This window comes from Canis lupus, chromosome 20 (assembly GCF_011100685.1).
Source record: "Canis lupus familiaris isolate Mischka breed German Shepherd chromosome 20, alternate assembly UU_Cfam_GSD_1.0, whole genome shotgun sequence".
In the NCBI taxonomy this organism is placed as follows: Eukaryota; Metazoa; Chordata; class Mammalia; order Carnivora; family Canidae; genus Canis; species Canis lupus.
In genome coordinates, this window is record NC_049241.1 from 51476566 (window position 1) to 51615369 (window position 138804).

The 138804-nt window shown below is 48.2% G+C and overlaps 4 protein-coding genes and 3 long non-coding RNA genes across 10 annotated transcripts; 3 read left to right on the top strand and 4 right to left on the bottom strand.

Moving 5' to 3' along the window:
• The first annotated feature begins 10193 nt into the window (after positions 1-10193).
• On the top strand, positions 10194-71784 carry OLFM2 (olfactomedin 2). 3 transcript variants are annotated; one of them, XM_038567365.1, is made up of 6 exons: positions 10194-10312; positions 66638-66787; positions 68562-68708; positions 68951-69170; positions 69510-69616; positions 70632-71784. In XM_038567365.1, the coding sequence occupies exons 1-6, from the start codon at positions 10250-10252 to the stop codon at positions 71307-71309; spliced, it is 1365 nt and encodes a 454-aa protein (XP_038423293.1). In that variant the 5' UTR covers positions 10194-10249; the 3' UTR covers positions 71310-71784. The 3 variants fall into 3 exon arrangements, with proteins under 3 accessions (XP_038423293.1, XP_038423292.1, XP_038423294.1); XM_038567364.1 differs by lacking the exon at positions 10194-10312 and adding an exon at positions 27022-27226; XM_038567366.1 differs by lacking the exon at positions 10194-10312 and adding an exon at positions 63979-64297.
• Positions 64415-70914, bottom strand: LOC119864750. The gene is made up of 3 exons (XR_005375139.1): positions 70212-70914; positions 67621-68718; positions 64415-64644 (listed from the first exon to the last, which is right to left on the bottom strand). It is a non-coding gene; the product is annotated as an uncharacterized LOC119864750 (long non-coding RNA).
• Positions 71785-75360: 3576 nt separating the features above from the next.
• Positions 75361-86606, bottom strand: PIN1 (peptidylprolyl cis/trans isomerase, NIMA-interacting 1). The gene is made up of 4 exons (XM_038567367.1): positions 86401-86606; positions 84185-84397; positions 76880-76990; positions 75361-75989 (listed from the first exon to the last, which is right to left on the bottom strand). Exons 1-4 carry the CDS (start codon positions 86456-86458, stop codon positions 75880-75882), a joined length of 492 nt encoding a protein of 163 aa, XP_038423295.1. The 5' UTR covers positions 86459-86606; the 3' UTR covers positions 75361-75879.
• LOC102153974 lies at positions 75839-81596 on the top strand. 2 transcript variants are annotated; one of them, XR_005375138.1, is made up of 5 exons: positions 75839-76009; positions 77445-77712; positions 77999-79031; positions 79734-79869; positions 81316-81596. It is a non-coding gene; the product is annotated as an uncharacterized LOC102153974 (long non-coding RNA). The 2 variants fall into 2 exon arrangements; XR_005375137.1 differs by lacking the exon at positions 77445-77712.
• A 6822-nt stretch (positions 86607-93428) lies between the features above and the next one.
• On the bottom strand, positions 93429-95093 carry UBL5 (ubiquitin like 5). The gene is made up of 5 exons (XM_038565327.1): positions 94940-95093; positions 94601-94667; positions 94324-94407; positions 94135-94172; positions 93429-93627 (listed from the first exon to the last, which is right to left on the bottom strand). The coding sequence occupies exons 2-5, from the start codon at positions 94654-94656 to the stop codon at positions 93584-93586; spliced, it is 222 nt and encodes a 73-aa protein (XP_038421255.1). The 5' UTR covers positions 94657-94667; positions 94940-95093; the 3' UTR covers positions 93429-93583.
• Positions 95094-101723: 6630 nt separating this feature from the next.
• FBXL12 (F-box and leucine rich repeat protein 12) lies at positions 101724-106066 on the top strand. The gene is made up of 3 exons (XM_038567376.1): positions 101724-102065; positions 102176-102248; positions 104633-106066. Exons 1-3 carry the CDS (start codon positions 101980-101982, stop codon positions 105452-105454), a joined length of 981 nt encoding a protein of 326 aa, XP_038423304.1. The 5' UTR covers positions 101724-101979; the 3' UTR covers positions 105455-106066.
• A 216-nt stretch (positions 106067-106282) lies between these two features.
• LOC119877330 lies at positions 106283-120262 on the bottom strand. The gene is made up of 3 exons (XR_005375142.1): positions 120149-120262; positions 107135-107190; positions 106283-106731 (listed from the first exon to the last, which is right to left on the bottom strand). It is a non-coding gene; the product is annotated as an uncharacterized LOC119877330 (long non-coding RNA).
• Positions 120263-138804: the final 18542 nt, after the last annotated feature.

A 138804-nucleotide genomic window follows, 5' to 3' on the forward strand; every position in this document is an offset into this window, starting at 1 on the left:
AGCTGGTTAAAGCATTAGAATCTCAGCCTTGCTAAATTAAGGCAATTGACAAAGGTATAAGGAGGGAATTCTGGGCTTCACGCTCAGCTCCTTGTATTTACCCAGCATCTTCACCAGCACCCAGGCGGCTGCTGGGAAACCCCCCAGCTTATTTGCATATTCAGCGGCCATAATTAATCACACCACTTGTGCTTCCTGAGCAATTACACCCTCTGTGTTCTGAACTGGGGCCGGGGCTGGGCAGCCAGTGTGGGAGCTGCCTATGGCTTCATACGTGTTTGTAGGAGGTGGGTGGAGTAGAGAATTTTACAAATACACACAACACCATTGGAGATACATTGACCAAGGGCCCAGGGAATCAGACCCTCATCTTGTCACATCCCAGATCCATAGGCAGATTCAGAGAGGTAGGCCCATGTTATACACACCCATTTGCCTCCAGCCAGATCCAAACATGCTGACATTTATAGCAGGCCACGCACACAGTTGCACACACCCAATTGTGCCTGGACACACCCAAAGCCCCCCTCACACACACACACACACACACACACACACAGAATCATGTTCATAAACCCACACTCAGATGCGTAGCCACACCTGAGACCTCTGTTGTCACACCCTGAACTACTGCATCTGGGGGTCTGGCACATGCTAGGCAGACAGAGGGACACACAGCCCCACACAGAGAGACATGCCACCAACACATAAAGTACATGCATATGCTCAACTAAACTGACGTCATAGACATTTCTGAGATCCCTTCGCCCACACCACACATTCATCCATTCATTCAATCAACAAATATTTTTTTTTAATTTATAATAATTTTATTTATTTGAGAGAGCGAGCAAGCAAGAGAGAGAGGAGCAGGAGGAGGGGCAGAAGGAGAGGGTGAAGCAAACTCCCCGCTGAGCAGTGAGCCTGCATGGGGCTGGATCCTGGGACTCTGGGATCATGACCTGAGCCAAAGGCAGACACTCAAATGACAGAGCCCCCCAGGTGCCCCTCAACAAATATTTATTAAGCACCTACTTGTGCCAGGTACTGTTACAGAGTCTGGGGATCCAGCACTGAATAAAACAAGGATCCCTGCTCTCGTGGAGTTAACTCTCAAGTGGGGCTGACAGGCAGTAAGCAAATACATATGTGACATGTCAAATGGCGCTATGAAGAAAAATAAGGCAGAGAGGAGGGCAAGAAGAGGTGTTCTTTGAGACAGGGTGGTCAGGGAAGGCTATCTGGAGGAGGCATCCTTGAAGCAGAGGCTCATTCAAAGAGAGGGAGGGTACCACGTGACTTCTCACACAGCCAGACCTAGAGACACCGACAGTGAGGTACAGGTTCACAAACGGACACAGGCCAGGCAAGCTTACAAGGGCATGTCCCCATGAAAGCACGTGTGCTCTATGTCTAGAGAGCCCTGGACACCAGAGTTTCCTTTTGAGAGGGCAGGTCTGTATCCTAAAGGGTCACTGGAAGCTGAGCATAGAACCAGATTGATCTTGAGAGGCCATCCTGTCTCTTCCTTTATTTGAGAGAGCGAGCAAGCTCATCTTCCTTGATGCTGGCCTCATCTTTATACATGCTCCCCCCCCAGTATAACTCTTATTTTATTTTATCTTATTATTTTTGTGGTAAAAAACATATAACAAAATTTACCATATTTATCACTTTTAAGCATGCACTTCACTAGTATTAACTATATTCACATTGTTGTACAACAAATCTCTAAAACTATTTTTTGAGATTTATTTATTCATTTGAGAGAGAGAGAGAGCAGGTGCAGGGGCAGAGGGAGAGGGAGAGAGAATCTTAAGCAGACTCCCCATTAAGCAAGGAGCCTAACACGGGGCTTAACCTCATGACCTGAGCTGAAATCAAGTGTTCCATGCTTAACCGACTGAGCCACCCAGGCACCCCCTCTAGAACTTTTGTATCTTGCAAAACTGTATCTCTGTCCTCAGTAAACCATTCCCCATTCCCCCTCTCCCAGTGCCTGGCACTCATCATCTGCTTTCTGTCTCTGTGAATTCGATTATTCTAGGCATCTCATATAAGTAGAATTATACAGGGTTGTCTTTTGTGATTGGCTTATTTCACTGAGTATAATGTCCTCAAGCATCATCCACTTCGTATGTGTCAGAGTTTCCCTCCCTTTATTTTTATTTTTTTAAATTTTAATTTATTTATGATAGTCACACAGAAAGAGAGGGGGGGGGGCAGAGACACAGGCAGAGGGAGAAGCAGGCTCCATGCACCGGGAGCCTGATGTGGGATTCGATCCCGGGTCTCTAGGATCGCGCCCTGGGCCAAAGGCAGGCGCCAAACCGCTGCGCCACCCAGGGATCCCAGTTTCCCTCCCTTTAAAGGCTGAATGCTATTCCTTTGTCTGGACATACCACATCTTATTTATCCATTCATCCATCAATAGACACTTGGATTGCTTCTAATTCTTGGCTACTGTAAATAATGCTGCTCTGAACACAGGTGTGCAAATATCTCTTCTAGACCCTGCTTTCAATTCTCTTGGACCAATACTCAGAAGTGGGATTGCTGAATCGGGTATATTTCTCTTTAATAATTTGTGTGCACGGAGACATGCCATATAGGATAAAATGCACGGACCTTGAGTGTTCTGTTTGAGTGTTGAGTTGTGACAAATGCCTACATGCCTTAAGTGAGATGTAGACTGCTTCCAGCACCCCAGAAGTTTCCTCCTGTCCCTTCCCATGGCCCCTCCAAGACACCACCTCTTCTTGGATATGTTTCTGGAGTTACAAAGCCGATGAATGAAATGTGGAAAGTGTGTGGAGGCCCTGTGGTAGCATGGTTAGAGCCAAACCATCTGGTCCAGCTTCTGCTCCTCCACTAGGGCAAGTGTGACTTTCACTGCTGTGAGCCACAGTCTCCACGGCTGTGATGGTGTGGTGAATAATGCACCTAAGCATCATGTTGTGTGAGGGCTAAATTACTTAAAATAGGTCACTTAGAACAATATCTGCCATGTGGGAAATGCTATAAAAGTGTTGCTGTTATAAGAAAATACATGTAGTGTGTGTGGGGTGCCTGGGTGGCTCAGTTGGCTAAGCATCTCTCTTGATTTCAGCTCAGGTCATGATCTCAGGGTGGTGAGATCAAGCCCCGCGTTGGGCTCTGCACTGGGCATGGAGCCTGCTTAAGATTTTCTCTTTTTCTCTCCCTCTGCCCCTCCCCCTGCTGCCTGTGTTTGTATGTGCGTGTGTACTTGCACATGCACATGTGCTCTCTCTCAAAAAAAAGAAAGAAAAAATACATATAGTGAGAACTTTATAATAAACACGTGCCCACCGCCCAGCCTAAAAATGTCAATAAAATAAAATAAAATAAAATGTACACACATTTGATGCCCCTGTACACATTTCTGCTATTGTTTGTCTTTCCTTTTCCTGCTATCAGTAAATGAGTATAAATTTAAAAAAGGGATCCCTGGGTGGCGCAGCGGTTTGGCGCCTGCCTTTGGCCCAGGGCGCGATCCTGGAGATCCGGGATCGAATCCCACGTCGGGCTCCCGGTGCATGGGGCCTGCTTCTCCCTCTGCCTATGTCTCTGCCTCTCTCTCTCTCACTGTGTGCCTATCATGAATAAATAAAAAAAAGTAAAAAAAATTTAAAAAAAATTGGGACACCTGGGTGGCTCAGCGGTTGGGCGCCTGCCTTCAGCTCCGGTTGTGATCCTGGGATCCGGGATTGGGTCCTGCATTAGGCTCCCTGTGAGGAGCCTGCTTCTCCCCCTGCCTGTATCTCTGCCTCTCTCTCAGTCTGTGTCTCTCATGAATGAATAAATAAATCTTAAATTTTTTTTAATTTAAAATTGTGATAAAACATACCTCACATAAAATTTATCAGTTAGCCATTTTTAAAAGATTTTTATTTTTTTATTTGAGAGAGAGCACAAGTGGGTGAAGGGGCAGAGGAAGAAGGAGAGCAGGGAGCCCAATGTGGGGCTCGATCCCAGGACCCTGAGATCAAAATCTGAGTTGAAAGCAGATGCTTAACCAACTGAGCTACCCAGGCGCCACCCCCACCCCCACCCCAGTTAGCCATTTTTAAGTGTTGGGTTTGGTGGCATTGAGTTCGTTCACACTGTTGCACAACCACGACCACCGTCCATCTCTAGGGGCTTTGTCATTTTCCCAAACTGAGAGTCCATACCCATTACACACGATTCCCATTACACTTCTCTTCCCTGGAGTGTGGCAACTTCTGTCCTCGGAGTATTTCTCCGTGTTTACTGCATCCAGGGGGGCTGTATCCATGGCTGATGCACGGACTTTGGCAGGTTTTAAAACTATAACTGGTACAATATTGAACATGTTCTTTTGTAACTTGCTTTGCTAGCTCAGCCAGAGACTTCTGCGTCTTCTCCATGCAGACACAAGTATTTCTAGTCGTGTGTTTTTAAGTGCTTACCTCAGCATAGCTATCTGTTGTAGTCATGAACTTTTAGGTGTTTTCCATTTTGTTCCATTCACACATCCTGGCATGGGCCTTTGTGCACATGGATAAACGTCTCTGGGGTGTATGAATAAATATGAGTGGAAATTCAGGGTTATGGGGAAGACACATCTTCAGCTGTCCTGGGTACAGTCTTCACGCTAGTTGGCCAAACTACACCATATCCCTTCCCACTCACCACTCTTCCAAGCTTCCAGGACTCCCTGTCAGGCCCCAAGTATTTCTGTCTGGCAGCTCTGGCCTCACTTGTCACCAGCCCTCAACAGAAGAGCTAGCTAGCCTCCTGTACTCTGCAGCCTCAGGGCCTTTGCATCTGCTCTTCTCTCTGCCAGCTGAGCCCTGCCAACTTTTACTCAGCTTTTTGGCTCTGACCTGCCCTACCCCCAGGCTAGATCAGGGCTCTCCAAACATGCTCCGAGAACTCTGCCCATCTGTGCATGCACTGAACTCTCAATTACTTGAGGGCAAAGGCTTTCTTGTTCATAGCCACAGATCCAGAGCAGGCTGGGCCTGGAGCGATTGCCTTGTCTCTACTTGTGGATGAATGGAGGAGTCTTGCGTCTACTTTCAGGCAGGAGCCAGTGCTGCACAGAGACCTGAACTCCAATCCCAGCTCCACCACTTCCTAGCTGTGTGACCTCAGGCGAGTGGCTTAACCTCTCTGAGCCCCTCACTTTCCTCTCCTATGAAACCCTTCCCGGGGCTGCTACAGGGGTTGAAGTGAGCCCCAGCCAGGTCTGGCTCAGGGTAGACCCTGCTTGGTAGGAGCTGCTGTGATTCTGAGCCAAGTTCCGGGCCTGTAACCTCGATTAGGGCCTTACTCCTTCCTGGCTTGGCAGGGCTGGAAGCGATGCTGGGTCTCCTTGTCCCGCCAACTCATCCCTCAATTCCCAGGCCGGTAATGGGAACCACATGTGCTGGATGCAGGCCCACCCGCCCTCCTCCCCCCGCCCCCCGCCCCCTCTTCCCCCCAGAGAGGCCTCCTTAGTCATCCTGTCCACCTCCCCCTTCCCACAACCTCATTCCCACGCTGCCCTGGCCTGGGCTTTGCGTGTCAGAGGGTGTCTGTGTCGTGCTGTGGGTCCCTGTGGGTCTCTGTGTGTGTGAGAACTGTGTGCCTGTACTGTGCAACTGTGTGTGTGACTGGGTCTGAACTGTAAGTCTCTGAGGGTTTCTTGTACAAATCCTGAGCCCCTTTTCGTGTCCATGTGTGCTTGTGTATGAACTGCTTGCCTCTTTTGGGTGACTGTCTTGTAGGTTTGTGATGCATTCCTATAGGAACTATGTGCTGATTTACAAATGTCCGCGTGGAACTGTGTGTTTGCGTTATGTTCATCTTTATGCCACTAAATTGTGGATTTATGGCGGTGCTGACATTGAACAATATGCCCATACTGGGGATCTGTGTGTGTGAGCTGTGTGCCTGAATTGCGGGGTTCGTGTATTTTTTTGTGTTGGGAATCTCTGCGTGTATGAGGTCAAATGTATTCATGCGTGCCAGTTCTTGGGTGATTATGGCTGGTTCACCTCTTACATCTTTCAACCATCTGTGTTTCTGTGAGCGCTTGAGCCTGGGTTGTGTGTGTCTGGCTACATGTTGCATGTGGTTTTGTGTGCTGGTTCTGAGTAACACCATTCTGTCTGGGCCCGATGTTGTGCCAGAACCTGGTATGGTGTACCTGGGTGACTGCATGCCCATGTTGTGTGTGGGTGTGTGTCATTTTGCTCAAGGCCAGACAAATTCCTGTCCCCACAGCTGGGTCATTCAATGTGTATGTATGTGTGTGCATGTGTGTGTGCATGTGTGTGTGTGTGTGTGTGTGTGTGTGAAGCCTGGAAGGGAGGGAGTCCCAGTGGTGGCAGCAGTTCCACAGTAAGAAATGGCCAAGAGAAGGAAAGAATGCAGCTCAACAATGGAGATGGTCTGTGGGGAGGCCCCAGGATTGAGAGCTGAGCTCAGAAACCTCGTCTGGGACATGGAAGGAGGGCTGAGCTCCACTCTGTGTGAGCGCTTGGAGGTGCAGGATTGGGAGTCCGGGATCTGGAGGGCACTGGCATGATCTCCGAGAAGATGCATGGGCTTGAGAAGAGTAGAGGTGATGCTCGGCTCACCTGGGTGGGGCCAGGCCTTCTCGATGTGAACACCACAGGGTCTGGCCCAAGTACTCCTCTGCAACCACAGCATAAAGAACCTCATGTCTGGAGTCAGACATGAACCAAATTGTGCTCGTAGCTCTACTGTACATCCTGTCTGTGGCCTTTGTCCAGTGTCGTAAGCTCTCTGAACCTCAATTTCTCCATCGGAAAAATGGGACAAAAGCAGATGATGTCAGCGCTTTGCCCATATCCCCTTTGCCCTGAGATGTTCCCATTCACACTTCCTCCAGCCTCAGGATTGTCTCAGTTCACCAACTGGCCAGGCCAGAAATGCCAAAGTGGGCATCCCCGGGAATGGCCCTCCCCCAGTGACATGCAGGACCCGGAGAACAAACAGCCACTTCCCTCCGCCTCGGGTGGGCCAACTGTGAGGAGCAGGTTCTACCCTTTCTCCCAAGGGTCCCCAGCAGGACTGATTCTCAGTTTCCAATGTGGACTTGACAGGAAAGGAAAGATGCACAATGAATAGCCCAGTGTAATGCTTTGGAGATGAGAAACAGAGAAAGAGAATCCTGATGATATAACAGGACCCCTGGATCCAGCCATTCCTGAATTCAATTACCTTTGGATTTTTTTTTCCAGTTATGTGAGCTGATATTCTTTTGTTGTTGTTGTTGTTGTTAAGACAGTTCTAATTGCCTTTCTGCCACTTGCTACCAAAAGGCTTCTGAATGATATATAGAGGGATCTGCAAGAGCAAAGGCATGTGTAGACATGCGTGGCATAGATTCATTCACTCATTAAACTCCTTTTGGTCATCTCTGTGTTGGGCTCTATGCAGAATACGGGAAAACAAAGGCCAGGATGTTTCTTCCTCTGGCTAGATCCAGGAAGGGATCATGGGGGCCTAAAGCCAATGGCTGCCCAAGCACCAATTAGGAAAAGCCAATGGTGAGCTGGTGAGAGTTGGCAGGGACCCAGTGCTCCTCTGCCCTGCCTCCATACATTGTGGAGAGCAGGCTTTGCCCAGTGCTAGCCCCTGAGTCATCTGGTCCATCAGATTTGCTGCACGAGGTCCTTGGGAGGCTGATCTCTCTTCAGTTCTGAACACACTACGGTAACCACGGAGGAAGGGAGACACCGCGCTCATCATAGCATTGATGATGGTGCTGACCTAGAAGCTGACAACAGTACAACCGAGACACTGAGTATGACCTTGATCACAGTGTGACCTAATCATAATTTTGACCATAGCACGGCCAGGTTACTGTCCAAACCAAGGTCAGAACAATGACCACAGATGACGGACAGTAATCATGAATCTGAGCACATTAGAGCCAGGAAACTGGCCATCACACTGACCATAATACATCTAGGAATGGCCCACGGAGACCACAATACTGACCACTCTTCTGACCCCAGTAGAACCAGGGTGCTGAGGGCAGCACGGAGCCCACTTCAGTAGGATACTGACCACAGTGTGATCAGGACACAGATTGCTACTGACCACAGCTGTGGTTGTGACCACAGCATAGAACGTATTGGCCAGGGTCCAGTCAGAAAAACAGAGCTCACACCAGGTATTCAATAGCAAAATTTCAGACGAGGATTTAGCCACAGAGCTAAATCCACAGAGATGTTAGTTAAGCTTTAAGAGTAAAAGGAGAAGATGAATGGACTCTACAGTGAGTACAAGCCACCATCTTCCCAAGAGCTGATGTAGCTGAAGGGAGGAAGTAGTTACCAGAGTCCAGAACCTGCCACCACCACCTGGTAGGAGCTGAACCACAGCGGGGACTCCCATCCCAGTGGGGCTGAGACCACAGAGACAGAACACAGAGATACCCAAAGTGGAGAGAGAGGGAGAAATACTCTGGCTTCTTCCCACTCTCTCCTCCCCGCTCCCCACCTCAACCTCTCCTCAGGCCTCCTATTGGCTGAGCCTAGCTAGATGCAAGGGAGCCTGGGAAATGTAGTTCACAGGGGCCCCACCCCTGAAACAGAGCAGAGCTGAGGAAGGATGGGGAGTGTACCTAACAGCGCTGGACCAATGTCGACCACATAACACAGGCCATGCTTGACCATCATAATGACCATCTCAGAGCGCAGAGGATATCGTTCAGGGTCCTGAAATACAGCTCTCATAAAGGCATGACTCTGTGATAAATGGGCCTGGTGAGAGTTGGCAGGGACCCCCTGCCCTCAGAGTTGACCACAGCCCACACTTGAGCAAAAGCTTCTGGTTCACACCAACCAACATCCCTTTCCTAGTCTACACCTACCACAGGCTTGGTCTGAGGAGTCAGCAAAGGACCACATCCCATCTACCTGGGAAGAGGAGGTAGAGGGATGGATGAGATGCCTTCGCTGGCTCAGATTCGGTTCTGTGTCCCACACCCCACGGCCAGTCTGCCCAACCCCATGCTTCACTGTGGTACTGCTCTCTGGGGATTGAGCACTGGCTGGGTGCTCTATTTGCTCAAGAGCCACAGATGTCTTCAGACACCTCCATGAGGAAACAGGTCTCCCAAGAGAAGGAAAGCTCTTTGCCCAAGGTTACATGGCCAAGAAGTGACAGACCCAGGGTCAAACCCAGTTCTACTGGAAGATAAGCTCTTTTCTTGCTTTGACAAAACCTTCCATAACCTGTTACCTGCATGGCATGCAGCAGGGTCAGAAAAATACCAGGCCAACCCCCTACGCCCCCCCATGGATGGCTGATTCCTCTGTAACACGACTTGCTTGCTCCCCCCACCCAAAAAGCTATTGAGGGGCTAAGGGCGGGAAGACGACTGCAGAGACAGGGAGAAGCAGAGGAAGGCTGGAGACAGGGCAAGGACTTCTTATGCAGAGGGCTTCTCGGTGGAGGCAGCGCTGTTAAGATTTTGATCTGGTCCCTCATCTTGGGCCTTTGAAACGGGAGTGGGAAACTGTCTCAGGTGTGGCGGGGAAGGGGAGATTGAGGAAGAAGGGCCTGGGGAATGGGGTGGGAGGGGAGAGCGAAAGCCAGACATCCCGTTTGGGAGCCAGGCCCACGCAACTGGTCGCTGGTCCATCCGCCTCCCGCCCCCATTTATGTCCCTCTTTGTTCCAACTCTGTCCCACCCCCGTGTCCCGGCGAGGACCCCCCCTTTCCTCGACGTCCCATTCCACAAGCTGTGCCTCAGTTTCTGTCGATTCTTGAGTTCCTTAAGGAGGGGGCCTCTCGATCTCTCTCCCTCTTTACCAGGCCTTCCTCCTACTCCCCCGGCCCCTCGATCCCCATCCCACCCCCATCTGCAACGTGGGAAAGGTCCTGCGAGGCTGAAATTTACCAACACGTGACGAACCCCTCCCCCATCTCCGTGAGCCACCCCCACGGGGCCTGGTCCCCAGCCCCCGTCCCCGGGCCGGCTCCTCCCCCTTCCCCGCCCCCAGACCCACGCGGGGTCGGCGCCCGCAGACGAGCTGGGGGCGGGGCGGGGGGCGGAGCCCGCAACAAAGACTCGGAGCGCGCGAGGGGGGCGGGGGCGGGGCGGAATCCCGGCCGCCGGCGAGGCGGGGGAGGCGGCGGCGAGGGTCGCCCCGGCCGGGCGGGGTCGCGCAAGGTGGCGGTCCCCGCGCCCAGGCGCCGCTCGGGCGGGCGGGGGGCCGGGACGCCGGGCGGGGGGCGCGTCATGTGGCCGCTCACGGTCCCGCCGCTGCTGCTGCTGCTGCTGTGCTCAGGCCTCGCCGGACAGGTAGGGGCCCGGCGGGCAGGTGCAGGCGCCAAGGGCTCCAGGAGGGGCGAGGCTCCTAGAGGGTCCCTACAGAAACGCGATTGGGGGCTCCGCAAGCCCCCCGGGGCTGAGAGGGGCGGGGGTCGCAGCGGGGGAGGGGCTGGGATGGCCACCCCGGCTTTGGGGAAGGGAAGGGGGGGCTTCACATCCAGCCTCGAGCTGAGATGGCTGGGGGGCACAGTCCAGCCCCAGCCTCGGGGTTCTCAACCTGTCGGTGACCCGGAGCCCACCCCTGCCATCTCCCCGAAGCTGAGTGGGGTTTTGGGGGCAACTTCAGGGGGCCTTGGGCTGTTGCTTACCCTTCGCTCCCCCATTCTGGCAGGAGGTGCCCCCATTCTGCAGCCCCTCTCTCCTCACCTGCACCCCCGGTGTGGGGAAGGGGGCGGGACTCACGTGTGAGTGACTGGTGGGGACGTGTGTGAGGTGCTGGAGGGGTGCTGGGTAAATGTGTGTGTCTGTGTCACGGCTGGGTGTGACAGAGTTTGTGTGCTTGGCTGTGCCTGAGTTGGGATGTGATGGGAGAGGGTGTCTGTACGTGAGGGACAGAGTCCGTGTGTGACAGTGGGAGGCTGTGGCTGGAGGGTTGATGTGACAGTGCGAGGCTTGTGAGCCTGCCACCTGGAGTTGTGTGTCTGTGTGACTGGTGGTGTGACAGCGAGCGAGGATTGTGTTAATCCTGGCGGTATTTGGGCAACTGAAGCTGGGTGGTGTAGAAGTCTGTGCATAAAGAGCTGTGTGTGTCCCCACGATTCTGTCCATCTGCCCGGGTGCTGCACACAATGTGTGTGACCAGGTGTGTGGCTGTGGGAGAGTTTGGGGTGGCCGTGTGCTATTCTGTGCCTTTGAGCAAATCACTCCAAGAGGGAGGGTTGAAGAGCAGGAGCTGTGTGTGCAAACGTGTACATCCATGCATCTGTGTGTGTGTGTGTGTGTGTGTGTGTGTGTTGGTGCCTTGTACTCTCCATTCATGCTTTCACAGAAACAAGTCTTCCTTCTCCTAGTAGCCCCATCTCTTGGGCAGGCTTAGGGGGCCTTGCAAAATGGGAATGGGTGTCCCAGTTTTCTTCAGCTGTTGGGAAACCTCTTTTCTCCTCCATCTTGGACGTCAGCGCCTCCTCAAGTTCTCAGATCCGTAGGAGCTCGGAGAGAAAGCTGGAATCTAAAATAATAATTATAATACAGCTAACATTTATTAAGTGCTTATTATGTGCTGGGCGCCGCTTCAAGCACATGGTATGAAAGAAGGCATTTAACCCTGCTGGCACCTACTGGTGGGCGTTCTTGTTACCTTCATTTTACAGACAGAGAAACTGAGGCACGGAAAAGTTAAGTGGCTTGTCAGGCTCAGATAGCTCAGGAGTGGCAGAGCTGGGATTGAACAAAAGGCAGTCTAGTTCCTTTTTTTTTTTTTTAATTATTTATGATAGTCACAGAGAGAAAGAGGCAGAGACACAGACAGAGGGAGAAGCAGGCTCCATGCACCGGGAGCCTGATGTGGGATTCGATCCCGGGTTTCTAGGATCGCGCCCTGGGCCAAAGGCAGGCGCTAAACCGCTGCGCCACCCAGGGATCCCAAGGCAGTCTAGTTCCTAAACCCACACACGTTTACCTTCCTGTTAAATAATCCACTTCACAGGTGTGGACAGTGCCTGTGTAGAAACTAGAAGAGTTTTTTGTTTTTGTTTTTGTTTTTGTTTTTTTTTTAGCTCAGAGGAAAAACAGTCCTGGCACCTTCTCTTGCCCGGTTCAGAGAAGAAAGGAATCAGACCCTTCTAGGCACCCCAAGGGGCGTTGGGAGCCCTGGAGGTCACTTCTAAATAGGACCTCCATGCCATAGGGAGAGGTTGTGGGGTCCCATCCCTCCGTTCTCGTTTCCCCATCCAAGGCCCCACATTCTGGCTGGGATGGGAAGTGTGCTCAGTACCTGGCATCAGACCGCACACAGTAGATGCTCGATTGATCTATCAGCCAGAGAGAAGAGAGACCAAAAGTGCCTTAAGGTAGAGAGAATGCTGGCAAAAAATGGACCGGGAGTGAAGGTAAATTTGGTTTCCCTGGGAATCACCACCTCGGGATTCTCCTCCCCCCTTGCTAGAACCTGGGGAACTCTAGATTTTTTGACCTGTCGCCACGATTGGCCGGTGGTGCAGGAGAAGGCAGTGGAAGGTGCTGTTGGGGGTTGAGTTTAGAGACCCCTGGATGGAGAGGGAGCCGTGTGGGGGCGGCGCCAAGCGGGACTGCTTGGGGGCGGGGCTAAGCTGGGTTCGGAAGGCGGGGCTAAACGCTGGATGGGGCGGGGTTAAACTGGGGTAAATCAGTTGGGGCAGGTGGGGTCCTGCAACTGGCTGCAGTGCCTCCAGGCGGCCACCCTGGGTACTGCAGCGTCACAAACTGGTCTCTGCCCCTAGCGGCCCACCCAGCCTGGCGCCCCAGAGAAGGAAAGGCTCTGAAGAATGAGTGCGTGTCCCCTCTCTACCCCCACCCCCCGCCGTCTCTTCCCAGAGGCCCCTTCTCAGACCCTGATGGGCCCTGGGCTCCACCAGGGGTCCCTGCTAGAAATCCTTCATTTGTCTTTTCCATCAACAGATGCGATTAAGCATTGGGATGATAGCCATGAACCAAGTTGTCAAATCCCTGCCCTCCTGGAACTGATCGTCTGACGGGAGAAACAGGCAGGAACTGAATAAATATATAATACAGTGTCAACAACGAAATGAATATATAATACAATGCAAGTGGTGTGAAGAATAAAAACACAGGATAAAGGGGATTAAAGAGTGATTGTGGTGGTGTGGGTGGCTATTTTAACAGGTGCGGTCAGAGACTTTGTCTCAAAGGAGGTGGTATTTGAGATGACCCCTGAAGGAGGTCAGAGAGGATGCCTTCTGAATATCCAGGGGAAGGGCGTTCAAGGCAGAGGGAATAACAAGTGCAAAGGCCCCGAGGTGAGAACATCTTGGTATATTTGAGGAGCAGTAAGGAGGCTGGTGTGTCTGGAGAGGAGTGAGGGGAGGGGAGTTTGGGGGAGAAATGAGGCCAGGTAAGCCAGGAGGGGCCAGACCAAGTGGGAACTTGTGGGCTATAGACAGGAGTTTGGATTTGACCCTGAGAACAGGAAGTGGCACTGGTCAGAGGAGTCATCCATCCATCCATCCATCCATCCATCCATCTACCTAGGGTCTGTGTCAGATGTTCTGGGTCTGGCCTGTGTGTGCCTTGAAGACTACCAGGTAGCTTTCCCTGTGGGAAATATGCCCACTTCCTGACTACTGAGAAGCCCTCCCTGAGATCTAGCTATAGATCTGGCTTAGCCACTCTCTGGATTGGAAGTCATCTCTTCCCTGGGGTCCCCACAGGATGCGAGAGGAGGAGGAGTTCAGTTTGTACTGCATACCTCAGGGCCTTTGCACTGCCATTCCTTCTTCCTGGCACACTGTTCCCTTCCTCTCCTTTTATTTAAATGACACCTCCTCCAAGAGACCCACCTTGACCAACCATCTAAAATAACCTCCCCACAGCCACTCTCTGAGTTCTTATTCTATTATTTTTCTTCATAGCCTGTCAGTACCTCTCCACAATTTGTTTATTCATTCATTGTCTGTCTCCCCCTAGAGTGGTAACTCATCGGGATCTAATGGGCTTTGTTGTATCTCTGGTGCCTACCGGATAGGCACACACAGAGCCTGGCACACAGTAGGTTCTTAACAGACATCTGTTAAAATAAAAACTTGAGGGATCCCTGGGTGGCGCAGTGGTTTAGCGCCTGCCTTTGGCCCAGGGCGCGATCCTGGAGACCCGGGATCAAGTCCCATGTCGGGCTCCCGGTGCATGGAGCCATCTTCTCCCTCTGCCTGTGTCTCTGCCTCTCTCTCTCTCTCTCTCACTGTGTGACTATCATTAAAAACAAAACTTGAGGGGAACCTGGGTGGCTCAGTCAGTTAAGCTTCTGCCTTTGGCTCAGGTCATGATCCCGGGGTCCTGGGACAGAGCCCTGCATCTTGCTCCCTGCTCAGCGGGGAGTCTGCTTCTCCCTCTGCCCCTCACCCCATTCTCTCTCTCTCTCAAATAAAGACAATCTAAAAAATAAATAAATAAATAAATAAATAAATAAATAAATAAATAAAAACTTGAATGAATGGCTGAATCTCCCTCCTCCTCCCACAGAGTCTCTTTGTTTCTCAAACAGTGGGACTCTTGTACTAAAGGGGGAGGGCGGTGAGGGACCAACTGTCCCCTTGGGCCATCCCCTACCCATTTCAAATCAACCACTGCTCTTGGATCAGAAGCATCAGGAAAACCCATCGTCTTCTTTTTTTTTTCTTTTATGATTTAATTTATTCATGAGAGATAGAGGGGGGTGGGCAGAGACACAGGCAGAGGGAGAAGCAGGCTCCTCACTCAATGTGAGACTCGATCCCAGGACCCCAGGGTCACAACCTGAGCCAAAGGCAGACACTCAATCTCTGAGCCACCCAGGCTTCCCAATCCATCTTCTTCATTTGTGCCTCAAATTCCACCATTACAGAGCACCACCATTTGGGGTTAACACTCTGTTCTCCTGGGTTCCTTTAGAAAATGTTAATGTCCCAGGTGGAGGGAAGTAAAATGAAGTCTTGAGGACTCTCTGATAAATGAATTGGACATTTTCTTCCTAGGGAAGGGGGGGTGGGGGGGGTGGAATGTCAAGCCCCGGTTCCAGATGAAAGAGCTGGGGTGACACCTAGTGGTAAAATGAGGTTTGTGCAGAGATTGTGCGTGTCCCCGTGGCTCTGGTGAAGGTGCGCACACCAAAGGCGTGTCTGTGCCAGGGTAGGGCAACCGAGTCACTAGCCACAGGTGCAAAATTGAAGGGGATGCCAAAGAAAAAAGTCAGAAATCAAAATAAGTAATATTTTTAAAAATCAAAATGAATGCAAAAATATCTGTGCTACGGGGGTGCCTGGGTGGTGCTGTCGGTTAAGCAGCTAAGCGTCTGCCTTTGGCTCAGGTCATGATCTTGGGGTCCTGGGAGGGAGCCCTGCATCGGACTCTGTGCTCAGTGGGAGTCTGCATCTCCCTCTCCCTCTGTCCCCCTCCTCCCCCATTCCTGCTTGTCCTCTCTGCTCTCTCTCTTAAATAAGTAAATAAAATCTTTAAAAAGTCTGTGATACAAAATATCAAAATTTTAAACAAACACAGGAACTCACCCTGCACTTGAATGACTCATATCACTTGCCTCACTACCCCTGGGCCTACAGGAGTTCATCTGTGGCATCGATGGGGGTGTGTGTGTGTGTGTGTATGTTTTAGAACCACAGACTTGGCATTGACCACGCTGGGCACAGGGACACGTTTGTGCCATAATCATGTTTGTGGGTATGTGTACACAGTTTGTCATATGGGTTGACCATGTGCCTGTGGATGGGTTTCTCATGAGCCTGGCATCTGAGATGGGCAATGACTTTTGTCCCCAGAGTTCAGCGTCAGTGCCCGGGAGGCAGTAAGTTGCTGTTTTCACTTATTCTTGCACTCATGTGTTCATTTGGAAAGCTCTCATTGGGAGTCTTCTGTATTTTGAGCCTCACGCCAGACAACAATGTCTGGGTGACGACATGAGCTCTTCAGGGGTGGGGTGGAAGATTTAACTTCTCGGAAGCTGAGTCTGGCTATGCAGGAAGAAAGGAGTTGTGACAGAGCGAGAGAGTTGTTCCCACTTTTTGAGACCTCTTGTCTGAGAACACCGATATGTCTTCCTGCCCAGCGGAGGGCTGGTGCATCTCACAGCCTCATCTATCCAGCTCAGCCACGCACCAAGGAGAAATCAGGAAGAGCTGAGAGGAGTCAGAGTAGAGTCTGTGAAGTCTACGTGCAGAAGCTTATTTGCGTTGCTTCTGGGAGCCCCTGGAGGCTCCCTCGGTGCCTGTTTACTCTTACTTTACACATAGTTCTAGACACCTGGGCAGCTAGCATCTCAGCCCTGTTTAGCAGATGAGTCAACAGGAAGTCACAGCGTGAAAAGAAAGAAACCAAAGGCAAAGTCAGTTGAAGCCACTGAATGAAATGGCAAATAGCTCCTCACCTTTGAGGCTCATGATAGGCACATGATAAACCAGATTCTTTCTTTTCCTAACGTCTCAAGTCATTTCTACATGAAAGACACCAAGCAAGCCACTGGGCACATGGAAGCGTGTGGCACAACCCACCGTGGAGTAGTTCTCAGGACTAAGTGAGGGTGTGTGGGTCTGTGTGTGTTTATTTTTTTTTTAATTTTTAAAAATATTTTATTCAGGGATCCCTGGGTGGTGCAGCGGTTTAGCGCCTGCCTTTGGCCCAGGGCGCGATCCTGGAGACCCAGGATCGAATCCCACGTCGGGCTCCCAGTGCATGGAGCCTGCTTCTCCCTCTGCCTGTGTCTCTGCCTCTCTCTCTCTCTCACTGTGTGCCTATCATAAATAAATAAATAATTAATTAAAAAAATATTTTATTCATTTATTCATGAGAGACACACAGAGAGGCAGAGACACAGGCAGAGGGAGAAGCAGGCTCCATGCAAGGAGCCTGACGTAGGACTTGATCCTGGGACTCTGGGATCACGCCCTGAGCTGAAGGCAGCACTAAACCACTGAGCCACCCAGGCTGCCCCTCTGTGTGTGTTTAAATGAAGAGTTGTTGTTGTTTTTTTGTTTTGTTTTTTTAATTTTTTTAATTTATTTATGATAGTCACAGAGAGAGAGAGAGGCAAAGACACAGGCAGAGGGAGAAGCAGGCTCCATGCACTGGGAGCCCGACGTGGGATTCGATCCCGGGTCTCCAGGATCGCGCCCTGGGCCAAAGGCAGGCACCAAACCGCTGCGCCACTCAGGGATCCCTGTTGTTGTTTTTTTTTAATGTGGCAAAATACACATAACAAAATTCACCATCTTAGCCATTTTTATTTTTAGTTTTTTAAAGATTTTATTTATTTATTCATGAGAGACACAGAGAGAGAGGCAGAGACACAGGCAGAGGGAGAAGCAGGCTCCTCACAGGGAGCCTGATGCCGGACTCGATCCCAGGACCCCAGGGTCATGCCCTGAGCTGAAGGCAGACGCTCTACCACTGAGCCACCCGGGCACCCCCTATCTTAGCCATTTTTAAATGTACAATTCTCTAGTGTTAACTCCATTCACATTGTTCTGCAACCACATCCATCCCCAGAACTCTGTTCATCTTGCAAAACTGAACTTCTATCTATTTTTTTTAAGATTTTACTTATTTATTCATGAGAGACTGAGAGAGAGAGAGGCAGAGACACAGGCAGAGGGAGAAGCAGGCTCCATGCAGGGAGCCTGATGTGGGACTTGATCCCGGGACTCCAGGATCATGCCCTGCGCGGAAGGCAGGCACTAAAGTGCTGAGCCACCCAGGGATTCCCTGAACTTCTATTAAACAACCCCTCATTCCCTTCTCCGGCCCCCGGGAACCCCCTTCTGCTTTCTGTGTCTTTGATTTTGACTACTCTAGGTGCCTCCTATGAGTGGAATCATGCAGTATTTGTCTTTTTGTGGTTGGCTTATTTCACTCCACATCGTGTCCTCAACGCTCATCCCACGTTGTGGCAGGTGTTAGCATTTGCTTCCTCTTGAAGGCTGAATAGGATTCCATTGTATGGACGTTTTGTTTCTCCATCCTTCAGTAGACATTTGGGTTGCTTCCACCTTTTGCCTATTGTGAATGGTGCCGCTGTGAACAGGAGGTGTGGATATCTCTTTGGGACCTCACTTCTGACTCTTTCGGGTGTACACCCATAAGTGGGATTGCCGCCATACTACACCATTTTACATTCCCACCAACAGTGGGGCTCCAGTTTCTCTACATCCTCGCCAACGTTGATGTTACTACTTGACTTTTTGGCTTTAGCTCATCCCAGTGCATGTGATGTGATCTCTCACTGTGGTTTTGATTTGCATTTCCTGAAGAGTTAGTGATGTTGGGCTTCTTTTCACGTGTTTATTGTTGTTCCTATATCTTCTTCGGAGACTTGTCAAGTCCGAAGTCCTTGTTTTGTCCAGGTTTTTAGTCTGGTTGTTTGTTTTTCTGTTTAGTAAAAGATGAGAGAGTGAGAGGGATGGGCTGGGAGGAGGGGCAGAGAGAGAAGGAGAGAGAAGCTTACACAGGCTCTGCGCTGGGCACAGACGCAGGGCTTGATCCCACCACGCTGAGATCATGACCTGAGCTGAAATCAAGAGTTGGACACCTAATCCACTGAGCCACTCAAGAACCCCTAAGTAAAAGTTTTTAAAGCCAGGAATGAGATCTGGTTGGATCTGGGTGAGGGCCAGAGCCTCTGGCTATAACATGGAAGACCCTGGAATCAGAGATTAAAGGCATAAAGCCAGAATCACGACAGGAACTGACAAGGCATGAGGCCTAGCAGCACTAACATTTGGGGAATGGAAGGAGTGTACCTCTCATTGTCTGGGGTCTGAAGTCCTTGACAAAAACAATCATCTCAAAAAAAAAAAAAAACAAAACAAAAAAAAAACAAAAAAAAAAACAACCATCTCCTTCCCAGTCTCTTCCTGGAATTCTGAACCAGGCAGGAAAGTGGAGATGACAAGAGGGGTGAGGGGCCCCGAGACTTTTGGGGAGACAAAAGCGAAACGTGTTTCAACACCATTCCCAAACACTTGCTATCACCAAGCAAAATGCTGAAAGCAGGCGTAGGCTAGAAGATTAACGCCGTTTGTGTTCTGAGGCGTGCAAAGCTGCGTATGTGCGAACACAAATTCATGCCTTTCTTACGTGTGGATGAAAGAGGCCACGTGGCAAAGAACACTTAGTTTTGCTTGGCTTGTGTTTTGTTTTTGTTTTCTTTTTTGGTTTGTGGTTCTTAGCTTTTCTACCAGAAAGTCCTATCATTTTTACTTGCTGCACATCAAACAGGGATGGAACTTATACCTGAATTCATATATTTGAGTAAATTTTCTTCTCGACATAAAGCCTATCGAGAGAGAAGTGTGCAGATCATAAAGGGGCAGCTTGATAAATTGTCTCGAAGTGACATGGTGTTACCAGCACCAGGTAAAAACAAAAACAAAAATTTCAAAAATCCAGAAGCCCCCCTCATACGCCTTCTAGTTTACACCTGCTCCCCCAAGAGTTACTGCTAAGCTAATGCTCCCGAGTTTGGCCAGCTTTGTAATTTTTTTTTCCAGCTTTGTAATTTAATGAAGTCATGAGGTATGTTGTTTTTGCAGCCCAGCTTGTTTTGCTTAACATTATGTTTGTAAGATGCCACCATAATACTGCTTGGTGTTCATTGCCTGTTTTCGTCATTTTATGGCATTCCATTATGTGGTTATACCATGATGTATTTGTTCTACAGTTTCTGGGCATTTGGGTTGGTGAAGTTTGTGGCTGGCACAAACAGCGCTGATAGAAATATTCTGACACTGTCTTCAGCGAATGCTCGTTGGCATTTCTTTTGGGGACTGGTAAATACTGATTCATTGCCTTGGATCATCACAGGGTTAGATTTCTGCAAGCCTCTGGTCACAGTTTTATCGACCAAACAACATGCCACCTAGTTTTATGTATGTTTCTGCTTAAAAACACCTTATTCAATATACATTGTTGATTGATTAGCATCAAACTCATGGCCAAAAGCATTATAACTCACTCCTGAACGAAGCCTATTGACAAGATGTATTTTCTCCAAAGACATGTCACAGCCTGCTTGCACTTAGAAACACTTACACAGCACTTAGCACTGTGCTTGGGGGCCACTTAAAATAGTGAAATCACTAAAAAAAGCACGCGAAAATGTGAAAACCTTGGCACTAAAAAGCCAATGAAAAAGATGGTTGTGTATAATTCTCCTCCTAGGTATGTATATGCAGTTGAGTCTCATTATTTGCGGGTTCCATATTGGCAAACTCGCCTACTCACTACAATTTATTTGTAACCCCAAAATCAATACTCATGGGGCCTTTGTGGTCATTTTTGGACATACACGCAGTGGCAAAAAGTGGAGTCACCAACATGCTGAAACAAGAAGGCAGAGTATGGTCATGTTGGATTTCAGTTGGGAGTCTGTGCGTTGGTGACCCCATTTTTTTTCTGCCACTGCGTGCACGTCCACAAACGACCACAAAGGCCCCATGAGTATTGATTTTGGGGTTACAAATAAATTGTAGTGAGTAGGCGAGTTTGCCAATGTGGAACCCGCAGATAATGAGACTCAACTATATATACCTCGGAGAATTGCTGAGTTGTAGCAGAGGAATAAATTGAGCTTCAGGAGATACTCCCAGTCTTCCAAAGTTCCAGACTCTTCAATTTTTCCATGTACTCTTCCACCTGTAGTGTATGAGCATTCCAGCTGCTGCACATCATCACCAGCACTTGGTGTTGTCTTTCCTTTTCCCTTTAGATAGTGTGGTGGGTGTGTAGTGGTAGCATGTTTTGGATTTAATTTACCTTTCCTGATGATTGATATGAAATACTTTTTCACTTGTTTATCGATCACTCAGTGTTCCCTTTTGCGAAATGCGCTATTATGCTGCCTGCCTTTTTCTTACTGATTTGTAGGAATGTGTGTGCCTGTGTATCCAGATTTTATATCTGTATCTGTATCTATCTACACATATCTTATATAGATTAAATAAGATAAGATATGAGTTCTCTGTTGGACGTAAGGATTGCAAATATCTTCTCCCATTCTGTGGCTTGTCTTTTCATTCTCTTAATGGAGTCTTTGATCAATAGAATGTCTTAATTTTAATGTAGCTCAAATAATATTCTTCCCCTTTAAGGTGAGTGCTTGTTAGTGTCCTGTTTTAGAAATCTTTGCCTACCCTCAGAGTAATGAAGATGTTCTTCTTCTTTTTTTTTTTTGAAGATGTTCTTCTATATTTTCTTCTAAAAGATTTATTGTTTACTTTTCACAATTAGATGTACAGTCCATCTGGAATTGATTTTTGCATAGGATATGAGGTAGGGATCAACATTTATTCTTTCCCCTGTGAATATAGGCCCAGTTGACCCAGCACCACGTAGACTCTGGAGCCTGACTGTCTAGGACAGTATCCTGAGGGCCTTTGGAAAATTTAGCATCTCCGTGCCTCTGTTTCCTCATTTTAAAGATGGGAATTGTAATCCTATCTACCGCTACTCAGTGATAGTCTGAGGGTTTAAGTGAGTTATTACATGTACATTGCTGCAAATGATACCTAGCGTGTATAAGTATTCAGTAAACCTTAACAACCATGGTTATTATTTCTGACAGTTGTCAGCTTTTTCCCTCCGGAGAATTTTCAGGTCAGGGAAAAAAACATTTCTTTTCGTGGCTCCTGATTCTGGAGCATTCAGGTTGCTCTAACAGAATACCATTGACTGAGTGGCTCATAAACAACAGATATTGTATTTCTCACAGTTCTGGAGGCTGAAAAGCCTATGATCAAAATGCTGGCAGGTTGGGTGTTTTCTCCCTGTGTTCTTATATGGTGGAAGGGAGACGGAGCTCTCTGAGGTCTCTTTATAAGGATACTAATCAATTCCTGAGGGTGGAGCCACCCTCATGACCTAATCACCTCCCACAGACCTCATCTCCAAATACCATCACGCTGGGGATTAGGTTTCAACATAGGAGTTTGGGGGGGGGTACACAAATACTCAGCCTAAGACACTCCCCAACACCATGCTAAGAGCGATGATGGTGATGGAGAAGAAGGGATACTTTCTTGGGGCTCCTCGCTGGCTCAGTTGGAGGAGCATGTGACTCTTGATCTCAGGGTCCTGAGTTTAAGCCCCACATTGGGTGTAGAGATTACTTACATAAATAAATATTAGGGCTCCTGGGTGGCACACTCAGTTAAGTCTTCAGCTCTTGGTTTCAGCTCAGGTCGTGATCTCAGGGTCATGAAATCCATCCCTGAGTTGGACTCCATGCTCAGCAGAGAATCTGCTTAAGACATTCTCTCTCCCTCTGCCCCTCCCCCATTCTTTCTCTAAAATAAATAAATAAATATATATTTATTAATAAATAAATATATATATATATTTAAAGAAGGGATACTTTCTGGAGGCATTTTTGCATCAAGATCAGTGAGCATTGGGATGCGTGGGTGGCTCAGTGGTTGAGCCTCTGCCTTCAGCTCAGGACATGTTCCTGGGGTCCGGGATCAACTCCCACATCAGGCTCCTTGCGGGGAGCTTGCTTCTGCCTATGTCTCTGCCTATCTCTCTCTCTGTGTCCCTCATGAATAAATAATAAATAAAAATCTTAAAGATCAGCAGGCATTGGTGCTAGTTTGGATGGAATGGGAGAAGGAAGAGTAAGGGAGGCACAATCTGTAGTTTCTGAGGGTATATCTGGGCCAAGACCAGGGGGAGGCAAACAAGGAAACTGGGGCACAACATTTAAAGACTCATTCTCACATCAGTGCAATTGCAGGGCACCTCAAGGGAGGGGGCTTGAAGGCAAAATTTAAGAATGCCGTGCTTAACAGTTTTATTGAGGTATAATTTACACACCATAAAATCTATCTGTTTAAGTGTGCAATTCGGTGACTTTTTAGTAAATTTGCAGAGTTGGCCAAACATCACCCCAATCCAGTTTTAGGACATTTCCATCACCCCCAGAAGATCCTTTATGCCAATTTGCAGTCCAGACCCACAGCCACCCCCAGTTACAGGCAATCACTAATCTAATTTCTGTCTCTGTTGGTTTGCCTTTTCTGGACATTTTGTGTAGATGGAATCATACAAAATGTGGGGTTTTTTTTAAGGTTTTATTTATTTGAGAGACAAAGAGTGTGTGCATGAGCTGGGAGAAAGGCAGAGGGAGAAAAGAAGCTGACTCCCCGCTGAGGATGGAGCCCCACATGGGTTCCCAGATCCTGGGATCATGATCTGACCTGGAGGCAGATGCTTAACCAACCGAGCCACCCAGGAACTCCAAAATGTGGCCTTTTGTATCTGGTTTCTTTCACTTAGCAAAATATTCTCAAGGTTCATCCATGTTGTAGCCTGTATCTGTAGTTTGTTCCTTTTTATTGCTGAATAACATTCCCATGTATGGATGTACCACAATTTATCCATTCACTAGTTGATGGGCATTTGGATGGTTTCATTCATGATGAAAATGGTGGCAGGAATATTCACATACAAGTCTTTGAATGGACATATGCACTTATATCTCTTGGTGTTTGTTGGGTCTTATGGTAAGTTTCCGTTTGACTTCTTAAAGATTTTATTTATTATTTATTAATTTTAGGGAGAGAGTGTGAACAGGGGTAGGGAGCAGAGCGGGCAGGGGAGGGAGGGGTAAAGAATTTCAAGCTGACTCATGCTGAGTGCAGAGCTGGATGTAGGACTTTTACCTCATGACCCTGAGATCATAACCTGAGCTGAAACCAAAACTCAGATGCTCCATGGACTGAGCCACCCAGATGCCCCTGTTTAATTTTTTAAGAAATGGCTAAATTGTTTCTCAAAGTGGTTGCAACATTTTATATTCCCACTAGCAATAGGTTCCCATTTCTCCACATCATCACCAGCACCATCTTTCTTTCTTTTTTTCTTTTTTTTTTAGCACCATCTTTCTGACTGAAGTTGTTCTGGTGGGTGTCATGTGCTGTTAGTCCTGTGAAACAGAAGTGGGAATGTCCAAGAAGCAGATGGGCTGGTCTGAACTCCAGCTGGAGATCTGAGCTGCAGACATACCTTTGGGAGCCTCAGCCTCATTTTGTCAGTCAACTAACAACAATTTTTGAGCACCTACTATGTAGCAAGTACCATTCTAAGCCCTGGGGTTTCAGCTGTGAAAAATACAGCCATGTGGGTACCCTTGTGAAATTGAAGGTGTAGTGGAGGAGACAAACCATAGACCAATAAAAGTAATCTCTCTCTTTCTCCTTCTGCTCCTTCCCTCACCCACAGGCTCCCCCGCAAAATAAGTTAATAAATCTTAAAAAAAAAAAAAAAGTAGTGTTCTGGGTAGAGTGGACAGCAATGCACAGCAACTACAAAGGTCCCAAGGTGGGAATGTGCCAGATAGAACCAAAACTTTGGGAGTGGGTGTGATGATCCAGAAACAGTATACAGGTTGAGCCGAGTAGCGACCCAGGACAAAACCCGGTGAGATATAGACATTTAGGGAGAAGGCAGGAGACAGTGATGATGCAGCCAGAGAGGTGCTGGCGGAGCTAGGAAATGATACGTTGTCTCTGAAATCTAAAAAGAAATTACTTTCGAAAAAGAGGAAATGATCCATGAAGACTAACCTGTGAGATAACTAATGAGGGCTCATGTGAGGCTGTGGGATAGGCAAACTGGAAGATCACTGCTGCCTTTTGGTGAGAGGAGTTTGGAAGCATTCAGGAGGCAGGGGGTGGTGAGGCAGTAGAGACAGCAAATGCAGGTGTGAGCCTAGACCATTCCTTGGAGGAGCCTGACTGGAAGGAGCGAGGGCAGTTTCCCACAGCAACCAATGGTGAGGGAGTGAGAGAGTATCAGAGGGTTCCAAATTTTCTAAGCTCGGGGATCCTGGAGTGCAGTGATTTTGGAGTCTGAAATCAGACAGACCTGGGTTAAAATCCTGAGCCCCTACTTACCAGCTGGGTCACCTTGACTTGGTCCCCTCTCCTCTCTGAGCCCAGTTTCCTCACCTGCAAATAGGGACGTTGCTGTCCTTTTCATGGGAGGTTGCAGCTGGTGCTCAGCCAGCACATTTGCAAAGTGTTCAGCACTTGTAAATGCAAGCTGTAGTACAAGGAGGCAAGGACACATCTCATTTTTTTTTAAAGCTTATCATCAGTCGCAAATAATAACAATGGCAGCTACTATTTATGAAATGCTTAGCATGTCCCAGACACCCTGCAAAGTACTTTGCAAGCACGTCACCCCTCCTCCCCGGCGCTCCCCCAGCTCACTCTGCTCTAACTACACTGGCCTGTCCTTTGAACACTTATGTTCCTGCCCCAGGGCCTTTGCACTTGCTGTTCCCTTTGTCTGGAACTCTTCCCTCATGTATCCAAATGGTTCCCTCCCTCCCTCACCTTCTTCAGGTCTCTGCCCAAATGTCACTGCCCAACCATCCTGACTAAAGTTTACTCTCGGCCTTAGTCTGGATGCCCCTTCCTCCCCATAGCCTGTGTATTTTACCACCCCCCCCCCACCTTGTCTGTCTTGCCCCATAGAATGTTCAGCCCCACAAAGGCAGGCATTTTTATCTGTTGTTAAAGGTGCGTTGCCCACGGTAGATGTTCCACATAGTAGATGTTCAATAAATCTTTCACTTGATCCTCCGGACACTCGAGCCCTTCACACATACTAGGTACACGGGTCCTCACAACCACCCACATTGCAGATGAGGAAACTGAGGCGGAGACGTCTTTGTCGGGGGTCACAGAGGGTCAGCACCTGCCTCTGGGTGTTGGGCTCCGAGAAGGGGCAGCGCAAGCCCCCACCGCGGCGTTCGGCGCCCTCCCTCGCGACCCTCGGCGCGCGGCCACTGCCCGGGAAAGGCCTGAGTCATCGCCGCCTCCAGACGGCGGCGGCCGCGGGCTGCGGGCGACGGCGGCGGCGGCCCGGGCGGCGGCGCGAGGTGATGCGGGGACGCCGGGAGGGGGCGTGAGTGCAGGGAAAACAGAGGAAATTAACCCCGCCGGGCGCTCCTCCCGCCGCCCCGCCGCCCCCGCGGCCCGCTGGGGCGTGGGCGGGTGGGCGCCTCCGCAGGCCCCCTCCGCGCGAGGGGCGGACCCCGAGTCCCGCGGCCCCGGGGCAGGTCCCGAGTGCCGGACCCCCCGCCCCCACCCCAAGTTCGCGTAGTGAGTGGAGACCCGCCCGGACTAGTCTGCGAGAGGCTGGGCTCCTCCGTCTCGGCCGCCCCGCGTTACGATGCGCCCCTCGGTGTCCTGGGAAGTCCCCCCGCTGCCGGGTGACACCCCCACCCTCCACCACTGCCGCACCGTCATCCGAGCAGCCGGTCTCCTGGCTCTGGACCCGCCACTCTGGGCTTCCCTGGTCCCGACACCACCGAGGGGGCCCCAGAGCGGAACCGGGGAAGCCCCTTCCCCCCGGGCGCGGGGGCCCTGGGTGCCCCGGCTGCGGGGCGCGCACGAGGGTGGCCCCGCGGCTCCCGACGCCTGCGCCCCCGGGCTCGAGAGCGGGGTCGGGGTCGGGGTCGGGGTCGGGGTCGGGGTCCTAGCGGTAGAGGGTGGGGACCTGCCGGCTTCGGGCGGCGCGCGTGCGGCGGCTGCGGCTGAGCCCGGGGGGCGTGGGGTGCGGAGCGCCCAGGGCTCCGAAAGGGGCTGCCCGCGGAGGGTGGCCCGGGAGCGCCTGGGGGGCGGGAACGCCGCTGGGGGGCGGGGCTGGGAATGCCGCGGCGGTGGGGGTGGGGCGGGTGGGGAAGGCCGCCGCAGGGCGCCCCGCTGGGGGTCGGGGGTCCCCGCGCGGCGGCGGCGGGGCTGCGGGGGGCGGTCTGGGCGCCCCCCGCCCCCGCCGGGCTCCGGGCCGGAGCCGTGACGTCACGGCGGCTGGAAGTGCCCGGCGCGGAGGCGCGGGAGGGGGTGGGGGGCCGAGCCGGCGCTTTATAAGCGGAGCCCGCCAGGCGCGCCGAGCCGCAGCCCGCGCCCGCGAGCCCCCCGGCCGGCCCCGGCCCGGCCCCCAGCTCGCGCTCGCGCCCCCGGGGCGGCTGGGCGGCGAGGGACGGAGCGCCAGGCGGCGGGCCGGAGAAGGGACGCGGCGGGCGGCCGCGGGGCATGAGGCGGGGGCGCGATGTCGGTGCCGCTGCTCAAGATCGGGGCCGTGCTGAGCACCATGGCCATGGTCACCAACTGGATGTCGCAGACGCTGCCCTCGCTCGTGGGGCTCAACGGCACCGTGTCCCGCGCGGGCGCCTCCGAGAAAATCGTGAGTGGCCGCCGCGCGGGGGGCGCTCCCGGGGGGCGTGGTGCCCGCGCCGCCGCAGCCCCCGGGGGCCCCCGCCCCCCTCGCCTCCCGGGGCGCCCGGCCGCGGGGCGCCCTCCCGGGCTGGGGCCGGACGCGGGGGAGCCCCGGGACCCCGACCCCCCCCCCCCGCGCCCTTTATTCTCCGGATTATTGCTGCTTCTCATTATTAGTGAGCAGGGTCCGAGGGGCAACAATGTGCTGGGCTCGCTCGGCTCCCCGCGCAGGCGGCAAGGGCTGCGCAACGGAGCCGAGCCCGGCGGAGTGGGGCGGAGCGCAGGGTAGATTCGGGGGGCCCGGGCGGACCTTGCCTCTGAAGCCGGGAGCCACGGGCTCTCCGAGCGTCTCCACCTTAAGGATCGCGGACTGTCCATGTATCTCTGAGTCGTCCCGTCTCCCTCTCTGTCTTTTTCTGTCTCTGTCTATTCTTTCGCCTCTGGTTTGCTTCTCTGTCTCTCCCTGTCTCTGTCTCGATCTCTGTTGCATTGTCTCTGACTTTGTATCTCTTTTTGTCTTTTTCTCTCCCCTGCACCCACCCCGCCCCCCCTCCCCCCTCCAGCCCCAGCAGCTCCTTCCCGGTTACCTGCTTCACCATGTGCTGAATATTTATTCCCAGAACTCGCCCTCTCTCTAGGAGGCAGATGAGTCTCAAGACTGGGACAGGGGCGAGGGCTGGCGCTGCCCCCAGAAATACAGGATTGCCCCTTGCCTCATCCCATCCTATCCTCCTCTATCACCTTCATCCTCCAGCTTCCGTGGCCTCAGAGCTTTTTTTGGGGGGGAGGAGGGGTGCGGGAAGACTCAATGGTGATCAGTAATGGTGTTCCTGGTGTCCTGGGGAGAGAGAAGAAGGCAGCCTCCACTGCAAACTTCCCTCGGTCTCCTCCAGATCCGGCTCTCCCCTCCCATCTTTCCCCCTCTTCAATCGGTTTGCGGGACTCCTCCCAATAGGTGGAACTGGGATGCACGGAGCTCCCTCTCCTGCTCAGTGTTTCCCTAACTTCACCAGCTCCCCTGTTCAGCCCCCAGTGGCCACCACACCACTTTCTTTCTCCTTGCTAAGAGGAAAAGAAGTCTTTGCTCCCAAGGGTTGAAGGCAAGGTGGGGGGGCGGGGGGCATGCACTGTGCCCAGGCTTTGTCCATCCCCTCGGGGGGAGATGGTTATTGGGCTTGGCACTGGTGAGGGCTTTCAGTCCAAATTCTCAGACTTGAAGCTAATGTGTGAAACAGTGTCTTTCTGTGTGTCTGTCACATTGAGTGATATTATTCGAGTATATCCTGGTGTGTCTATCTAGGCATGAGTTTTGGTGTGTGAGTGGGGTTGGGTGTGAATTGAGGGAGAAAGTTTATGAGCTTTGCCAGCAGAAGGGTCCAAGTGTGTCTTCCTGTATGTGAAGGTGTGTCCCAGAATGAATGTGAGTGTGTCCCTGAGTGAGTGTGTCTGGGTGTGGATGTGTCCAAGTGCATATCTGCAGTTCTATGTCCCTGACTGTTTGTGTGTGTTCTATGTCCATGAGTTTGTACACATGAGTCTGTGACAGGCTTCTTGCTCTTTTGCCTTCTGAGGGGGAAGAGAGATGATGTCTCATTGGAATCAGAAGCCAGATTCCCCTCCCCCCCTCACAGAGTGCGGGTCTGTGTAAAAGTGTGCATGTAATATGTATAACATATGGTGTGTGGGGAAGGTGTACTACATAAATGTGGAAGAGTGTGTCTCTGAGTTACGATTTTGTGTGCACATGTGTCTGTGCTAATATGTATATGTGTGTTTTGTGTGCGTATAAGTATAGACATGTATGTCCTTAGAAGCCTGTGCCTATGTGTATATCTGTGAATGGTATGTGTGCCTACCTTGTATGCATGTGGGTGGATTCCTGCATGAATCATGTGTTTTCTGTAAGTGTGTGTGCATGGATGTGTACCCAAACAGAACTGCTCTTTTTTTTTTTTTAAGATTTTATTTATTTATTAGAGACAGAGTGAGAGAGAGAGAGAGGGACGGGGAGAAGCAGGCTCCATGCAGGGAGCCCAACGTGGGACTCTATCCCAGGTCTCCAGGATCACGCCCTGGGCTGAAGGCAACGCTAAACCGCTAAGCCACCGGGGCTGCCCCAGAACTGCTCTTCATTCCGATCTATATATAGCTAATAGGACCACAGCCCAATACTTCCACAAAATTACCTCCTGAAAGCTAGTATTTCTCCCACCCCTGAGCCCCACTCCATCCTTCAGTCTCACTAAGCCTTGCACAAGGACTCGGTGGAATGAGATGCCAGGACTTAGGACCTGAGGGAGGGGAACTGTCACATGAGAGTGCTCTAGAAAGGGTCTTGGGAGTCTGGTAGACCAAGGTCAGAATCTACTCTCCCACATCTTGCTCTATGACCTGCTCTTGACTCTGGGTGCCAGTGAGTTCACCAATCTGAGCTCTGGTTTCCTCATATATAAAATGAGAATTATAATTCCTAAGTCCCAGAATTGTTGTGGGTAACAGAGATCTATAGTTCAGCTTCCCACCTATCCACCCTTTCCATCTGTTTCTCCACCATCCATCCATCCCTTTATCCTCCCATCCATCTCTCCATCCACCTCTTCATCCATCTGTCTCTTCAGCCAGCCATTATCTGTCATCTGTCTCTCCATCCCTCCTTCTTTTCATGTATCTGCTCATCCTTCTATCTATCCATCATCCAGCCATCTCTTCGTCTATCCTCAATATCCATCCTTCTATCCATTTTGTTTATTCAGCAAACCTCTATGTCAAGCATGTTTTATTTATTATCCATTTTGTTTATTCAGCCGCCTCTACGTCAAGCATGTTTATGCCTAAAAGCTCCAACTCAGTGCCTGACATAGTAGATGCTCAGTTAGCAATAGGAGTTTAAGTCATACATATCCGGGTTTGAATTCTGGCCCTGCACTTTACTAGCAATATGTCCTTGGGGAAATTATTTAATCTCTCTAAGCTTCAATATCCTCATTAGTCAAGGAGAGTTTAGAGTCCCCATTAGACCACAGGATCCATGAGGAACCACAGAGGACATCTGTGTTTTGCTCACTACTGAACCCTAAGTCCTGATGCACTAATAATAGGTCTACAATAAATATTTGTCAAGTGACTGAACAGTAATCACATTTTCATAAGGATTCATGGATTCCACCTTTATATGAAAACAAATGGCTGGGAGTATAGTAGTAGTGTTCAGTAAGGAGGAGTCACTTTGTTTGCCATGGTAGTCAATCACATAGAAGGCACAGAGTAAATATTTGTCAAGTGTCTAAGTCAAGAATCCGCTTTCCTGGGGTGCCCCGTTGGCTCAGTAGGTGGAACATGCGACTCTTGATCTCAGGGTTGCGAGTTTAAGCCCCACATTGGGTGTAGAGATTACTTAAAAATAAAATCTTAAAAAAAAAGAATCTTGGGGTACCTGGGTGGCTCAGTTGGTTAAGCATCTGCCTTCGGCTCAGGTCATGGTCCCAGAGTCTTGGGATTGAGCCCCACATCTGGCTCTTTGCTCAGTGGGGCGCCTGCTTCTCCCTCTCCCACTCTCCCTGCTTGTGTTCTCTCTCTATCAAATAAATAAATAAAATCTTAAAAAAGAAAAAAAAGAATCCATGTTCCTAAGGATTGGGGAGAACAAATGGAAGTTACTAGGCATATCCGAGGTGCTCAGTAAGGATTTGTAGAAAAGTGTAGAGCACCAACATGAGTTAACTGAGCAGTTCAGGGATTCTCAGTCATGAGGAAGAAGATTGGATGCTGGTGTTTGACTTAATAAAAGGCCTCAGTGGTGAGGTGGAGGTGAGCTCAGATCCTCTGGCTATTCTTGTCTCAGACTCCCCCCCCCCCCCAATTTGATCTGGAGAAACAGCTTAGCATTCTAAGAGATTCTAAGAGTGGTGTTACAGGTCATCGCTGGAAAGGAATGGGGAGGAAGCTTCCACCATTACTACCTTTGGCCAACTCTCAGCCATAAACCATCCCTGTGGGATGGGAGCCTTCAGCGGAATGGCTCCTCATCTGGGAGTCATAAATCCAGAACCAGACTAAGAGCTGTCAACCCCTTGCCGGCAGCTGCCGTCATTACAGCACCTGAAGAGAGTTACCTGCATCTTATATGTTATGCCCTTGCCCATCTGCTCACCCTTCCTTAAGGGCTGGAAAAAGGAAGGGGAAATGAACAAGAGGTATTCTGTTGGGGGAGGACCCTTTTCCTCATGGAGGAATAGGGGAAGGGCCTAAGCAGCTATCCACAAAGGGCTCTTTGAGGACTTCCTGCAAAGAACGAAAACTCAAATTCCATGTCTTTTCTTGACAGTTTCCTGGGGGAAAAGGCTCCAGATACTCGGTATCAGTCAAGAGAGGTCAGGGTACACTGTGATAACAAGCAGCCTCAAAGCTCGGTGGTTTAATGCAACACAGGTCCACTTCTCCCTTGCATTGTATGTCCATTGTTGGCTGGAGAACTTTGTCCATAGGAGTCATTCAGGGACCCAGGATGATGGAGGCTCTGTGGTGACATGATCATTGGAACAGAAAAAGGAAGGCAGATCCTCCATCAGGTCCAAAAGCTCTACTCTGGAGTGTTACTTTGGTCACATTTCATTGGTTAACATAAGTCACATGACATGCCTAACCTCAAAGAGGGTGAGAAGTGTGGTCCTTCCATGACCTGAACAGAGAGCAGTGGCAAGATGTTTGCGAACAGGGGATCCCTGGGTGGCGCAGCGGTTTGGCGCCTGCCTTTGGCCCAGGGCGCGATCCTGGAGACCCGGGATCGAATCCCACGTCGGGCTCCCAGCATGGAGCCTGCTTCTCCCTCTGCCTGTGTCTCTGCCTCTCTGTCTCTCTCTGTGTGACTATCATGAATAAATAAATAAAATCTTAAAAAAAAAAAAAGATGTTTGCGAACAGCCCTAAACAGCACCCCACTCTGCTGATTCCCCCCCCTCTTATCCTAAGCAACAAGAATTCTCTTAGAGGGTATCTCCCTTCATTCACTCATTTATTAACAAATGCTTATTCAGCATATACTATGTTCTAGGCACTATTTTAGGTGCCAGGGATATAACAATGAACAAAAAAGATAGTCTTGCCCTCAGGGAGCTGACATTCTAGAGCAGGGATGGGGAGAAATAAATAACTAGACAAATCTATAATATTTTAGATGCTAATGCATCTACTATGAAGAAGCATAGAGCAGTATAAGGGGAGTGGAGAGTGATAGGGGGATTATTTTTGATTGGGTGGCCCCTATGAGCAGGTGACATTTGAGCAGAAATTTGAAGGAAGTAAGCTTTTGCCTACCTCACTTGAACTCATATTTAAAGGAAGAGAGTTACAAGTAGAGGCAAGAGCAAGTGCAAAGGCCCTGAGGTAGGAATATGTCCAAAATATTGGAGAAACAGTGAGGAAACCGTGGCTGAAGCAGAGTGCACAAAGGGTGGAAAGCAGTTGGAGATGAGGGCAAGAGGTGACAAGGGAGTTGCATCATGCTCAGGGATGGGGGAACCTCATAGGGATTTTAGATTTAACTTGTGACTCTTCATGCTTTCTATTTCTCCTTGCACTTTAAACCTTCTAATATGCTCTGCATAGTCAACTTATTTATCTTACTGCCTGATTCACCCCTACTATAATGTTAGCTCCACAAGGGCAAGGATTTTTAAAAAGTTATATTGACTGACTAGTACTTAGTATAGGGCCTAGCAATATTAGGTGTTCAATAAATACTTGTTAAGTAGATAAATGGAATTCCAGGGAGGGTTCTGAGCAAGGGGAGGAACAGGACTTTGTTCAGGTGTTCAGCTTCCCTCTGGCTCCTGTGAGGAGGGCAGACTATGGGGGATGAGACTGGGAGCCAGAAGACTAGTGAGGAGGCCACTGCACTGATCCAGGTGAGTGATGATGGGGGTTGGACCAAGGTAGGGGCCAAAGGGGTGGAGAAAGTAGGCATATTGTGAAGTTGACACCCACCTACCATATTTACCTGCTCCTAAATTGTGGGCATCCATCTTCTGTTCAAACACTTAAAGTGTGAAGAAACATTATTGAACATCTACTTTGTACTGGGAAGGGTCCTGGGCCATGGGATGTAGAGATGAATAACATCCCTGACTTCAATCAGATTGCAGTCTCACTAACGGTACTTGTGACACAACACAGTGTGCATGGTAATAAGGATATTTCTGGAGTGTTATGGGGGTGCAGGGGAGGGCATCTAAACCAGCCAGGGTCCAGAGGAGGTTTCTTGGAGGTGGTGGCCCTCAAACTGAGTCTAACCATTGAGAAGGAATTCACCAGGTGAAGACAGAGCGAGAAGGAACAGCATGAACAAAGGCTCAGAAGCAAGGGGCATCATGGTGAGTAGAGAGAGAAAGCAGTTTAGAGTTCCTGGAGATTTATGTGCCATGTTGGGGGGAGCGTAGAAGTGGCCTGCATAGCCAGAAGGGTCCATGTCATAAAGGGATTTGGACACTTCGTTCTTAGTATCAAAGGACGGGAGATTTGGAGGGGTTTGGAGCAGGAAAGAAATATGAAGTTTCCTATTACATTTATTTAAGTATTTTTAAGATTTTATTTATTTATTCGTAAGAGACAGAGAGAGAAGCAGAGATATAGGCAGAGGGAGAAGCAGGCTCCTCGCAGGGAGCCTGATGTGGGACTCAATCCCCAGACCCAGGATCACACCCTGAGCCAAAGGCAGACACTCAACCACTGAGCCACCGAGGCACCCAGCCTGTTGCATTTTTAAAGAAAAGGTTTATTTATTTATTTTAGAGAAAGAAAGAGAGCATGAGTGGGAGGGGCAGAGGCAGAGGGAGAGAGAATCTCAAACAGACTTTGCACTGAGTGTAGAGCCTGACGTGGGGTTCGATCTCACGACCCTGCCCCGAGATCACAACCTGAGCTGAAACCAAGAGTTGGCCCTCAACTGACTGCACCACCCAGGCGCCTCTGCCTGTTGCATTTTTAAAGAGACCTCTAATTGTTAGAAAATCCTTCTAGATTGTGAGTATGAAATTTGCCTCTTCGAGCTTTTGCCTACCTCTCTTGAACCAAATCTGAACTCCTTACCCCGGTTCAACTCATAAAACCTCACTCTCTTTATCCACAAAATGGGGATAATGGTGGAATGTTCCATATAACATTGTGCTTAGCAGTGTACCTGACATATAGGAAGGTGCCTGGAAAGGTCAGCTATTGTAATTATTATTGCTATTATTATTATTGCAAGACTCTACCTGCCTGAGTCTCTCAGGTCTTGGACCACTCTTCCATCTTTTTTCTTGTTTCTGCCTCTGGAACTTTGTATTTGCTGTGCCATCCTTTGGGAACCTCCTCTAGCCTGCTCCTTCTCACCACTTAGGTCCCACTTAGGTAACACAAATGTTACCTCCTCAGAGAGATCTCCTTTAACCACTCCAGCTAAAATATCCCCACACTGTTATTTGGACCTGTTCTATTTCTGCCCAGCACTCATAATTATCTGAAATCATCTTGGTAATTGTTTGCCACCAACAGAATAGAAGTGCCGTGCAAGCACTTTGTCTCTTTTTGTTTATTACTGGGATCTTCTCCTTTAGGGTAGTAGGTATGTCCTGAATGGTCTCAGTTCTTTCTGACCGCATGAGATTACTGCCCCTTCTTCCTCCTAATGACACCTCTGAACTTTGATGAGAATTTCTGTGATTCCCCAGGCTTTTTCTGTGAATCAGAAGTGTGTTTCTTTTCTTTTTGATTTTTTAAAGATTTATTTACTTATTTTGAGAGAGAGGGAGAGAGAGAGAGCTAGTGGTGCAGAGAAAGAATCTTTTTTAAAAAAAAGATTTTATTTATTTATTAGAGAGACAGCATGAGCAAGGGAGAGGGGCAGAAAGAGAGGGTGAAGCACCTCCCTGCTGAGCAGGAGCCCAACATGGGGCTTGATCCCAGGACCTGGAGATCATGACCTGAGCTGAAGTCAGACACTTAACTGACTGAGCTACCCAGGTGCCCTGAGGAAGAGAGAATCTTGAGTAGACTCCCCATTGAGCATGAAGCCCAATGTGGGGCTTGATCTCACGACCCTGAGATCATGACCTTAGCTGAAATCAAGAGTTGGATGCTTAACCAACTGAGCCACCCAGAAGCATCTATTTCTTAAAGCTTCTTTTCATGTGTCCTTGTTTTCCAATATTTTTCTGTGTGAATGGATGTCTGACGAGTGTGCACTTTGCCAACCTCCCACATCAAGGTATGGAGTAGTCTAGCTACCAGAGAGCAGAGTCATTCCCAACCAGCAATCACTGAATCCATCTATATACCGAGTTCTGTGCTGAGGACTGGGAAAAGAGCAATGAACAAACTGTCTCTTCCCTCTTAAAGCTTCATAGGGAGACAGTCAATGTAGAATTGTGTAAATAGCTATATAATCACAGTTTAGTAAGGGTCATGAAGGGGGAGCTATGGAGACATAAAAGCATGTAATTGGGAAAGGGTGGTCAGAGAAGACTTTTCTGAGGAGGTGACATTTGCCCTGAGACATGACGGTTGAGAAAGAGTTGGGCAGAGACAGCTGATAAGGTGGAGGGTGAGAGGCCAAGAGAACAAAGTGTGTAATAGTGTTGGGGTGAGACAGCAAGTGGTGTGTCTGAGGAGCTGGTGAGCTAGGTAGTAGCCTTAGCATGTCGGTGTTCCTGACCACCACCCTAGACCTAATGCACCCCACATTTGATGCCAACATAAGAGATGGCTTGAGGTGCAGCCTTTGCCTATGTTTCAGCACCATGGACAGCCACCAAGGGAAGGTGGTCTAGGCCTTGGGGCCACTTGAGTGAGGCTAAAACTGTCTTCTTCCTCTTCCAGAGGGAAGCCCTGGTTTCTGCTTTTGGTGTCTTTCATGCCCCCAGTATCCTTCTCCCCTCTGACTCTGGATGGCTGTCGCCTCTTTGTGAAGCACCAGTGGGGAGCAGCCACAAAGCTGAGCAAGGAAGAAAGGCAACCATCTGGGGGAGGCCCAGGTGCTTTCAGAGAGTTTGATGTGGGGTTGGGTCTGTCTGTGTGTGGGCGTGAAGAGGCTGCCACTGGGAGACCCTGGGGGGTTGGGCGTTGGAGGGCAGGCTGGTTCCCAATCTTGCCTCTGTGTGTCTCACCCTTGATGCTTCACTGTCTTAAACTCTTGTCTTTGGAGTCTCTTTCTGTCCTTCTCTTTCTTGTATCTTTGTCATTAACTATATTCCCCTCCCTCTGTTTTAACTGTAGTTACAACACATGGGTGATTTTCAGTAAGTGTTTGTTGAGTGAATGTTGATTATCTCTATCTGCCTGTGTCTCAGTATCTGCTTCTCTTCATCATACTCTTTTCTTTCTCTGTTTCTGTCTCCAAGTCCTCTCTATGTCTCTGTCTTTGTCTCTGTGTGTCTCTGTCATCTCTGTCTCTTGATGTCTCTATATCTATTCCATCTCTAGCTCTAGGTCTATGTCTGACTTGCTACCTCTGTCTCTGTCTCTGTCTCTCTCTCTCTCTCTCTCTGGGATCCTATTTCTATGTCACCATAGTTGCTGTATCATAGTCCAGGATGCTGAGGGGGGGTGAGGGACAGAGGAGACTTCTCAGATCTGAGAGGGCTCTTGAGACAACAAGACAGAGCCAAAGCCTGTTGGCAGGATTCAGTGAATGGGACAAGATGAGCCAGACCAGAGTGAGCTCTTGAAGGCCCTAGAGGGGACCTGGGTAGTCTGTACCTCCAGGGTGCCAGAAATTGGAGCTAAGCTTTGAGGGGAGCCCAGGAGGAGGTGGAGGTTGGGGCTCAAACTCCCGGTGAGCCCCTTTCCTCCCTTACCCATTCCTATTCCACTGCTGCCACCTAGGAGAGCCTCCCTCTAGGACCCAGCCATCAGGCCCCAATGCTGGCTCCAAGATGGAACAGCTGTCTGGGCTGCAGCTGCAAAAGCTCATTTTGAACAAGGGAGATGATTGCAGGGGTGATTGGGGGAGGGAGAGACAAGGGGAGGATAGCAAGGGCCAAAGAGGAATCAGGCTTGATTGTTGCTGCTGCTGCTGCTGCTGCTGCTGCTGCAGTGGGTAGTTTGTCCAGGAGATGAGGAGACCAGGTGAGGCAGGAAAAGGCAGAGGGAGGTCTGTCTGCCTAGCTATGGTCCATCTGTCCCCACTTCTGGTCTCCCTGTTGTGAAGTTTCTCCTTCTGTCTCTGGCAGTCTCTCCCTCTTCCTGCATTTCAGGGCCTGCATCCCGACTCTGCTGACGTTGCTTGACCTCCCTGTTGCCTATCTTCTTCCCTCCTGCCTATATTCTGGTCCGCCTGTATCTCTGTCTCTCTTCCTGCCACTCCACCTAGATCTCTGCATCTCTCTGAGCCTCCCTGCCTGTCCCTCGGTGCTGCTGTCATTGCCAGAAGCATGGCTAGGGTTCAAGCAGCCCTTTGGATTGCTCTTTCTTTTCTTGTCATTTCGGCAATACTCAGGGGCTGGAGATAAATAGAGACAGCAAATTCCCAGGAAATGATGGGATCGTGTCCTTCAATAAAGGGATATTTACAAAGATATCTCAATTAGGACTAATTAATTAAATGAGCCACTTCCTCTGCCCTCTCCCCCACCCTATGGTCCCGCAGCCTCCTGGGAGAGAACCAGCCAATGAGTAGATGGCAGAGTCTGGTGCTCAGGCAGTGTCTCAATGTTTAATTTATAACAGCCTTCTCCCTGCTGCCCCATCAATCCATCTGGAAGGCCAAGGTGGCCACAGGCATATAGACTCAGGGGCAGAGGCTGGAGACCTGCCAGCCCCCCAGAGCTTGCCGGGGCATGTGTGTGTCTGTTGGAGACTGCCCCACACGTCAAGGTGTGGCATAGTATGTTTGAATGTGTCAGGGCATGTCTTTATGGCCCGCATGCCCCTTTGTATAAAAAGGATCTGATGGCTGCAGGGCATGTCTGAGCCCATGGATATGTTGGAGCAAGTCCGAGTGTGTCTCTCATATGGAAATGTCTGAGCGCAGCACGCCTGAGTGTGTCAGGGTGCAACAGGACATGTGGAGCACAAAGAGGATGTGGCACGTGACGGGACCTGTCATAGCATGGCTGTGCTATGGAGGTCTGCACTGGCAGGCTAGGCATCTGTCCTCAAGGGCATGGCAAGATATGTCTTGCAGACCTCCCTGGCAGGAACAGTGGAGGGATGACAATATCTATAGCTTCCAGGAAGAGCTAGTCAGGCAGCCCTGCAGCTACACACTCTAAATTTCCCCAGCCCCTTCAGCACTGATGAATCAGAAGGGTTGAGCTCCTTCCCTTGATGTACTATTTACTCCCTTGTCCTCTGTAGCTTCCCTTCCCCAGTGCATAGCTTCGAGATCCCCAGTTCCCTCATTGTTGTGGTCCTACTCGTTCCCTTAGGATTACTTCTCAACCTCACCTCCACCTGCCCCTTCTCGCTCCACACAGAGGAGTTATCAATGCAAAGGGAAAATGTTGCTTCTCAAGTTTTATTTTCTAGCTACAAAGCCCTCAGTATAATGCTCAGCCTGGGACTGGGGCCCCCAGTGTTAGGACCAAAAGGATGATTCCATCTTCACAGAAAGGTTTGATGATGCAACCCTCAGTGTAATATCCAAAGAGGTAATGCAGCCTACAGTATAGTGACAAGTCTGTTGATGCAGCCCTCAGTGTGCCACCCTGATGAGTGAGTGATACAGCCTTCCGTACAATGACAGATCTGAAGATGGAGCCCTTTGTGCGATGGCAGGGTAGTGTTGGGGCCATAAACATATCTCAACAGGCACCGGTTGGGACACTTGGTGCAGTCAGAGAGAAGAGGAGTTTGCTCATTATGGTGAGTGCATTCTTTGGCTATTCCAGGAGGCCAGGATTCCCCAAGCCTGCTGGCTGAGGCTGGCTCCATTAGCCCTTGTAAGTGCCATGTGACCTCAGCAGGACACCAGGCTTATTAGTAAAGCATAAATTCTGCAAGAATATTTCTGGACTGACTGCAATGCTAATGAGTTAGTCCTGAGAGTGCAGCTGACAGAATGTACACAGATGTCAGTTCCTACTGAGAGAAGTGTGGGAATGTTCGTGGATACGGGTAGACACAAATGGACATAGAGAATTTTTTTTTTGACATAGAGAATTATATACATGGAAGGGCATGAGTTTTCTTTTTTAAAATTTTAATTCCAGTCTATTCACTGTTTCACCTGGTGTTCTTGAATGGACACAGATCTGTGGCATGTTTGTGGCTGCCGGGTAGACGTGCATGTGGGATCACACAGAAGGCCATGGGTATTTATAGGGAGGTGTTCACCTGTGCTATAGAGCAACGCAGGGACACGAATGATCAAGGAGAAGGCAAATAGACACAAATATATCTGGTGCACAGATATAAAGAGTGGTTATGCAGATTGACTTGTGGGCTCATAATTGTGCACAGAGAATATGGGACTAGAACGTTATGAGCATTTCAGAGTGAAGAGAATGTTCATGGCCATGGGCAACAGTGCAAGATGCACATATACTTGCACTTGTCCACTGATACACACCAGCATTTGCCTGGATTTACACAAATGTGCACCTCTATACTTGGCTACTCACAGATGTCTCCAGATGTTCCATAAGTGTCCAGAGCATAGATGCTCACAGGTACCTATAGATAAACACAGGTGTCCACACAGTCATAGAACTTTTGGGTATCCCAATATCCACATGTTACTATTTTGGGACGTGAATGACCAAGCCCCTCCCTCCCCCCAGGTCCCTGGACTCCTGGCTAAGTGAGATCTCAAACTCAATAGGAGTGGCTTTGGAACCCCCAGGTCCTTTTTGGATGAACAGGGAAGGGAAATCTAGTCACATGGGCACCTGGGTGACCTGGCGATGCCATCCAGGAATACAGTGTCCTGAGCCCAGCCTCACTCATCAGATTGTCTTGGCTGAGATTCTTTCCTGTTGATGCCCCCCTCCCATCAGAGCTAATTACGGTGGCCAGTGCTGGCAAATGGCTTAGAGTACCTGGTACAAGGAAGAACCCAGTGAATGTTAGGGACCATAATTATCAGTGAGTAGAATCATTATTCCCATTATGAATATTCTCCTTGAAATGCAGAATGCCTTGTTCTTTGTGTCTAGTTTTCCAGCCTTTTCTCTCATCCCACCCCCACCCCCCATCTTGTCCTACCTGGCACCCATCGAAGTGTCCCTCCGGCCTTCTAGCTTCATCTGTTTCTCTCCTGCTCTCACTTGAGAGAGTCAGTCCTTGAAAGCCATGGTTTCCTTTCTCATTGGTTGGCTCTTGCCTGACATCCTCTTTGTTCTCATCTGCCTCTAAGCATCACGGTCTGGTCTGTCTGCCTGGGGATGGGTGGGTGTCAAAGAATGTGTTTGGAATAGAAAGCCCCCTAAAAGGGCCTGGTTTAAGAGGAGCTTTAGATAAGGAATGCAGGGAATCTCACAAAACCCAGTATCTGGGGCTCCAGGACCTTGGAAAGTCATCACTCACACACTCATTTCAATTCCGTAGCAAATACTTATTCCGCACCTACTATGCACCATGTAGACAAGACAGACAAGGCGCTTGCTCTCATGGAGCTGGCATTTTATTGGGAAGAGGCCAGTAAGAGCGAGGAATTATAATCCTGTAATAGTGCTGTTCAGAGAGTTAAACCAGGGCAAGGGATGGTGGCAGAGGCGGGGCTCCTTTGAAGCCAGGAGGGAAGCCCCTCACTCTCCCCCATCCCTTTTCACTCTGGGCACCCCTCAATCCAGCATCCTCTGACCCCCTGGGCACCATCAGCTCCACAGCCCTACACCTTTTAATTGCCTTGACTTTCATGTTCCAACTCCATCTCCCTGGACTGGAAAATTTGCCTCTTTCAGTGTGTATCAGGAATCTGCTTGTCCAGTTTGCTGAGACTGGACAACTCTGGGACCTGGAACATGTGTTGTGGAAGTCTCTTTCTCAGTAGGGATTTACAGGTAGGAGCCTGTCTCTTGGAAGAGGCCCTGGGAGGGGAGGCAATGATAGGCACCCATCATTTATTCTCTCATTCATTCACTTACTAGACAAACTGACTGAGTGCCTAGAGTCCCAGGTGCTGTTGTAGGTGCTGAGACACAGCTGTGAATACAATGGATCTGTTCATCTTGCGATGTGTATTTTATGCTGGATGCACAACAAATGTGTAAGCAAATAAATAAATTAAAAAGGTTTTTTATTTATTCATTTGAGAGAGTGAGTGAGCGAGAGCATGAGGAAGGGGGAGGGACAGAGGAAGAGAGAGAAGCAGACTCCCCTTTGAGCAGGGAGCCCAACATAGGAAGGAGGGTTGATCCCAGGATCCTCAGACCATGACCAGAGCCCAAGGCAGATATTTAACTGAGCCACTCAGGTAGCCCTAAAATTTTATTTTATTTTTAAAGATTTTAATTATTTGAGAGAGAGAGAGAGAACGAGAACAAGCAGGGGGAGTAGCAGGCAGAGGGAGAGGGAGAAGCAGGCTTCCCGCTGAGCAGGGAGCCTGATGTGGGGCTCTATCCCAGGACCCTGGGATCACTACCTGAGCAGAAGGCACTGCTTAACCGACTGAGCCACCCAGGTACCCCAACAGGTTCATTTTACTTAGATAAACTCTGTAAAGACAGCAAGGAGACATGAAAGGAAGTAATCAGGAGATTTGTTTTGTCAGGACATCTGGGTAGTATCTCTGGGGAGGTGACTTTTTTCCCATCTTTATTTTTTTTTTTTTTTTTTTTTTTTTTTTTTTTTTTTTAAATTTTTATTTATTTATGATAGTCAGAGAGAGAGAGGCAGAGACACAGGCAGAGGGAGAAGCAGGCTCCATGCACTGGGAGCCCGACGTGGGATTTGATCCCGGGACTCCAGGATCGCGCCCTGGGCCAAAGGCAGGCGCCAAACCGCTGCGCCACCCAGGGATCCCTTTTCCCATCTTTATTGAGATGTAATTGGCATATAACGTTTTGTAAGTTTAAGGTGAACAATGATTTGATACACATATCTATTGTGAAATGATTACCACAGCAGGGGTAGTTAACACCTCCATCACATAATTGCCTGTGTATGTGTGTGTGTGTTGACAACTAGAGATCTACTCTCCTAGCAGCTTGTAAGTATATGATACATTATTGTTAATTATAGTCACCATGCTCTACATTAGATCCCCAGAAGTTATTCATCTTATAATTGGAATTTTAGGGAGGTGACCTTTGAGCAGAGACCTGACAGATGAGAGGGAGTTGGCCATGGAAAAAGTGAGAGAAGAACATTTTGGGAGAGGGAACCACAGTGCAAATGCCTTGACATGGGAATGAGCTTGATGCCTTCTGGAAAGACAGGGCCTGGGTGCCTTGAGAGAAGGAAGGGCTGAGGTTGTATAGGTCAGCAGGGGATACTGCACGCAGGGTCTCACAAGCCAAGGAGAGATGTTGGTTTTTATTCTAAGTTCAATGAGAAGCTGCTGGACAAGTTGCAGTGGGGAAGAGTGCCATGATCTGACTCACGTTGTTTAAAGATCCCTCTAACTTCCATGTTAGGGAATGGGTTTCAGGGAGTGAGGGTGGAAGCAGGGACATGAGGGAGGAGGTAACTGCAATAGTCCAAGCAAAAGCCAGTGATGGCTGGGCCAGGATAAAAGCATCCAGAATGGTGAGCAGTGGGCAGATTTGGCACATGTCTTCAGTACAGCCACCAGGAGTTGCTGATAGATCATATGTAAGGGGTGAGAAAAAGGAACATAGGAATGAGATGGTAGCTGGAGAGAAACATGATGCCTAAGGAGAATTTTTCTTTCTTTCTTTTTTTCTTTTTCTTTCTTTCTTTCTTTCTTTCTTTCTTTCTTTCTTTCTTTCTTTCTTTCTTTCTTTCTTCTTTCTTTCTTTCTTTCTTTCTTTCTTTCTTTCTTTCTTTCTTTCTTCTTTCTCTCTTTCTTTCTTCTTTATTTTCTTTCAGATTTTATTTATTTGAGAGAGAGAGGGAAAAAAAGCATGAGCAGGGGGACAGGCAGAGGGAGAGGGAGAAGCTAGACTCCTCTCTGAGTGGGGATCCTGACATGGGGCTTCATCCCAGGACACCAGGATCATGACCTGAGCTGAAGGCAGAAGTTTAACCGACTGAGCCACCCAGGTGCCCCCTAAGGAGAATTTCTAAAAGAAGGGGGGACCAGAGCAGACCAGATGATAGCTGGGTCACCCTGCCTCTTAATAGCCAGGAAGAGATAATGTTATGTACCCTCTTCTGTGCTCTGTGGAAAGCCAGTGTCTCCCCAAGATTTCCCTCCTCCCAAGGGGACCTATATTCTTTTGGTCATCCCTTGTCTTCGACTTCCTGCTTCTGCTGAATTATTATTCTCCATTTGACATCTTGTGCCCTTTGGTGTCTGCCTTGACCTTTACATAGGCTGAGAGCTCAGTCTTCAAAGTGATGGAAATGCCAGGGCAAGACACTTAAACTTCATCCTAAAAGCACTGAGGCCATTTTTCCATTCATGGATTTATTCAACAAGTACTTCTGAGAACCTACTCTGTACATCACAGGAGAGAAGATGGTGAACCAGGCAGAGTACAAGGGTCATCCTTCAAAATGAGGAGACAGGTAATGATCAAATATTCACAAATAAATATAAATGGCAAGTGTGATAACAGCTTTCAGGAAAAGATCTTTGGTGTTACAGGAGCTTCTAATAAGGGGATTTGATCTAATTTGAGAGATTGAGGAAGAAAGAGCTGGGATCTGAAGCTAAGACCAAACAGTGCTCTGGGCAGAGGGACATAATTATGCAAAGGCCCTGGGGTAAGAGAAAGTGTGGACAGTATGACAGGTTAAAGAAGACGTTGGAGGGGAAAGACTGTGTGGGCACACATTGGTAAGCTTAGTCTATTGTCTGCCTACAGCTAAGGTCATGATCTCAAGGTCCTGGGATCAAGCCCCATGTCAGACTTCTTGCTCGGTGGGAAGTCTGCTTTTCCTTCTCCCTCTGTCCCTCCCCCCATCTCATGCTCTCTGTATCAAATAAATAAATAAAATCTTTAAAAAAAGGAAAGGGAAGCCTGAGTGGCTCAGTGGTTGAGCGTTTGCCTTCAGCTCAGGGCGTGATCCCAGGATCTGGGATCTGAGTCCCACATTGGGCTCTTTGCAAGGAGCCTGCTTCTCCCTCTGCCTATGTCTCTGTCTGTCTCTCTCTCTGTGTGTCTCTCATGAATAAATAAATAAATATTTAAAAAAGAAAAGGAAAGGAAAGACTGTGTGGGATGAAAGCAGAGGTAAGTAAAGGGTAGACCTACATGACTTTAAGGTTGTGTTAAAGTTTTGTTTGAAAAAAAAAAGTTTTGTCTGTATCCTAAGAGTAAAGGGAATTTACTAATGAGGTTTCAGTTGGGATGATGTTTTGATCAGATGTGCATTGTGAAAGTTCCCTAAGGTTCTCATGTGTAGAGTGCGCTGGCAAGAGAAAAGGCCAATCAAGGTAGACCAGATAGACTTTCTGAATTATGAGAGTAGATCATTTGAACTCAACTGTATCACCGAGTGGTGATAAAGATGGAGAACCAGGGTGCCTGGGTTGCTGTCTGTTGAGTATCTGATTCTTGATTCCAGCTCAGGTCATGATCTTGTGGTCATGGGATTGAGCTTCACATTGGGCTTCATGCTCAGCATGGAGTCTGCTTGAGATTCTCTCTCCTTTTCCCTAGGCCCCACCCCAAATAAATAAATTAATTAAAAAAAAAACAGATGGAGAACCATGGATGAACACAAAAATGTTGAGGTGTTAAAGTCAATGAGACTTGGTGAGGGAATGGAAATGGGAGTGAGGATAATGCCTGGGCATCTGAACCACTGACTTGGCAGCAGTGGGAGAGGGAGATGCTGTGAAGATGATGAGAACTAGGTTCAAGAGAGGAAGGAGATCTTGCATTTCATTTTGAGTGTGTTGGGATTGAGATGCTTTTGAAACAGCCAAGTGGGGGGCAGGTCAAAGAGTCACCTGTATATTTGGGTTTGAAGTTCTGAGGACATTTACGCATGCAGGTGGTGATGGAAGCTTTGGCAAGGGTAAGTGCTTCTCAACTGGGAAATGATTTCACACCCAGGAGACATTTGGCAATATCTGGAGACATTTTATTGTCACAACTGGGAGGGGGTAGTCCTGGTGTCTAGTGGGTGGAAGCTGCTAAACATCCTACAGGGTTCAGGATTGTTATCCAGCCAAAATATCACTAGTGCTGAGATTGAGAATCCCTGGTTTAGAGTAACATTTAATGGCTAGGTGGAAGAAGATGAAAAGGAGATGTGTTGAGGTAGGAAGGAACCATGCAAACATGTGTCATAGTGTCCAAGGGAAGAAATATATCAAGAAAGAGAGAGCATTCTACAGAGTCAAATCCTGCTAAGAGATCAAGAAAGACGACAGGCTAAAAAGGGTCCATTGGATTTAGAAACATGGAGGCCATTGGTGGACTTTGCTGTGTTGGTGGTATGATAGGGTCAGAAACTAGATAGACATGATGGAGAAGGCAGTTAGTATAGATAACTAGGAAGAGGAGAGAAGTGGGAGACAGATGGGAGGAGAAATCAAGTGAGGCATTTGGGTTTTTTAATAGAGGAGACTTGAGTTCATTTAAAAACTAATGAGAAAGTTCTGCCTGAGAAGGAGTTGAATATGCAACACAAAGACAGGATATTGATTGTATAAGACTCCCAAGAAGGGAAAAAGGACCAAAACAAGAACAGCTGCATGAACCTTAAGATGAAAGGTACCTCCTCCGCTGTAACTGGGAGTAAGGACCAGGATGGGGAAGAAGTTTGTACACAATGACAGGAGAAGAGAGATTCCATTTGATGGCTCTCATGTCCCCTGGGAAATGTGAGAATAGAGAATGGCTAGAGCCTTTCTGCTTAGTTCAAGTGGCCTGGTGACAGTGTGCTGGACTTGCCCAGGCTATGCAGCAATGAAGAAAGCCTTCTTTAAAGTCTCCTCCTGAACTCTTGGTCTGATGTTTGACCTCTGAGCCTAGAGAGAGCTCAGATGGGGTGGAGGGAGATGTCCAACTCCAGTATTTATGAGATAAGACTTGTGATGGATTCTTGAAAAGTCCCCCATTCTTGAAGATTAATGCCATTTGTAATAGCCCATCAAGAAAGCCTTGTAATAATCCTTGAAAAAGACCCATAAAATCTACTTTGAGGAATTTTAGGTAATGGCATTGGAAAATAAAGTCCCCCTACCCTGGTTAATCCTGGGACACCACAATCAGCTGCAATAGACATTCATCCCAGAGGCCTGAGCTCCAGGGGGCAGCTCACCATGAATGGGGAGATGCTCAGGAGGTGGATACTTCAGCTATTAGATATCTCAGCAGATTTTGAAGATCAAGCTCAGGCAGGGTGGACCCAGCCGAGATAGACCAGGCTCAACTCAGGTTCCAAGACTAGGGATTAGCTCAAGTCCAGGGACAGAACAGGGATTCACCCCTGAGGTCTTAACACACTCCATGGTGGACTCTGAGACAGATGAGGGTCAGGCCCAAACCCTAGGTAGACAAAGGCTGAACTTGAGTCCAGGGATAGACCAAAGATAAGCCTGGTCCCAGGAGACCAGGAACAAATCCAAGTCCTGAGTGCATCAGGGCTACAGTGGAAGCCTGAGATAGACAAGGCCAACCCCACATCTTGGGATAGACCAGAGCATAGCGCCTGACGACAGAAACATAAAATAGGCTTCTCTTGGGGGAGTTGAGGGAACAGCAAGTTTGCCCTCTGGGGATCTCCCTACTTGTTGAGACTCTTCCCTCAAACTGGTGAGTACCTCTGTGATTAATGTCTATTGCAAATGACATGGCATGTTCTAGGACTAATGAGGAGAAGTAAATTGTATTTTCCACTATAAGGTCATCCTAGGATCTGAGTTTGAGCCAGCACAGGCCCATGAGCCTGGAGACATGCTTAGCAGAGCTGACAGCTTGGGAATGCCCAGGGTGGCTGACCCTCCCTCCATGGTGGCTTGTGACCACTGATGCAGACTGGAGCAACACCTACATTCCACACAGGCACATAACACACAGGAGCTCACATATTCACACTGCAGCGCATGCACACGGGCGCGCACACACACACACACACACGGCACCAACCACACCTATGCCTCAAGCACACAGCAACATGCTTGTCACAGACATACACAGTGACACAGCAGCCACACACAGATCCTCATGCACATGTGCATAGACTGTATCACGGTCTCACACACTATCAGCCAACCAAGGCAGCACACTCAGACACAGCCTCCCACATGATGACACTTCCGTATTTGTGACAGTGGCATGATTCAAGGGGGAGTGGTGCACTCTGAGAACAGCGCCCTCTGGAGGTGTGCCGTGCAGTGCCTTGCCTTTCACATTCATAGTTTCCCCCACATAGTTTTGCACGCTCTTACTCATCCCCGTTTTATATATGCAGATGTGTAATTTCATACACTCACTGATGCTCACCCACTTAGGCTTATAAATGCCTATGCACAATTGTGGGTTCTTGGCCACACACAGACGTGCCACACATCCATCTCACTCTTTAAATGACCTCATGCCGTTGACAGGGGTCTCTGCCTTGTGTGGTCACTTGGGGACCCCAGCTGACAGAGGCTTCTCATCAACACATGCTTCCACGATTGCTGAGACAAGAATGTGGCAAATCACTCACTGGCTCTTAAAGCTGTCACTGGGAAGTCACCAACAGTCACCTGGCATTGGCTAAAGGGAGTCACAGGGCCATACCGGGGAAGCACAGCTCTCTCATGCACCCAAGAGAGAAGAAATGGAAAAGTTGTGAACAGTTGTGTTGGCTGCCACAGTTTCTTACACATTCAGAGAGTAACACACTCACACATGCAGCTTCACACATGCATGCTTGATCTCCTCTTTTATGGACCAGTCTTTATGACCTGTCCCTCTCCTTGGGACCAGGCCGGGAGCCACCCATGCCTTCCCAGTGGTTTGCTTGCAGAGCCACCTTGCCTCCTGGCATATCTGAGGGGCCTCCCCTCCCTCCTGAGCCGGGGGTCCCAGGGTAATGAGTTTCCAAGCTGGAGCTGAGAAAACAGCGCAGACACCTTCTCTGCCCCCGGAGTGGGTGGTATTTTTCCACAGACACTGGGGAAGAATAATAATAGGCATTGGGAGATCTCTGTATTGGCTGAGAACCTTCCCCATCTTGCCAGCTGCAGCTTGGAAGGGGAGCCTGGAGGGAAGAAGGCAAATCCAGAGAGACCCTCATTCTCCCCACCCGCATGTCCTCCCAACACCACAGGAGACCCTCTCCTTCCCCTTATGGTCCACCCACTCCTCCTTTCGACTACTTAAATATTCCAAGGCAGGAAGCTCATGAATATTTATAGGGGCCTGGCAGTGAGAGAGATAAAAAAAAAAAAACATTTGGAATTTATGAACCAAGATCCGTCTATAAATAACAGGCCTGTGGCTGATGGGGTTCTTCCCTCACCCACCACATTCCTTCAAGTTCAGTTCCAACCCTGTCCAAGCCTCCCGGAGCTACCCCACACGCACACACGTGTGCACACACACACATGCACGCATGCACACAGCTTGGCTGTGGTTGCACAAATTCCCATCCTCCAGTGCAGTGTCACACACACATAGCGAGTATACAGACATGTGTTTGCACCTGCCTGTGGTCTGGCCCACTGCTTCCCTTCCACACACAGAAATGCACATGCAAAATCTGCTTCAGCATGTCCAGGCAGCCTCCTATGTCCACGTTCAGGCAGATGCAACCACTTGGGCTCGGACCAGCACACACCGCACAGTCACATGTAATCTCACATGTCTGTGGTCCCAGCGCATGGGCCCATTCCCTGATCCATGACTTTGCTCTGGGCCTTGCTTTCCTCATCTGTGTAAGGGGAACGCTTATAGGGTATTTGTGCAGAATTTTAACAAACCAATATTAAGTACCTGTTGTGTGCAAGATACTGTTGTAGGTGCTGGCAATATACCGATTTACAAAAATAGGTAAAAATCCCTGCCTGGAGTCCTGGAGGGAAGAATGATAATACATAAAATCAGTGCACAAATGATGTAGGTGTGTCAGAAGTTGGTAAGGAAGAGATGGGGTGGGTAGTGCTGAGACACTTGTAGTTTTGACTGGGGTGGGAGCCGTCAGGGAGGGTCTCTGGAAGCAATGACATTTAAGTGAAGATTTGAAGGAGGTGGAAGGACATTCCAGGCAGGGGGAATAGCCAGAGCCAAGACTCGTTATACAGGAAGCAGGCTTGAGGTGGTGGAAGGAACAGAGAGGAGATCGCATGGCTGGAGCAGAGTGAGGGAGGGGGAAAGACGGAGGGGGTAGGGCCGAGAGAGAATGGGGCAAATCTGGTTAGGCCCACTGGGCTGTAGTGAGGATTTTATCCAGGGAAGGTGGGAGCCGTGGAGGGTTCTGAACAGAGGAAGAACATGGCCTGAGGTGCTCACCGGCGCCCTCTGGGTGCTGTGGGGACAGGGTGGCAGCAGGGGCACCAGGGCAGAGGCATCTTCACCGGGGAGATAACTGTGGAGATGGGGAGAAGTGAGTAGATTTCTGATTGTAAAGCTGTATGAGAAAGAGGCGATGAAAGCTGGCTCCAAGTGAATGCATTCAAGGATTCATTCTTCAATATCAGAAGTGTTTATTGAGCACATACTATGTGCTGGGCACTGTTCTAGTTTGAGAACACAGCGATGAACAAAGCGATCAACATCCCTGCCCTCAGGGAACTGACAGTATCGTGGGGGAGAGATAAATACGAAACAAGATACATTTGAGTGCACGATCAAGGGGTAGTGCACTCTTATGTGGAAACCGCAGCAGAGTGAGCCTTGGAGGGTGATGGGGGCTGCACGTGGAGACTGGTTGGACTGGGCAAAACCGGGATGCGTTTTGAAGCCAGAACTGCTCTCAGGATTGGCAGGCGGTTTGCATACGTAGGTGGAAGTGCCAGAACTTGGTGCCTGGGTGTGAACATGAGCTTTGAAGGGACACCCACATAGATACCCTTAGGTTGAATGTTCATCGTTTTCCCCCCTGCTTAGGTTGGGTTCCTGAGAAGCAGTACCTGAGTAGGATTCGGAGCATGTGGTTACTTGTGAATGGAGGGTAAGGGAAGTGGGAGCGGGGAGGGGATGAGGTCTCAGGTGAGCTCCAGGCTTGGCTTGCTCCACGGGGGTGGAGGTCTCTCTGGAACGTAACTTGTGCTGCAGAGGGGTGGGCTTTTGGACCACTGTGTCAATCCTGTTTTGGCTGCTCCTGGGGCTGGGGGCTGCCTCTCAGAGTGTAGTGATTCCCAAAACCAAGGACAGGTCTCCAGGAAAGGTCACAGGTGCTAGCTGTGAGCTCCCACTCTCAGCATCTGTGGGGTGGGTGTGCCCAGTGAGGAGATCTAGGCAGAGACCCAAGAGCATCTCCTATACCCCCAGGCTCCAGCAAACAGGGTCACAGGAGCACCAGGCATTTATGCCAATCATAGCGTGGATGTCTGACACCAGAACCTGTTCTCAGCGCTCTCGGGATAAAAATCAGGCCAACTTGGCACCAGGGCTCCCCTGACACAGCTGAGGTCCTTTCTGGATTCATTAACTGCCGGAGACTCAGCCCTCTGCTTCCCAGACTTGTCTGGGAATTGCAGATAGGAACTGAGAGGAAGACACACTGCCCTGGAACAGGGCATTTAATTCTCCCGTGGTCCTATGGAAAGACACTGCTATGGTATCCATTTTGCAGACGCTGAAACGCATGCGCAGAGAAGTTAAATCACTTGCCCAAAGTCACACAGCTAGAAAGTAGAGGAGCCAGGATTTGAACTCAAGTTTTTAGGCTCCGGGGTCTATGTGCTTCCAAGCTACGCTCAACTGCTTTAGACTCCATGAGTCCTTCAAAACCCAGAGCCCTGGTATCCACCCTGAGAAGGAAGGGGAAGAAGAGAGGTGAGCCTAAGAGAGTGTGGACACAGAGTGCGGGAGAAAGAGGTCCCATAGAGGACTCGGAGTGTGCAGGAGGCATTTGTTAATCTGTTCATTCATCCATGCCCTAATGAGACCTACCTAACTGTCCGGCATGTGCTGGTATTGGGGCCATGGTGGGAAAGTAGACCCAGCCCTGCCCTTGTGGAGCTTACGGCCTAATAGGGCACATGGATGCCCACCCAGGCAAAGAAAGGTATAAAATATAAATAAATAAGAATGGGAAGGGGTAGGGAACTGTGGAGACATGCCACAGGAGGGGTCCTAGATCTGTCTGCAGGGATAGGAAGCTTCCTGGAGGTGGTGATGTTTACTCTCAGCCCTGAAGAATACACAGAATTTGGAGAGTCTTGGGGGAGCTGGCTGGAGGGCAGCAGAGTAGAAAAACCAGCCTCTGTATAGCCCCACAGACCTGCGTTTGTAATTCCGGCCCCACCACTTAATATATAAAGAAGCAGCATTGTAAAAAACATTGTACATCTACTGAGCACTATGTACCAGGATCACACCCGGAGCCGAAGGCAGACACTCAACTGCCGAGCCACCCAGGCTTCCCAAGGAGGTGACTTTTAAACTTAGCTCTTAACTATGCACAAGAAGGATCTAGTGTTATCATTATACCATCAGACTTAATTGTGGGCCATGAAATGGAACAGTTGACCTGAGCAAACACTCTGTAAATTTGTAGCTTGGTGGTCAAGACAACTCTAGGGAGAGGCAGTGTGAGGCCACGGTCCTGGGGGCTGGTCACTTACCTGGTGTCCCTTAGATCTGTTCCTTGCCCTTTGTTCTCTGTATCCTAGAGCAGTTGACCCCTGAAAACTACATCTCCCAAGTTCCCTTGCTCCCTGGCTTCCTGGTGGGTTCAGCCAATGGGAGTCTGTGGTGGCGGTTGGAGGTGGGAGGAAGAGAAAAGCCAAAGGATTTCTCCCCTATTTCTTTGCTGTAGGCTGTGGTCTTGGCTGCTCCCTGCCTCCAGCTCCCAGTCAGGGGGCCACGATTCCTGCTTGGTGGTCCTGGTTCCCGGGCTCTGGAACACCCCTCCTCCCTTTGCCCTGCCAGCCCTGAAGCTTCCTGCATTTACTATTCTTTTGATCATCCACTTCCCCCACTTCCCTCTTTCAGCCTTTCTGGCTCCTCAGTATCACACTTGCCATATTAATTCCCTCCATGGAAGCATCTAGCGTGGCCTCTGTTCCATATCAGGCTCTGTCACTCGACTTTCCCTCCCTCACCTTCAGTGTATGGCACCCCGACACCACAGTTTGTGCAGTGAAGGGCAAGTACTGTCAGCGGCTCACCTTACACAGTTCTTAGTCTGTATGGTTCACAGCTCTGCGCATGGGCACTCGTTTACTTCCATGACAGCACTGTTTCACAGATGGGGAAACCAAGGCATGGTGAGGTTCAAGTCACTTGCCCAAGGTCACGTGGCTAGGAGGTGACACTAGGAGGTCCCCTGCATACACAACGTGCATGCACAGTACCTGGCACACAGGCAGTGCTTGCCAAGCCTGGGGACTGTAATAATCATTACATGTGGAGCTGGTGTCTGGTTAGTACCAACGCTGGAAGTGATGCTGCAGTGCCACCTGGGATGGACACCACAATGCATGCTGATCGAAGGCTCTTCTGGGACCTGCCACCTGGCAGAGCAATCTTCAGGCTCCTGCTGGCTCCCGTCCCAGACCTAGAGGAAGGGGGCAAAGGGCCTATCTCTGGCAGCGTTGGCTGGGAGCAGCTGCTCAGTGCTTAGCTGGGATCGATTTCCCTTCAAGTGGCCCATTCTCGCTAACAAAGGGCTCCGGTGACCCCGGTGGCTGTCACTGCCCCCTCCTCTCTGAGAGGAGGACGTGTCTCATGGCTGGAGCTGTTTTCTGTCTTTGAGATTCATTTCTTTGAAAGCTCTGGAAAACTCACAAGGATGGGCCAAGTTGGCCCTCAGGTGTGCTCATCTGGTGGATTTCTCTGCCTCTCTGTCTTGCTCTGGCCAGTCCATCCTCCATGACGTTCCTGACCAGATCCTTCCCTACTCACACATGACTGTTGGTTGAACTGTGTCCACCCCCCAAACTCTCTCTCCTCTGTCCCCCTGTCTCCTATGGCTGCTGTCATTGACTGAGCTCCACTGGACACTAGAGGGCAGGGGGTCCTGGGAGGCGAGGGCTGCGGGGCGTCAGCCTCCCAGAGCACAGAGAGGACAGAGGAATGGGGAGGGAGGATCTGGACAGACCAGCAGAACACCCAGCTCATCTCCCACCTCCCAATTTGAGATTTGGCACCCCACCGAAAAACTTTCGAGTGTGCCACCTCTCTTCCTACCAGAATGGAACTGACATGAGGGCAGGGGTCCTCGTCTGTCTCATTTGCTGCTGAGTCTCTAGGGCCTAAAGCGCGCCTACCACATAGTAGGTGCTCAAAAAATATTTGTGGGCTGCACAGTTCTCTCCCCTCCAGGTCTTTGCCCATGTTGCTTCCTCTGCCTAAAATCCTCTCATTCACCCTCCTGACTCCTGCCCAGTCATCCAGTCTGTTTAGCTATGGCTTCTTCCAGAAGGCTATCCCCGAGCCCTCAAAACCAGGATCCATAGCCAGCCTCTGCGTATGGCACTGTGTACTGCCCCCGACACGGCACTGGTCATACTGTTTTATAATTGCCTCTTCGCTTGACTTTCAAACATTAGCTCACTTAACCCTTAAAACACCAACATTGTCATCACCATACTTCCCTTTGAGAGAGAGGCAAACTGAGGCTCTGAGAGGGTGAGTCACTTGCCCAGGGTAACACAGAGCCAGGATTTAAATGCAGACGGTACTGGCTGCCTCTTTGTGTCTCTGTCAGCACCTATCTGCTTATTTTTATTCCATAATCAATTTTAATGCACTCCCTTGTGTATTACGTTGCCTGTGTTAAGCCATTTCAATATATTACCAACGATCTCAATAACATCACTACTGTTCTTAGCTCCATATTACAACTGGGGAAACGGAGGCTTGGGGTGGCCCAGTCACTTGCCCAAGGGCACAGAGCAGAGCTGGAATTTGAACTCAGGTGACTGGCTCCAAAGTCAAAGCCCTCAGTGACCATGCTCTGTGGCCTCACCTCGGCTGGAGGAACCGAAGGCCTTTGAGAGTCACTTCCTGGGCTGTTTGTCAAAGATGCAGCCAAATGACAAAAGGGTTGAACCCCACATTAGCTTGCTGCCCTCCGAGGCATACACGGAGCTAGGAGATCATAGAAGTAGGTTTTCGGGCAGTGCTGGCAGCTGGCTGTCCTTGTGAGTTATTAGCTAGCAGGTTGGTCCCCTGTCCCCTCCTTTTTTTTTTCCCCCTGTCCCCTCCTGACCACACTATCCAGCCTTCAAGGTTTCCTCCCTCTACACCCCCCCCAACCTGGGAGCATCACAGCAAACACCTCCATTTTGTGCAGGGGCGTCCCTGGCTATAGGCATGAAATGCCTCAGCCGGCCACGGAAGATAAATTTCCCCCATGACGACCTTTTCCACGCGCCGATGGATTGATTTCAGAAATCCATCCCCAGCCAATATGCCTAGCCCCAGCCCCCACCGCGGGCGCTGATGGCTGCAAATTTATGCCCAGTCCAGAAATTGAATTCCTGTAAGTCGAGGGAAGTGTCGGAAAAGCTCACCCAGGTTCATTTTTACCTCTGACAAACTTCAGGCGAGAGATTAAAACCAGGCCAGTGTCTTCCAGCAGCGGGGACCATGGTGGCGGGGAAATGACCTCGACGGGGACATTTTTCTCATGTCCCTGCTTTCAGCCCAGCCTGCCAGGGCTGAGAAATAAAAAGCAGCCAGACCCACAGGTCTGCATTGTTAAAGGGAATTCCCGTTTTTGACCTGCTAATGTTAGTAGAGGGGCACACTCTGTGTACCCAAAGGCAGGGCTCCAGGTCCCCATGGCAAATATTGAGCCATTCAGAGGGACGGGAAATAAAGCATTGAATTCATCTCCATCACCAGCTAGGCTCCTGCACCAGCTCCTGAGGCCAGCTCAGTCTCTGCAACATTGTGAGGTTCTAATTAAGCTTCCTTGGGCTGTGACAGACAGGACATCAAAGGGTGGATGATTCCAGGGCCCCAAACCCCCACCCTGCCCCTGCCAGCAGCCCAAAGGCCTGGGAGGGAGAAGCTGAGAAACCAAGTGACAGCTCTGAGAAGGAAGAAACCCATCTTGCTAAAAAGATCTCTCTCACTTGCCTTGAAAAATGAGATGTCTGATGCAAATGTAGCTGCTTCTCTTTGGTACAAAACCCCCTAAATATTAAAGAAATGAATCCTTGATGTCTACAAAGAAAGGATCAAAAAGGAGCCCTTCTGAAAAGAGAAGAGCTTTTATTTCACTGTGAACTTTTCTAGATCTAGCCTCTGGCAGGGATGCCCACAGAACACGGGGTGTAGGAGAATAAAGAAAGAAATGATTGCCATTCATGTATTCATTCATTTAGGAAGTGTCTCTGAAGCAGCTACTGTGTGCCAGGCATCGGGCAGTGTGCCAGGGGAGAAATTAAGACCTGGTTCCTGTCCTTCAAAGCCTGTGGGGCAAGTGCAAAGTCCTTGACCACTAGCGCTCAAAACCGTCAAGGTCCTGAGAAACAAGGGAAGACTGAGAAGCTATCACGACCAGAGGAGATGAAGAAGACGTGAGGACTAAGTGCAGTGTGGGATTCTGGGTGGGACTCTGGTCCAGCTGGGGAAATCCGAATATGGCTGAAATGTAGTCGCAGTGGAGCACCAATGCTGGTTTCTTCATTGTGACAGGTGTATCATGGGTGTGCAGGATGTTACCAACAGGGGAAATCGGGTAGAGGGTATATGGGAGGTCTCTGCTATCTTCACCACTTTTCAATAAAGCTAAAATTTTTTTTTAAGATTTTACTTATTTATTCATGAGAGACACGCAGAGAGAGAGGCAGAGACACAGGCAGAGGGAGAAGCAGGCTCCATGGGCAGCCCCAGTGGCACAGCGGTTTAGCGCCGCCTGCAGCCTGGGGTGTGATCCTGGAGACCCGGAATCGGGTCCCACGTCGGGCTCCCTGCATGGAGCCTGCTTCTCCCTCTGCCTGTGTCTCTGCCTCTCTCTCTCTCTCTCTCTGAATAAATAAATAAATAAATCTTAAAAAACAAAGCAAAACAAAAACAAACAAACAAAGAAGCAGGCTTCATGCAGGGAGCCCGACGTGGGACTCGATCCTGGGTCTCCAGGATCAGGCCCTGGGCTGAAGGTGATGCTAAACCGCTGAGCTACCTGGGCTGCCCTGTAAAGCTAAAATCATTCCAACATTAAAAAATATATATTTTGTTTTTAAAAAGTCAGCAAGGGACATGGAACTATTCTAGAACAGCACTGGTTCCGTGAGTTACTATGAAGGTCCTACTGACTGGGCACACACTGTGTACCAGGCACTGCAGTTGACTCTTAATAAGTGCTAACTCCTCATCCTGATGACAGCTGTGCAAAGCCTGGCTATTACTATCACATCTTTTAGGTGAGAAAGCAGAGAGATTAAGAAAGGCACAGAGGGGTTAAGCTGCTTGCCCCAGGTCGCACAGGAAGGAACAGGTCAGAATTTGGACTGCATCCAGCCTGTGCTGTTGAACTGTACAGCTGCCTGTTTGTGCACATGTATTTATTGAGCAGCTACTGCTCCCTTCAGGGTCTGACTAAAGAAACATCTCTTTGAGGGATTGTAGGGATTTTTTTAAAAGGTTTTATTTATTTATTTATTCATGAGAGACACAGAGAGAGAGAGAAGCAGAGACACAGGCAGAGGGAGAAGCAGGGAGCCTGATTCGAGACTTGATCCTAGGACCCTGGGATCACGACCTGAGCCAAAGGCAGATGCTCAACCACTGAGCCACCCAGGTTCCCCCAAAGGACAGTTTTGATCTCTTTTTTTACAAATGACAGAGGCCAAGTGATCTGCTTAGGAACTCACAAAAAGATAGCTGCATATCCAGGACTTGAACATTTATTTTGGCTCAACCACATAGGGTTCTTATGAGGATTGGTGAGAAATTAGCTGCAAAGCACCCAGAATAGGGCCTGGTTCACAGGACGTGTGCCATCAATTTGAGCTTTTACTGATGATGATGCTATTATTAATTATTATTATTACTACTACCACTTTCATGATGCTGAAAGACCTCTCTTTGCATGGAACTACCATATCCCATGGTCACAGGACTCTGTGGTGTGTGTGTGTGCATGTCTTGGGGGGAGAGGCACTACTAAAAATCCTAAAATCAATTTAGGGCATTGAAACCAGAGCACCCCACTCTGCTGAGGCCTGAGCAGGTTTCCCCCATGTGAAGAGGAGGGCGAGTGTCGGAGCACAGACAAAAGTCCAGCGACAGAAACGGAACTAAAATAACTGTGGGGTGGAGACAGGCAAGTGAGGAAGCTGAGGATTCAGTCAGGCTCATTCGGGAAGGACGAGTGACTGGCTTTATATGGAAGGCACCTGGAGCCGCGAAAGTTTCCAGGGGGAAGTGACATGTCACAAGCCAGCTCTGGCCTCTCTGGGGAGAATGGATCAGAGGCGAGGCCAAGCTTCCATGGAAAGGAGAAAGACTCTTCTCCCCTGAGCAAGGATCTGAGAGTCTGACAGGCCAGGGTCCAAATCCCAGCTTGGATACTTATCTGCTCTGTGAATTTGAACAACTGACTTCTCTCTGTGCCTCAATTTTTCCATCTGTAAAATGGGGCTAGTGTGGGGCACCTGGGTGGCTCGGTCAGTGAAGCGTCTGCCTTCGGCTCAGGTCACGATCCCAGGGCCTTGGTATTGAGCCCCACATCGAGTTCCCTGCTCAGTGCTTCTCCATCTGCCCCTCACCCCACTCATGCTCTCTCTTTTTTTTTCTCTCTCTCTCAAGTAAATAAATAAAATCATAAAAAAAAGTAGAATGGAGCTAGCGCTAGTACCTACCTCACTGCGTGAGCGGAGGCTACAAGGACTTCACATTTGTAAAGCAGCTTAGAAGAGTGGCTTAGGCTGTTCGGGTTGTATAACACAAGTAGTATAGATGGACGGGCTGAAGCAACCACAGTTATTTCTCACAGTCCTGGAGGCTGGGGAGTCTATCAAAGTGCAGGCGGATTCTGTGTCTGACGAGAGCCAGATTCTGGCTCATAGGCAGCGTCCTCTCCCTGTGTCATCATGTGGCGGGAGGGACGAGGGAGCCCTCTCGGGTCTCTAATCAGGGCACCACCTTCAAACACCATCACATGGCCGGTTGGGCTTCAACATATGGGTTTTGGGAAGACAGAAGCATTCAGTCCATAGCAAAGGGCAAACTCTACAAGTTGTTAAATAAAATATGAAGCCTCCGTGGGCGTGCGTGGTGCCTCCTCCCCTCCATCCATTCTGTGAATTTAAATCCCAGCTCTCTGCCAGCAGCACCCAAATGCACATCTCAGGCCAGACTCTTGATTTCTATTCTTCCCCACTCTGCCCACCCACCCCCACTCCATCTTCCCCTTCCCCCGCCTTCAGCCTTCTCCAGCTGAGTAAAAGCACCCCCACCCACCCACCCTATTCCTCATCTCTCCCCTTTCCTTCCACCAATGTCTGGCCCCAGGCAAATCCTGTGAGCTCTGACTAGTCTGTCCCAATTACACCTACCCTGGGGGAGGACCTCATCATGGCTCACCTGGACAGCTGTGCAGTGAGCAGCAAGTTCAAAGGCCCTGGGGTGATAAAGAGCTCATGAGTCACTGAGGATCTGATAGGAGGCCCGGGAGACTTAGCAGGCTTGGGAGAGAGTTTATTTCCTCCCAGAAAGATCTCTTTAAATAGGGTGTTCCTGAGTGTTAGGGGTGGGGGTGGTGGGGACTTGCACTTTCTCAAGACAAGTTTGTCTAATGATTGGAATGACCCTTGTATGAAAATTTATAGCCTTGATGCAAACCCTTGCCCATAAACCCTACTTTTAGAGCTGTCTGCAGAGATTCGTGATGGTTCCAACACAGTATGGGCCACACTTGGAGGGAATGGACTGAGTTTGTAAATATTTGTACAAGGCAAGCCTTCTCCACACCTTTCTTGGACTTGAGTGGTGGAGGTCAGTGGAACTGAGAGACCTGTGTCTCTGCCTGCATTTCCCAAGAAAGTCTGTGTCATCGATTATTGGTCCATATTGGCATTGTGATGGCAGAGACTAAGATATCCTGAGACGTAAGTATTGGCTTTGACTGGGGGTCAAGGATGCTGGGGATCTTCTGTCAAGGCTTGGGCTGCTCCAGAGCGTAAAAGGTTGTGTTGTGCTGCCAGTCTGCATAGCCGCTTGGGGCAAAATGGGAGGGAATGAATGAATGAATGAATGGGCTCACAGTTGCCCCCAGCAACAGGCTCTCACAGGCAAAGCCCCAGCTCCTTAGGCTGCAGAGGCCCCGTCCTCCGTCTTGACATCGGTGAGCTGATGTTGTCTTTAAGACCTGTCAAGTTTATCACTCAGGGGGCATTTGCCCAATATCTCGAAGTCTGACAGGAGCAGCCTGCTATTATCTCAAGCCCTCCAGAGGGACACGGCCCCTGTCACGGCTCAGATGTGGCAGACAGGCATGTCCCTGATTATTCATCATGGCCCTTCTGCCATCCTGGCAGTCAGGGAGAAGCCATGGCCACTTCTCAGTTTGCTGGGTGCCTGTCTCCAGCCTGATATGACACAATCCCTGATCCTCCTTAGGACGACAGAAGTTAGTTCGGTGGCAGAAGGGGAAACGCATGGTGGATCTCTGTCCCATTGGCCATCCACTGTCTAGTCATTCAACAAACATTCAGCATGCCAGGCCCAGGGGATGTGGTTGATGAGCAGACAGACCTCCCCACCCCCATATGGGGGCAGAGGCAGGCTTTGAGCCACTAGTCACACCCGTGAGGTCCTAGTGGCTATTGTGATCAGCCCCTGAAGGAGTGCTGGGAAGGCATGACATGGAGGTGTGGACTGTGGAGCCAGATGCCCTGTGTTCAAAGCCCCAAGACCATATTAGAGACTGTGAAGCTCTCGGAAAGACACTTGAATCCTCTGCCCTAGTTTCTTCTCTTATCAAAGGCCCAAATGACAGCGCCTGCCAATCATCTACTTACAAAGTGCTTAGAACAATGCTTGACATAGAGGAAGAAATGGAAGTATCAGGGAAGGCCTTGGGAGGTGGGTAACAAGGGGGCATCGAGGCTACTTTTGGAAGAGACATCTGCACGAGAGCCCCAGGAATGGGGAGAGTTAGCCTGGCCATGAGATGGGGCAGGAGTGTTGATGGCAGAGGGTCCAGCCTGTGCAAAGGCCCAGAGGTGGTCAAAGCAAGGTGTTCCAGGAAGACCAGAGGATGGACCAGAGACAATGGCTAGCGGTGAAGACTTGTTGATTGCCAGCCAAGATGAGACAGGACTCCTCCCTGGCAAATTGTATTCAGGAGATATTCTGGGACAGGAAGCCCACTGAGCCACATGGGGATGAGGATGGAGCGAGCCTCTCTGCCCATCTTCTGCAGGGCTCACTCCTCTCCAACATGGGCCTTTGGGGACTGTCCATCATCCGTGGCCTCAGCCGCAGCTCCACCAGATTCTCATCGGTTCTTCCAGATTGTCTCAGTTCAAGACCTGCATCAAGCTCAGACCATTTTGACTTCAGAAAGTTAGGGAATTTGCTTTAGAGTCATTAAGGTAGTAGTAGTAGTAGTAGTAGTAGTAGTAATAATAATAATAATAATAGCAGCAAACACATAGTCCTACATGATGATGACTGTTGTAGATGCTCGCCCATAGAGAGCATTAACTCATTCGAGTTTCCCAGCTGCCCTGTGAGGTAGGTACCATGATCCTGTCCATTTTCCAGATGAGGGAGTGGAGATGAAGTGACTTGCCTGGATCAGACAACAAGCAAGTGGCCAAGGCAGGACAAAAACCCAGGCCGCCTGACCCCCAGACTCTGCTCCTAACACCTGCCTCTAGTCTACCATCTAAGTAGGGGTAATAAACATCCAAAGGGAATGAGTTGTTTCTGTCATAAGGGATTTTTTTTTTAAGATTTTATTTATTTGAGAGAGAGAGAGAGCATGCATGCAGAAGCAGGATGGAGGGGCAGAGGGAGAAGGAATAGCAGACTCCCTGCTGACTCAGGGCTCCATCCCAGGACTCCAGGATCATGACCTGAGCCAAAGGCAGACGCTTAACTGACTGAGCCACCCAGGTGCCCCTGTCATAAGTTTTTTAAATTGAAAAAAAAAATACAATGTTATATTAGCTTCAGGTGTACAACACAGTGATTTGATAACTCTATACCTTGTGCAGTGCTCACGATGAGAAGTGTAGTCACCATCTGTCCCCGTACGACGCTGTTACAATAGATCGAGCACATTCCCTATGGCGTGCTTTTCATCCCCGTGACTTATTTATTTTGTAACTGGAAGTTTGTGGCTCTGAATCCCCTTCACCTGTTTTGCCCACACCTTTCTTCTCCCCCCTGCCCCCAGTGTAAGGAATGTTGTCGGGAAAGATGCTGGTGACATCAGAGGGACTCCTTTTTGGGAGGATCGTGGGAGAGATCCTTGCCTGTTCTTGGTACCGAAAATAGTTAAGCTTGCTCCTGAGCATCTGCTGTGCTTTTGTTTCAGGACACTGGGAACCGCATAAATGACCAGCTTTTCCTTTTTGAGTTGGCTGCTAAGGAACTTGGAGCCAAATTTATGGCCTGACCATATGCTGGTTGCTCGGGTTTTAAAGGGATGAGTTTTTTTCTTAGCCTAATTTCTGGCTCTGTCTATGTCCCTACTTTTCCTTTCCTTGTCTCCCTTGCAAAAAAAAGAAAAAAATTAAAGGCTTGAAAAAAAATCTTTTCAGGACCAATACATGTTCATGTAGGAAACTTAGAAGATAAAACCAATCTGAAGAGGACAAGAAGAATCCCCGCTAAACTCCAGTTTTCATGACTGCATACTATTCCCTCCTGTGTATGAGCCTTACGTTTTTGTTGATTTTTTTTTTTTTTTTGAGCCTTAAGTTTTGAAATCAAGCCCTCCCCTGCCACTGTCAAACAACTGGAGGGAGAAAATTTGAGGGGTCCAATTGGAAACAGTGCTTTAATGAGCATCTTCGTAGCCATCGTGTGCTTGTCCACACAAGCTAAATTCTTCCACTGGGGTTGGCTGGGTTAAATGCAAATGCAGAAACCTGGATTGGCAGACTGCCCTCCCAAAACATCGAATTCCTACTCCCCTGTCTCACTGGAGCTACCGTGTGGTAGTTTACATATCCTTGTAAACCGCTCGGAGTCCTCTGCAACAAGGCAGGGTACAAATAAATATATAAGCCCCAAGCTACTTGTGCCTCTTGATTCAATTACCCGGCCTCAAATGCAATAATATCCTTGTCTTATTAAGAGACAGCCGCTTGCTCTCTCTCTGTTGGCTCACCTCCCTGATAGCCAGCGTTCCACGGATGGCTGGCCCGGGATCCTGTGGCAGTCCCTCCTCCCCGGGAAGAAGAACCAGGAATTGTTTTTGAACCAAGATGTGGGTGGCAGGGCTGTAGGCTGAGATGATGATCCTGGGAGTGACAGCAAGAAAAATTTTTCCTGCGTGTCAGTCCTGGACCTGTTATGGGGACTGCTTGCTTAATTGGGGCAGCATCCTCAACGAAAGTATTTGGAAAAAAAAAAAAAATTTCCCAGCCAGAAAAGACGATTTGAGAAACAGCTACTTGAGCACATAGCTTACCCGCTTAGAGCCCATTAGCAGGAATATTAAGCTCAGAACCAGCGAGCAGCTCAGCCAAGAGAGCAGCTGGCTTCTCCGGTACATTTGCCACATCTGAGGTGAGGACCGTCCACCTGATTGGAGGCTTCTGTACCTAGACAGTTCCTGGGCTCTCACACCTGCTGTTACAAGCATTTTCCTTGGGATAGGCCAATGCTCTATGCCTGGGACTCTGACCTCCCAAGAGTTCATGACCGAGGTTCCAAGCTAAACCCGGTCTGAAAGAGCTGGCATTGGCACCCTCAAACAGTGAGCCTTCCAGGATGTTCCAGTGGTTCCCGGGGACGCAAACTTGACTGCGTATTTGAACCTGAACCTGCCAGGCGAAACTCTGGATCCCTGCTGTGCTGAGAGTTGGCAGCCAAGCCCCAGGCATTTAATTACACTGCTGCAGAGAACACTTCAGCGAGGTGCGTCCAACGCAGACAATTATTTTAGGAAAGCCGTGGAGGCCTTCTCTCCTTGCCACTTAAATCTTGCTTCTCTTTTACAATTCAATATTTCGTATGTTGAAAGAAAATGGCTTGTTTGCTTCAGAGGACACACTAGGAATTGTAGAAAGGAGATGTTAATTATGTTGAACCGGGCTGCATTGTCTCTGCACAAATGAGACTCTTCGGGGAGTATGGGGCGGGGGATTCTGTCCAAGTTGCTTGGGGATCAGAGCCAGGGGAACACGGATGGGGGTGCTTAGGCTCAAGTTCTCTCTTTTGTTGTGTTTTAAAGAACCAGATTTGTCATGAAAGGAGACACAGGTAGTTTCACATTCTCCTGGAACCAAGGCGGAAGGCGTTCTTGGGCCACCCTTCTTGCCTTAGGTCGGACTCCCTCAGAAGCAGAGCTGGTGGGGAGTGGTTGAGTGCAAGTATTCGCCGGGGAGGTGATGCCACCAGGAACCAGTAGGGGAAGTGAAGGACTCCATGCGGGCGGAGTACAGGTGCCAGTGGGCTCCCCTGGAAAGCTGCATGTGGCACCCCCCGCAGAGCTCTCCTACTGGAGGGTTGAGAGGGCTACCGAGACCTGCACCTCGCACCTCGCACGAACTCCTGTGTGGTGCTGTGGAGGACTGCAAGGGGTGGGGGACTTCTGCTGCCTGCCCCGTGCGAAGGCAGGGGGGGCTTTGATGGCCAGAGGAAGCCTTTGGCAAAGGGGGGACCCCCAGATGCTTCTGCAGTGAAGTCCTGGGGAGGCCTGAGTGTTGGCTCTACCTGAATCATACCTGCGTGCACGAAAGGCCGGGAAGGTGAGTGACTCCACTGCTCCGCGGAGGAGACGTGGACTGGTGTAAAGGGGGATCCCCCAACTCCAAAAGGGTGTACATAAGGCACAAAGACTAATTACAATCATTTCAGATGGCGTTTATGAATGGTTGTGTTGTCTTATAAATCAGTGGAGGAGTCAAGCTCATCTGTACAATTATATCACTTGCTCACATTACAATAAGCTTTAAAAAAAAAAAAGACTTTATTGAGTGGGAGAGGAAAAAGGTGGGCTAATCGCTGGCATCTCCAGGATTGCTCGTAACTCACAGCCTGGCTTATCTCTGCTACGGCTCATGGGAACAGCTTCTGTGGGGCGATCAGTTAACAGCTGTCCAAATGAACAATTATTGTGGGGCTTTGTTACTCTGTAAAACACTTGGGTTTTATCAGTTTCTTCCAGGTATGTAGGAACGCATCCTGGTTAGGACCAGAATCTTCCGTTTCCCACCTCTACCGCCACCACCCATCCCTGTTCACCTTATCTGCCCCCTCCCCCCCTTTTCTACCCTTGCTCCCCAGTCTGTCCCTCCCCTCTGACAGCCACCAGGGGGTGCCTGTGAGCACTTGGGTCTGGTGACCTCCACCGTTCCCCATCCTCTGTGGCTCCCACTTCACCCAGGAAAAACTAAAGTCTTCCCTACAGCCCACAGGTCTTGAACATGCTGTGCTGCCCCCTCCCTGCCCTCATTTCCCCCCAACCCCTTGTCACCATTCTCACTCTGTTCCAGCCATGCCAGCCTTATCCATGTTTCCCGAACAAACTGGGCATGCTACTGCCTCAGGGCCTTTGCACCTGCTTTTATCTCTGCCTGGAACATCCTTCCCCAGATATCTGCATGGCTAATCCTTCACCCCTTTCAGGTCTTGACTCAAATGACACATTCATGGAGGCCTTCCCAGGCCACCCTAAAATTGCAACCCCGAACAACAGCAACACCCACCCCCCCCCCATTATTCCTTCCCTATATACTTCTTTCTATGACACTCATCACCCTTTAGATATCTGGCATTTACTTGTCTATCCCTGTCTTTGTCTAACGTAAGCTCCTAGAAGAGCTTTTGTGTTTTCGCATTGTGTTTACTGCTGTGTTTTCAATATTCAGAATACAGCCTGACACACACTAGGAGCTTACCAAATATTTGCTGAACAAAGGAAATCATCCTTCCCTGATAAAAACAAAGAGATTGGGACTTGTGACAAAGTCCAGTGTGTTCTGCGGAAGCTCAAGGGGGCCTGATCTAGGAGCCCACCGTGTTCCATCCAGTGATTACTCAATGCTTTTTGAGCAATGTTTCTCAAATATTTCTAGATATTGATTGGTTTTGTGCTGTCAAGCGTCCCCTCCCCTATCCCTTTCTCCTGGCTCACTCGTCCTTCAAGTTCAACATAAGCATCCCTTTGTGGGGTACCTCCTCTGAAATCCCCAGCCTGAGAAAGATCCCCTGTTACTCCTTGCAATTTCTTTGGAGCATTCACCGAAGTAAACAGTTCTAGAAGTATCAGTGGGGTTACATGCTTGATGTCTCCTCTATCCATGGGCAGCAGCCAGATGTTTTCTTCACTTCTCTCTTCCCAGCCCTATCCCAGACCCTATACCAGGCATAGAAGGGGCACTCACTACATATTTCCTAAGTGTAGAAAGTTTTGGAGTTCCTTGATGCCCATTAGCATTTCAAGGGCTCTGATAAGTCCTGCATCAAAGGGACTTGTTTCATGCTACAATGCACACATTTATTTGATCACTGAGCACGCCTGGAATGATTGCCAGTGTTCCAAGGATCATGGCTTGGGAAACCGCCATGATTGATCCCTGAATTATCTAAGCATCATAAGCTGACATGAAGTTTAATTTAGGAGTCTGCAGTGATGCTTTCTATTCAATGGCCTGGAAGTCTCTGTGAGGATTCGGTCACCCTTTGGCCATTAACTTACTGGGACATATCCAGAGTCCATGTTTCCCAGTGGGCTGGGAAAGCAGAGAGGGAGGTCCCGGTTTGGGGATCGGTACGAGTGGGTCTGTGCCCCGTTGAGGCAGAGCCAGTGTTGTGTGTATGCGAACTTGTGTGAGAGAATGAATTCCTGTCTCGCGGAAGGGTTCGAATCCCTCAATTTTTTGCCATGCTCCTTAACCCGCCCCACACATCATCTGTGAAATGGGTTTTCTTGAGGAGCGCTTGAGATCACATGCATCAGGCATTCGGCACATGGTCCAGCACATTCCAGGGCACCCGTCATTTCCCTGGGTCCCCTTTCTCCCTCAGCATGGGCAGAGTGAATCCCCCATTGGGTTCCTGCTGTCTGACCCCTGACTTCCCCGCAGACCCTCTTCCAAAGCCCGGAGGAAGGCTGGCAGCTGTATACCTCGGCCCAGGCCCCCGACGGGAAATGCATCTGCACGGCTGTGATCCCTGCACAGAGCACCTGCTCCCGCGATGGCCGGAGCCGGGAGCTGCGGCAGCTGATGGAGAAGGTAAGGACCTGCCAGTTTCCCCGGGAAGTCCGTGAAAATCTCCCAGTTCCCACCCTGTCTTTGCCCCCGCCCCCCAAGTCATCTGGGGCCAGATCTAGCCAGGTAGACTATTCAGAGCTAGTGGATAACCCAGCTCCCCTCCAAGGGGATATTTTAGCCAACATCTGTTCAATGGGTCTTTGGAGAAGCTGAGCGCTGTGTAGGGACGGGGGAGGCAGCATCTGAGTCTCCTGTGTGTGATCTCTGGCCCCAACCGTGCACATCCCACTCAGCTCTTTAACTCGCCAGACTCACCTGCTGAGAAAAATGTCCCGTGTCCCTTGGAGAGGGGTCTCACCTTCCAACCCCAGACACATACAAGATTCCATCCCCTTCTGATTATGGTTGATATGAAACAGTCCCCATTCAGAACATCCCTGAGGATGTTCTGATGCCCTTTATAGACTGATTGCTGTCCCTTGACACTATCCAGCTGAACTGCTCATTAGCTCCGATGTCAGTGTTGAAAGGGACCAGCTACCTCCCATCATCATCCCATAGAGGAGGAAGCTGAGGAAATGGTAGAGAACAGAAGAGATCCTAGTCAGCACCGGGGTCTCCCACCCACCCACGAACTCTGCAGGATCCTGCCCCGCCCACCAGAACTGCTTTGCCCACCAGTTTGGCACATCCACGTGGTGTCCCCTGATTGCTTTGTGGCATCCAGGATGGGTATTGGGCTGTTGAGTTTCTGAGAACTTCCATGTGTCATGTGAACAGGGTGCAGGAAAACCTGTGTGTTTCTGCAAGCACCTAGTGTTGTCTCTGAGTTTACCTTGACGGGTAGAGCTCACCTTTGTCAAGTGAAATTCACCTGAGGCAGGTGGAGGTGGGAGCCAGGGGGTCCTCGTTCTGGGTTAGGAGAGGCTAGGGCGACGGAATTCAGTTCATTCATGTAGCTGAGAAGTACTCCCTGGGCATCTAGTTTAGGTCAGTGCTGGGCACTGGTGATTTCGCTGTGGATGAGCCTGACACTGGGTCTTTCTTGACCATGACGATCCCCCCTGAAGGAGGCAGATGAGTAAGAATGTTCTGGGCAGTAGTTGTAGCTAGGAAGAAAATAACCACGTGAGGGAGACAGGATGAAGAGTTACTGGAGGCAGGGTGGTCAGAGGAGGCCACTCTGAGCAGGTGACACTGGGGTTGAGGCCTGAAGGATGCAAGGAGCCAGCATGGCAAGACAAAGAGAACAATGCTCCCTGTAGAGGAATCGGCAGGTGGAATGGCCCCGGGAACAGTGCTCCCTGTAGAGGAATCGGCAAGTGGAATGGGCCTGGGAACAGTGCTCCTGGGAAAGGGATTGGCAGGTGGGAGGGCCCCCAGGAGGAAAGGAGCTTTGAGTCTGTGCAGGGAAAGGGGGCTGGTGGTCCCAGTGGATGAGCATGGAGGCAAGGCAGGTGAGGAGGCAAGACCGACCAGCAGGGCTGCAGGGGAAGGTGATCCAGTCTTCCTTTTGAAAAGCTCTCTCTGGCTGCTGTGTGAAGGATGGACTGTGGGGGGCGAGGGTGTAAGCGCGGAGACCAGGGAGGAAGGGGAGAGAGAGGGGAGAGGTGGTAGTGGCCACACCAGGCCGGAGCAGACGGATGGCCTGGGCATGTCATCAGGAGGTTGCTGGTCAGATCAGGGGAGCAGGTTGGTGGGGTGTTGGCCTCTGGCTTCACCAGCCTGGTCTGTGGCATCTCAGGGGCTGGGGAGGGCAGGGGTCTGGCTCTCCCTAACCCTCCTGAGCTCCTAGGTCCAGAATGTCTCCCAGTCCATGGAGGTCCTTGAGTTGCGGACGTACCGTGACCTCCAGTACGTGCGCAGCATGGAGACACTCATGCGAAGCCTGGACGCACGACTCCGGGCGGCTGATGGGTCCCTCTCAGCAAAGAGCTTCCAGGTGGGTCGTTCTGGGTCAGGTCAGGGGCCAAGGGAAGAACTGGGATCAGCGACCGTTAGTTCTGAGAGTGGGGTCGTGGTGTCTGGGAAGGACCAAGGGGAGGCTGGGATCCAGGGTCGAGTGTGGACCAAATGTCAAGGGCCAGGTATGCATCAAAGATGAGGGGTGGGTCAAAGGTTAGGGCCAGGCCTGGGTCAGAGGTCAGGGGTTAGGATCAGTGAGAGTTCCATCTCGGTGGGCAGGAACTGAAGGACAGGATGTCGGAGCTGTTGCCCTTGAGCTCAGTCCTGGAGCAGTACAAGGCGGACGCGCGCACCATCGTGCGCCTGCGGGAGGAGGTGAGGAATCTCTCCAGCAGCCTTGCAGCCATCCAGGAGGAGATGGGCGCCTACGGGTACGAGGACCTGCAGCAGCGGGTGATGGCCCTGGAGGCCCGGCTCCATGCCTGCGCCCAGAAGCTGGGTATGCTTTGACCCTTGACTTTGACCCCCGACCTCCACGCCCAACCCTAATACCACCGCTATGCCCAGAAGCTGCACATGGCTTTGACCTCTAACGTCTAAACTTTGACCTTTGACTTAATACCCCAGGCCTAAAATAGACCCCCAAACTGGAAATGGCCCCAACCCTTGACTCCCGGCCCCCTTACCTTCAACCTAACTCCATCTTGGGACCAGATTTCTGGATCCTCCCTCACGCCTGGTCCCAGCTCTTCCCAGTTTGATCATACCATCATCCTTGCCTGTCTCCCTCGGGCTCTTCCCATCCTCCGTCCTTATCTACCCTGTTCCTGCCTCCCAGGCTGCGGGAAGCTGACTGGGGTCAGTAACCCCATCACCATTCGGGCCATGGGGTCCCGCTTTGGCTCCTGGATGACCGACACGATGGCCCCCAGTGCGGATAGCCGGGTGAGTGATCATGTCCACCCCAGGAGTCAGGCAGCCTGTGGCTGCCCACGTGCCCAGCAATTCCACACTAATGCTTCTCTTATAGCCTGAAGTGTCCCAGGATCCCCAGACCCCTTGGCCCTCCCCTCGACTGTCTAGTAACCACCAGGTGATCAAGGACCTTCCAGCCCTGAGAATCACCATGTCAGTTGTTGACCTTTGGACTTCCAGTGGCCTTTATGGTCACGACTGCCCATCACCTCAGACCCACAGGAACCAGCCACTAACTGCCCAGTGACTATCCTACTGGCTGATATTGGTCACTGGGTGGCCCCTGAGTGTCACAGATTAGAGGTAGTAAGTAGCCACTGTCTCAATAGCGTCACAGGCCTCCCACAGATTATAGTGGTTCAACCAAGTGGTTAAGAGCTTGGGTTAGGGAATCAGGCTTGGATTTGCATCCTGCTGCCACCAAATTCTCAGCTAGAAAATCTCGGGCAGTTCCTTAATGTCGCCAGAGTCTCGATCTCCTTATCTTCAAAGTGGTCGTGACAGTGTTGGCATGCAAGCTTCTATGATGCTTAGCCCAATAATCAGCAGGGGTGAGGGAACTCACCCATGCTGACTTGGTGACGGTAGGCGATGATGGCAGAGGAGATGCTGCTGGCAGGCTGGGTCATCTTGTGGCTACAGGGGTGAATTCAAGTGACCTCGTCACCCAAGTGCTGGCCAGTAACCGCTAATCATGCTATCTCCAGTGACTGCTGAATTCCCGGGCCCCGTGAGTCACCAGGGCTGGCGATTTCCCTTGATCCTTAGGTAGCAAGTGTCTGTTTTAAGACCAGTGGTGTTCCCCGACCAAACGATCCCATTCCTGGGACTATGACCGGTCCTGAACGGTCACCGGACATCCCATGACTGACTAACGGCCACTTAGCGACCGCGGACCCCTAACAGCCACGGGTGACTCTTGCGTGGTTGCTGGGGCCCTTGGGTGGCCGGCGGCGGCTCCGCAGCGACAGCAGCTCTCTCGTAGGTCTGGTACATGGATGGCTATTACAAGGGCCGGCGGGTCCTGGAGTTCCGCACTCTGGGAGACTTCATCAAAGGCCAGAACTTTATCCAGCACCTGCTGCCCCAGCCGTGGGCGGGCACAGGCCACGTGGTGTACAACGGCTCCCTGTTCTACAACAAGTATCAGAGCAACGTGGTGGTCAAGTACCACTTCCGCTCACGCTCCGTGCTGGTGCAGAGGAGCCTCCCGGGGGCCGGCTACAACAACACCTTCCCCTACTCCTGGGGCGGCTTCTCGGACATGGACTTCATGGTGGACGAGAGTGGGCTCTGGGCCGTGTACACCACCAACCAGAACGCGGGCAACATCGTGGTCAGCCGGCTGGACCCGCACACGCTCGAGGTCGTGCGGTCCTGGGACACCGGCTACCCCAAGCGCAGCGCCGGCGAGGCCTTCATGATCTGCGGCGTGCTCTACGTGACCAACTCCCACCTGGCCGGGGCCAAGGTCTACTTCGCCTACTTCACCAACACGTCCAGTTACGAGTACACAGACGTGCCCTTCCACAACCAGTACTCCCACATCTCCATGCTGGATTACAACCCCCGAGAGCGGGCCCTCTACACTTGGAACAACGGCCACCAGGTGCTGTACAACGTCACCCTCTTTCACGTCATCAGCACCGCCGGGGACCCCTAAGGGTGCCCTGCAAGGCCCAGGGCCGGCGCCCTTCTGCTCCACCCACGTCCCTTTCTCTCTCTCCGGGGCCCTCTCTTCTCCCCTCTCCTGTACGTTGTTTTCTCTCCCCTCCTTTCCGCCGGGCTCTCCTTCTCTGCCTCTGTATTTCTCATTAGTGCGTTCTCTGTGTGTCTTTTCTCCTTTGTTGGGTCTCTGGTTTTGATACTTCACTCTTTCTGCCTTTTTATTGCTGACCCTCTTGTCTCTCTCTTTTCATGGATCAGACTCTCCGGTCCTTTCCCTGAGGCCTCTGTCTCTCTCTTCCCTCCTCCACCTCCCTTCTCGCTTCCCACCCAGCCCCTAGCCCCTCTCTCCAAGCCTCCTTCCCTCCCTTCAAGGAGTTGAGTGCATGGATCGGTTTCTTTCTTTCTTTTTTTTTTTTATTTACACTCTTTCTTTCCAGGTTGCTGGAATAAACAGGACCTTTGACATTTGAGGCTTTGGTTGCTCTGTGTGTCTCAGGGGGGCAGAGGAGGCAAGGTGGAGGCTACGTGTGAGCCTGGAGACCCATCCCAGCTGGGCCCCCTTTGACCCAGGCAGACAAGCCCAGCCTGAGGGCCTGGTGGGCAAGCCCTCTGGGAAGACAGGCGAGGGGACCCACTCCAAAGTTGTTTTGTTTGAAAACAATCTGTCTAAAGGCAATTTGATCCAAACAACCGAGAATTCTCTCACAACGATGACGACCAGGCCTCGAATGAATATTCCCCATCACTGGTTTTTCACTCGTTGATCACACCGGTGCATCACTGAGCCATCTGGCAACTTTTTAAATTTTTTTTTTTTAAACAATTTGGCTGCTTTTAAGAATCTGGGTATGAGAGAGTAGGACATGGCATTTTTCCCTTTTCTTTTTGCTTTGTAATTTCAAAATACTTTTAGATGAGTCACACCTGTTCTGAGTTCACTACTAAAAAGGTAGAAACGACCTGAAGGTGTGCTGGGTGGCTTCAGCTGAACACACCCACACCCCACACCTGGAGCCCCTTCACCTGGAATGGGCTTGGGTAGAGACCAGAGCTCCTGGAGGAGGAAGGAGAAGCAAAGCTAGGGAGCATGGGAGGCAGGAAGGCATGTGGGAGAGCCAGAAGAGATCGAAGAAGCAGAGGCCAGTTCCCTAGGAGCCTCAATGATGTGGCTATGGTGGGGAGTGGGGGGCAGAGAAGAGGAACAGGGGAGGGCTTTATTTTAGCCAGATCCCTGGTGGCCAAGGTGAGACAGACTGCAGGAGTGAGGAGAGTCATCCCTGGGGCCAGTGGTTGGCAACAAGGGGAGTGCGGACTCCCACCTGCACGTTCGCTCCACCACATGGACCCCACTGAATCTGGAGAGGGATCTTGCGTAAAGAGCCCCACAGGCCTGGATCCCACCCCACTGAGACCATGTAGTTAGCAAGACCTGCTCTTCTGGGAGCTACCCTCCCCCGCCCATCTCTAATTAATGGCCTCTCTGATTAAATCATCTCCGGGAACTCGGGACACTGGGGCCATACTGCAAATGAAACCAATGAATAATAAATGGGACTGCCTAATGCACTCATTTAAAACCAATTTTTAAAGAAATTTTCAAGAAAAGCAATTAATTTCCATTTAAATTAACAAGTTTGACATTGAAAAAGAACCGATTCCGGGATAGGCCCATGAAGGCACTTTGTACCTAGTTTAAAAAAAAAAAAAAAAGAAACGAAGAATGGGCACCTGGGTGGCTCAGTGGTTGAGCGTCTGCCTGTGGCTCAGGTCAGGATTCCAGGGTCCTGGGATCCAGTCCTGCATCAGGCTCCCTGAAGGGAGCCTGCTTCTCCTTCAGCCTATCTGTCTGTCTGTCTCAGGAATTAAAAGAAAGAAAGAAGAAAAAAAACAGGGACAGGGTTGGGACACTTAGGACCTCTGTACCCCAGCCCTTCTATATGTATTTATTTGCAGACAAATCTCCCCCAGTGAGCACAGTGGGGGTGGGCAGTTCATTGGTCTCTCCTACCCCCAGTGGAAGGTTGGGGACCGAGGGCTGCCAAGTTCCAGTCTTTGTCCAAAACACACACAGACCTGGAGACCCGCACAGAACACAGGGCTGGGTGTGGGTGTGCCTGTCACATCTGCACACCAGTCCTCCTACAGATGCCCAGAGCGCTTGGCATCACACCGCCCGCCCCCTCTCTCACACAGAGGCAAGCCCAGAGCTCCTTACAGGTTTGCATTTGTGGCTTTTGTCTCAACCAAAGATTGGCAGGAGGAACAGCCCCCCCTTCCTCCGGGATTCCTGTGTGCCTCGGGCTGCCTGCTGCCACCTCTGACATCCCCCCTTGTGGACGGTGCGCCTGGTGACACCGGGGTAGCTTTGCAGCCCATCCTATCTGTGGCAGAGCCTGCGGTACCCCAAGTTGAAGTTGAGGGGACCCAGTCCAGCCCTGCCGCATGGCCACAGGCCTGAGCTGGTGCGTGTGGCAGAGGAGTGGAACCCCCCTCCCCCCTCCCTGCAGCCCTGGCGCCAGGGCATTCTGGGCTGGGAAATGTGAGGCCAAAAGGACAGGAGGGAAGACTGCACCGCTGTCACCGTCCAGAAGGTCTGGGATTTATGACCCCGCCTCCAGGCAAGAGGCAGCGGGTGGGAATGCGGAGCAGGTGAGGGAAGCCACAGCTACTTAACCATGAATCACCCCGACGCTGAGTGGCCTCCGAGGCATGTTTATCTAACAGCGACATTCTTTTGTGTTTGGGTTCTGGCCGCTGCACAGCTAGATGAAGGGGGTGGCCACACCCAGTCAGGGGGACTCCTCGTGTCACATAGGACACAAACCGAGGGATAACCAGAGTCCCACAGCTGCCCGTGCACGCACACACACACACACGCACACACGCACAGATTCCCACAGTGACAGAGAACGCTACAAAGACCATCTCCCTGCCAACCCCACACAGGAAAACATACACCACGCCCCAGCAGCGTCTCAGCCCCGTGCACCCTCTTCATTTCTGCTCCTTCCCAGAGGCTCGAGTCAGGAAGGGTGTGATCGCTCCCCCGTCACACAGAATTGTTGGTGCAAACGGGGGTGCTGCCGCCTGCCTGCTGGCCCCCACAGGTGACGGGAGATTCTGTGGAGAGGAAGCCCATTAAACCTTCCTAATGACAAACACTCTGGCAGGCAGCAGGCAGAGAGCGATCGCTCCAGAAACCAGCCAGATGGGAGCTGGCCCAGGTGACCGTTTATGAGATACAGCCGTAGGGGCCTCCCTTGGGGTGGGGCTGGTTTCCATTGAACGAGGGGGGTAGAGTGGGCTAAACTGATAAGCCCCGTGACTGAACTGCGCCCCCAGCCCAGGCCCTGGCACAGGGGAGGCCCTGAGGAGGGGACAGAAAGCAGGAGGGCCACACCCACAGGCCACCTGGGAGATGCCTCTACTCTCTCTGCCCACAGGGACCCGCTCTGCTCCAAGAGGGCCCTTTCCCCACGGACCCTTCCCCAGAAGGTTGGGCAGGATCCCCACTCTCAGAGGTGCCTGGTGGTAGCACCCCTCTTCCTGGCTGGTCCCGTGTTGCTAAGGTAACAGCATCGGAGGAGGCAGGACCCAGGAACATCGTGCCAGAAGCATTTGTAATAACAGGAAAGCAGGCATCGGGGTGCTGGGTCTAATGTGTTCTACTTGGGAGTGGCCTGTGTATGGAGGGCATGGGGTGATAGGTGCAGAGGGCACTCAGGGCAGGGGGGCTTCGGTCTGGCTCTCCAAGGATCCCCTGAAGATCCCCAGCTCCACCCTGACCTGCTGAATCCAGAGATGTGAGGTCAGGGCACTGCCCTTGCATTCTCGAACATTCTTCAATACCCAAGTTGGAGGACCACTGGCACTGACTGGCACCCTAATTCTCTGCTAGGAGCCCTCCTTCCCCGGGATGAAGGGAGGCATCTCAGGGAGGAAATGCAGCCTGGATACTTGGACACCAGGGAGGACGGAAGATGATGGCTCCTCTGACAGCTCCCCCTCACTTCAGCGGGGAGGGAACGAGACACAGGACAGCAGAGTAGTGGTTCCAAGTTTAATCAAGGATGCGAAGGGGGCTGCACTGCCACTCAGTGAGGACCCCAAGGTGGTGGGCAGCCTGGGCCCCACGTGGAGCATTTGCTTTTTGCAATTGAATAGAGGAACATAGCATAACCAGAAACAGTGTTAAGGCCGTCCTGCCCCCATCCTGGACCTGGGTGGCAAGGAGGGACACAGGGGCAGCTCAGCTGACTAGGCCTTCTCTTTGGGACAGGTGACCCCCACCCCTTCCGTCTGGGAGCCTCCCCACTCACCCGCCCTTCTGAAGTCAATTCCTAAAGGGGAGGGGAGTCTGACAGGGACAGCTCCAACTAGGGGCAGAGAGGGGGCCCCCAGTGGTGAAGAGCTCCCCTCAGCCATTTTGAGAACAATAAATACTGTGACGTCAGCAGGGTAGGGCACCTGTTGGCCAGCTGACAGCAGGGAGCAGAGTCTGTGGGCCCAGCCACCTGTCCCACCCCACCCGACCCTGCAGGCCAGGCCTGAGCCACCCACACCCCTCACTCCGTGCGCAGGATGATGTGGATGCCGGAATCCGTGAACACGGGCCCGCTCATCTCCCCCGTCCGCAGTGCAAAGGAGGCATCTTCAAATGGCTTCTGCATCTGACCTGGGGAAGTGTGAGCGATGGTGTGTGGGGGTCAAGACCCGGCCGCAGGCCAGGACCAGGTGGAGCGGGCAGATGGGACTCCCACCTGCGCTGAGCCTCACGCTCATCCATCACATGGTTTATGGCCCTGTCAGTGGGGCGGCGGGCCATTAAGAAGGCCCCAGGAAGCCTGAGGACAGCATGAGGGATGGCAGGCAGAGCTGCTGCCACTGCTGTGCACTTGGGAGGCACATTTTAGTGATGAACTCATCTCCCTGGGCCCCCGTTCCCAGCCCCTGCCGCATCATCTGTCCTGCCTGCCTCCTGGGGCACACAGGCAGCTGACAGCCCCTTGCTGGCTCTTCCCACACTCCTCACCCCATCCTGGGCCCCTCCCCGATGCTCTGCAGACCCCAAGGTGGAGGGGGAAGAGGAGAGAAAGGAGGAGGAGGAGGTGGCCTGATCCCCTCTGCTCCCCCCTTTCCACTGCCTGAGCCCCATAGACCTAAACTCAGGGCTGCTGAGCTGAACTCTCCTCCCCTCACCCCTGTGGGTGGTGCTGGGAGGGGCATTCTTGGGGACCCAGCCTTACACCCCCCAACCAGAGGAGAGGCACACGGCAGCCAAGTACCTACCCTGCCGTGTCCATGATGGGGACAACTGCATCGAGGGACCCACAGACGGACTTCCCACCGCAGGGGGGAAAGGAAGCCAGGCAGAGGGCTCTGCAGCCCAGCCAACCCCCCAGCAGTGGGAGTCCCTCTGGAGCCTGCGGGACTGTGCTGCCACCTGGTGGACCCTGAAGACCTGCACAGCCGGGGCTACCCCTCCCAACCTCCCCCTGGCAGGGGGATCCCCGCGGCTGGGACAGAGGCTCCTCTAGGGCCAGGTAGTGCCCACTCCTTGCGCACCTCTGCTGAAGGCACCCAGGTCTCCCCTGGCCTTGGCCGAACTGCAGTCGCTGAACTGTGAGGCCAGAGATTCAAAGTCTTCCTCTCCTGACTTGATCTTCTGGATGTAGCCTGTGGACATACAGGGAGACCTCTCATCAAAGGCAGGGTGGGATGGAGCGGGGGGCTCCTGATGGAGGGGGCACTTCCCTCGGAAAGGAGGCACGCAACCCCTGCCCTATTTGCAAGGGTGACCACTCGCTCCACACACATTCATGAACACCCCCCACCCCCCCGCCACCAAGTGTGCGCCCCCTGACCCTGTGGTGGCCTCAATAGCCACACTGGTCTCAGAGCCCGTTCCCCCACCCCAGCTCCCTTTGCCACTCCTACCTCCCGCCCCCTACAGACATAACATGAACACAACATGACCTTTTCCCACACCCCAACACATATTTTGGGGAAAATCTCTACCTCTAGGCCCTGTTGGGGAGGAGGGCAAAAAGCAGGGCAAATACTGAAGAGGGATGCTGGGACCCAGGGCCCTGCCAAGATCCCACAAGGCACTGATGGGGAAATTTTCTAGAAGTTTCCAGGAGAAAGGCAGGAGGCTGGGGCACCAGGCCAGCTCTGCCACAGGAGCTGTTGGCGGATCCCCTGGGCCTCAACTGTCCAACCTATTGGAACTGGGAGGAAGGCCCAGGCTGCTAAGTGGGGCGTCGTGAAGAGACCACAAGGCAGCCGAGACGGGACATGTGTCATTTCCATGGACATGGCCTCATAGCAGCCGACACCGTTCTTGCAGCTGCCCTAAAAGGCTGTGGTGGCATCACACTGGATGCATCCTGTGTGTGGTACAAACTGCTTCCGCTGGGGACTCATCTCCTGGGGGCGGGGGGTGGGGGAAGGCTGAGGCTGCACTGAGCACCTATATGACTCACATGTGGGGAGCAGGGCACATAGGAAGGCTGTGTTTGCGTGGTGAGGAAGAGCCTCCTGTTGCTCCTGAGTCCAGGTTCCAGGCAGGAGCCCCTAGAGCCAGAGCCCACCCTCTCCTCCTCAAAATGCCCCATCCTGCTCCAACCAGCTGCCCCAGCGCTTGAAGGAACATTCCTGCCAGTCTTGTCCCTGCACCCACAGGCGCAGCCACGGGGTGGACTCCCAGGACATGCAGCTCCAGACCACCCTGGTCCCACATGGCCTCCCTGACAGCTACTCTCCTGGGGACATTCTGCACACCCACCCAGCCCACCCCGGGTGTGAGGATCACCCTGTTATCCCTGCTAGTGGGCTTCTGCACACCACCCTCCACTGCTCCTGTCTGAGCACCACAGGGACGCTGCTGATTAAGCCACCTGGCGAACTGAGGCCCAGACACCCAGCCGGGGCCATCTGCCTGCTGAGCTCGTGCAAACTCCGCTATGACCACAACTGAAACAACACAACTGTGACAACACATCTATCACCCCATCCTGTCCCACACCATGGCAGCGCCTGGGTCCTGGTATCTGGTCCACTGGGGGCCTTCCACTGCTGTCCCCCTCACCCTGTCATCCCCATGTCCCAACCATCCCTCTGCTGCTGGCCCATTAGTCATCTGCCAGCAGACCACAGTGACAGCACAGTGTGCCTGCCATGGAGACTCTGACAAATGTTAGGTGCTGTCACAATTCTCCCATCCATAAGGGCCACGCGTCTCAGTGATAAGACTCCCCCCGTTTCTGTGTGACTTGCCCATCCCTGGGCTATCCTGCCTGTGCATCTTGTCATGGGACAGGCTGCCTGGTCAGAAAAGCTTGCCAGTGCGACATGAGCCCCACCCTCCATGGGCAGGGGTGGCTTCTGCCTGCAATGCCCATGCTGGGGCTGACCATGCCCGCTGGGGCTGCTAGGTGGCCCCCCAGTGCTAGCTGCACCCATTAGTGATCCAGCCTGAACTGGACATCACCGAGACTTCTCTACTCCCTGGACTCCGGGCTATCTCTTCGCCTCACCTGGGCAGCCTCAAGATTCTTCCTCCTTTCCCTTGTCTGGACCTCGATTCGCTGGCCAGAGAATCCTGTGCATACAGTGCTCCCTGCTGTAACCTGCCCGGCTCCGGGCACAGGCCCCGCACCTGCAGAGCCGAGCCCAGTACAGCACCACCTTGCCGCATCCTCCAGGAGCCGATGCTGTGAGTCAGCAGGGATCCCTGAGACTAGATGGCCTGGCCATGGTACACACAGATATCAGCCCAAAAATCAAATAAAAGCCAAGTTTCTGCCCGCCATAGTTCATAGCACCCAAATCTTCCTCTGATCAGCCAACTCTCAGGAAATGTTCTGCTTGGACAGGAGCCTCAAGTGACTTAAAAACAAACAAAAAAAAATCACTGCTTTCTCATCTCCTCTTTCTAGAAGCTGCCCGTCAGGAGTCTGGCCACAAGCCAAGATGCAAGGGAACCCTCAGGCCCCTGTGCATCCCCTGGGCTCAGTATTAACCCAGCCCCCGTGACAGCCCTCCCAGTCTGCCCTGCCCCTGCCACCTCGAGGCCTTTGCTTAATGGTCTCTTCCCATAGGAAGCTCATTTGTTGTCCTCTGGCCTCATCCAGGAGTCTTTCCTAAGACCCCGCTGTGGGAGGTGCCCCCCTACATTTGCCAGTGTCCCATCTGTGTGTCACCTGCCTCAGACTGGGAGGGCAGGGCCAGTGGGCCTTGCTCGCTGCTGTGTTCCCAGCACCTGGCCCTGTGCACAGAACAGGTGCTCCCTAATGCTGAAGGAATTCATGAATAAATGAGACAGAAACAGGCCACAGAGAAGGAGGGAGAGGGATCCACCCCTCCGCTCCTTAGACAGAAATGCTGGAATCTCATGTCTCTTTCCTCTGTGCCTTAGATCCAAATGCTCAAGGGGGGAGGAAAAGGAAGCACATACCAAACACCCCCTGCCACCCTCCTGGCGATGCCCTGACCTAGCCAGCCTGCCTCAACACCCCTCACCGAGACGGCACTCCATCCAACGGGCGCTCCAGGTGAGAGGCAGATCCTGGGGGGCAGCCTCTCAAGGAGCTCCCCATCTGAAGCAGGGAACTTTTACCTGATTTGGGGAGTTGGGGGGCCTTTGAAACTGGCTGCATGACAGAAGTGCATCTGTCGCTGCTGGGAGGTCACAGGCTGGCCTGCTCCATGCGTCTCTGAGGCCAAGGCGGGTAAACTCTAGACTCCCCCACTGTTGTATTCAGATCTCAGCTCTACCCATCCCGAGCTCTGTGACCCTGGTGGGTGACTGCCTCTCGAAGGCATACTCGCCTGACCTGTAAAATGGGCTATTTATAGCAGCTCCCACCCTGGAGGGCTAGCAGGAGGGACAGTTACTGCTGGAAAATGCCTGGTGCAGCACAAGCCCCTGACAGTTACTAGCTGTCAGTCCATGTGGTAGGGAATGAACGTGTCCCCTCCAAGTTCGTATGTTGAGGCCTCAATCCCCAAAATGACTGTGTTTGGAGACGGGCCTTCATGCAAGTAATCAGTGATAAATGAGGTCATAAGGGAGACCCCCTGGTCCCATAGGATTAGAGTCCTTATAAGAAGAGACACTAGAGAGCTCCCCCTCACTCCCCATGTGCACATGCCATGGAAAGGCCATGTGAGTACACAGTGAGGAGGCAGCTGCCTACAAGCCAGAAAGACAGTCTTCACCAGAAACTGAATCGGTCAGAACCTTCATCTCAGACTTCTAGCCCTGGAACTGTGGAAAATAAACAGCCAGCCTGTGGTATTCTGTTACAGCACTGCAAGGTAATACACCACAATTGTTTAGGGAAAGTGAGTAAACAAATCAGTGGTCTCTGATTCTAAGATGTTGCTTTTTTTAAAGCAGGGGAGGGGCAGAGGGAGAGGAATAGAGTATCCTAAGCAGGCTCCACACTCAGTCTGGACCCCCAACGTGGGGCCCCTGAGATCATGACCTAAAGTGAAATCAAGAGTTGGATACTTAACCGATTCAGCCACCCAGGCACCCCTAGAAAGGTTTAGAGACAGACAAGGGAAGGGGCCTGGACCAAGTAAAAGTGGACAGGATTAAATCTGCCCAGAAAACCAAAGATCCAGCAGGAGGGGCCCAGAGAGACCAGAGACTCAGCCTGAAGACAGTAGACTGGAAGGGACCCGCCAACCTTGGGTGGGGACGCTAGGCCAAAGGGGCTCACTGACCCGCAGACCCTGGGAATGAGCATGTTTGAGGAGACTGCTACTCACACCAGGGCCTCCCTGGGACCCTTAGGTCCCAGGCATGTGGGGCTGGAGGGATGGGGAGCAGGTGGAGAGGGCTTCTCCACAGCCTGGCCTCCTTAGACAAGGACACTGGCAATGACAGGCAGCTGGTCCCCAGATCCCTGGCAGGGCCTGGCCACAGCCCAGCAGCTGCAGAGGAAAAGGAGCCTCAGCAGAAAACGCGGACATGCTGGTTCTTATTGCAGGCAGCCTGTCCCCTCGGGGCGATGGACCTAAATGGGTACTGATGAGATTCGAGCCCAAATCCTGATCTCCTGATCACCTGGAACAAGCCCAGGACAGGGGGAGCATCCACTTTTACAGAAGAGAAAAACAGGCCTGGACACCCGAAGCTTGCTGACAGGGCACATGAGTGTCTGGTTACAAAGCGTTCCGTGGCCTGGGCCATCTCCCAGCTTTCTCCTAATGACCCCTGAGGGGTCTGTCCCAGCTCATCTCAAGACACTGAGTAAACAGGCCAAAGTCACCAGAGGGTCTCCATGCTGAGTCCACCAGGCGCCTGAGTCCCATCCAAGTCCCACCAGGCTCCCTAGTCCCTGCTCAGAGCTCTTTCAAGAAAGGAGCAGATGCCTTGTCCTGACCTGGGCCCTCAACCACACAGGCCTGAATGACCAGGGTCCTGTGTAGATGTTAAGCGCTGGGCACTGAGCCCACTGCTCTGTTGAGCCGTCAACCGCTGGCCGGCCCCTGGGTCTCATGGCCATCCTATCCCCATTCTACAGATGATGCAGCCAAGGCTCTGAGATACTTGCTCAAGGCCACACAGCTGGCACCAGGCTTTATCTGTGTGTGACTCCAGGATGAGCCACACTAGTTGTGACCTCACCCTGCCCCACCCAGCTAACCCGTTACCATATGCTCCTGAGTCTGCCTCCTGACCTCTTGGGAATCTGCTCCCCTCTCCCTGGCCAGTCACATCACACTGCCTGTAGCTGCAGGTCTGCCCACAGCTCCCCCGGGCCATCTGCACAGGTACATGCATGTTCCAGCCCCTGCTAACACTCCAGAGTCTACACCGACTCCAGGGCCTGACAGCTTCCTGGGAGCACCTCCCAGATCCCCCTTCTCCAAGACCTAACTGACTCAGCAGCCCCAGGATCCTCCCACAGTAACAGCCCACCAGGCGCACACCTATCCATCCTGGAAACGGGGAGGCATCCTCAGTTGCCCCTCCCAGGCAGTCTCCGAGGCCTAACAGCCTTTCTTCCCAGCCATGCCCACTGCTTCGGCCTCCTGCCATCTCTTGCCAGGATTGTCCCAAAGGTCTCCGCCTCTGGCCTGGCTGTTCTGCAGAACTAGACACTCTCCCAGATGGTCCGCCTCTTGCCCACTCTTGTGGGTCCCCAAGCCTCAGAATACGGACCACCTGAGCTGGGAGGACCCAGGTCACCCCTTGATTCTCTGGGCATTCTCCACGAACCTCCTCCTTTTCCCTGGGGCAGCACACCCCTCCTCCCAGCTGCTCAATGTTAGATCCAACCAGCCTGGGCTCTGGGCCTCCCAGCATCCCTGGCCCTTGACACTCCCCACACTGCTCTCTCCTGAAAGCAAGGCACTGCAGGACCAAACCCCCCAGTCAAATGTGGCCAGCTTTCCTGCTGTCTCCAGAAAGGACCCGGACTCTTCGCTCACTCAGGGCCTCAACCTTGCTGGGATAGGTCTCATCCTCCTCAGTCCCCTGCACAGCCTTCCCCAGAGTCCAAGCTACGGCCTTGCCCAGGCCTTTACTTCTGGCTCCCTGCTGTTCATGAAACAAGGCCGTGAGGACAGAGCATAGGCCAGGCTGTGTGTAGAGTGGTGGGAATATGGTGGGAAGAGAGCCAGTCCCTGCCCTCACAGAGCTCAGGAGGCGAGCTCTTTAACCTGCCTTCCAGAATCTGCGCATGAGCTCTGCTCCTCTCTATGAGGCTGCCGTGTGAGGCTTGCAGGGGCCAGGACACCGCAGGAAGCGTGTGGGTGTAAGTAATATCCTGTAGCCAAATACCGGACCAAGTAATATGACAGTAAAACAACCACCAACACTGACTGGGTCTGCACTTTGCAAGGCCTGTGCTCCTAACAACAATCATCATGACTGTTAGCATTAGAGGACATTTACTAGACACCAGGAACTGTTAATCATGTTTTACATTCATGCTTTTTACTGCATGAGGACAGAGTCTTCACAACTGTCCTAGGAGGTAGGTTCTATCATCAAAACACGAATCTTACAAGTGGAAAGACAGGTTCAGAGATGTTATGTAACTTGCTCAAGGTCACACAGCCAGGGCTGGGCAGTGCCAGATAGGAACCCAGGCCGTCGGGGTCTGGGTGAGGCACAGGTCATCTGGGGTAAGAGCAGCCCAGAAAGGGTCTGGGGTCTGTGGTGCCAGAGTCTGAATGATTAAACCACACGTGAGATCCAGCCCAGAACTGTCCAGCAGAACTGCCTGTAAGGATGGAAAAGTTTTATATCTGCGCTAAGATGGCAGCCACTAGCCACCTGTGGCTGCCAAGCACTTGAAGTGTGGCCAGTGTAAGGAACCAATCTTGAATATGGCTTAGTTTTAATTAATTTAAATAGTAACAGCCATGTGTAGGTAGTGGCAGCCATACCAGGCAGCTCCATACCAGGGTTCTGCAACTTATGGCCCTAGTGAGCTAAATGCTGCTGATTTCATAGTTTTCTTGGCACCTACACACCAGGTATGGGCAGGTATGTGACAACACCCATTTTACAGAGGGGAAAACTGAGTCTCAAGATGACACAAGCTCCCCCTGGAGCTTACAGGGCATAGCCACCATCTGAACCCAGGGCTGCCAGCCCCCAAGGCTGGGTCCTCCTCTCGTAACCTGGCTCACCCTCAAATGCCAAATAGAAAGAAAAAGGAGAGGCAGCTGTGCAGTCCAGGCTCACGTCACGTACAGGCAGTTCGGTGGCAGCCAATGCTGACAGCTGAGTTAGCTGGGGTGCAGGGCCTGGTGTGATTTCTACGAGGCTGGCTCCAGCTCCCAATGAGGGGACAACCTCTCCCCACATTCCCCCCACTCCAACCTGCTTCCAACTCTGCTCACCATTAATCAGCTCCAGGGCCTCCTCCTTGGTCCTGGTGATCTTCTCCTGTCGCCAGGATGAGGGCCGCCGGGACTGGCTGTGCTTGACAAGCAGGTGCGAGCAGCGGACCCTGGTGGGCTCCCCTTGTCCATTTTTGCTGCCACTGCTGCTGTTGCCACTCGGCCGCTCCCACTGGCTGGCATTAGTAATGTGATTGAAGTAGTATACCCGGCCTGGAGGAGGGGGGATACAGGAATTCAGCTGGGACCTGCTCAAAGGACACCACCCGGAGGCCAAGATGACGGACCGGCCAATGGGATTCCTTCATTCAACAAATCCCCTGAGTCCACCTCGAGCTACAGGCCCCGAGGGAGCCAGCATTCTAGATGGGGATGGGCAGGCCCCAGACAAGCAAATAAGACAATGTCATAACTTCAGTTATTAGTGACTTCAAGGAGGAAAACCACCCAGAGTGACAGGAGAGACGAAGCCGGTGTGGGGACAGGCAGCCAGGCTGCCTGTTCAAGTCTGGCTGTCACTCACTGTGTGAGCTAACCTCTCTGGGCCTTGATTTTGTCACCTGTAAAATGCAGATAACAACAGTCCCTGCCTGTAGGGTTGTGCTAAGGACTGAGTGAGCTCACAGCGGTAACACACTTAGACTAGTGCCCAGTACACATTAGGAGCGTGACAGCTATCATCTCCCTGTAGACGACAGAAGTGAGGCCTCACCTTCCACACCTTTGGAATGTTTCCTGAGTGTACACTTGGCCCCAGGCACACATGGCTGGAGGCAGGAATTAAACCCAGGTTGCCAAACATGAAAGCTCTGTTCTTAACCCGCACCCAGTGTACAGCGCTGCACAACTATGGACCAGCAGTACAGGGGGGTCAAACGTTACCCAGGGCCCAAGGAGCAGGAAGGAGGGAAGGCCACAAGAGAGAAGATTGAGGTAGAACCCAGGAGAGCCCAGGCATCATTCCAGGGGCTGAGATTTTTGCACGACTGGCACCCAGCACCGTGAAGAACTGAAGGTCACCCCTGAGGAAGACCATTAGGGTGGAGCCGAGCAGAAATGGCCAGAGAGGGGGCCCAGAACAGGGCAGAGCATCAGGATTCATGCTGTCAGCTGTGGCCACGGAGCAGGGCTGGAGCGGGCTCAGTGAGAGCTGAGCCAGTGACCGACCCTAAAACCTTGCAATGGCCTCTCTCTCCATGAACCTTGGTTTTCTCATCTGAAAAGTGGGGGTGAAGCGAGAGATTAAGGACATAACTTCACGGGGCTAATGTGGAGAACAGTGATGATCCGTGCAAAGTGCTCACCAGAGGGCCTGGCCTTCAATGAGCAGATATCACTGTGACTGTGATTTTTATGGGCTGGGGAGGCAGTGCGGTGAGATGCTGGGCCTGCTCCTCACTGGTCTGCAGTGACAAGGGCAGGCGGGCTCTGCTGTCAGACTGACCGGACTCTAATCCAGCCCCCACCCCCTGAAATGAATGACCTTGGGGGAGCTCCTTAAGTTTTCTGACTTCTGCTTCCTCACCTGCAAAACGGGGTGATAACTATCCACCTCCCAGAGTTGTGGTCATTCAGAGAGAGAGAGGGAGAACACACTCCAAACACACTTGGCACAGGGCTGGGCGGTAAGATGAGCGTGCGGTTACGGGTATTATTACTGTGGATAAGCCTCAGATCGGGCTCCCGGCACAGGGTCCATCCACCGGGCGGCGACGACAGACTCGGGTTAGGCGGGGATGGCCGGCGGGTTAGCAGGGGCAGGTTGTGGGCCCGAGGCCCGGCAACGCTCTGAGGCCACGCCCTGAGCGTGGGGTTGGGGTGTCCTTCCCCGGGGTGCCCCCCGGGCCCAGCAGGGTGCAGACACGGTCCCCGGGGACGTCGGGTGCAATAGGCCAAAAGGTGTCAGCCGGATCGGCAGGGCCAGGGCCATCACCTGGGGGAGTGCTGCGGGATCCCCGGCCCCCCGCCCCCGCCCCCCCCACCCCCGGCAGCGCGCTGGGTCTCTCCGGCCCCGCCCCTTGCCTCAGTTTCCTCCGGCATCCCCGCTCCTGAGGTTCGCAGCCCCCACGGGGCGGGCCCGGGCCGTTACCCTGGGAAGACGCGGAGGAGCCAAGACCCCACGGGAATCGGGCGGCGGCGCCGCGCCCCAGGGGCGAGCTCGAGCCCTGCTTCCGCGGGCCCGCGCGGCCCCGCCCCAGCCCCGACCCCCGCGGCACCTGAGCTGCGGCTCATGCGCTTCTCCCAGCCGGGCGGCAGCTTCTCCTCGTCCGCCATCTTCCCTCCTGCCGCAGCGCCCGCTCCGCCTCCGCCGCACCGCCTATGCCGCCCGCACCCGCCCACCGCCGCCGCCGATTGGCTCGGCCCGCCTCGCCCCGGGGCCCGGCGACGATGCTCATTGGGCGCCCGAGCAGTCCGGAGAGGCCTTCGGGCTTTCTATTGGGTAGCGGCGAGACTGGGCGGACCCTCCGTGCGTTCTACCGGGTCCCGCCCCCGTACGGCCTCCCCCGGATCCCGCCCCCTTCCTCCCTCGGCCGCTGACTGGTAGGGAAGGGGCTGGAGCCCGTCCTTCTCCACAGCCTCCGGCGAGCTTCACAGAAGTCCGGGCACCTCCTTTGCGTCCTTCGCCGCAGGCCCCATCCGATTGGCTACTGCGGCAGTAGTTCCCGCCTTCCTCAGCCGTTCCCGGAGGCCCGCGCCCCCTTATGCGGAAGTGTCCGGGTGGTTTCGAGGTGACGGCAGCCCACGAGGTACTTGAAAGAGGCGGTGCTGCCTTAGCTGTTGCCGTAGCAACGCAGTTGCCTTGGTGATGAGCAGCGAAGAAGCCTAAATTTGGCTCCTCCATCCTCCTTCTCCCCACCTGTTTCCTCCAGATGTCCAAAGCTGTCCCCCCACTTTTTTTTTTTCTTTTGCGAGACTAACCCTTTCCCTGTGCCACTGACCAAACATCTTCTACTTCCTTTGGAACCTACTTAACTTATTCTCTCGGTCTGGCTCCTGCCTCTGTCCTGGGTGACTGGTGGGTGTTGGCATGGCCACTTAGCTGGCGACACAGGAGGATGCGTCTGTAGGAGGATGATGAGCTCAGTTTGAATCGTCTTAAAATTGAGTCTGCGGCACCTGTGGGACTCTGGGGAGGTGCCTGGGGACAGGCTGGAGATAGATACGAGAGGCAAAGACACCAACAAGGAAGAGTTCAATGATAGTTCATCTAGAACTAGACCCCTATGTGACCATTGAAAAAGAATGAGGCGGGGATCCCTGGGTGGCTCAGTGGCGTAGCACCTGCCTTCAGCTCAGGGCGTGATCCTGGAGTCCCGGAATCGAGTACCACATCGGGCTCCATGCATGGAGCCTGCTTCTCCCTCTTCCTGTCTCTGCCTCTCTCTGTGTGTGTCTCTCGTGAATAAATAAAATCTTAAAAAAAAAAAAATGAGGCACAGTCATATAAAACATGGGAAAACATGTCTACAAGAAATAGGATATAGTAGGTTAAGAGCATTCAAGAGCCAGATCGCTTGTGTTCAAAGCCTGGCTATGACTTTGAAGAAACTAATCTCTGTGTTTCAGCTTTTCAGCTTCTCCATCTGCAAATGAGAATAAGAAATATATATATCTCATACATACCTTTGATGCAAAAATTGAGTTAATCTGTAGAATGCTCTCCAAACAGCGTCTGCCTCATAGCAAAAATATGTTTGATGAGTGAAAAGAAAAGCTAGTCACTGTACAGTGTAGCAATTATAGTATGTATGAAAGCATAACAAATCAACAAACATTAATTGAAAATAATTAGTTATAGAAAGATATCAAAGCATTAAAAAAAACAAAAAGGAAGCTGCAGAATATGTATAATTATCTTAATTGTGTAAAAACTATATACCAAAATTTCTGGATTCATTCAAATATGTTAATGACTAGCACTGGTAATTCAGGTGAAGGAAAAATTGAGAATCTTATGTTTCAATATAACGTTTTGGTTTTTCTTATAAGCACATATGATAATCTTAACCATAATATTTTTTAAAAAATGATTTTCAAGGTGTCTGGGTGGCTCAGTCAGTTAAGCCTTCGGCTCAGGTCATGGTTTCAGGGTCCTGGGATTGAGCTCTAAGGTGGGATCCCTGCTCAGTGGGGAGTCTGCTTCTTTCTCTCCTTCTGCCCCTGCTCATGCTTGCTCTTTTTCTCTCTCAAATAAATAAATAAAATCTTCAAAAAAAAAAAAAAAAGGATGATTCTGGACTTAGTGCAGTTATAAAAATAGTGTAGATTTTTCATATACCCTTTACCTAGCCATCCCTTATATTAACATCTTATATAATAACAGAATGGGGGATCCCTGGGTGGCGCAGCGGTTTGGCGCCTGCCTTTGGCCCAGGGCGCGATCCTGGAGACCCGAGATCGAATCCCACGTCGGGCTCCCGGTGCATGGAGCCTGCTTCTCCCTCTGCCTGTGTCTCTGCCTCTCTCTCTCTCTCTCTCTCTCTCTGTGTGTGACTATCATAAATAAATAAATAAATTAAAAAAAAAATAACAGAATGGAGGTGGGGCTCCTGGCTGGCTCAGTTGGTGGAGGATGTGACTCTTGGTCTTAGGGTTGTGAGTTCAGACCCTACATCATGTGTAGAGATCGCTTAAAAATAAAGTCTTTGAAAATAATAGAACAGAGATCACGAGGGATCACTTTTGTTTCCCTGGGGGCATTTGGCCATTTTTGGTTGTCACAAATAGTGGGGAGGGAGATGCTACTGGCATTTAGTGGGTAGAAGCCAGGAATGTTGTTGAACATCCTATAATGCACAGCAACTCCAACAAAGAATTATCCGCCCCAATGTCAACAGTGCCAAAGCTGAGAAACCTTGCCCTAGAATAATTATCAAACATTTGTAAATACTATTGGAAATCAACAATAGTACAATACTATTAATTAAAAAACAATTAGACTTTAGAAGAGAATTTCCTGTTTTCCCACTAATATTCTTTTTATGTTCCAGGACACACATTTGTCATGTGTCCTTAGTTTCCTCCAGTTCATGACATTTTTTAGGTCTTTTCTTGTCTTTCATGACCTTTGATACTTTCAAAAAGCAGAATGTCCCTCATTCTGATGTTTTGTCATGATGGGGTTTGTCTGGTATTCTCTAATGATTTGAGGTTACGTGTTATTGGGAAGTATATCACAGAGACAAGGTGTCCTTCTCAGTGACTCATACCAGGTGATCAATGATATTGATCAATGATATGTTTTACTGATTGTATTAAGGCATCTTTTCCTGCATAATGAATTACCCTACAATTTAGTGGATTAACATTTAGTATTTCATAGTTTCTATGGAATCCAGGCACAGTTTAGCTGGTGTTAGCAGGAATGGCTGTGGTCTCATCTGAAGGCTTGACTGGGACAGGATCTACTTCTAAGCTCCTTCATGTGGTTGCTTGCAGGATTTAGTTGCGAAGGGGGTGATGGATGGCTGAGGAACAGAGTTCCTTACTAGCTTTGGCTGGGGGCCTCTCTGTGAGGCAGCTGGCTTTCATCAATGAGCAAGTGAGAAAGCAAGACAGAAGCCACAGTCTCTTTGCAACTTAATCTCAGAAGTGATATCCAATCACTTTTGCCATGTTCTATTTGTTAAAAGCTAGGTCTGGTTTATGCTCAAGAGCAAGGGATTACACAAGGTTGTGAATACCAGGACAAGAGGATCATTAGGAACCACATTAGAGTCTGCCTACCATACTTGTGATGTTATTAACTTTGATCATTTGGTTAAGGCAGTATCTAAACTTACAATTTTCCTCCTTGTAATGAATACTTTTTGGGAGATACTTTGAGGCTGCACAAATATCCTACTTCTGCTTAAACATTTACCAATGGCTGCCAGTTTTTAGCATCTGTCAGTATTTCTTTATCTACAGCAATTAATTACTATGGTAATGGTGATTACCATTACTATGATGGTAATCATATGATTACTATGCAGTGATTTATTATTTTCCTCTTCTCCATTTAACTGCAATCCTTTTATAATGAAGAGTTGTCCCTTGTTTATTTACATTCAATTATTTATTGATATAAGTATGGGCTCAAAGATACTTATTTTATCCTATTGATTATAGTCCAATACTATTATTATCTGGTTGTCCAGGTGGTTCCAAATTTGGAAACTGTGAGCTTGTTCACAGGCTGGCTTCTGTGCCCTTTCTATATGCTCTCATCCTTTCTATTGGAGCACTTCCTACTACCTGGCCCAAGATATTCCAGGCTCAGCTAGTATATTCTCTATCCTAGTTCTGGAACCAATCACTTCTGGAAGGCTTGGCTCCTTTCATTGGAGAATATTTAGAAACTAAGATCTAGGTGCTGGGTATGCCCATTGCTACTGGGGTGTCACTGCTTCTGGTCCAAGGAGATAAAGCAAGGAAATATATGTATGTATACATACATCTGCATTTCTGCATGTCTGTATACATACTAAACTAAAAACATGAGTCCATACTAATACCTCCAACTCTAATCCAGCCTCACAGAGTTTATTCTAACCACTTCCTTTCACCCCACCTTGTTTTGTTTATAACTTCTTTCTCCAGCAGTGAGAAATCTGGCTCTATCTACAATATATTTACCTGTTTGTTCAACCATATGTGTGGTTATAGATGTACAAAAGTAGTTCCAGAATTGCTCAATCATAATGCTGTGAGGAATTTATTTAGAGTACAGTGTTTGTGTATGATTCTTTTTGTCTTTAGCCTTACAGTATCCAGTCAAAATACTTTTCCAAAGTTACTAGGTCAGCTCCTTTCTTCCCCACCCCTTTTGGTGTGGTCATGTGATTCACTTGTAATACAAGCAGATTCATCTGACAGCCTGCATTCTATCTTTCTTTCTTCCTACATCCTAGTTGACAAAATAAAGTCCTCATCCACTACCGCAGTTCTACACAAGCGAGTACTATCATCACAAAAACCCCTCTGTACTCTCTTTTTATATAAAGCAAAACAAGCAATTATCAATAAACTAATGAAAAAGAATGAGATTAATTTATATGGAACATGAAAAATAAAGCATAAAAAAGCAAGTGATTGGGGCATCTGGCTGACTTGGTTGGTACAGCATGTGACTCAATATTAAGGTGATGAGGGGATCCCTAGGTGGCGCAGCGGTTTAGCGCCTGTCTTTGGCCCAGGGCGCGATCCTGGAGACCCGGGATCGAATCCCACATCGGGCTCCCGGTGCATGGAGCCTGCTCCTCCCTCTGCCTGTGTCTCTGCCTCTCTCTCTCTCTCTCTCTGTGACTATCATAAATAAATAAAAAAAGTTTAAAAAAAAAAATATTGAGGTGATGAGTTTGAGTCCCATATTGGGAACTAAAAAAAAAAAAAGCACTGAATGGTATATATTACAGAATGCATTATTAGGGACGCCTGGGTGGCTCAGCGGTTAAGCGTCTGCCTTTGGCTCAGGTCGTGATCCTGGAGTTCCGGGATCGAGTCCCACATCGGGGTCCCTACAAGCAGCCTGCTTCTCCCTCTGCCTCTCTCTCTCTGTTTCTCTCATGAATAAATAAAATCTTAAAAAAAAAAAAAGAATGCATAATTAACCCAACTGTATAAAAAGTATAGGTTATATTTCAGAAAATTTCTGGATTTACTCAAATATGTTAAATATGTTAAAAATTACCACTGGGAGGGGGGGGGTGTTAAGAAATAAGAAACTTAAAGGACACCTGGATGGCTCAGCAGTTGAGCGTTTGCCTTCAGCTCAGGGCATGATCCCAGGATCCGGGATGGAGTCCTGCATCAGGCTCCCTGCGAGGAGCTGCTTCTCCCTCTGCCTATGTCTCTGCCTTTCTCTCTCTGTGTCTCTCATGAATAAATAAATCTTAAAAACAACAACAACAACAACAACTTAATTTTGAACAAAACATTTAAATTGTTTTTAGAAGCAAATATTAGCATGGTCCTCTTAAAAATAAAATTGAAGTTTCTATAAATGCATTGGAAAAGACGTGACCTCAGGAGAGAGAATGGGATAAAGGTTTTATTTTCAGCCTGTACTTTTCTATGCTGATTTGAGATTAACAAGTAACCACCTTATCAAGGTTGTGCTATATTAAAAAGAGTGGGGGGGGTATTTTTAAGTAGACAAATACGGGGGGAGAGAACTTTAACAGTAGGAAGATCAAGGTATCAGGAAAGAGACATTCCTGACATCAGGAGGGAGCTAGTCCTAAGGACAGAAGGGAAACCAAGATGGCAGGTAGGGAGGCGTCTAACAGAGACTAAGGAGAGATCATCGTCCATGAACTACATGCCAGTAGGACCCTAGGCAGCTGGAAGGTCTGCATCCCAAGAAGCTTGGTAGCGAAATTAAGGCAGAAGACTAGTTGGAGCTTATGAGGAAGGCTAGACTTGAACATGTTAATGTACTTCAGGAAATCAGCCAGGTCGATACAGGAGAGGGGGAAAGGGATGGGGCAAGCTTCTGGGTGAAACTCCTGAGAAAGGCTCCAGAATACAGCTGGAGGAAGGACCAACATTGATCCTGGGGTCTGTGGCCCAGGGAACACAGATGGGGTGTTTGGTGTCCTGTCTACTCACACCTGGGGGAAGGCTGGAGACAGCTTTAAACACTTTGTACCAGACATCCTGCTGTTTTAACTGCATTCTCGTTGAGATATGGGTGCCATCCTGGTTGTCTATTTTAGAGTAGGAAACCAAGGATCGGAGAGGGTGACTTCCTCAAATCCCATCACTAATGATCAAAGCCTAGCCTAAACCACAGTCTCTGTTCACTTGAATTTCCAAAATCCAAGGAACTGTGGCTGCTTAATCATGCTTTAGCTCATCTACACATTTCACAACAAGGCAATTAAGTAAACACTATCAGTTCCAGTTTGGATAAGGAAATGAAGGCATTAACTACCCTGGCCCAGGATCACAGCAGTGGCAGAGCTGGGATTCCAACCATAGTCGGTCTGAATCCAGAACCTGTATTCCTAACTACTGTATCTACTGTCCTTACCCAGACCCCCTTGATCTATTAGGATGCCAATAATCCCACGGATCTCTCGACCTTCACAGACCCTTGGCAAATCCCAGAGCTTCCATTCAGGCTCCCAAGCTGCTGGCTTACTCTTCCCTCACTGATCCAGTTGGATCCTGAACTCTTTATTGAGCTGCTGGGTACTGAGAGTATAGTGACAACCCTCCCACGTTAGAAAAGACCTCCTTCAAAGATGACAACAATGAAGCAACTTCTAAGATTTTATTAACATGAGTTTTTAAAAACAAGCATCCGTATCAGTGTGGGGGAGATGGTAGTGAAGAGGGGAGAGGAGCCAACAGGAGGGGAGAGGAGCGGGGTGGGGGGGGAGGCAGGACAGGACAAATGGAAGGAATTCTGCTCTATTGGTAATAAAGCTCCAGGTTCATCCCATCGTGGATTTCATCTGAAGTAAAAAACGTTAAGGAACTCTCACTGTGGGCTCCATCTCCACCCTCTCATCTTGCACAGGTGGGTCAGGGTGGCCTGAGGGCTCCACCCAGGGCCAAGGGAGCCATTTTGAACTAGGTCAATTTTGATTTGAAAAGAATCAGAACTATAAAAAAAACAAAGGTTCACGCTCCTGTTGCACAACAGACATGCCTGAGTCTCACTCCACCCTGACCACTTGTCCACACTCAGGTAGAGATCAGTAATAAATATTTAGACCTTCAAGTTTCTTCTAAGCCAAGCCAAAGCATTTCATCAACCACCCTCCACCCCTAACCAACATGACATGGCTTCCATTTTCTTTCTTTCTTTTTTCTTTGGATCCCATTTTCCAAATGCTTACTGTGTGCTACATTCTAAGTTAAATACTTTATGTGCACCATCTCATACAGACTCCAGCACCGAACAAAGAGAACCAAGTCTGGTATACAGAGCCTTCCTCAAGAAGTCACGCAAAGGATACAGTCCCCCAAAGACACGTGGTCCTTGAAAATCGTGTACCTGTGGGATAGAAACCTTTTGAATTTGAAGTCTGAGGTGGATTTTCATGCAGGAGGCAAGCTGAGGAAGCTCTGCCTAAGCCCACAGGGCTCCCCCACCCAAACCTTCTGGCCCAGTCCCATCCAGTCCCCAGTTCCACCGCTGCACTCACCACTTCTTCAGGACGATCTTGTTCCAACGGGTGCCAGTTTGGGCTGCGATCAGCTTCTTAAGGTCCCCGATGGTGTCATCAGTGCTGGGCGCAGACGAGTTAAGGAAAACGGAAGGGAGAACGGGGAAGAGGACATCCCAGGGCTGAAGGCGCCCTGCCAGGCCCCCACCCGCCCACTCCCCCGGGTTTAACTAAAGTCACCCTACAGCACACACGGAGATGCCTGCCTCACATCAAGCACCCCAGGAACCACTGCCTCTCAGCCGCGGGTGGATACTTGCACTTAACGCGGACCTTCTTCCCTAGACGGTCGTTGCAAACAACCTCGATCATCCTGTCTGGAGCTACACACGGCGTGGGGTGGAAGGCAGCAGTCAGGACTTCAGGGGTCTCCCAAGAGCCAAGACCCCGGGTTTGAGTCTTACGTTCACCCCTCAACCTCCCAGATTCGCGGTCCTCCTAGGCCCCAACTCCCAGGACCGCGGACCCCAGGCGGCCGCGCCTCCCCGCTCAGGTCGCCTGAAGGCCCGGCCTCGCCTTTCGCAGACGCGCACACCCTTGATGGCCAGGTCCGTCCGCTTTCCCCGACTCTGCGCCTCTCCCACCAGCCCCTCACCTCGAATCGCCTGGAACCCGCCGACGCCACAAACTCCTCGCTCGAGGGCGGAGCCCGGGTTAGAGTAGACGCCGAGAGCCGGAAGCGGAAGTGAACAACCGGAAGCGCCCTCCCCGCTCCCGGCTCAACACCGCTCCGGCTTTCTTCCGGTCAAGGCAGGTTCCGAGCGCCGCTTCGGGGTCCCGAGTTTGGGCAGAGAATACTCGCCCGTCGGTGCGTGGGGCCGCGTTGGGGTCCCGGTTTGTGCGTGGCCGGGGAAGGGGCGTGAAAGCAAAGTCAGAGGTCAGGGGCCGGGCAGAGAGATCCCCCTTCCGTCGGAAGGTGTGGGTTGCCGCGGCCTCGTGTGGCGTCTGGTGGGAACATCAGGGGAGCCCGGGGACGCCCCGTGGGGGTGGTGACTTTTCGTTCCGGAGCCCGATGGAGCCTCTCAGTGGAGCCTCAGCTTCAGGGCGAGGAGGAGCCTGGGTGAAGTCGTGCTGTCATCTCGGGCCCCCTCCCTTCACTGGGGGCGGGGACTTGGAAGCGTTTTGCCCACCCCTCCCTTTGGCCATCGCTTCCCCCCCTTGCACCCCGACACACACACCTGGGCGCAGACCACAGTCAGCAAAGCGGCCTCCTGATCACGTCCTGGATACCAGCACGCACCAGTCCGGAGTCCCGTTCTCTCCTCTGCTGTCTCTGCCTCTCTCTCTGCGTCTCTCATGAATAAATAAAAATCTTAAAACATTTTTTTTTTTTTTTTTGGGTAAAGGGCCGCCTAGGTGGCCCAGTGGTTGAGGGTCTGCCTTTGGCTCAGATCCTGGGATGGGGTCCCGCATCAGGCTCCCCACAGGGAGCCTGCTTCTCCCTCTGCCCTTGTCTCTGCCTCTGTCTCTGTGTCTCTCATCAATCAATCAATCTTTAGAATGGAGTCCAAGTTGCATGCCAACCAGCATGATGGGCAAGTCGAGTGGAAACGACAGAAGAGGGTGATTACCCGGGTTTGTGTGATTGAGGAAGGTCACCCCAGCCCTGCAGGGAGCACCTTGTACCAGATCTCAGCCTTGCCCTTCAGCCCCAGAGCAGCCCCTTCACTGCCAATGGAACCATTAGGCTGTTCTTTCTCTGCAGACAGGATTTTCCCAGTTTGGTGAGCCTAAAGGGATTCGCTCTGAAAATGAGCTGCTGCTTCTGATTTGCTCCATCCACCTTCTCTGTCTCTCTGTCTTTTAAAAAAGATTTGTTTATTTATTCATGAGAGACAGAGAGAGGCAGACACATAGGCAGAAGGAAAAGCAGGCTCCCTGCGGGGAACGTGATGTGGGACTCGAGCCCAGGACCTCGTGATCACACTCTAAGGACTAGGCTACCACTGCGGCATAGACACCCTCTCTTCCAGATTAAGGTGACAAAGGAAGGAGCCTCGGATACCTCACTTTAGAGACCCCTCCTCACACCTTGGTAATTAGAATTCAGAACTTCCCATGGGAAAAAAAAAAAAAAAACTTCCCATGAAAGGACTCAGTGAATGCCCCTTGAGGAACAAGGGCGGCTCCATTCCCCTCTTTGAGCAGCAGAAGGTCAGTTGTTAGAGGTGCTGGGGTGAGGAGGAGGTAGGTGCTTCCCAGAAGGGATGGTTGTGGGTCACAACCCAAGGAGCAAGCGGGGTAGGCCCTCTTTGCCCCCTTGTTCCCCGGGTTTCTGACCCAGAGGGAGGAGTTTATATGTGAGGTTTCCTTCCCTCCACCCCTGTATGCTGGTGGAACAGGAGATGGTACTTAGGAACCCCCCTGTAACTCAGGGGGTGAGGGCAGGAGCACCTGGGTGCTGCTAAACTTAAAAGCAGTTGCTCCAAGGGTGCCTGGGTGGCTCAGTTGAGCATCTGACTCTTGGTTTTGGCTTAGGTCGCGATTTCAGGGTTATAAGATCCAGCTCCACATTGAGCTCTGTGCTCAGCGCTGAATCCGCTTGGGATTCTCTCTCCCTCTGCCACTCTCCCCTACTCTCTCTCAAATAAATAAATAAAATCTTAAAAAAAAAAAAAAAAAAAGGCAGGGCACTTGAGTGGCTCAGTTGGTTAAGCATCTGCCTTCGGCTCAGGTCCTGATCATGGGGTCCTGGGATTGAGCCCCACATTGGGCTCCCTGCTCAGGAGGGAGTCTGCTTCTCCCTCTGCCACTGCTCCTCCTCGCACGTGCTCTCTCACTCTCTCTCTCAAATAAATGAATGAATAAATATTTTGTTAAATATTACTTAAAGTGATATTTAACTTTATCACTTGGCTCAGAAGTTTACCGCCTGCCTTTGGCCCAGGGCGTGATCCCGGAGTCCTGAGATCGAGTCCCACATCCGGCTCCCTGCATGGAACTGCTTCTCTCTCTTCCTGTGTCTGCCTCTCTCTCTCTACGTCTATCATAAATAAATAAATAAATAAATAAATAAATAAATAAATAAATAAATAAATATTTTACAAAGATTTAGATAAAGATTAGTTTATTTATTTGAAAGAGCACAAAGGGGATCCCTGGGTGGCGCAGTGGTTTGGCGCCTGCCTTTGGCCCAGGGCGCGATCCTGGAGACCCGGGATCGAATCCCACGTCGGGCTCCCGGTGCATGGAGCCTGCTTCTCCCTCTGCCTGTGTCTCTGCCTCATTCTCTCTCTCTCTCTCTGTGACTATCACAAATAAATAAAAAAATTTAAAAAAAGAAAGAGCACAAGGTAGTATGGTAGAGATGCTACACTGTGGCATCAGATCTGGGCCTGTGCCCCCTGACAAGTGACTTGGCCTCTGTGGGATTCTTTTGGTTTTTCCACAGTTGCAGGATGGCTGATAAACATGAAGCATTTTTTTCTGTGCTTTGGCTGAGGAAAAATACCAAAGGGGTTGACTTATCAATAAACATTTGGAACTCACATTTTTAAATTATTTATTTTTTAAAAAAGATTTTATTTATTCACGAGAGACACACACAGAGAGAGAGGGGGGGGGGCAGAGACACAGGCAGAGGGAGAAGCAGGTTCCACGCAGGGAGCCCAATAGGGAACTAGATCCCAGGACTTCAGGATCATGCCCTGGCGGATGGCAGGTGCTAAACTGCTGAGCCACCCAGGGATCCCTGGAACTTACATTTTAAAAATTATTTTATTTTTTAAAAATATTTTTATTTATTTATTCATGAGAGACAGAGAGAGAGGCAGAGGCAGAGACACAGGCAGAGGGGGAAGCAGGATCCATGCAGGGAGCCCGATGTGGGACTAGATCCCAAGACTCCAGGGTCATGCACTGGGCCGAAGGCAGAAGCTTAACCGCTGAGCCACCCAGGCATCCCTACATTTTTTTAAAAGATAAACATTGCACATGGTAAAAATTTAAGCATTATAAAAGTATATATGGCAGCATAAAGACTTCTTGCCTTCAGATCACAGCCATCCCCAAAGGCAACTACCACTAAAAGTTTCCTTTAAAAAAAACAAAAACAATTTTACTTATTTGACAGAGAGCATAAGCAGGGAGAGCTGCAGGCCACAGGAGAAGAAGGCTCCCCGCTGAGCGCAGGGCTTGATCCAAGGACCCTGGGATCATGACCCGAACTGAAGGCATATGCTCAACCAACTGAGCCACCCAGGCACCCCCCAAATTTCCATTTTATAGAGATAGTTCCTGCATCTTCAAACGTGTGATATGGAATGGAACCTCCCAAGAAAATTATAAAACTTTTCAGATATTAACACATTTCAGTAGAGACTTTGTATTTTCAAGTAACATACAATATTTTAAGTTATGTCAAAGGGCAGAAACGAATGACTTAGTTTTTTTGGTTTTGTTTTAAGACTTTTTAGTTTTTAAAGTAATCTCCACACTCAGTGTGGGGCTTGAATTCACAACCCTGAGATCAACAGTCACTTGCCCCACCAACTGAGCCATCCAGCTGCCCTATGGGTTTTTTAAAAGATTTTATTTATTTATTCATGAAAGACACAGAGAGAGAGAGAGGCAGAGACATAGGCAGAGGGAGAAGCAGGCTCCATGCTCCATGCAGGGAGCCTGATGTGGAACTTAATCCTGGGACTCTGGGATCATGACCTGAGCCGAAGGCAAACGCTCAACTGCTGAGCCACCTAGGTGTCCCAAGGTGCCCTATGAATGATTTAGGTTTTATACAGGCATTCATGTATAAAGGGTGAAATACATAATAAATTGTGTGTGCATTTTTTGGAAATATATGTATCTCCATGAGATAAAACTATATATGCTGATCTCTACACCTTCTGCTTTTTAAAGCAAACAGTATTCTGGAGATTGTTCCAGTTAAAGCAAACAGTATTCTGGAGATTGTTCCAAATAGCACAGAAAGACCTACCTCGTTTTATTTATTTATTTTTAATGATTTGAGATCCTACACATGGGACTGTCGGGTCCAACAGAGGCTGCAATCTGATTGCTAAACTGCCTTCAAAGAGTTTGAATCAATTTTGCCCCTTCTGCAGGGTTGAAAGGGTCTGTGTCCTCACACCAAGGCTAGTGTGGATATTTTCTAGCTTCTTCATCTTTTTTAATCTGATAGATGAAAACCCTGGTGTTTTACTTTTTTATTTAATTATAGATAAGCATGAGGACGAGCATACAGATTTATCTTTTTTTTTAGCTTTATTGAGGTATAGTTGAAACAAATTTTACACATTTAATGTATACATCTTAATGAGTTTTGCATTTTTAAAAAGATTTTATTTATTTATTCATGAGAGACACACACACACAGAGGCAGAGACATAGGCAGAGGGAGAAAGAGGCTCCCTGCAAGGAGCCCGATGTGGGACTCAATCCCAGGACCCCGGGATCACAGCCTGAAAGGCAGACGCTCAACCACTGAGCCACCCAGGCATCCCTTGCATTTCTTTTTTTTTTTTTTCCTTGCATTTCTTTTTAAAATAGTTCTCAACATCTCCAATTCCTGCCTGACTCTGTGTGAATGTGTGTATTGAAAACATTTGTTGCCATTATCGGCTTTTGGGGGTGTGATTTAGCAAAACCTCAATTTAAACTTCACATGTCCTTTGACCCATCAAATCGGTTCCTGGTTATTTATCCAATAGAAAAAGTAGATAGATAGATAGATAGATAGATAGATAGATAGATAGATAGATAAGATAGGTTGATAGATAAAAGAAGATAGATAGATAAGATAGGTTGATAGATAAAAGAATTCTTAACTCCAATATTATTTGTGGTAACAAATCTGTAAACAAATTGAATACTCATCAATACAGGAATGTTGAATAAATTTCGCTGTTCTTATAAACTGCTAATTTTTTAAAACATTTTTTTAAATTTATTTATGATAGTCATACAGAGAGAGAGAGAGAGGGGCAGAGACACAACAGGCAGAGGGAGAAGCAGGCTCCATGCACCGGGAGCCTGATGTGGGATTCGATCCCGGGTCTCCAGGATCGCGCCCTGGGCCAAAGGCAGGCGCCAAACCGCTGCGCCACCCAGGGATCCCCAAACGGCTAATTTTTAAATGAACTACTAATTTAGTGAATGATGGTGGTACCTTGCTGGCTCAGTCTGCAGCATGGGACCCTTGATCTTGGGGTTGTGGGTTCCAGCCCCATCTTGGGCATAGAAAATACTTGAAAATAAAATCTTAAAAATAGTGATATGGGCATGTAGCTGTCAGTGGGTAGAATATGTGACTCTTGATCTCCAACTTGTAAGTTCAAGACCCAGGTTGGGTATAGAGATTACTTAAAAATAAAATCTTTTTTTAAATGATTTATTTATTTATTCATAGAGACAGAGTGAGAGAGAGGCAGAGACACAGGCAGAGGGAGAAGCAGGCTCCATGCAGGGAGCCCGACATAAGACTCGATCCCTGGACTCCAGGATCACGCCCTGGGCGAAAGGCAGACGCCAAACCGCTGAGCCACGCAGGGATCCCCATTGCTCATTTAAAAAAAAAATATTTTATTTTGGGCAGCCCGGGTGGCTCAGCGGTTTAGCGCCTGCCTTGCGCTCAGGGTGTGGTCCTGCAGTTCCGGGATCGAGTCCCACATTGGGCTCCCTGCATGGAGCCTGCTTCTCCCTCTGCCTGTGTCTTTGCCTCTCTCTCTTTCTGTGTCTCCCATGAATAAATAAATAAAATATATTTTTTAAATGAGCAATATATATTTGGTGGGAGTGTCAGTTCAGCCTCTGTGGAGAACAATTTGGGACTATCAATCTAAATGAAAAATTGAACACACCCTTTGTTAAACTATTTCTGTTCTACAAATTTATTCTTGTTCATAGGCATCAAAAAGCATTAGTAAATAAAAAAGGGCCTCGCTCCCCCTTAGGACAACCCCGGGTTGTTCCCCGCCCCCCACCCTGCACCTCCGCTGTCAGGGCGCCTTCCCAGCTGGGTCCTGGGGGCTGTAGCCCCGCCCCCGGCCCCTCGTCACCGCCCTTGGCCCCGCCCCTGGGCCTCCCGTCACCACCCCAGCCACTTATCTCGGCTCTATCTCCATCCTTAGCCCCGCCGGAGCCTCCGCCCCGCCCCTAGCCCCGCCCCCAGCCTTGTCCCAGCCCTTAATCCCGCTCCAGGGCCTCGTCCTCGACCCAAACACGCCCCGGGTCTCCCGTCACCTCCCCAGGCTCGCCCCGGGGCCCCTAGTCACCGCCCCAGCCGCGCCTTCCAGGTTTGGTCCGAGCCCTAGCCCCGCCCCCAGCCTCGTCACCGCCCCTGGCCCCGCCTCCGGAACGCCCCGAGCTTCGGCTAGCCCCGCCCCCTGCCTCGTCACCGCCCCTGGCCCCGCCTCCGGGCCGCGCCGGAGCTTCAGCCACGCCTTCCGGGCTCGGGCCTGGTTCCCAGCCCCATCCTCCGCGCTCCGTCCGGGTCGCGGCGGCTCTGTCGCTGGGACCGGACCATGTTCCCGCAGGAGGAAAGCTGAAAGTCCGTCCGCTGCCGGAGGCGGCGGCCACCGCTCTGCTGGCACCCCCGCCCTCCGCCGCCCGCTGGCCTCCCCGGGACGAGATCCCGAAGCCCCTCAGCCGCCAGCGGAAGTGGGTGTCGGCCGGATCATGGCGACTTTGGCCGACCTGCCGGACTCAGTCCTGTTGGAGATCTTCTCCTACCTCCCGGTCCGGGACCGGATCCGCATCTCCAGGTGCCGGCCCGCACCCCGCGCGGGGAGGTGGCGGGAAGGCCGGGGCCGGGGCCGGGGCCGGGGCCGGGGCCGGGGCCGGGGTTGTTCTAACGGCGGGTCCCCTCCCCCAGGGTTTGTCACCGCTGGAAGAGGCTGGTGGACGACCGGTGGCTCTGGCGACATGTCGACCTGACGCTGTACACGGTACGCGGGGCCGACCGGGCGGGCGTGGGCCGCGGTGGGGCGTCTGGCCCTCGAACCCCGGATTTGGAGCTTGGCAGCCCGGGGCGCGTCGGGCAACGTCGCTTGCCTGCTCCTCAGCCTGTTTCCCCATCGCCCAACCGGGGATAAGCGAGATCGTGCAGGGAGAGAGCTTAGAGCCGCGTCTGGCACACAGTGAGCATATGACAAAAGTTAGTTGCTTACATCGTGTATTAATGAGTTTTCCTGGAGAAATCATTTTCCAGATTCAACTTAATTTCCAGAATTTATTTCCTGAGTAGCGCAACCAAACCTTTTTACACTTTTCCCCATTTGCATCGTATTTATTTTTCCTGTTTTATTTAGCATGAACTATTTCAAATATATTATAGAAACGTGTAGAGGATTATATCTGAAACCAACTAGGCATTCATCACCCAGATTCTTTTTTTTTTTTTTTTTTTTTAAGATTTTATGTATTGGGCACCTGGCTGGCTCAGTGGTTGAGCATCTGCCTTCAGCTCGGGTCGTGGTCCCAGGATCCTGGGATCAAGTCCTGCATTGGGCTCCCCTCGGGGAGCCTGTGAGAGCCTGGATCCCAGGACCCCAGGATCAACAACCTGAGCTGAAGGCAGACGCTCAACCACTGAGCCACCCAGGTGTCCCATCATCACCTAGACTTCTCTCTCTCTCTTTTTTTTTTTTTTTAAGATTTTTAATTTATTTATTCATGAGAGACAAAGAGAGAGAGAGAGGGAGAGAGAGGCAGAGACACAGAGGGAGAAGGAGGCTCCATGCAGGGAGCCTGATGTGGGACTCGATCCCACGACTCCAGGATCACGCCTTGGGCTGAAGGCGGCGCTAAACCGCTGAGCCATCCGGGCTGCCCAGATTTTTTTTTTTTTTTTTAAGAATTTATTTATTTATTCATGAGGGGGAGAGAGAGAGAGAGAGAGAGAGAGAGAGAGAAAGAAAAGAAAGAAAGAAAATAAAAGAAAGAAAGAAAGAAGAAAAAGAAAGGAGAAAGAAAGAAAAGAAAAGAAAAGAAAAAGAAAAGAAAAGAAAAGAAAAGAAAAGAAAAGAAAAGAAATAAAAGAAGAAAAGAAAAGAAAAAAGACACAGGCAGAGGGAGAAACAGGCTCCATGCAGGGTCGCGGGACTCGGTCCTGGGTCCCCAGGATCACGTCCGGGCCAAGGCGGTGCTAAACCGCTGAGCCAACCAGGCTGCCCTACCCAGATTTAACCCACTTTGATCTTTGGTCATTTTTGCCGCACATCATGTGAAACATACATGCAAAGGTTTACGTATATATATATACACATGACATTTATAGATATATTCGTTACATTTTTTTGAAGCTGTCCTCAGAGGTAGCCACTATTGTAAAATGCGTTTGTAGTCTTCCGTTCACATTTTTATTTCCTTCCTGTGTGAGTGCAGGGAAGCAATATGTAATTTTGTTAATGTTTTCCTAAAATTTAAATAATGGTATTCTATTTAGGTAAATAAATGCTGCTTATTATATATCCACCCACAACTAGCTTTATTCACACAACATTGCTTTTGAGATTTATTTTGACTGAGAATGTAAATCTAGTTCATTCCTTTTAAAGTGTTAAATGAATATACCACAATTTATCTGTTTTCCTGTTGACAGACATTTAGTTATTTCCAACTTTCTACTATTATAAATAAGTGTTATAAAGGAATATTTCAGACTTGCCTGTGTATATAAATTACCTAAGGATCTTGTTAAAATGCTGATTCTGATTCAGTGAACTGGATGGGGCCCCAGATTCCAAATTTCGAATAACCTCCAGGGTTTATGCTATGCATTTTTTCTGCCTTTTTTTTTTTTAAAGGTAAAATGTACCTACAATAAAATGCACAGTGCTTCCAATATTTTGTTTTCTAGTAATTAGCTTTCCAGGGTTAATTTTTGCAGCTTTCACCATTTACTATGTTGTGATTATTCTTATTTATAACATGGCTCTAATTTACTCTGGACAGTTCTAGCCTTTTTCAGTTTTATTTTGTGTTGCTTATTTCTACTGGCAGTGGTCATTAAGAAAGGGATAAAATGCTGGTGAGTCGCTTTGCTTTCTTACTCCAGATAATGAGAATCCACTCAGTTGCTAAAGACAAATCTATTATGATCTTCTCTTTTCTTTCCTTGTTTTTGTTCAAACCTAGAAATCAAAATGATGGAATTAAATTCTCTTGCTACTCCTGTGAGGTGCAGGGTCAGGCTGGCAGGGGAAGAGCAGAAGCCCTGGGGAGCACTAGAGCCCCACCCATCCGGGGCCTGTCTGTCTCCAAGCAGCCAGGGGCCTTGGAATAATCTCCATTTCTCTCACCCTGTCACACCCATCTCTGGCTCTTACAGATGCGGCCTAAGGTCATGTGGCACCTCCTTCGCAGGTACATGGCATCCCGGCTCTATTCCCTACGGATGGGTGGCTACCTGTTCTCAGGCTCCCAGGCCCCCCAGCTGTCCCCTGCCTTGATGAGGGCCCTGGGCCAGAAGTGCCCTAACCTGAAGCGCCTCTGCTTACACGTGGCCGACCTGAGCATGGTGCCCATCACCAGCCTGCCCTGCACCCTGAGGACCCTGGAGCTGCACAGCTGTGAGATCTCCATGGCCTGGCTCCTGAAGGAGCAGGACCCCACTGTACTGCCCTTGCTTGAGTGCATCGTGCTAGACCGCGTCCCTGCCTTCCGAGATGAGCACCTGCAGGGCCTGACACGTTTCCGTGCTCTTCGGTCATTGGTGCTTGGCGGCACATACCGTGTGACAGAGACAGGGCTAGATGCAGGCCTCCAGGAGCTGAGCTACCTGCAGAGGCTGGAGGTGCTGGGTTGTACCCTCTCGGCTGACAGTACCCTCCTGGCCATCAGCCGCCACCTCCGAGATGTGCGGAAGATCCGGTTGACCGTGAGGGGCCTCTCTGCCCCTGGCCTGTCAGTCTTGGAGGGCATGCCAGCCCTGGAGAGTCTGTGCTTGCTAGGCCCTCTCATCACCCCAGAAATGCCTTCCCCAGCTGAAATCCTCTCCTCCTGCCTCACCATGCCCAAGCTCAGGGTTCTTGAGCTGCAGGGGCTGGGGTGGGAGGGTCAGGAGGCTGAGAGGATCCTGTGTAAGGGGTTGCCCCACTGTATGGTCATTGTCAGGGCCTGCCCCAAAGAGTCCATGGACTGGTGGATGTAACTGTACCACCTGTCCGTCTCGGCTTTTATTGGGGAGCCTCACATCATCTGAAAGGTACCTTGCAGTAGGCCCGTAATCAGGCTGACAGGGCCTCAAAGCCACAGGTAGGGAAAACTGAGGCCTTGGAGCCTCCAGACACTTGGAATCCCTATTTGCCAGTTGTTTGGCCTGTGACATCAGCCAGCCTCCTAGAGGGCCTGTATCCACATCTGGAAATAGGGAAGATCATAGCTACCTCATGGTTATGTTGCAAAGCCTTAACTCTTTACCAGCCCTGGGCCAAAAAGGTCCTTGATAAAGGGTCGTTCTCAGGAACAGGATGGATGCAGAAGGGTGGGGTTAGGAGTTAGGGAGACCTGAGGGGCCAAGGCCCCTTAGGAGGCTTGGAAAGACTGCCTATGCATGTGCACCCACACACCGACACACCATTGATATACCTACTTGCACACGAGAGACGTGATGAGAAAGCCAAGCAAGACTTATGCTTTCATCATCAAAAGTGTTAATGAAGGTTCTAAGTTGTATTTTCTGTACTTGGTATCCTGTATTTTCTGATTTTTCCACAATATATATTATTTTGCTATTAAAGAAAAATAATTTTTTTTCAAAAAAGCGTTTGGTTTATTCAACAAATGTTTCTTGACTGCACGCTATACCACAGGCACTGTTCTAGGCCCGGGGGCCACAGCAGTGAACAAAACAAGCCCTGAGTAGAAGGTAGGGCGATCGAGTGAATGCGTTGATGGAATAATTTTATTTTATTTTATTTTATTTTATTTATTTATTTTTTTTTTTTGGAATAATTTTAGAGACAATAAACCAGGTTCACATGATGGGCATGCTTGTGTCTGTTAGAGTGGGCGGGGCCAGCCACTCAAGTTTGGAGACCTGAGAGGTGATGAGGAACCCACTCTGGGAAGCACTGGGAAAAAGAAAAGACCAAAACACTGAGATGGGGGATAAGCTTGACATTTTTCAGGATTAGGAGGAACCGTGTGGCTGAAAGAACAAGTGATGAGCAGTGGGAAGTTAAGTCAGAGCTGAAGGGGTGAGGTTGGAGGGTCCCCACAGATGGTGCAGGTTTTAGGGGTTCAGTAAGTAGCAATTCCTGCCTGCTAAGTCTGAGCCACTTGAAAGAAACAGGTGGCAGGCTGATAGTGATCAGGAACGTAGTCCCTTGAGATGAGAGTTACTTCTGATCTGAGCCGGGTAGGAGGGCGTGTGTGACTCCACAGGTTCGCCACCTGCCCACCAGCCCAGCCCTGTGGTGGGCAGAGCTAGAAGAGAAAACGGGGCTGAGCTGGTACCCTTCATTCCTTGTCTCAAGCTCCCTTATCAGAGGATCTGGGTGTCTCATGCTTTCCCACTAGCAGGTGGAGTGGAGATTCTCCATCAGGCCATATGGGGACTATGGGATGAGTACTTCCAGTGTGGCCATGGTCAGAGTCTACTTGTCCCACGCCATGGTCAGATATGGCAGTTCCAGCCCAGGGCACCTGGGGAACTAGACTGATGCAGGCTGGGGTGTTGGGACTGGAGAGGTCTCAGGTTGAGGAATGGGATCTGTTTTGAGGGTATCTGGAGACCTGAGGTCTGTTGTGGGGAGTATGATGGAGTGGCCAACCCCACTCTTACACTGGGCTCTGCCGGTCGTCCTGGAATAGGTCGCTGATGCCCTACCTGGAGCTGCTTGAGGTGGAAAAATAGTTTCCTTCTTTCCTTTCTTCTTGTTTTTCCTGCAGAAATGGAGCAACAGGCATGAAATTGGAAGTAGTGGAATACGTGGAACTGTTTCGTAGTCAGCACTAGCAAGTAGTGATGGGGGAGGAGGAGCCCTAATTTGTAATGTTTGCCAACTTCTGTGGTGTAAGTATCCCATCATGGCTGGTTTCAAGTGACCAACAGACTAACAACGGGCTCTCAAAACTCCTGCAAGTTTAGCAATGGGCCCTCCTGAGCTGGCATGAGCTGGCTTCAGCATGCCATTGGTTAGTGGTGTCTTTCTTCCAGGTATACTGAACTTTAGTGACCCCTTTCCTGGGCTTAGCTAACTCTGAGGGGGTGGTAGGGTTATGGGACATAAGACAGAGCTCCTTCCACCCCTGACTGCTGCCTTCTCCTGGGTAAGGGGTTGGGGGCTTGAGGATGCCCTTTGTATTGAATGTACCGGAGATTTGTTTTATTTATTTTTAAATATTTTATTTATTTATTCATTAGAGACACACAGAGAGAGGTAGAGACACAGGCAGAGGAAGAAGCAGGCTCTCTGGGAGGAGCTTGATGCAGAACTCCATTCCAGGACCCCAGGATCACGACCTGAATTGAAGGCAGATACTCAACCACTGAGCCACCCAGGTGTCCCAGGCTTGTTTTATTCATGCATGGAGATAGACACAGAGACAACTGCCTTTGAAAGAAGACTATTACTTACACTTCCCAAGAGGAAGGGGCTTATTCCGTACAGAGCCACTATGGGGGAAAAAAACAGGGTCTGTAGGAGGCAAGGGTAATGGGAAAGCACAGACATGAGCCTTTATTACCAGGCAAGGCAGGGTAGTCTAGCTGAACAAGTTTAGATTTGGCTAGTTTGAATAATTTTGGTGGGCTCTAGGTGCGAGAGGTGGTCCCTAGTTGTCTATTACTTGGTCCTGGGGTGATTTAGGGCAGAGGGAATATTGATTTGCTGTGTAAGACTAAGATCAAGGAGGTAGTTGGATTGGTCAGTTTGCATATGAAAGTGTGCTCAAAGGCACTCCTCAAGGGGTGGTCCTTACCCAGGTTTGCAAGGCCCTAAGGTGTCAAAGCACCACAAAATATTGGGGAAAATGACTAATAAGCCCCCTTTGAAAGTAAAGGATAATCACAATAGCTAACATTGAGTGTCTATTTTGTGTCAGGTACTATGCTCAGTCCTTCATGCAGCCCAATGAAGATCTCTATTGAGGTATAATTCACACAAACAAGCAGCACATATTTAGGCGCATAATTTGATGAGTCCTAACACATGTGTTCACTTGTGAAACCATCACCACAATCAAGATAACACATATCTGGGATCCCTGGGTGGTGCAGTGGTTTAGCGCCTGCCTTTGGCCCAGAGCGCGATCCTGGAGACCTGGGATTGAATCCCACATCGGGCTCCCGGTGCATGGAGCCTGCTTCTCCCTCTGCCTATGTCTCTGCCTCCCTTTCTCTCTCTCTCTCTCTCTCTCTGTGTGACTAACATAAATAAAAAAACTTTTAAATAAAGATTTAACGATTAAAAAAAAAAGATAACACGTATTTCCATAACCCCTTAAGGTTTCCTCGTGGCTCCTTTTAACCCTCCCTTCCTCCACCCATGTTCTCAGGCAAACGCTGATCTGCTTTCTGTCACTACAGATTATTTTTATTTTCCTAGAATTTTACGTAAGTAGAATCATGTATTATATACTTTGTGTGTGGGGAGGTGTCTTTTTGTTCACTCACTGTAATGATGTTCAGATTCATCCAAGGTGTTTAGGAATTAAACTTTGTTCCTGAGTGGAATTCTGTCATGTGGATGTGTTAGTACAATTTGTTACTTACTCGTCTTTTGGTGGGTATTTGCGTTTAAACATACGTTTTTATTAAAATAATTTTTCCTGATATAAAAAATAACATATGCTTGTGAAGAATTTTAACATAGAAAGTGAGGGGTGCTTGGATGGCTCAGTAGCTTAAGCATCTGCCTTTGGCTCAGGTCATGATCCCAGGGTCCTGGGATCAAGCCCTTAGTAGGGCTCCTTGCTCATTGGGGAGTCTGCTTCTCCCTCTCCCTCTGCCCCTCCCCCACTTGTGCTCTTTTATTTATTATTATTATCATTTTTTAAAAGATTTTATTTATTTATTCATGAGAGAGAGAGAGAGAGAGAGAGGCAGAGGGAGAAGACAGGCTCCATGCAGGGAGCCCGATGTGGGACTCGATCCCAAGACTCCAGGATTACACCCTGGGCTGAAGGCAGGCGCTAAACCACTGAGCCACCCAGGGATCCCTGTCTTTTATTTATTAAATAAAATCTTATAAAAAACATTATAGAAAGTGAACCTCTTTCTAATCCCAGGCCCCCGAGGGAATTACCATGAGAAGTTAGATGTATAATCTTCTAGAATTTTGTCTACTGTTGGGACTTTGTAGAAAAATCAAAGATGTTACTTTTTTTAAAGAGTTTATTAATTTATTTTTAAGTAATCTCTAGACTTAATGTGGGGCTCAAACTTATGAACCCAGGATCAAGAGTTGTGTGCTCTTCCAACTGAGCCATCACACACCCTAGTCAGTGACATCTCTTAATGTCCGTTCTGAGTTTGAGACCAATCACGGGAGTTAGAGATGAAAACATCAGTGTTATGAGTAACAAAGCCTAAACTGAAGCATGATGGCTTTGCTATGCCTTGTTGGCCTTCTGATGTTTCACTGTTGCATTTGCCAAATGCACTCAGGCATGGTCCAACTGGTGAACCACAAAGCTCCTCTGGATGCTTAGTGTATGGCCCCAGCCTGGTCCAGCCCTCCTCTGGAGTCCTACTGACTCCCAAAGAGAGAGAGAAAGGCCAAGATTTGAAAACACTCAGTTCCTTCTTCCAAACATGCTATAAAGATTATGAGTGTGTACGTGCAGAAGTCACATCAGCTGACGTTTGTGCTCCTTGGACGTGGAAAGCCAGAGGAATGACATTTTCTCCCTAATGGATTAAGATAGATGGATATCTGTTTTGTGTCCATCTCAGCCTGTAATAGTGATGCTATTGGCTAGGAATGCCTGGAGCACTCATCTGGGCCCCTACTACTGGCAGCAAGCCACCACAGACACTGCCCTGACTGAACCACAACCTTGTGGTTCTTATTATGATTGCAAGACACACCTTAGCAACAAGTATCAGATAACTTTGAAAAATAAGATTTATTACTCACAAGTTTTGGAGGGAACATGGCATACCCAAGATTGCCAGGAAAGAGAGAAAAGAAAGAGAGAGAGAGAGCACATAGACCTGGGGGTTCTGTCTTTATTGGTGGTTAAGGGGGTGGAGGCCCTAGGGTTTTGTGGATTCACTCTTTATTGATGAATTTTGTTAACCATAAAAATAAAACAGTTATTTTCCCAGCAAAAAATGGGTTTATTCAGGAATAACAGAATTACACTTCAGGACATGCAGGTTATGGCAAAACCATAGGCAAGTCTGGAGAACAAAGGAGAGGAATGCTCTTTTACAGAGGAAAGGGGGAATTTGGGAGGGGTTGTTAGAAGCAAAAAGTCCATTGGAGTAAACGGAGAGTTTGAAGTATATGGCTTCTCGTTGGCTGAGGTGTGCAAGGCTCTCATTGGCTGGGCTATTGCTGAGCTAGGAAAAAAAGTCTTCCCTCCAACTGCTGGTATAGTAAAGGTACAGGCTGCTTGTTGAGAATACAAGGTAGTCTCTTCCCATTAGTTCTGCAAAGGGCCACAAGAGGGGGTATACTACTCCTTCTGGCCTCCTGACTCCATTTTCCTTTATTCTTTTTTTTTTTTTTTTTTTTTTTTAAGTGGGGTCCATACCCAGCATGGAGCTCAACATGGGGCTTAAACTTAGGGCCCTGAGATCAAGACCTGAGCTGAGATCAAGAGTTGGATGTTTAACCAACAGAGCCACCCAGGTGCCCTACTCCTGACTCTATTTCATTTTATTTTTAAAGATGTTATTTATTTATTCATGAGAGACACACACACACACACAGAGAGAGAGAGAGAGAGAGAGAGAGGCAGAGACACAGGCAGAGGGAGAAGCAGGTTCCCCACAGGGAGCCTGATGTGGGACTCGATCCCAGGATCCTGGGATCACGATTTGAGCCAAAGGCAGATGCTCAACCACTGAGCAACCCAGGTGTCCCTCCTGACTCCGTTTTAAGTGAGATTTCCTTTACTCAGCTTTGCAAAATGGATGCCTCTTTAATTAAAAGCTTAATGTCAGGCACTTGCACTGCACCTCCTTAAAAAGATGTTCCCTGGGCTCACTTACTCCTTCCTACACAAGAACAGCCTTTTTCTAACTAACCTTTAATATACTTATAGATCTTATGGTTGGAGTGTTCTTATTTCAATAGACCTTTTCTCCCTCTTGCAAAAATCCTTTTGAATGAAGTCTCTCTTTACCAATATCCAGAATTATTTTTGACAATGATAAACAAACAAAAATTCTTTGAGTCATTTTTGAGTCCTTGCCCTAAAACTACACAAATCCATCAGCAGATAGCCATCAGCTCTATCTTAATTTTAGCATCAGAGCTGGTCCCACTCCTTCCATTCTCCCTGGCCATCTTTCAGCTATCTCCATCTGTCATTGGGATTATTGCCTTAACTTTCTAGTTGTCCTCCCTGATTCTATCTTTGCATCCCTAGAGTCACACAACAGACAAGGAGAACTTAAAAAAAAAAATACACATCAGGGCAGCCTAGGTGGCTCAGCGGTTTAGTGCCGCCTTCAGTCCAGGGCCTGATCCTGGGGACCCCTAATTGAGTCCCACGTCAGGCTCCCTGCATGGTGCCTGCTTCTCCCTCTGCCTGTGTCTCTGCCTCTCTCTCTGTGTGTCTCTCATGAATAAATAAATACAATCTTAAAAAAAAATACACATCAGATAATGTTGCTCCTACAGCTCAAAACCCTTCAGGGGTACCCCCATTGCACTCAGGTAAAATCCACCATTCTTACATTTGCCCAGATGGCCTTGTATGATCTGATTCTATTGCTTCTCTGACTTCACTTCCAGCTAGTCTCCATCTTGCCCAACTCACTTCAAACATTTTAGACACTGGGCTTCTCCCATTTAGAGGCTAAACCTCTCCTACTTTAGGGCCTTTGCATTCTCACCCCAGAAATTCAGTCTTTCCCTAAATTCCTTCAACCAGATTGCTGGGAGTGAAGTGGAAATACTGTATGCACATGATTCTGGGCCTTAGTTTTCTCATCTGTCAAACCATTGTTCCTCTTGACCTCAAACACCAGGCAGATGTTATAACCAAAGGGATAATGGTATGGGAAAATGCTCTTTCAAGTGAGAAGTGTTGACCTTAACAATAAAACTAGTGGGGGCTCTTGGGTGGCTCAGTGGTTGAGCATCTGCCTTTGGCTCAGGTCGTGATCCCGGGGTCCTGGAATCGAGTCCCCCATTGGGCTTCCTGCATGGAGTCTGCTTCTCCCTCTGCCTGTGTCTCTGCCTCTCTCTGTGTGTCTCTCATGAGTAAATCAATAAGATCTTTGAAAAAACAAAACAATAAAATTGGTGGTTATTTTACCAGCAAAAATTTAGGCTTATTTACAAATAGCAAAAAATTGCAACCCCAGGCCCAAGCAAACTTTGGCAAAACCATAGGTAAAAACAAACAAACAAACAAACAAACAAACATAGGTAAGTGCCAACAACATAGTAGGGTATCTTTTTTTTTTTTTTTTTTAATAGAGGAGAAAGGGGGACTTGGGAGGGGCTGTTACGATCTAAAAGTCCATTGAAATAAACCGGGCATTTGAAATAGAGTGGCTTCTCATTGGTTGAGCTATTGCTGGGGGAGGAAGAAATCTTCCTGCCTTCTGCAGGGATAGTAAATTAGATCCACTTGGTCCCTCTCTTCCTGTTCGATTTGCAAGTGACAACTAGTGCTGGGCATAAAGCTCTCCCTGCCTGTCTCCCGAATCCCTTCTAAATGAGGTTTCCTTTTATTAATTTTCACAGAACTTCCCAATAGGGAAGCAGTTTTAGGGTCGGTTTCAAGAACAGCTGCTTGAGACAGTAATACCCTTACTTCCCAGAAGATGGCAGCACGTCACCGTATTTGTCAGGTAGATTATTTTGCCCTCTCAGGAATAGTGAGAAGTTGCTAATATTTGTATACTGCTTCACTTTTCATAAATGGGGAAAATGAAAGGAATGTATATTTTTGGCATCTCCTGTATTGCCTGGATACTTTGATTTACATCTGTGATTTAAATCAAAGCATGTCCCTCATCTCTCAGACCTCCCCAAAAACAAACAAATGGGAAATGAAGCAATTAAAAGGATGTATATATAGTGTCTAGGAGTAAACCTAACTGAAATATACGACCTTTTTTTAAAAAAAGATTGTATTCATTTATTCATGAGAGACACATGGTGAGAAGCAGAGACAAAGGCAGAGGGAGAAGCAGGCTCCCTGCAGGAAGCCAATTGCAGGACTCAATCCCAGACCCCGGGATCAGGACCTGAGCCAAAGGCAGATGCTCAATCATTGAGCCACCCAGGGGCCCCTGCCTTCTGTATTTTAAATGAGAACTGTTAAAAGGATTCAAGTATGGATGATCTTAAATGTGCTGCGTGAAGGAAGCCTTGCACAAATGTATATATTATATGATTCTATTTAGATGGGAGTTCTGAGGAAAAAAAAGTAATCTGTAGTGCAAAACTGAAGAACAGTGGTTGGGGGGAAGTTTTGGGTGCAAAGGGATAAGAACTTCCTTAAGTGAGGATAACTATATTTTGAGAGACATTTGGATGGCATAGATGTATTTATCAAAACTCAAGTAACATACACTTTAGATTTAATTTCACTTTATGTAAATTTTTCCTCAAAAAATGTTGTATGCAAATATTAAGCTGTAGTTGATATATATATATTGAAAAATACGGGAAGATAGGTACTGATGTCAAATGTTACTTTGAAAATCATGTAAAAAAAGTTGGATGGGTAGATGGAAGGATGGATAAATATGTGATAATGCATTTATAGGAAAATGCTAATGGTACAATCTAGGTGATGCTCATAAGGTGTAACTATGAAATTCCTAAAAATTGCAATATACTTGAAAATTTGGATATTAAATTATTAGGGAGAAAGCTCAATCAATACACTTGGGGGATATATTGTTTATGGAAATCCTGTTTAAGATGTAAATAAAAAAGGAGGGGCGCCTGGGTGGCTCACCTGGTTAAGTGGCTGACTCCTGACTTAGCTCAGGTCATGATCTCAGGGTTCTGGGATTGAGCATGATATTGGCTCTGCACTGGGTGTGGAGCCTGCTTAAGACTCTCTCTCTCCCCCCTCCCCCACCTCTTGGGCACACTCACTCTCAAGAAAATATGTAAATACAAAAAATATCTGGCTGCATCAAAATTTAATATAGAATTGAAATATAGGAAGCAAGCCAGAAGGCATATGTAATATAAAAAAAGATGAAGGAATAAATCCAGGAAATACCACTTACTCCTATGTGTCAATGACAACAGGCAAGCAATTCAATAGAAAATTGGCATGGCAAAAAAAAAAAAAAAAAAAAAAAAAAAAAAAAAAAAAAAAAAAGAAAATTGGCATGGAGGGTGCCTGGGTGGCTCAGTTGGTTAAGTGTCTGCCTTTAGCTTGGGTCATGATCTCAAGGTCCTGGGATCAAGTTCCGCATTGGGCTCCCTGCTTAGTGTGGAGTCTACTTCTCCCTCTCCCTCTACCCTTTCCCCCTGCTCATGCTCGCTCTCTCTCTCTCTCTCTCTCTCTCTCATGCTCACTCTCTCTCAAATAAATAAAATCTTTAAAAAAACTGGCATGGATATAGGCAATTTATAGATAAGGAAATAATAGAAACCATAACATTAAAGACAGATCTGTTGGCAGTAAAGAACTCTATCAAAAAGAAACCATGGGATGCCTGGTTGGATCAGTCAGTTAGGTATCTGACTCTTGATTTCAGCTCAGATCATGATCTCAGGGTCCTAAGATTGAGCCCTGCTTCAGCAAGCTCAGTGGGGAGTCTGCTTGAGATTCTCTCTCTCTCCCTTTCCCTCTGGTCCTCCCCACTGCTCTTTTTCTCTCTCTCTTTCTCAAATAAATAGATAAATCTTTAAAAAGTCACCATTATGAAAGGGAAAATAAGCTATAATGAGGGATAAAATATATGAAATATATATATCTGAAAAAGAACTGCTGTCCAGGTAAATGGAACACTTCTACATTATCATAAGAAGAATGGGATCTCTGGGTGGTTCAGTGGTTTAGCACCTGCCTTTGGCCCTGGGCATGATCCTGGAGTCCTGGGATGGAGTCCCGGGATGGAGTCCCACATCGAGCTCCCTGCATGGAGCCTGCTTCTCCCTCTGCCTGTATCTCTGCCTCTCTCTCTCTCTGTCTCTCATGAATTAATAAACAAAATATTTTTTTAAAAAAGAAAAAGACAAAAATTCCAAAGGAAAAAAGTGTGAGAGCCTTGAGTAGGCAGTTCACAAAAGGTTTCCAAACAATAAACATATGAAAAGATGCTCAGTTTCAGTGATTTGTGTAATGGGAATAAAACCATCTGGAGATGCTAGTACACACCTAATACAGTGCTGAAAATTATAGGCTGACAATACCAAGTATGGATAAGGATGCAGAACAGTAATGCTCATGCACTGTGTGGGAGTATACATTTGCACAATCATTTCTTTCTAACCAATATAATATGGCAGAGATGATGGGATGCCACTGTTGTAATTATACTGCATTATATAAAACTTGCTAGCAGACTGTCATCCCTAGAGTCTTCCTTTCTATTGCTGGCATTGAAGAAGCAGGCTTTCATGAATAGTGATGTGGAGCCAGTGAACAAATAAGAATTCTTGAGACCTTCTTGTGCAAAAAGGTGCTTTTATCATAGCATGGGAACCTATGGGCAGAAAGAGCTGCACTGCGATTATGAGGAGTAATTGATTGTATACTTTTTAGTTGGTGGGGGTTAGGGATAATGTAAGTCTCTAAGGAATTTGTGCATGTTAAAAGCAAGGTCTTTAGCCTTCTTGGAGGGCTAGCTATTAAGATAAGGTTGCTTTTAGTCTCTAATGAGACATCAGTAATAAAACAGCCAAACAGCCTTGAGGAATGTCAATGCTCTGCATATCTCAGGGATTTATTAGTGGGCTGCAAGTTGTAAGGAGACTTAATTTTAGCTACATTTCTCTTGCCTTTGTTCTGGTCAAATAGTACAGCCAAAAGGAAATTAAGTTTGCCAATAAGCTGATGGAGTTTAGAGTAGATCCTTATTCCCCAGTTGAGTAACTAATGAAGACCTGGCCCTGGATAGCCTGAACTCAGCCTTGTGAAACTCTAACACAGATAACCTAGCTAAATCATAGAAACTGAGATTATGTTGTAAGCCACAGAGTTTATAGTACTTTGTTAAACAGCACGGAAAACTAATATAATCCATTTAGAAAACACATCAATTATGGTGGAGGATATGTACACCCAGGGACTCTTTTAATTCTATTCTTTGAAATGTATACAATAGGAGTGCTTAAAAAAATAGGAATGCTTGCACACAGGCATCAAGAGATACATACTAGTACAAGAATATTCAGATAAGCATGATCTGAAACAGCCCCGAACTAGAAACAATTTAAAGCCCATCATCAGGGATCCCTGGGTGGCGCAGTGGTTTGGCGCCTGCCTTTGGCCCAGGGCGCGATCCTGGAGACCCGGGATCAAATCCCACATTGGGCTCCTGGTGCATGGAGCCTGCTTCTCCCTCTGCCTATGTCTCTGCGTCTCTTTCTCTCTGTGTGACTATCATAAATAAATAAAAAAAATTAAAAAAAAAAATAAAGCCCATCATCACTAAAATGGGAAATAGACTGCAGCATATTCAAAGTAATAATGTAATACTATACATTATCATGAATGAACAGAAGTATACACAGTAATATGCATGAATCCCACAAAACATTTAAAAAACCCTGTATGATTCATTTTCTGTAAGCCAAAAACATATGAAATTAAACTGTAGTAATCAGAAATGAATACTTAGGTGGTACAAGTATAAAAAAAGGCAAAGAAGTGGTAACCATAGAAAATGAGGATATTGCTCCTTTTTTAAGTGGGGAGCCAGGAGTTCGTGATTGAGAAAGGGTACATGGGTTGTGGGGGTTTTCATTTTAAAAGTTGTTTAAAATTTAAACTCTAGGGCCACCTGGCTGACTCAGTCAGTGGAATATGCAACTCTTGATCTTGGGGTTGTAAGTTTGAGCCCCATGTTAGATGTAGAGATAACTTAAAAATAAAATTTTGGGGCACCTGGCTGGCTCAGTCAGTGGAGTGCTACTCTTGACCTTGGGCTTGTAAATTTGAGCCCCATGTTAGTTGTAGAGATTACTTAAAGATAAAATCTTTGGGGGGTGCCTGGGTGGCTCAGTCCTTAAGTGTCCAACTCTAGGTTTTGGTTCAGGTCATGATCTTGGGGTCAAGCCCAGGTCAGGCTCTGTGCTGGGCATAGAGCCTACTGAAGATTCTGTCTCTTCCTCTCTAAAAAATTAAATAAGAATAAAACCTTTAACAATAAATAAGATCACTGGGTGACAGGCACTGAGGGAGGCACTTGATGGGATGAGCACTGGGTGTTATTCTGTATGTTGGCAAATTGAACACCAATAAAAATAAATTTATAAAAATAAATAAATAAATAAGATTTTTTAAAATAAAATAAAATTTAAACTATAAATTTGTTTCCTGTTGTGAAAATTAATAAAAGGAAACCTCACTAAAGTGGAGTCAGGAGGCCAGAAGAGCTAGGTCTCACGCTCTACCATGTCACGTTAACCATAGGAAGAACTGGCAATTCCAGGTCCCAAATAGGAAAAGATGTGCATTGCGTCTCCTACAAGAAATTGACTCCCCAGGCAACTTAGCCAATGAGAAACTCCTCATCACTCTCAAATCTTGCTTTTATCCAATTGACTTTTGTTCAAAACAACTTCTCCTAGCTTATTCCTTCTTTTCCGTGAATAACATTCCTCTCCTTTGCTGGACTAGCCTATGGTTTTTGCCACAGTTTGCTTGTCTCAAATTGTAATTCTTGGCTATTTCTGAATGAACCCAATTTTGCTGGTAAAATAAGCTTTATTTTTAAGGTCAAAACTTTTTAAAAATAGTATTTCTTATTTTTAAAACATGGTTTAAAAATAACTAATGAGGGGATCCCTGGGTGGCTCAGCGGTTTGGTGCCTGCCTTTGGCCCAGGGCGTGGTCCTAGAGTCCTGGGATCTAGTCCTACATCGGGCTCCCTGCGTGGAGCCTGCTTCTCTCTCTGCCTATGTCTCTGTCTCTCTCTCTGTTTCTTTCGAATAAATAAAATCTTTTTTAAAAAGTAACTAATGAATCTCTACAGGATTCAGTTTGTAAATATACTAGAAATATTCCAATGTGGCACCGACATGTTTTCTTGCATGTTTGTTCTACCATCTGTCCTCTTCCCCCCAAAAAATAAAGTTCTGAAGGTATGACTCAAGTTGATGAATGAATGAAAGGAAAAGCATTACTGAGGGAAATGAGGGTAACTACATCAAACTAAAACCAGCAAACGCGATACATAAAAGATCTAAACCTGTTCATACCTAAATCTAAACATCCTTTATTATTTGTCATATAAAAACAGACAAGTTTAAATAAAGTCATCAATCCCAAGATTAATGGGAAATGTAAGACAAACTCAAAGATAATACTGAAAAACTACTGAGAACGGACAAGAGTGTTTTTCAAGAAGAGTGAGGAGGGGGCACCTGGGTGGCTCTTTGGGCTGAGCATGTGCCCTTCCGCTCAGGTTGTGACCCCATGGTCCTGGGATGGAGACCAGCGTCAGCCTCTCTCTTCCAAGAGGAGCCTGCCTCTCCCTTTGCCTCCCTCTCGCTCTGTGTCTCGTGAATGAGTAAACAATATCTTTTTTTTTTTAAGATTTTATTTATTTATTCATGAGAGGGAGAGAGAGAGGCAGAGACACAGGCAGAGGGAGAAGCAGGCTCCATTCAGGGAGCCCGATGTGGGACTCGATCCCGGGTCTCCAGGATCAGGCCCTGGGCTGAAGGCAGCGCTAAACCGCTGAGCCACTCGGGCTGCCCTATATCTTTAAAAAAGAAAAAGAATCGTGAGAGGGGATGTATCGGTTATCTACTGCTGCATAACAAAGCACCCCTAAGGTTAGTACATCCTTGAAGCCAGCTGCGAGAACTCAAGAGAACAGTATTTTTTGAGCGGAAGCTGCCGGGCAGGTGCGGGGTGGAGGGGACCGGGCTCCCCTCACAAAACTCCGGAGCATTCTGGTCCCGCCCCCACCCCGTACGGTAGGCGGTGGGCAGGGGAGGAAGGGGTGGAGAGGGAAAGGGTGGAAGGGGAGAGTGGAGCGGAGGAGGGGTGGGGGGATGGAAGCGGGGGCGACCTAGGGCCTCCGCACGGAGGCCAGAGGACGCAGCCGCCGCCCCTCCCGCGGGCCCTGCCGGGGCCTTCTACTTTCCAAGCCCCGAGACCGGAAGCGGGGTGCGCGTCCCGGGGCGGCCGCCATCTTCCCTGTAACCGCACCACGGTTTTTGTCGTTATTTGCTTCCAGCACAGAAGACCGGCTGCAGGTGCAAGGTCCCGCCGGGAGCTGGGAGGAGGGCCCCCCTAGAGGGCGGGGCGTCGACGAAAGTGAGGAGGCGGGGCTCTGGGCAGGCGGGGCTTCAGTGAGGGTGAGCAAACAGGGGCCGGGAGGGCGGGGTCCCTGGAGGCGGGGCTCCCGGAAGGCGGGGTCTCAGTGAGGGGGTAAATGGTGCCCCGGGTGAGAGCAGGGGGCCGGGGAGGCGGGGCCTTAGTGAGGGCGGGCCAGCGGCGTGCCAGGGGGCGTGGTCACGCGGGGCGGTCCCTCGGGGAGGGGGCGGGGCCTCGCGGGCTGGGCGGTCACCTGTCGGCGGCTGGTCCTCTTTGGCGTCCTGCGGTTTTCCTGAGCTGCGGAGGCCGTTGGCTTCGGCGGGGGAACAGGTCTTGGTGAAATTCACATCAAGGACGTCCCCTTCTGCCTTCCTAATGCAAGAGAAGTTTACTCGCGGCTTGCTTTTGTGAGAATTGAGCTGAGAATCTCTTAAAACTTTTTTTTTTCCAGTTAATTACGTTTGATAAATTCGTTTGGGAAAAGGCTTCCTCAGGAATATAACGTGAGTGCCGATAAGTGAGTGTAATCAAGGAAATAAAATGAGGGGCGCCTGGTGGCTCAGGGGCTGAGGGTCGGCCTATCAACATTAACCACTGAGCCACCCAGGGATCCCCTCATATTTACCTTTTAAGAATTTTTCTTGGGGTGGCTCAGTGGTTGAGCGTCTGCCTTTGGCTCCGGTCGTGATCCCGGGGTCCTGAGATCGAATCCCACGTCCGGCTCCCGGTGCATGGAGCCTGCTTCTCCCTCTGCCTATGTCTCTGCCTCTCTCTCTCTCTCTCTGACTATCATAAATAAATAAAAAATAAAAAAAAATAAAAAAAACCAAAATCTCAATGTAGGGTAATGTATGTGGGTGCCTTTCCTAAGGCCACAGATGTTTGATTTAAAAACTAACCGGGGCCCCCGGGTGGCTCAGCTGGTTGAGCATCCAACTCTTAGTTTCAGCTCAGGGTTGTGAGAAGGAGCCCTGTGTTGGGCTCTGTGCTCAGTGGGGAGTCTGCTTGAGATTTTCTTTCTTCAGCTCTTTCAAATAAATAGATGAATCTTTGAAAATAAAATAAAAATCTCTTCCTTGGTTGAAAAGAAAGCTGGAGAATAGATGAAATATGAATCTGTAATCAGTAATGAGTGGGTCTAGAGTAGGCTGTTGGCAGGGCTCCAGATGAAAGGTGTTTGGTGTGTGTGGGGGAGGTGAGGTGGTAAAAGTCACTTGGATCAGTGAGATTAGCTGTGTGCAGAGGTGATGCTTTCAGCTATGTGTGGTATTTTTGTACTTTTTCTTTTTAAAAAATCATATTTTTTAAAGATAAAATTTTTTGTTTAATACTTTATTTATTTTAGAGAGAAAGAGGAGAAAGAACAGAGGGAGAGGGAGAAGCAGACTCCTGCTGAGCAAGGAGCCTGATGTGGGGCTGGATTTCAGGACCCTGGGATCATGAATCAAGGCAAAGGCAGGTGCTTAACCACACATGTGCCCTGACTTTAATTTTTCTTGATTACACAAGTGATGCATGGATATGTTGTTTTTGTTGTTTACATTGAAATAATTCAGAAAACTATGGAGTAAAAATGTTTCCCTTCAGATTCTCCTGGACAAGTGCACATAAAACGTAGTGTCATGCTTTTCTCTAGAGGCCTCCGGTGTTAACTGATGGCAATGTGGCCTTGCTGTCGTTTTTTTTTTTTTTTTGGTTGTTGTTGTTGTTTTGTTTTTTGTTTGTTTTTTGTTTTTTATGGTGATAAAATGTACATACCATAAAAATTTTCTTTATCCTTTTTTGAGGGTACTATTCATTGGCATTAAGTACATTCACATTATTGTGCAACGATTACCACCACGCATCTCCAAAACTTTATCATCCCCAAATGAAACTGTTCCCATTAAAAATAACTCGCTAGGGGCACCTGGATAGCTTGGTTGGATAAGTGATCAACTCTTGGCTTTGGTTCAGGTTGTGATTTCAGGGTGGTGAGATCAAGCCCTGGTGGGCTCCCCAGTGGGGAATCTGCTTGAAGAGTCTCTCCCTCTGTCCCTCCCCCTACTTGAGTGTGCATGTGCATTCTCTCTCTCTCAAGTAAATCTAAAAAAAAAAAAATAACTCCCTGGGGCGCCTGGGTGGCTCAGGTGGTTAAGCATCTGCCTTTGGCTCAGGTCATGATCTCTGGGTCCTGGGATCAAGCCCCACATCAGGCTCCCTGCTCATCAGGGAGTCTGCTTCTCCCTCTGCCTCTTCCCTGCCTGCTCATGTTCTCTCTCTCTCTCAAATGAATACATTTATTTTAATTTTTATTTTAAAAAATCTTAAAAAAAAAAACTCCTCGTAACCCTCACTCCCAGCCATTGGTACTCTCTTTTCTTTTTTAAAATTAATTATTTAATATTTTTATTGGAGTTCAATTTGCCAACATATAGCATAACACCCAGTGCTCATCCCATCAAGTGCCCCCCTCAGTGCCCGTCACCCCCACCCCCAGCCCACCTCCCTTTCCACCACCCCTTGTTTGTTTCTCATTGGTACTCTCTATTAACCTTTCTTTCTCAATGAATTGGACTATTGTAGGTAGCTCATATATGTGGAATCTTGCAATGTTGTTCCTTTGTGTCCAGAGAGAGTATTTCACATAGCATAATGTTGTAAAATACATGCATGTTATAGCATGTATCAGAATTTCCTTCCTTTTTAAGGTTAAATAGTATATTTACATTATATATATTATAGTAATATACTTATATATATTTATATCATGTTATATTGTATATTTTATGTGATATATTTTGTATATTTTATGTGATATATTTATGTGATATTTATTTGCTTATTTTATATATTTTTTATATTTGCATTTTGTATATCTATAATTATATATTTTATAAGATGTAAATATATATTTATATTTAATATAAGTGTAAATATGACTATATGTACTTATATTTATTCTATCATTTTATAATATATAATAATAACTGTAATGTTATTTAGCCTTCAGTATGTACATTTTGTTTCTCCATTTATCTGTTAATGGACATTTGGGTTGTCTACCTTTTGACTATTGTGAATCGTGCTGTTGTGAACGTTAGTTTACAAATTTCATTTTTTTAAAGGTTTTATTTATTTATTCACGAGAGACACAGAGGCAGAGACATAGGCAGAGGGAGGAGAAGCAGGCTTCCATGCAGGAGCCCATCATGGGACTCGATCCCAGAGTTCCGGAGGCAAAGTCAGACGCTCAACCACTGAACCACCCAGGCATCCCTAGTTTACAAATTTCTGTTCAAGTTTCTGCTTTCAGTTCTTTTGGGTATATACTCAGAAATGGAATTGCTGAATCATATGGTAATTCTATGTTAAGCTTTTTGAGGAACCACCCAACTGTTCTCTACAGTGGCTGCCTGTTTCATATTACCATCAGCAATGAGCAAGCGTTCTAAGTTCTCCAAATCCTTACCAGCACTTATTTTTATTTTCTGATCATAGTCATCCTTGTGGATATGAAGTGGTATCTCATGGTTTTGATTTACATTTCCCTAATGATGAGTGATATTGAACTTCTTGGCATGTGCTTATTGGCCATCTGTATGTCTCCTTTGGGGAAATATCTATTCAAGTCCTTTACCTAACAGTCATTTTTAATGCTTCCACATACCTCTCTGCATATATTTTATAAATTATACAAATCTATTTATGCTTTACCTTCAGTGCATCACATGAGCCATGATTCCACAGGAAAACAAAGCAAATGCCTGCATGCACACAGGTTTCCTAAAAGGCCAGGGAGTCCTGTCTCTCACTGTCAAGAAAGAAGCCTGTGGGCCTTGTTGCTCATGAGGAAGGCTAGCAAACTCCTGTGCCTGTCCAGGGTCCTCAAGTTCAGAGAGGTTTAGCAAGTCAATTGCCCAAGTTTATGAAAAGAATACAAAGTATATTATCCCCCCAAAATCTCAAACTCAGGCACTTTTTTCTGAACATTTTTCCACTTTGTAAATAAAGTTTTTTTGGAACATGGCCCCACTTATTTGTCCGTTTTTCTACTGTCCCTAAACTTTGCTTGCCTGATAGTGCCCTCTATCAGGCTTTTAGCAGCCATCTATTTCATTTTGGGCAAAATCATTTCTTAGCATATCCATCCCTTGTTCCTGTCACTGTCTAATTTTTTTTTAAGACTTTATTTATTCATGAGAGACACACAGAGGCAGAGACATAGGTAGAGGGAGAAGCTTGATCTCCGGACCCTGGGATCAGGACTTGAGCTAAAGGCAGACACAACCGAGCCATCCAGGTGTACCTGTCAAATTCTTCACATTGCTGAAATCTTTAAAGACTATCCAACTGCTGGGGCATTCTTTCCAGTCACATTGACTTATGTTTAGGGTCAGTCTATGAAAAAAAAAAGCTGTAAGGGCCTGGTTCTTTGTCACTGTTTTTATTTACCTTTATTTTTTCATGAACTTAAATTTGTTTGTCCTCCTCTCCCCCATTAATTTCAGACCCAGAGTTTCAACTTAAAACCAAAGAGACCACTGCAGAGCAGAAAAAAACAAAAAACAAAACAAAAAAAAAAACCAAACTACTGTCAGGACAATGGTAAGACTCATGAGGATACATAGCTGGTTCTCTGCAGTAGAAGTCTAGGATTGCTGTGTCACAGAAGAAGAGCACAACCACCAGGAGAGACACTTGGAACGGTGACCTTCACCCAAAATAAGTTGTTTCTTAAGAGAGAGTCTTTGAGTATCATGAATTTGGGAAACATCCTAAACCAATTTCAGTATTTATGGAGAGTTGCTACAAGTAAGCATATCCATTAATATGACTTGATGAATGTTGATATATAATTCAGTTTTTTATTTTTTATTTTTTATTTATTTTTTATTTATTTTTTATTTATTTATTTATTTTTTAATTTTTATTTATTTATGATAGTCACAGAGAGAGAGAGAGAGGCAGAGACACAGGCAGAGGGAGAAGCAGGCTCCATGCAGGGAGCCCGATGTGGGATTCGATCCCGGGTCTCCAGGATCGCGCCCTGGGCCAAAGGCAGGCGCCAAACCGCTGCTCCACCCAGGGATCCCTATAATTCAGTTTTTTAAAGTAATTATCAGGACAAACCTACATAAGGTTATGAATGTCATAACTATGATGGGACCTTGTTGCAAAGCATTCCCCTTAACATTTGAAAGAACTCAAACAGGGCAGAAGCAGTACATATGCTTTGAAAATGGTAGCAACTTCTAATGTAAGAATTTGTTGTTGGGTTGTTTTTTTTTCAGCACAGACTTTCTATGGGGGCAGAGGAATCCCCATGAGTGCAGTGAAAGTGAGAAAGCCTTTAGATGCCACTTATCCCTTAACTAACAGGCACCAACTCAACCCAGAGAGAAACCCCGTGAGTACCGTGAGTGTGGAAAAGCCATGAGAAGGAATTCTAACCTTGTTTCGTCCAAGAGAAATTACAAAGGCGAGAAATGAAATGAATGTAAAGTATGTGGGAGAGTGTTTAGTTATCCTTCAATCCTTGGGACCCATCCATGTGTGATCTCAGGCTGGCAAGAAACCCTATGAATGTTTTCAGTGTGGGAAAACTTTTGGTTGTCACTTGTCCTTTATGGCACATGTGCAAACTCAACACAGGAGAGAAACCGTATGAGTTTAACCAATGTGGGAAATTCTTCAGATCCAGCTTAAGCCTTGCTATATTCCAGAGGATACAGAATTGGGAGAAGCTGTATAAATGCAGTGACTGTGGAAAGACTTTGTCAGGAACAGGAACCTGACCATGCATGAGAATGCATACCAGGTAGGGACTATCTGTGTGATGATTGTGGCAAAGCCTTTAGTAGGAAATTCCATCTGATGGTGCACGTGAGAACCCATTATGGGGAGGAAGTTTTACTATTGCAGCAACTGTGGAAAAACCTTCAATAGGAGCTCTAACCTGACTGCCCACACGAGGGTACATACAGGGGAGATTTACCAGTGCAGCTATTGTAGGAAACTTCAGTAGGTCACCCACCCCACAGGAAACACGTGAGAACTCAACAGTGGAGAGAAGCTCTAGGATTGGAAGCACATGGGAAAGTCTCATCGATCTTGCATGTGAGCAACTCTGTGAATATCATTGGTATGAGAAAGCCCTCCATTGGGACTTCAGTTTCTGTACAGGGAAGTTCAGAGTGGGAGAGAAACCTTATGAGTGTAATAAACGTGGAATTGCTTTCATTAGGGTCTTATACCCAAAATGGAAATCTAACTCATTAGTTTTCAGATTGTGTTTGTGAATAAAAGCATCTAAGGCGGGCAGCCCCGGTGGCACAGCAGTTTAGCGCCGCCTGCAGCCCAGGGCATGATCCTGGAGACCCTGGATCGAGTCCCACGTCAGGCTCTCTGCATGGAGCCTGCTTCTCCCTCTGCCTGTGTCTCTGCCTCTCTCTCTCTCCCTTCTCTCTCTCTCTCTCTGCATCTCTATGAATAAATAAAATCTTTAAAAAAAAAGCATCTAAGGCCATAGATATCCTCTAAATAGGTCTTTAGCTCCATGGGTTTCAATCTAAGGTATTTTCATTTTAGTTTAATTCTAAATACAGTTTCTATTATATTTTAACTCACAATGTCACTTTTCTGAGCTTATCAAAATATTACTTCATTTAGATTTCAGGGATCCCTGGGTGGCGCAGCGGTTTGGCACCTGCCTTTGACCCAGGGCGCGATCCTGGAGACCTGGGATCGAATCCCACATCGGGCTCCTGATGCATGGAGCCTGCTTCTCCCTCTGCCTGTGTCTCTGCTCTCTCTCTCTTTCTCTGTGTGACTATCATAAAATAAATAAAAAATTAAAAAAAAAAGATTTCACCTGAACTTTCTCCTTCCCCTTGATTTTATAATATCATAGGGCTTTCTTTGTTTGGTAGGACACCCATGGTTCCTCAGGTGTGTGGTCTCTCTTGTTGCAGTGAGCCAATAATTCTGACTTTGTTTGTCCCTGGTCTTTGGCTGATTGTGTTGGGACAATAACATGCAGTCATAAATATGTTCTATTCTCTTATCTTTCAAAATGTTTCTAAAAAATCCTTCTGAAATGTCTTTTAAAATATTTTCATATCTGTTATTGATATTTTATTTGTGGTGTCAGGAGGGGTCCAATTTAACATGCTGTATGCATGTTTTTATGTTTCTGGGCCTTCCATACTGTTATAATCAATTTGTTAATCCTGTATCAATATAGCACCATCTTTAATAACTATACAATTTTTTAACATCTGAGAGATAGGAGATAGATCCCTACAACTTGTTTTTCAAGAGTAGATTCTCTCGTCTGTTTCATTTCTTCATATGTATTTTACAATAAGCTTGCAGAATTCCACAAAAAATCATATTGGTATCATGTCTAGCATCTCATTAAATCAGTACTGGTAGAATCGTTAAATCTTTCAGACCTTAAACTCAGGATCTTCATTTATTTAGTCATTCTCTAATGTCTCTCAAAGTTTTATACATTTTATAAATATACATATATTTAAATTTTTATTATTTTCTTAAACATGTGAAGTGTGGACATTGGCTTCTCAATATCCAATAAAACCTGTTTATATTGACAAACATGGATCTTGAAGGAAAGGAAGGACCAGAAAAAAGCAGCCTCCAACATTCAGAGAATATGCATTGCTGATGGGATTGTAAAATGATGTGGGTCACCTTGAAAAAGTTTGACAATTTCTTAAAGTTGCCATTTGACTTCCCAAGAGAAATAAAAAGATATGTCCATGCAAAGACTTGCCCATACATGTTCATAATAGCCAAACGAGGAAACTCTGAAAGTCCATAAACTGGAGAATAAGTAAACAAAATACTTAAGTTAGTTATCCATACAATGCAATATTTGGCAATACAAAGAAATGAAGTTCTGACACATGCTACAACATGGGTGAACTTTGAAAACATTTATGCTCAGTGAAAGAAACCAGTCACAAAGGACCGCATATTGTATGATTTTCATTTATATGAAATATCCAGAATAGGCAAAGCCATAGAGACAGATAGTAGGTTTGTGTTTGCCTAGGCTAGGGGTGGGAACCTAAATAAACAGGCATGAAGGATCTTGTTGGGTTGATAGTAATGTTCTAAAACTGGTTTGTCCTGATAGTTGTGCAACTAAGTTCACTAGAGTCATTTGAATTGTACATTTAAAATGGTTGAGTTTTATGGTATGTAAACTATATCTCACTAAAGCTGCTATAAAAGGAGATTCCATTGTGCATTTGTTTTGATAAATCTAGCTACAGTCTCCATTGTGGTAGGATATATTCATAATACTTAGCTTTGAAGTCATCCTTGCAATTTTGGGGTTCTTTGTAGGGAAAACAGCATTGTCTTTTCTCAAATGATGTGTGGGTTCAACTGATGAATCCTTTTCGGAATAGATGCATGACTGAAGAGCATGAGCCTCTTTAACTCATTTACTGGGATTCAGGTGAGATATTTATTTAGCTTGGCGAGGTCACGTTTTTCTGAGTTTTCCTCCTTTTACTCAGTAGTTTCAATATCACACTTCCTTATTTGGTTCTTTTCCTTGTGTTCCTTAGAAGTCTTTTTGGACTTTTTGTGAGATCTTGAATGGTTTTCTTTCATAGGCTGTGGGTACTTCAAGCTAAATCAGGATGTAAGGTTTCTGGAGAAGGCCTAGAGGTATATGTATCTTACTGGTCCTCATAATTCTCTTTGTATGTTGAGTTTGGCTTGTAGCAAACTTGCTATACTCTCATTCTAATAACTGATATGTAGATCTTTTGAGGCTTTCTGTAGATAATCATATCTACCGATACAGGCAGATTGCCTCTGCCCCTCTTTAATTAGGATACCTTTCTTATGCTTTTGTTGCCTGACGGTCTCTGGCTGAGGCTTGAACCATATTGACTAGAAACAGTCCTAGGCACTCTTCTTCCTGATTTAAAGGGCATTTTTTTTTCGTATTTCATCTTTAAGTGTGGTGTTCTCTGTAACATTTTTGTAGATGACTTTACTGGGAATTAGGAAATTTCTTTTTCCTAGGATGTTGGCATGCTTTCTCATGAACAGATGTTGAATTTTATCAAATGTTTGTTCAGCATCTCCTGAATAATAATATTTGTTCACTGATGTATTTCAAAACCCCTAGAACAATGGTAGGACACATGGTAGGCACTCAATAAGTATTTGTTGAATGAATGAATGAATGAATGAATGAATGAATACATGTAACATCTCTAACATGTTTTTGTGGTAAATTAATTGATTTTTCACTGTGAAATTAACTTTGCATTCCTGGATAACTTGGCCATCACATATCCGTTGCATATGACTGTTCTTGGTTTGCTAGTATATTAGGATTTTTACATCTTTGAGTGAGATTGGCTTGCAGTTTTTCTTTCTCATGTTGTACTTTTTTGTTGTTTCAAGGATATGGTAGCTTCATAATTCTGGTTGGGAAAATTTTCCCAAAGTCCATTCCTTCACATAGATGCACCAGTTGTCAACATTTTTTGACAGAGCTTTTTTTGCTTCTGTATAATTTTATGTATGAGCCACTATAGATATGAGACTTCTTTAACAATTATCCTGAGAACAAGGACGTTGTCAGGAACTCAAATGTCTGAGATTCTCCCCTACTTATAGGCTAGCAAGTTAGCCTGCCACAGTTTCATGGATGTTGGCCAAAGACACCAGACTTCTGGGTAAGAGACCGAGGACTTTATTACGGCACAGCAGAAAGTACAAGCTTCATGTTCCTGTCAATTCTTCTTGATTCCCAAGTCCCACAAGGGTGACATGAAGCAGGTTTGTGTCACAGCTTGGAGCCCCAACCTTTTCTAAGGAGCTGCAAATAAACCTGCTTGTTGTTTGCCCCAGAGGGAGACATTATCACACTAACAAAAAACCTGCCCTCTGTTCTAAGAATGTTATATAAACTTCCTCCAAGAACAGAGTAAGATGTGCACACATGAGCTAACCATGAAGAATTGCCTTCCCACACACATTTTCCTCTATAATCAAAATATCATTAATATGCTCATGAAATTTAACATTAGCAAAATAATGTTACTAGCACCAAACTATAATCAAATTTCTCCCACCCCATAAACATCCTGTATTGAGGATTTGGAACATAATTTAGTTACAAGAATGATTTTAAGAATTCTTAGGTGTTAAGTAAGCTCTGGGATAATATACACTTAATAGAGCCATCTGGCAAAAGTCACTTGATTTGACTTAAAAGAATCAGGGCAGGAACTGTATACCTGTGCAGAAAAATTGTACTTTTTTTTCCCCCCACAGAGGAAGGTGTGAAAGCCTTCACAAGCACTCATTCTTGTATGAAACACATGAGGACACATAGGAGGAAAGTCTTGTTAGTATAATGAATATGGAAGGTCTTCAAGTGTGATCTTCACTTGCTGTTCATAAGAGAACTGGTTCTGAGGGAGAGAGGCCATGTCCATGTTGTGAACATGGGATTGCCTTTGTGCTGCATTCTTGAGGTGGACCTCTAATTCATTTTGTTTTTTTCATAATTTAAATACTGAAGAACACTCATATCCCTCTAAATGCCCTCTCATCTTTTGAACAAGTTGTGATAGGTAATATTTTTTATTTATTATGGCTTGGTTGTAAATATTCTCATTTCCATTTTTTACGACTTCTTGGACTCATGAGTTGTTCAGGAATATGTTTTCAAGATTCAGTGCCAGGAGTTCTTAGTTGTCTTGTTTTTCATATCTAATTGCTTTGTGGTCAGAGTCCGTGATCTTTAGGATATGGATTCTTTGGCATTTGTAGGGACTTTCTCTCTGGCCCAGTGTAGCAGATACTGCTGGCTCTGTCTATATCCCTTCTCCTCATTCTTCTTACTCTCAGAACTTGGGTTTTGCTCAAGTTGTTAGTGTTTACCATAAAAACAACAAACCAACCAAACAAAAGCAAAAACCTAACCAACTTTCTCTCTTAGTCTTTCCTGAAGGAATGGTCATGTCCCAGAACCCTGGCCCATGGCAGGTAGGCAGAGTCACTGGTGCAGCTTCTGGGAAAGCTCTTGAAAAAGGGACAGTCCCATGCTTGTTATTTTCACTTTTTGTTCATGGTCCTTCCTCCTCCTTTCTGCCTAGAAACTGGATACAGAGCCTGGAGTTGGAAGGAGGTTACTTTGTAACCAGTGGGCAAAAGCTGCAGGTAAGGATGGTGCATCCAGAACATAAGGCTCCTTGCTCCCCAGGGGGTTTCTTTGCTGTCCTTTTGTATGAATATTCCACCAGCCCTGAACTGCTTATTTCTAGACTCATGTTACATTAAGAAAAAAAAGATAACTTTAAAAAAAATCCTCAAGGATTTTTATTTCAATTACAATCCTAAAGGATTATAATTTCATAGTGGGGGAGCTACTAGGAATTTTTTTATTACTCTTAATTTTTATTAATCCCAGATCAGTACAGTTACTTCTAGTGTGGCAGCCATGAGAACCTGCCTCTTGGGTGAATATCTGGGGGCGTAGTTGGCTGATGGCACTGGTTGCTACCCATTCTAGGACCTACCTCTGGTGCTGTGCTAAGATTACTCCTAGCAGTGACTAAGCATGGCAGGAGTAATAGTGCAAGCCCATTCCTGTGGGTAGTAGGGCTCTTCTAGTGATGCCTGTGGCCTGAAAACCCCCGCACTGGCCTGGCCCAAACCTGACTGTGCTGAGGTTTGAGACTCCCTACCCAGTCCTCCTTGACCATTTTCCCTTTTTCCTGGCTGAATTTGACAATAAATACTAAAATATGAATATAAGTCCTTGATGACCTTGTCAAAGTTGATTCTGTGACATATTGCCCACAAAAACCTGATTAAAATGGGTTCAGGACAAACTAGGAGAAAAATTGGAGATAGTAAAGAGAAAGATTTTTAATTCCTTAATCTTATTAATTTATTATTAGTAGTAAAGCCATGCCAGTTTTATTTTGTTGTTAGTATCTGTTATGTATTTCTCCATTCTTCTCATTCAAACCTGTGTACTTAAGCTTTAGATATGGCTCTTGTAAATAGGATGTATGTAGCTGGATGAAAAAATCCAATCTGAAAATATCTTTTATTTGTAAACCAATCTAATCTTTTATTATGATACCTAATATTTTGGATTAATTTATACCATTTTAAAGTCGTGATTTCTATTCTGTATTTTTCTTTGAAAATTGGAAATAGAGAAGATTTGACTAAAATATATACATAAAAAAAAAAATAAAATAAAATAAAATAAAATAAAATATATACATAAAGAGCAATAAACTTGTACCCATCAACCAAGCCAAGAGATAGAAGATTGCTCTACCTTAGAAGTCTCATGTGTGAGATCTTCATGATATTCTCAATATGAAATAACTATTGCAATTCTTAAATTTATTAAATTTCTTGCATGACAACATACTGCCAAGGATAGGAGAAGCATAACATGAGGGTTTCTTTGTAGAGATGGAACCATTTTATATCCTGATTGTGAGAATGGTTTCCTGAACCTATCTATATGTGTGATAAAATATCATAGAACTTTATCACTCATATATTACCTACAGAATTGTATTATCTACCCCCCATAAAGAAAAGAGTGCAAATAATGACAGGTAAGATCCAGAGGAGGTCTGTAGATGAATTAATAGTATTGTAGCAATGCCAGTATCCTGGTTTTGAGAATGTACTGTGGTTATGTTTAGATATTATCATTAGGGGAAGCTAGTTAAAGAGTACATAGGGACTTTGTACTTTTTGTAACTTCTTGTGATTCTAAAACTATTTCAAAATAAAGTTATTAAAAAATCAAGGAGGGAAAAAACACTATGTAAGTGAATAGCATGTTTATACATTCTCACGTGACATACTTTTGACTTGTATTTGTGTGTCTCATGTAGTTGTAGTTAATTTATTTAATTGCTGCATAGGGACTTTTGTATGAATATTCCACAGCTTATTTATCCAGTCTATAGCGGATAGACCTTCTTGGGTTGTTTGCAGCTTTTATCCATTATGAAAAATGCTGCCATAAACATTCTTGTACAACTTCCATTGCTCATATATATGAATTACTCTAAAAATGAACCCGCTGGCTATAGAATCTACATGCTAAAATTTGTTTTGTGTTTTATGTTTTTTGTATTTTATATTTTTGAGTAGTAGGAAATTGTATCTCATTGTTTTGTGTTTTGCTGATTACTAATGAGAATGGGCATCTTTTTATAATATTGGCTATGTTTGAATTTCCCCCTGGGAATTACCTATATATGTTTTTGCTCATTTTTCTTTCTATCCTTGTCATTTCCCCATGATATTTAGGAGTGTGATTTTTATTTATTTATTTATTTTTTATTTATTTATTTATTTTTTTAGGAGTGTGATGTTTTATACCAATTTTTACTTTTGCTTGTAAATGTTCCTCCCTCTTTATGGTGTCTTGATGGCAGAGGTCCTGAATTTTACTCAAATTTATTAGTCTTTTCCTAGGTGTGAGTTTTTGTGTCTTGTTTAAGAAATCCTTCCCAAACAAATGATTATAAATGTGTTTGGCTTCAATGTCTTCATTTTTTTGAAGTTCAGTTTCACATTTAAATTTTTTTTTTCACATTTAAATTCTTGATTTATTTTTGTTTGTGACAGAACATGACAAATTTATTGATGTGGTTTTAAATTCCTCAATGCAACTAATCTTTAAGAAATGACCACTTGATTTTGGTGCAGTATCAGAGAAAATTATCCGCAATTATCTGAAGAGGCTGTAAAAATACTCTTTTCCATCTATGTGTTTTTGTGAAGCAGAATTTCTTCATATACTTCAGTTAAAATAAGTCACAACAGATTGATTGTAGAAGCAGATATGAAAGTCCAACTGTTTATCTGTTAAGCAAAAATTAAAGTTATGCAAAAATGTCAAATAATGCCACTCCTTAAATTTTCTGGTTTGGAAAATATACTTATTTTTTCTAAATAAAAATGTTATTATGTTTATGTTTTTATGTTTATGTTATTATGTTTATGTAATCATTATTTTTAACAGATGAGTAAATAATAAATTTTTTAAAAATTCTGTTTTACCATTACTGCTGATGTTTAACACTGTTCAAAAAGATATGAGCATGGGACGCCTGAGTGACTCAGCGGTTGAGCGCCTCCTGCCTTTGGCCCAAGGCGTGATCCTGGAGTCCCAGGATTGAGTCCCACATTGGGCTCCCTGCATGGAGCCTGATTCTCTCTCTGCCTGTGTCTCTGCCTCTCTCTCTCTCTCTCTCTCTCTCTTTGTCTCTCATGAATAAATAAAATCTCTTAAAAAAAAGTCATGAGCAAAACTTTAAGATATTTTACAGAAATGAGAGAAACTTATTTCAGAAGAATAAAGAGATCAAGACAAGATTTTGTATGTCTAAGACTTAACTGAAACAATATTAAAGTTTGTAAAATTTCATTAGCAAAGTAGAATATATAAAAATATAAAATGGTTGTCTTTGGCTCAGGTCGTGATCCCAGGATCCTGGGATGGAGTCCTGCATTGGGCTCCCCACAGGGAGCCTGCTTCTTCCTCTGCCTGTGTCTCTGCCTCTGTGTGTCTCTCATGAATAAATCTTTAAAAAAATACAGAATGGTTTTTCTATTACCTGGTATAATCAGTTGGATATGTTAAAAATAACAAAGGATGGGGATCCCTGGGTGGCGCAGCGGTTTGGCGCCTGCCTTTGGCTCAGGGCGCGATCCTGGAGACCGGGGATCGAATCCCACGTCGGGCTCCCGGTGCATGGAGCCTGCTTCTCTCTCTGCCTGTGTCTCTGCCTCTCTGTCTCTCTCTGTGACTATCGTAAATAAATAAATAAATAAAATTAAAAAAAAAAAAATAAAAATAACAAAGGAAAAGATTTCACATGTTGAGATATAAAATTAGACCTGAAATTAGATGAATGAAAAAACAATTTCTCAGGAATAGTCAGGGAAAACTCTATTAAAATAATACTGAGACATTATTTTCCTCCCATCAGGATGGCAGATATTTTTATTTAAAAAAATATTTTTAGGGCAGCCCTGGTGGCGCAGTGGTTTAGCGCCGCCTGCAGCCCAGGGTGTGATCCTGGAGACTGGGGATCAAATCCCACATCAGGCTCCTTGCATGAAGCCTGCTTCTCCCTCTGCCTGTGTCTCTGCATCTCTCTCTCTCTCTGTGTGTCTCTCATGAATAAATAAAATCTTCTAAAAATTTTTAAGTCAGCTCTACATTGAACATGAGATTTGAACTCACAACCTGAGCCAGCCAGGTGCCCCAGGATGGCAAATATTTTAAAAATTGAATGATAGGCACATATGTGGGAAAACTGATACTTTATTACACAAATAGGAGTGGGTATAAATGGTAATAACCACTTTGGAGATAATTAGATGTATTTTAAAAGTAAAACTCAGCAAACCTTGTGAGCTAGCACTTCCCCTCTTTTATATCTATCTAGAAACACATATACCACAAGGACACCTAATCTGTCATCTATCATACATCAGTCATCTATAAACATATCTTTTGATCATCTATCCATCTATCATATTAATCAAGGTAACTCTAGCTGCTGAAGCAGATAAGCCCTGAAGTCTAGTAGTATTAAAGGTGGTGATATGTGGATGAATTATAACTATTTTTTTGTGTTCTTTATATTTTGTCTTGTTTTTTTTTTTTAAGATTTTATTTATGAGAGACATAGAGAGGCAGAGACATAGAGGGAGAAGCAGACTCCCCACAAGGAGCCCGATGTGGGACTTGATCCCAGATCCCAGGATCATGCCCTGAGCCGAAGGCAGACACTCAACCGCTGAGCCACCCAAGCATCCCATATTCTTTATATTTTGAACATGGAATTGACAGGATTTTGTGGTAGATTACAAGTGGGCTATGAGAAAAAGAAAAGAATGAAAGATAACTCCAAGGGTTTCAACTTGAGCGACTACAATAATGGAATTGTCATTTATTGAAATGGGGTTAAGCAGGAACAAGTGTTGGGGGAAATAATTTAGTTTTGGGTGTCTCAAAATTAAAATGACCATCACACACAGTAGACCATTTTGCTACTTAATATCTCTACCTTTGCCAAGGTTTGAATAGCATTCCAAGTTAGTCATGATTTTTAAAAAACCCTTTGTATTTTGAAATAATTTTAGACACAACAGTGTTGGTTTGCATCCTCCTTGGGAGCTTCCTAGGTGTCATCTGAAACCAGCTCCTGTACTCTAAAGGTAGGGATAGACAAAAAAGAGGCAAACTATTTCAGATTGGTAGATAGCAGTTTTAAAGATTTTACTTTTTTTTTTTTTTTAAGATTTTATTTATTCATTAATTCGAGACACAAGCAGAGGGAGAAGCAGGCTCCATGCTGGGAGCCTGACACGGGACTCATCCCAGGTCTCCAGGATCAGGCCCTGGGCTGAAGGCGGCGCTAAACAGCTGAGCCACCCGGGCTACCCAGATTTTACTTTTTTTAAAGATGTTTTATTTCAAAGAGAGAGCACCAACTGGGGGTGGGGCAGTTGGGAAGAGGGAGGGACAAGCAGACTCCCCAGTGAGCAGGGAACCCAATGTGGGGCTTGATCTCCGGACCCAGAGATCATGACCTGAGCTGAAGGCATTTAACCATCTGAGCCAACAGGTGCCCAAGATTTTACTTTTTAAAAGTAATCTCTACACCCAGTGTGAGGCTTGAATTCACAACCCCTGAGATCAAAGAGTTAGGTGGCAGTTTTAAGGACCAAGGGAATTAAGAGGTTTGTTTTAGGCAGCCTCAAGACAAGTAGTTTTCAGTACCCACATGCTAAATCTTAAAAGTTTGTATAGAGGCCTTAACGTGTTCAGATGTGTATACCACCTAGGTAGTTTCAACACCACATTTCTATCTCAAGTCTATATCCTTGGGGCAGCTTCTGGAAATGGGGAAAGCAAGTGGAACATGCATTCCAAGGACAGGGGAGAAGGTGAGGAGCCACCAGCTGCCCAGGCCCAGCTCTTGGGTCAACCAGTGGTCACATCTTGATGACCTCACCTAACAGAAATTGCAAAATCAGTACACTCAGCTTCCCTTAGTGACATCTTACATAACCATGGTACAATGATAAAAACCAAGAAGTTGACATTGGCATAATATTAAACTATAGACCTTATTCACCAGTAGAATAACTTTTATTTGACAATTCTGTTAAATGATTCATTTAATTGAGGGTGTGTTACTGAAACCCACATTTGGCTGCTTGTTGCTGGAAAAGCCAATACTCAAGAGATGAGGGTTTTTTTTTTTTTTTTTTAGATTTTATTTATTCATGAGAGAGAGAGGGAAGGAGAGAGAGAGAGAGAGAGGCAGAGACATAGGCAGAGGGAGAAGCAGGCTCCATGCAGGGAGCCCAATGTGGGACTTATCCGGGAACTCCAGGATCACGCCCTGGGCTGAAGGCAGGCGCTAAACCGCTGAGCCACCCAGGGATCCCAAGAGATGAGTTTTTATAGAAGAATATGAGCTTTATTCAAGAGGCTGGCCACCTGGGGAGGAGGTGAACTCTTGTCTAAAGGCCAACTCCAAGGTTTCTGCCTGGCCCAAAGGTTTTTAATGGAGTTTAGGAGAGTTAATCAGTAAAGGGAGTACAGTGGTTTCATAACATTTCTGAATTACGTGCAGACTCAATGGTGCCAGCTACAGAGGTTATCTCAGTGCTTGTACAAGGGGGTCTGGTTCTTTAGTGCTCAGGGATTGTGCAAGGGGGTCTGGTTTCTTGGTTCCCAGGGGTTGTGCAGGAGGGTCTGGTAACATGCAGAAATACTCTGTTCCTAAGAAAGAATGCATGATCTATAGGTATACAACGAAGGATTAATTAATCAATTATGTGGACTAAGGGTGCTTATTAAAGCTTAACAACTACTAAATTGGCCAGAGGGCCCCAGGCAGCTTCAGGTACAGGGCCAAAGTAATTTCCATTCAATACAAAACAAGGCAGGATTGCTCATATATTCCATGTTTATTCAATACTGCTTTCTAGATTCTGGTTTCTAGAAATAACCAGTATAAATAGTGGGGAAAAAAGAGATAAGATTATCTCTATCTTTAGTAATGGTTTTATGTATAGAAACACAAAATATTCTGTTTTAAAACTCAGTACTAACTTAATTTTCTCAGGTACACTCATCACAAGACAACACCCTCTCACACACACCCAACGCTCTCCCCACATAAGCTTCATGTAGAAATAAAAGTGGGAAAAACTTCCATTCTCAATAAGGAGAAGAGAGTTCAAAAAGTTAGAAATAAATATAACAAGAAATGGACAAAATACACATAAAGAAATCTTATAAGATGCAATGGAACAAGATAGAAATAATTACTGGATGAGAAGATTTATGTAAAGAAAGAAAAAACAGTCCTCTCAAGATTAACTTATAAATGTAAAATGATAACTAAATGATATCGAAATTTACATGAGGAATAAATGCCAGAGATCAGCCAAGAATTTAATGAAACAAACAAAAATGAAGAGAGACTTGTCTTCCCAATAGCAAAGAAAGGTGACTGTGGAACCAGACTAAGATTGAATCAAGGTGTATGTAAGCTTTCCGTTCATAAGTTTGTTTTTATATTGTAACATGAGAAGGAGAGTAGCACCATTTTATAGAATAGTTCTAGGGTAAATAATTTAATAGATGAAACATTAGTCATCCCTATTAACTGCTATAAACAGATATTAAAAATTACAAAACTATTGCAATCAAGATAATATATTAACTATCCATCTGGAGGTTACACTACATACCAAGACATATACTGTTATAAGGATTTCAAACTATAAGAAAATTAGGAAAATATTTTTATAGCCTAGAGTCTAGACCACCCCCTCCTTTTAAAAAAGATT

Bases quoted from the DNA above. Each gene is read 5' to 3' on its own strand.
- OLFM2 (XM_038567364.1), top strand. From the start codon at position 27,092: ATGTCGGTGCCGCTGCTCAAGATCGGGGCCGTGCTGAGCACCATGGCC. The intron at 69,171-69,509 runs GTATGCTTTGAC...CCTGCCTCCCAG, and splicing joins TGCCTGCGCCCAGAAGCTGG to GCTGCGGGAAGCTGACTGGG. The intron at 69,617-70,631 runs GTGAGTGATCAT...GCTCTCTCGTAG, and splicing joins CCCCCAGTGCGGATAGCCGG to GTCTGGTACATGGATGGCTA.
- PIN1 (XM_038567367.1), bottom strand. From the start codon at position 86,458: ATGGCGGACGAGGAGAAGCTGCCGCCCGGCTGGGAGAAGCGCATGAGC. The intron at 84,398-86,400 runs GTGCCGCGGGGG...CCCCTCCTCCAG, and splicing joins GCGCATGAGCCGCAGCTCAG to GCCGGGTATACTACTTCAAT. The intron at 75,990-76,879 runs GTGCGCAAGGAG...ACACTTCCCCAG, and splicing joins CCTGGGTGCCTTCAGCAGAG to GTCAGATGCAGAAGCCATTT.
- UBL5 (XM_038565327.1), bottom strand. From the start codon at position 94,656: ATGATCGAGGTTGTTTGCAACGACCGTCTAGGGAAGAAGGTCCGCGTT. The intron at 94,408-94,600 runs GTATCCACCCGC...GTCTGCGCCCAG, and splicing joins AAGGTCCGCGTTAAGTGCAA to CACTGATGACACCATCGGGG. The intron at 93,628-94,134 runs GTATCCTTTGCG...TTTTTACTTCAG, and splicing joins CCACGTGTCTTTGGGGGACT to ATGAAATCCACGATGGGATG.
- FBXL12 (XM_038567376.1), top strand. From the start codon at position 101,980: ATGGCGACTTTGGCCGACCTGCCGGACTCAGTCCTGTTGGAGATCTTC. The intron at 102,066-102,175 runs GTGCCGGCCCGC...CCCCTCCCCCAG, and splicing joins GACCGGATCCGCATCTCCAG to GGTTTGTCACCGCTGGAAGA. The intron at 102,249-104,632 runs GTACGCGGGGCC...TGGCTCTTACAG, and splicing joins TCGACCTGACGCTGTACACG to ATGCGGCCTAAGGTCATGTG.